The sequence below is a fragment of the Sciurus vulgaris genome (assembly GCF_902686455.1).
Source record: "Sciurus vulgaris genome assembly, chromosome: 5".
Classification (NCBI taxonomy): domain Eukaryota; kingdom Metazoa; phylum Chordata; class Mammalia; order Rodentia; family Sciuridae; genus Sciurus; species Sciurus vulgaris.
The window spans coordinates 77,272,443-77,416,621 of record NC_136465.1 but is presented as its reverse complement, the minus strand read 5'-3'; the positions used below and the strand labels follow the sequence as shown (position 1 = coordinate 77,416,621).

At 37.5% G+C, this 144,179-nt stretch overlaps 3 protein-coding genes across 7 annotated transcripts; 1 reads left to right on the top strand and 2 right to left on the bottom strand.

Moving 5' to 3' along the window:
- Positions 1-36,800: 36,800 nt before the first annotated feature.
- KLRG1 (killer cell lectin like receptor G1) lies at positions 36,801-85,732 on the bottom strand. Of its 3 annotated transcripts, XM_079143186.1 has the most exons (8): positions 85,111-85,732; positions 57,635-57,736; positions 55,615-55,784; positions 49,933-50,033; positions 49,432-49,531; positions 38,957-39,055; positions 38,009-38,126; positions 36,801-36,876 (listed from the first exon to the last, which is right to left on the bottom strand). In XM_079143186.1, the coding sequence occupies exons 1-6, from the start codon at positions 85,214-85,216 to the stop codon at positions 39,050-39,052; spliced, it is 585 nt and encodes a 194-aa protein (XP_078999312.1). In that variant the 5' UTR covers positions 85,217-85,732; the 3' UTR covers positions 36,801-36,876; positions 38,009-38,126; positions 38,957-39,049. The 3 variants fall into 3 exon arrangements, with proteins under 3 accessions (XP_078999312.1, XP_078999311.1, XP_078999313.1); XM_079143185.1 differs by lacking the exon at positions 36,801-36,876 and having other exon boundaries at positions 37,926-38,126; XM_079143187.1 differs by lacking the exons at positions 36,801-36,876; positions 38,957-39,055; positions 85,111-85,732 and adding an exon at positions 60,620-62,203 and having other exon boundaries at positions 37,926-38,126.
- Positions 85,733-86,425: 693 nt separating this feature from the next.
- Positions 86,426-95,866, top strand: M6PR (mannose-6-phosphate receptor, cation dependent). Of its 2 annotated transcripts, none has more exons than XM_079143168.1 (7): positions 86,426-86,698; positions 90,049-90,225; positions 91,107-91,273; positions 92,602-92,711; positions 92,973-93,103; positions 93,810-93,936; positions 94,370-95,864. In XM_079143168.1, coding segments are annotated over exons 1-7 (837 nt in total). In that variant the 5' UTR covers positions 86,426-86,696; the 3' UTR covers positions 94,493-95,864. The 2 variants fall into 2 exon arrangements, with proteins under 2 accessions (XP_078999294.1, XP_078999295.1); XM_079143169.1 differs by lacking the exon at positions 86,426-86,698 and adding an exon at positions 86,721-87,049 and having other exon boundaries at positions 94,370-95,866.
- Positions 95,867-96,194: 328 nt separating this feature from the next.
- PHC1 (polyhomeotic homolog 1) lies at positions 96,195-122,238 on the bottom strand. 2 transcript variants are annotated; one of them, XM_079143145.1, is made up of 15 exons: positions 122,062-122,238; positions 119,175-119,332; positions 117,452-117,562; positions 116,383-116,463; positions 115,307-115,456; positions 114,491-114,646; positions 107,239-107,731; positions 104,666-105,498; positions 103,020-103,167; positions 102,560-102,771; positions 101,636-101,750; positions 100,214-100,322; positions 99,849-99,999; positions 99,176-99,407; positions 96,195-96,977 (listed from the first exon to the last, which is right to left on the bottom strand). In XM_079143145.1, exons 2-15 carry the CDS (start codon positions 119,286-119,288, stop codon positions 96,823-96,825), a joined length of 3,060 nt encoding a protein of 1,019 aa, XP_078999271.1. In that variant the 5' UTR covers positions 119,289-119,332; positions 122,062-122,238; the 3' UTR covers positions 96,195-96,822. The 2 variants fall into 2 exon arrangements, with proteins under 2 accessions (XP_078999271.1, XP_078999270.1); XM_079143144.1 differs by lacking the exon at positions 122,062-122,238 and adding an exon at positions 120,821-122,024.
- Between the last annotated feature and the right edge of the window lie 21,941 nt (positions 122,239-144,179).

Below are 144,179 nucleotides of genomic sequence, written 5' to 3'. Positions count from 1 at the left end.
ATATCCAAATCATTAACCAATGCATAGACGTAGAAATGTCTTCAATGTGAAGATACAGTTCTCAAAATCCCTATTTGTCCAGTCAGTCTAGTTTTTCTCTCAGTACCCTGGCCCATGACCATCAACTCTCATTTCCTCTGTGCACTCAGTGAAAGGCCATTTTCCCCTGTCGGTTCTTGTGGAATCAACCATGGCTCCTGTGGCTCAAATGCTCATCTGTGCCATGTTCCCTGATGGAGAAGTGATAGATTCTGCAAAATTTGAGACTGAAAATTGTCTTCCCAACAAGGTGAGTGATTTATTTCCTAAAATCTGAAATTGAAGGAAAAAAAAAAAAAAAAAAGACAGAAAATGGGAGTGTAGGAAGGACATAGATTACTTTACAGAAAAAGAAACTGTGGCCTGAAGCTGAGAGTGTAACTCAGTGGTAAAGCACATGTTAAGCCTAAGTGAGTTCCTGGGATCAATCCCTAGAACCACCAAAAAAAAAAAAAAAAAAAAAAAAAAAGAAACTTAATAACTTAGTAACTAATTTTATGGAAAGACCAGTACAAGGATTCAAGTTTCCCAACCCTTGGTTCAGCACACTTATCACAGCCTGCCATACACCACACACAATTTATTATTATTTTTGCATTTTGTATGTTTGGATAAGAACACAATATAAAATCTATCTGTTATCAAAATTTTAAGTATATAATATGGGACCTTTAAATATATGTTATACAGTAGATCTGTAGCTAGGACTTATTCATCTAATGCAACTAACATTTAACTAGCATTTTGTATCCTTTGACTAAGTAATGCCTTCTCTGTTCTTCCTGTCTCCATCCCAGGGAACCACGATTCTACTCAGCTCCATCTGTCCACTTTTAATAATGCTGTGTTGTCAGCACCAGCCCAAAGGTTCTAGCCACGGTCATCATCCAGTCTTTTTGCTCTGCCCGCAGGCATCAGTTTCAAACTGGAAGAAAAAACTGCCCACAGCAGTCTGGCACTCTTCAGAGGTGACACATGTGTCAAATATGGCTTGGTAGGATTGGAACCCACCAAGGTGGCCCTGAATGTGGAGCGCTTCCGTGAGCGGGCAGTCGTGCTGGCAGACACAGCGGTCACCAGTGGCAGACACTACTGGGAGGTGACAGTGAAGTGCTCCCAGCAATCCCGGATAGGAGTGGCAGATGTGGACATGTCCCGGGATACCTGCATCGGTATTGATGATCGTTCCTGGGTGTTTTCCTATGCCCAGCACAAGTGGCACACCATGTTGGCCAACGAGAAAGCCCCAATTGAGGGTATTGGGCAACCGGAGAAGGTGGGACTGCTGCTGGAGTATGAGGCCAAGAAGCTGAGCCTGGTGGATGTGAGCCAGGTCTCTGTGGTCCACACACTACAGTCAGATTTCCAGGGTCCCATGGTGCCTGCTTTTGCTCTTTGGGATGGAGAGCCGCTGACCCACTCTGGGCTTGAGGTGCCAGAGCATCTCTAGTATGTCCCTTATTAGAGTCCCTAATCATGCTTTTGGCCAGCTTCCAATTGAAAGCATATGAAACTGTTTTACTTTGCCCCAAACAATCTCTCCCACAACTTGTTGTTGGGTCCTCTGTGCAATAACTTACCCATTTTCTATCTCCTACCTTGTGGAAGTTAGGCATACAGCCAAGCTTCCCCTTCAAACTATTGCCAGCATCCTGGGCTCCACAGGTATAGTTTCCTATACTTGATTCCTGTATTCCCTCTGCCTCCTTTGCCTCAAGACTGTTCAGCCCTAGGGTCTTGTCTTTTAGCCTAGTTGAGTTTATTCACTGTGATACCTCTCTCTCCCTTTATCTATATGTTACTTGTTTGTTTTGAGGTTTCTACCAAATCTCTCCAGAGTAAGTCTTTTCTACCTCTGGCTGGAGGAGTGGCGAAGTCAGTGATTTGGTCCTTTCTCTGCAGCACCTACAGAGTCTGGTCTGGTCCCTCAGTGTTTATTGACCCAGTGGATCAGAGTGAAAACAGAATCCCCAAGTACGTCAGAGCCAAAGACCCTCAGCCCCACACAGATGGCAACTATCCTTACCATGAGTCCATCTACCTTCATCTGTATATCTCCTACACCTGCTAATCCATCATCATTGTGCCAGTTATAATTGTGACAAAGGGAGAAGAACGAGGGGGAAATCTAGGGGAATTGTGTCAGAAACATTACTCTTAAGTTCTGCCGTCATTTCTGCCACCGTTGAAACTTCCAGAGGAAGGAAGGAGGTCTGAGGTTTTGCATAGTCCATTTGGGGGTCTATTGAGACTCAAACACTCATTCTCCTTAGCACCATAATACAGTTACTCTAAAACAGTATTTGGGGTTGAGGAAGTGAAGTAAGTGAACATGTAAGTGAAATGTGTATTATTTGGACTCTGTCTGACCCTGTGGTTCTATCTTACTTTACCTTCGATGATGATGATGATAAAGCTGGAATACCCTAGGGGAAAAGAGAATGACTAAGTTTGGCAAAAGTAATTTGTATAATTAAAGTTTATTTGAGCACAAAAAAAAAAAAATGCTGTGTTGTATACTGTAAACACAACTCAGTCCAAAGTCATTCACTTCACTCCCCTGATATGGAAAGCATAGGAAGAGATGGAGGATAAATAGAGGATGGATGGATAGATGATAGATAGATAGCTCTCCATTTAGAATAACTGACTTTTCACCTGAAGCAATAGATCAAATATATAAATAGCGTTAAAAATAAATAACTAATAAGAGTATCTCTGACTCTTCTGTGGCTGTAGAACATAACTGGCCCACATAATAACTACTCAAATAAACATGGTGAAGGAAAGAGAAGCAAAGAGCCTCAAGCCCAACACTCTGACAATTATACTTTAGCAAAACAGACTAGTGTGTTGTGAATAAGCAAATGACTCAAAAATTCGATGGGCTTTGGAATTGTAATAATAAATAACTTACTAACCTGAGGATTTTCCCTTTCTCCTAGGTGGATTTGAGCTTCAGTTCAGCACAAAGTCTCCCAGCCTCGAGCACCCACCTGCGAGTCACAGCTTCTCAGTCCCTCTGTGCCTTCTGAGCTGTGGACAAGTGTGCTGCTCATGAGGCCTGAGGCTGAGCTCTTCCCTTCCTGGGTGAGTTCCCATCAACCTTGGACCAGGAAGGCCACATGAGGGGTTCACAGCAAGGAAAAATCCCTGCTCAGAAAAAGGAAATAATAATTCAAAATAGTTTACACTTGTTTGAAGATTAATTGGCAAAGTTTTTTAACATTTGTTATCATATTAAATGCTTATGGCATCCCTAAGAGATATCTTCATTATAAGATCTAAAAGTACAGTATGGAAAAATTTAGCCAAGGTACTCAAGATAAAACAGAAAGTAAAACAGGCAGTAAGTTGCAAAGCTTGTATCTGATTTCAGATGTTTTGTAATATACCTATAATTTGTTATATAACTGCTACCTCAATAGTGATTCAAATGCATATTTTAATCATTTTTGCCTTTAAGATACTAAGTACAGATCCTTTCAGAGTAATGTTGGTCTTTAGGCAGCAAAGTTTTTTTTTAATGTTACAAATTTTTAAGAGTTCCTAAAATAGGAATGAAATAAAATAATTAAAAAAAATTAAAAAGAAGGGGTTCTTAAACTGTTTTCAAAATTATCAAAAGCACAATTTAAATTATAAGCTGGTCGGGTACAGTGGCACATGTCTGTGATCCCAGCAGCTCAGGAGGCTGAGCAGGAGGATTCAGTGGGTTCAAAGCCAGCCTCAGCAACTTAGCAAGCGCCAAAGCAACTCAGTGAGACTGCGTTTCTAAATAAAATACAAAATGGGGTGGGGGGGTTCTAAGGATGTGGCTCAGTGGTTAAGTGCCCTCGGTTCAATCCCTAGTACCAAATAAATAAATGAATTATAAGCTGTTTGCAGTAGTCTTACCCCAGTTAACATGTGAAAATTCTTTTTGTTTTTATATTGGGTCAAGACCAGCATTTATGAAGAGAGATTACATGGTCACTCTAATTTAGAAGAAGAAGGAGGAGGAAGAGGAGGAGGAAGAGAAGGAAAGAGGAAAGAGAAGGGGAAGGGGAAGGGGAAGGAAGAAGAACAAGAACAAGAAAATCATTGACTTTGGTTGATGGCAAGTTTTAAAATGCAAAGTACATAAATTCAAAAAAATTATTTAGCCAGGATACTGATGGAAACTCATCATTGTTTAAATTGAAAACTAGGGCTTAGATTATAGTGTTTAAATGATAAGAGCTTCTAGTTCATATTTAACAAATTCTTTTGAAAACCTATTACTAGCTGGGCACAGTAGTGCATTCCTATAATCCCAGGAGCTCAGGAGGCTGAGGCAGGAGGATCACAGGTTCAAAGCCAGCCTCAGCAATTTAGTGAGACCCTGTCTCAAAATAAAAAATAAACAGGGCTGGAGAGGTGACTCAGTGGTTAAGCACCCCTGGGTTAAATCCCCAGTACCAAATAAAAGTAAAAAATCTATTACTAAAGTTTTGCAATTTATATTTTAATTTCCCCAAAACATGATTATATATAAAAGACCTCTTGAGTAATTATTTCATCTGAGAAATATATGCACTTAGTTAAAAATGCAAAGAGTACTACCAAAAAAAAAAATAATAATAACCAAAAAGAACAATAGTTTCCTGGCTCCCCACCACCCTTCCTCATCCTATTTCTTGTCAGTATATACTTTCAACCATTTCAACTATTTAATTTCAAGTTTCAAAATAATGCACACAACCATTGGTCTTTCTTCATCATTTTTAATATTATCTATTGATTCTTATTGTGAAGCAGCATTTTAACTCATTGTTCATTCCTCTATTCTCATCTTGCCAGTATAGTTATATGATAATCTATGCTAAATCCTTAGTCATTTTTCATTTTTATAATCATATAAACATTGTTCACCATTAAGCAAAATAGTTTATTGTGATATTATTTCCTCTTCTGTTTCTTTTTATTTTTATTGGAGTTTAATCATTGCCTTATTTTCATTCTTGCTTAGTGGGCCTCCTCTTTGATTCTTTGTCTTCAAAATCTCTAGTGCTTCTGTAAAATAGTGTTCATTCCCTTCTTTAAGCTCCGCTTTTGTTCCTGTTGGAGCCCCCCAACCTCCCGCTCTTTTCTCGTCTGACTATTCTGTAGTCTAGATGTTCACCATCATTTGAGGGATTCCCTTCAAAACTCTCCTGGCTTGGCCCAATGTTTCCTAGATCCCATGACTTCTTTCTTGGTATGCCTCCTCTTTTCAGTGGAACATATCATGTAGTAGCTTTCTGAGAGAGAAAGCCAAAAGGTAAACACTTTTTTTAGAACTATGAGTATCTTTTATTTTCTTGTTGCTGTTGTTTTTGTTGTTGTTGTGTGGGGATTGAACCCAGGGCCTTGTGCTTAAGGCAGGCACTCTACCAACTGAGCTATATCCCGGCCCCAAAGAACTATGAATATCTTTAATTACTCTAATAATTAACTGATACTTGGACTTAGTGGAGAACATTAATCAGAAAATTATTTTCATTGAGAGTTTTGATGACATTTGTTCTATTGCTTTCTAGCTTCCAAATTTACTTCTGATATGCCCAGTGCCATTCTAACTCTGTCTTTCCTATTTGTTCAATATTTTCTCTCTGGAAACTTTTAAGGTCTTTTATTTATGTCTAGTGCCCTAAAAATTTAATTATGTGAAGGGCCATACTTAATATAGTGTATAGGACTGAGAATTTCATTCAAGACATAAACTCTCACCCTTTTGGGGGCCATGGAAACTTTACTGCTTTCTGATGACCCTATGAATAACTTTTCAGAATATCATTCTTAAATGCATGAAATAGAATGTAGAGGAATATAAAAGGAAGTAAAATTCTCAAAATATTTTTAATTAATTAACATATGCTTCTGTACTGTCATATTAAATAATATAGTACATCTATATGAAAGAAAGTTAAAATCAACAAGCTAAATTTGAGTAAGCAGGAAAACACTCATATCTTAGCTCGAATTACAACACTCTGCCACATCCTTTCACATTTTTGTTAACAACCAAACATAGATAGTTTGTATAGTGTTGCTGGAAGGCCACACGCTCTCATTAGAGTGAGAGCATGCAGTTTGACTTCAAAAGTTCAACATTTGAATGACAACTAGATGCAGAGTTGCCCAGATGTTTGCCACCTCTGTTGCACAAGTATTTACAGATAGGAAAATAATAATCAAACGTTCATTTAACATCTTCAGCTATAAGGGACACGTGAATCCAAACTACACTGAGATTTCATCTCACTGTAGTCAGAATGGCAATCATCAAGAATACAAGGAACAGTAAGTGCTGATGAGATGTATAAAGGGGGAAGGGGATCTTATACGTGATTGGCGGGGATGTGGATGAGTACAGCCACTATCAAAATCAAAACTAAACACAAAACTACCATAAGTACAGCTACTCCAGACCTCGGTAAAGTCAAGTCAGTATACTCTGGAGATAGGTGCACAGCACGATTCACAATAGCCAAGTAATGAAATTGGTCCAGGTATCCATCAATACGTGGATGGATAAAGAAAATGCAATATATATACAGACTGCAGTTTTATTCAGCAATTAAAAAAACAAAATTATTTCCTTTTCAGGAAAATAGATAGAACTGGAGAGCATCATGTTAAGGAAAATAAATCAGACTCAGAAAGACCAAAGTTTTATGTCTTCTCTCTCATGGAGAAGTTAGTGGGGAAAAAAAACAACAAAAACAAGGATGTCATAAAAGTAGAAGAGAGATCCTTAGGGCAGAAGGGAGGGAGGATGGGCAAGTAAGGGGAATTACTGCAAAATGAAATTATCAAATAATGTTATATAAAAGCACCAATATGCCACAATGAACCCCACCATTCTATATAACAAATAGGCACAAATAAAAACATTTAAACCGTGTTTAATAATCACTGTGATTTTGAAGAAGTGGTAAGTGTAGATAATTTTTAAAGATATCTGATCAAATATAATACAACAAAATATGAAAACATCTCTGAATATTTTTATTGGTGAGAAAGCCATAATACTGCAAATTTTTTATTTGTTCTTTTTAGTTGTACATGACAATAGAGTATAGTTTGACATACTTATACAAACATGGAATGTATCTTATTCTAACTGGGATCCCAGTCTTGTGGTTGTACATAATATGAAGATTGACTGTGGTGTATTTATGTACATAAATCAACCTCTTTTTTTTTTCTCTCTCCCCCCTATTTTCCATTGATTTTCTATTTTCTGGGAGAGTTCCTCAATATTTACATTTAAATATCTTTAAAGATTTTGTTTTAGCTTTATCTCATCCTTAATTTCGAAAATCTATTTATTGTTCTCTTATTATTTTATTTTATTTAGTGTCTTGCTCTTACTTCAGGGAAACAGTAGTTTCTATGAAAATGTTATAGGCTTTTGTTTTGGTTCTTTCTTTTGGAGTTTTTTCTTACTCTCTGAATGGCTACTATTTTCTATGACTTTCCTTTCTCTGTTGGTTTTAGTCTCTGTCATTCATGTTGGAAACTCACTGGTGATCCTTAGTTGTTCATTCATATTTGTGACTGAAGCACTAAAAATTGATCATACCATCTGGGTTGAGAGCAATGTTTGTTTGTTGGGAGCATAATGGGCTATATTGTTGGTTTTAAGATAACAAGTCTGATCTTACAAATGGAGCTCTTGAATGTAGAGTGAGTTGTGAGCTATTTCCCCCCCCCACCTGCCCTGAGAGTGTCCATTCCATGTCATGAATGCTTCTGCCCAAGAAACATAAGCCTGTGAGGATTCTGAAGTGAAGTAAAATCAATCCCTTTGTTTTCTGCTTCCTTCCCACACACATCCACCCATCCCTTGCCTTCTAAGTTACTTTAAAATCCAAATTCTGAAGGTACTTTACTCCAAATTCTGATTATGAGGTCCTGTCTGGCAAACTTGTTTGCACTTTGTCAGCATGTCATGTGGTTTCTAAAGTATGACACTCTTCCATTTGACCAAATCATTTGCAATTTATTTATCTGCTTCCCGATTTCATGTGTTATAGTTTAGAGAATTAAATGCATGCTATTTTTTTTTAGCTTAATGGTTGTACATAGCAGTTGGGTTCCTCCCAACGAACTCATGCATGCATGGAACTCAATTTTAGTTCATGATCTCCCCACTTTTTTAACACTGCAGTAGTGTCCTGAAAAGAATAATCTCGATATTTTATATTTATGGTCTGACTGATATATTATAAATATATATAATTGAATTTATATTTATTATATTTTATATTAAATAGAATCATAAATATTAACTTTCTCAAACATAAGGTCCACAACTGGAGCTCTTTTTTGATGTTCCTGGATATATGAAATACTTTCATTCTTTTATTGAACATGGTAATCACCTTTAAGATAAAAGTTTTTGCAATGAAAATCTTGTTAGTAGACCATGAACACAGGCAAGAAATCATCCTTTTATTTTCACTGGGTATCATCCAAAACAGAACAAGAAAGAGTTTTCCCCCTTTTTTCTAACTTTTATAGGTACATAATACGCCAAGAATGCATCACATTGGCTTCATTCCACAAGATATTAGCAGGTAGAAAATCAAGAAAATTGTCTCAAGAATGATAATCTCCTTCATGATAAATTCCTGTACACAATATCACATAGAGATAAAAAGGATGCTTACAGATACATGGAGGTAAAGCCCATATGACCTATTAATATTCTGGTTTGTGAATGATTTAGGATTAATAGAATATGGTATTGGTAAAAATCTTAAAGTCAAGCTGGGGATGTGGCTCAGTGATTGAGCATTTGCCTGGCATGCACAAGGCCTGGGTTTTATCCCCAGTACAAAAAAAAAAAAAAGTCTTAAAAAGTGAGTCTAGGCTACCATTGTTTTTCTGCTGAGAAAACAAACAGAGAAGATAAGTGACTTTCTCAAGTGACAAAAAGTGACAAAGCTAATTGTAGCAAAGCCAAGTCCAGAACAAATGTCTAACTATACATCCTGTGTACCTTTCAACGTACTCTCTGGTTTTACAACACTAAACTTTGTATTACAAAACTCAATTTTGCTATGCTAAGGAGCATGAGTAACAAAATTCAAAGAGTAACTCTTTTTGATAATGTGAAATTATAATATCATAGATTAGCTAATTTAATTTTTATATGAAATGGGGCTTTTATGTAATTTTTATGTTTATGTTTGACTAATCATTTTCTTTCCAGGGCATGGGCTTAAAGACATTCACTAACCTGAAGATCAAGCATCCTAAATTATGTCTTGACTATGCACCATTTCCAATAGCAAGTAAAATAACAAAAAAAGCTTGTGTTTTGTAATAAATGAAATATTAACTATTTAGCAAAGATGATTAAAATGGTATATCAGGGTTATTGTCCACATGAGAGAAAGAACATAAGATTACATGAACAAATAAATTGCCCGAAGTTATATAGACAGTAAGTAGCAAAGACTGAAGCTACTTCTTTTGATGTGAAAAAAAGACAGATAAAATGTAATAATTACTATAATAGATATACAAAATATACGCAAGAAGAGAATAAAATTCTGTGAAAATTCTAGCTCACTTTTTCTACTTGTAACTATCCCTAAACAAATCTCAGTATGCCACTGTCAATGATTCCACTGGCTTCCTATTATCTATAGGATAAAATGCAGACTTCTCTTAAGACCTTCGATAAATCATTCTTAACCAATCTCTCTAAGCTCACTTTTGATACTAACATAGATTAACACTGTCATTATGTATTAGTCAGCTTTCCATTCCTGCAACAAGTACCTGAGATAATCGGTTTATAAAGAAGAGAAGTTGATTTTGGCTCACAGTTTTATAGGTTTTAGTCCATGTTCAATTGGCCCAGCTGCTGTGGGACTGTGGTAAGGGAGCATATCGTGGCAGCAGTATGTGGTGAAACGAAACGCTCACCTCATGGCTGTGAAGTGAAAAGGAGTGGAGAAGAAGGGCCCACTACCCACTTTAAGAGGACACCACCAATGGGTGGAATACTGCCCACTAGGTCTCTTAAAATTTCCACCACCTTCCAAGAGCACCCTGTTGGGTACTAACCCTTGAATACACAGGCCTGTTGGAGGGCATTTCAGATCCAAACTATAGCAATGTATTTCAATATTCAACCTTGTCTAACTTGCTTATCATGGGCCTACATTGAGATCTGCTTCCACTTTCTGTCCTAGGTCTGCCTTGTATCTTTTCATTGCAATTGGATAAAAAATGTCAGAAAAACAAGAGTCAGAGGCCAATAAATAGGATTTTCCCCATCAAATACAGTGCTAACAGCATTTGATCATTTACTTGCATTGCTTCTTGTCCCTTGCATAAAGGTGGAATTCTCCATTGTGCCCATTTGTGGGGAAGTCCCAAAAACTTAACCTCTAAGCAGATGTGGCTCTCTTGTGATTGGGGTATACAATAGAGAGGAAGGAAGTGCCCTGTATAAGAGTGCCTATGGACATTGCCAAACACAGTCCTGAGAGTGGAGGTTCTCAAATTTTGAAATAGGAATAGAATTGGGTATTCCATCCATTGGAGAAGGAATCCTGGGCTCCGTGATATCCAATCAGAAGTCTACCAGCTCATCCAGAACACTGAAGGGCTCTTTTCTCTCTGTACCTTAACGAGAAAATAAGCCAAAATAATCTTTAAGAGTCTCTGAACAAAAGGTTTTTTAGGACTTACCTTTTCTCCTCTGTTGTAGTTTGGATTGGGAATGTGTCCCAAAGGCACATGTGTTGAAGGCTTGGTCCCTGGCCCATGGCACTATTAGAAGGTGATAGAACTTTTTTATCCTCCCATTTAAAAAATTGGTGCATTATACTTATACATAATAGTAGGATTTATTGTTACATATTCATACATGCACATGATATAACAATGTAATTTGGTTGATATAATTCTCTAGTATTTCCCTCTCCCTCTCCTCTTTCCTACCCTGATCCCTTTACTTAACTCTATTGGTCTGTCTCTTTCAATTTTCATGAGATTCTCCCCTACTTTTTCTTTTCCTTCTTCCTCTCTAGCTTCCACATATGCAAGAAAACATATGATCTCTGGTTTTCTGAATTCAGCTTATTTTTGCTTAACATAATACTCTCAAGTTCCATTCATTTTCCTGCAAATGACTTAATTTCATTTTTTTTATGGCTCAATAAAACTCAATTGTGCATATGTATCACATTTTCTTCCATTGATTCATCCATTGATGGACACCTAGGCTGGTTCCATAATTTTGCTATTCCTTGCCACTCCCACCATGATGTGCTGCCTTGCCACAGGCCCCAAAGCAATGGACCAACCAACTGCAGACTGAAGTCACAAACACTGTGAACCAAAATAAATATTTAATTTTTTGAAGATGATTATCCCAAGTGTTTTGTCACACTATTAGAAAGCCAATTAACACAATTTCCTCAGTGTAGTCTGATTTGGGGAAAAGGAGTAGTCAAGTCTTGAGTAGTACTGGTCATAGTCTACCAATTCCACATAACTCATACCAGAAAGGTTCAATGGCTCCACATGATTACAGCAGGTCCCAGTCATGAACTCACTCAAGGTCTCTGAGATGTCTTTCCTACTTCCTTCCTCTACCCTTTTTTTCTCTCTTTTCCTTGATCCCACAACCTCTTCTCTTTCTGCAAACAACATCTCTTCTTTTAAAATTTTGATTCATTATACACAAATGGGATACAACTATTCTTTCTCTGGTTGTACATACCATTTGCGTAATCATACATGTACATAGGGTAATGATGTTTGTCTCATTGTACTATCCTTCCTTCCCCCCACCCCCTCCCGACCCCTCATTTCCCTCTACACAATCCATTCTTCCTCCGTTCTTTCCTTATCTTCTCCCCCACCCCCCAATTATGTATCATCAACCACTTGCCAGAGAAATCTTTTGGCCTTTGGTTTTGGGGGATTGGCTTATTTCACTTAGCAAGATATTTTCCAACTCCATCCATTTACCTGCAAATGCCATAATTTTATTCTTCTTTGTGGCTGAATAATATTCCATTGTATAGATATACCACATCCATTCATCTATTGAAGGTCACCTAGGTTGGTTCCACAATCTAGCTATTGTGAATTTGGCTGCTATAAACATTGATGTGGCTGGGTCACTGTAGTATGCTGATTTTAAGTCCTTTGGGTATAGGCCAAGGAATGGGATAGCCGGGTCAAATGGTGGTTCCATTCCAAGTTTTCTAAGGAATCTCCATACTTCTTTCCAGAGTGGCTGTACCCACATCTCTCTTTTTGCATTTAGCCTCCCCTAAAATAGGAAATTTCAAAAGAAGAGACAACCTTCTGCTTCCCATAATTAAGTAGTACAGGGAAGTAGTGAAGTGTGTGATTCTGGAGCCAGAGTGTCCAGGTTCAGATCTTACCTCCTGAATCACTTGGAGCTTGGAGAAGTTGCTTACTTTCCCTAAGCCTCTGTGTTTTTTAAAATTAAAAATTGGATTAACAAAAGTACTTACACCATAGCATGATTCTGAGGATGGAATTACATAACACCAACAAAATGCTAACAGTGCCTAGCAGATGGTAGATGTTCAGTATTGCTGCTTTTTTAAAAAATAAGACAAGTGAAACTTTCTCTTTTTGTTCTTCTACAGTTTCTTGTATCCTCAGAAACCTTGCTTCTATACTTATTTATCCCTTTCTCACTAACTCAACTTTGTCACACATGGAGCTGATATCTAGTGGTTAGATGATTAACCCAAAGTCATACAAATTGTCAGTTGTAGGTTTTGGACTATAAGTCAAGCCAACTAATTTCTAACTCAGTGAAATGCCATAATGTTATTCTGTCTCCCACCTTAAAATAACTTATTAACTAATCTATTGATCTTTACCATTCTGCAATGTGGAACACCTATCTACTTAGGCTGGTCATTTTACCTGGCATTAAAGACCACTCCTTCTGCTAGTGCAAAAAATGCTTTTCCACCCAGAAATGTATTATGCTCTTATTATTACTAATCTCTCCATCGAAAAAGGCTTTGTTTTTTGAGGAAGAGAGATAAAAGCTTTCTCAGATTACTATTACGTTACTGTGTATATTCTGAAGTTCTATAATATTAAAGGCTGTTTTGAATTGTTCCCAATTTTATAATCTATGCTCTTACCTCCATTAGAATGTCTTTTTATTTTTTTTTTTCTCATTGCAAGTACAGGGTACAGTGCAAGTAGAATAAATTGCATTGAATGAAGAAGGAATTAATGATAGAGACTCTCTAGAAATATATGTTTGTTTATTCAACTTGGTCAGTCTGTATTGCAGAGATTAAACAATTCTCTTAGAGGGTCCTTATTTTGAGAATTCCAGCAAAGCACAGTTTGCAGATATATGCCTCAAAAATTGTGCTTCTCAGGGATGGGGGGGTAGCTCAAGTAGAGTGCTTGCCTCACAAGCACAAGGCCCTGGGTTCGATCCCCCACACAGCAAATAAAAAAAAAAAAATGTGCTTCTCTGTGTCTGTGGAGATAAAAGGAAAATAAACAGCATGATTTAGTTCTTGCCAAGAGTGAACATAATTCTAATTGGATATGGATAACAGAACTAAAGTAAACAAAACTAACTATGGTAGAGGGGAATCTATTAGCTATCTACCCTGAAATACAGCAGACTCTTCTGATAAAGGAATTAGAGAAGCCTTCTAGAAAGTTAGTGCTCCACTCCCAAGATGTATATTTCTGTCATTACATTATGCAGTATGAATAATCCATATACTAATAAAAGATGGAGATGATTTTATATTTGGAAGAACAGGTTTTGAGGGGAAAAATGAAGGCTTGGGACATGAAGTATAAGTTGCTTACCTATGTGACAGGGGTCACTGAAGCTGCTTCATCTGAAAGACACAACGGGAGAAAAGCGTGGGAATAGGCCTTAGATGGGACAGGGTTTTGGGGAAAATCTTTGACATACTGACTGCAGACTTTTCTGAATCAGGACCTGCATGATTGCTGAAAAGTCAGTTCTCTGGGGAAATAAACACATCAAGGAATGTCTGCTCTTGAACCATTCCTATGCTCTCTTATTCAGGAGGAAAATCAAAGTCTGCCCATGCTGCAGTCTTTAAGCAGAGTACTAGGAGGGATCACTGTAGGTTCACGTTCAGTTCTTTTTCTATATTTGCTGCTTTTTTTCTGTATGACGCTTCTCTCCCAGTCCAAAACACTTAGCATGTTCCTCTCCACTAATCACAATAATACTGATCTTTTATCCTCTAACTCAAATTTTGTTTTGTCTGTTTTTCAGTGACTATTATGGTTCTCTCCAATCTATAATTTCCACTATAATTTGTATAATTATTTAGAATTTTATTTATTGTTCTGGCCTCAAACTTGTGGTCCACCTGCCTCAGCCTACTGAGTTACTGGGATTACAGGTACACCCCACTGTACCCAGCAAGAAATCATTCCTCTTCTTTTAAGTGCTTATATTAGTACATTAAAGTCACATGTAATAGTGGGATTTATTTTGATAAATCATACATGTATGAAATTTAACTTGCTCCATTTCATTTCTCAGTGCCTCCTCTTTCTTCCTCTTCTCCCTCCTCCTATGCACCTTTCTCTACTGATTGTCCTTCTATTTATTTATCTATTTATTTTGAGTTGGTGCTTTATTGATATAAAAGGTAAAATTCACTGTGGTAGATCTGTACATGTACATAGTGTGATTTTGTCAAATTCTTTCCACGTTTCCTCCCCTTTCTGATTTGTCCTTCCCCTCCTCAATCTCCTTCTTCTACTTTACTGGTATTCCCTCCATCCTTATGATATCTGGCCCTTTCCCTTTTTGTCATCTTACTTTGCTCCAGCTTTCACACAGGAGAGAAAACATTTGATCCCTTGATTTTCTGAGTCTGGCTTATTTCACTTAGCATGATGCTCCCCATTTCCATTCATTTACCATAAAATGACATTTCATTCTTCTTTATGGTTGAATATACCACATTTTCTTCACCCATTAATCTACTGAAGAGCACTTGGGATGGTTCTATAATTTGGCTATTATGAGTTGCACTGCTATAAATATTTGTGTGTCTGTATCCCTATATGCTAGAAATCACTCATTTTTAAAAATTACAATTAAAATATAAATGATAAGAACAGTGTTAGAGGACATTTGTTTTGGGTTAGTTTTGGAACACATTCACATTTTTATTGAACAGGCAGATCCTTTTCTTCTTGTCTTTCTTTTTGATGCTAGAAATTAAACCTCATGCTAGGGAAGGCACTCTATCACTGAGCTACATCCCCAACCCAAGTGCTCCTTCCTGATGGGATTTGTTAGATGCAAAATATTTGGCATTTGGAGGAGTGGTGTTGCCACAAGACAAAAGATTTCATAGCGATCTGGGAAGATGGAAAGTAAAATGGTACCCACAGATATTGGGAATGGAATCTCCAGAAGGGCAATCGTGATACTGGCCAAGAGGATGACTTCATCTTCTATACCACCCTGTAACTAAAAGAGAGAAAGAGATTAATTCCACTTTAGGAAACACTTTAAGATGTTTTTCTCTTCTCATGGTCAATCTTTTCACTTCTGTGATTCTTTGGAAGTTCTTCTTAACTACATCCCCATTGTTCAAGGTACATTACCAACCTAGATTCTATTTCTTTCTCTTCAGTGGTATGTGGATTCATTTTCCTACCTGTTGCCCTTTCCTATTTTTCAGTCTCTTCATTTAGGAATCCCCTTCTCCTTTCTTCTTATGTATCTTCATCCTTAGAAAAATTATCATGGATTAGTGAGTCATTGTGTTTGCAACTAGCTTACAAAGAAGAAATCACCTTAATAGCATTGCTGAACAGTGACCCAGAGCTCCTGAACAGCCATTGTCCTCTGTTTCTTGGAGAGCCAGGTGAGGGCTTGAGTAATGTGTGTTTCATTAATAAAGATGAAGTCTCGATTGGGCAGGAATCATGAACACAAAAGCTGTACACCTGATGGAAGACCACAAGTGAGGTGAAAAAGACAACTTGTTTTTTTGGAGCATCTTCATATGCACAGGCTTCATGAGGGTCCTCCCAACACACCCGAGTAAGTATGAAAAGTTCTGAGTGCTTAGAGTCGGGGGGTCACCCAAAGCCATTGGGATCTACCTACCATGAATCCACTACCAAGCGGTTTCAAGTGCTTTTCTGGTTTACTTTCTCATTGCTTCAGGGATTTAGGCTCCTTTCTTACTCTGGTAATTTACTAAGACACTTGTGCTCTCATGGTAGGGTTTCTCCCTTTCCCTGATTTTCTTTGATAGATAAGAAATTTCAACTTGTTATATTGACTAACCTCTTGTCTGTGTTTTTGTCTCAAAATATTAAATTCTTCCCCTTTCCCTCTTCCACTAATTTCTTTTTCATTTATTATCTATTGTTTGTGTGTTTCATCTCAGAAAAATATTACCATTATTAAATTTGAGGTAGTAATAGATATTATATATATAATATATATATAATTATATATATAACTATATATAATTATATATATAATTATATTATATTATATATAATGTATATATATATATATATATATACATATGTATATAAATAACTTTTCTAGTCTTAGTTTCTAGCACCTCTGGATTCTGGAAAATAACTTAAGTGCCTAAAATCGTTATGTATGAGTCTTTGAGAAAAATGTTGGAAGTCAATGCAGATAAACCTTGAGATAATCTTAGTTATGCAAATTATTTGTGCAACCTAGGGACATTTACTTAATAATCCTAGGTATTAGTTTCTGCTTCTATAAAATGAGGTTCTTAATATCTAGATTTCAGGGTTGCCTTGAAGAACAAGGGTTGCAGAAGGCCTAGCACACAATGCCTTTTTCTTACCAAGTACTGCCTTGATTCTTGCCATTTTGATCCCCAAAGACACTGTAGGAGCCATCTTGATGTTTGTATTTCAGCTCTTTCTGCTAAACTGGAATGGAAGGTTTTTAGATGTTTAATGAAGTATCAGTGATACATCAGAGTAAGACAGAATCTTACTCTGTGCAGGCTGATGCTGAAGAAGCCAGACAGAGCCACTGATGTGTTCTAGCTGCTTCCGCATATAAGACCCTCCGAGAGGGTCATTACCATGCCTCTATTGAAAGTTAATTCTATTTGTGGAACGAACATTTACAACAGCAAAGTAAACTTTCTGTCTCTTACTTACCAACATTCAGATAGCCTATGACTTTAGCTTTGATCTCCTGAATCACCTGTTGGATTTCATTGAGATATTTCAGTACATAAATGTTAGAAGCAAAAAGGACCATGTTCTGTTCTCCACAACCATAGGGCATCTGGAGAAGAATTTGTATATTTTTTATGGAAGAACCTAATATGTCACCTGAAAATGAGAGATGAGACATCAGAACAACCATTATCTTCAAGCAAACAGCAATTTACTTAGAGTCACTTCTAAAATACAGTTCATGTGAAGGAATTTAATTTAAAGGTAGGGTCGGGTATGTTGGAACCTAAGTGGATACTAAGGAAACAGAAATATTGGAAAAGCATTAAAGAGGTGAAATTCACTTAAAAATTCTACTTAGAAACAAACAACAACAACAACAAAAAAAAAAATGATGTGGCGAGTTAATGGGTTGTGGCAATGGCCATTGTCCCAAGTCCTCAAGGAACTGAATGACTCACCCAAAACAGAGAAATAGGCTCTGGCTGAATCTTTCACTACTTTTGGTGGGAGCTTCAGGGACAATTTTTCAGATACTCCAGCATCTTGATAAAAAAAAAAATCAAATATATAAATGATTATGTATAATGTCTTTATTTCTAATAAGTCCTAAGGACAGTGGTTTTAGAAATGCACCTTTAACTTTGACTGGCTATCTCCTTGGAAAATGTTCATGATTTGAGTATTCCAAATTCACATTTCCTAGTACCAGGTGGCTTGCCAAGCTACATCTCTACTTCTTGGATTGCCCTCTGAGTTTTTTGTGATCTATGATTATCTACTTCTATTGAAGACTTCTTAAAATGTTTATAGACATACAAAGATGAATTGTTTCTTTGCCCTAAGCTTTGGCCTGTGTAGTAATATACACCCAACATATAAGAATAATTAAGTGAATAAACCAAATATGAACCTTTGCCATTCTGGGATGCTCTCTCTTGCCATGGTCTCAGTAGATTTCACTAGCTACTAGAGGATGCTACTTTGTTAGAAGTCCTTGCTATGGGTGTGTGTGGCAGAGAGGAGTGGGAGGTAGATTAGTTTGTGATGAAATATCCAGAGAACCAGAATTGACCGATGATAGTGTTATATCTTTTGTTATTTTATTCTTGGATATTTCAGAAATATTAATCACCAGTGACTCTCGTCATATCTTCTACCTTTTACGCAAAACCTTTCGAAAACTTTCAATAATGCTAAGATAATTTTCTCAAATGTACTTCATGGGAATATGAGGTTAGTTTGTCACTTTTTATTTTATTGTAAACAAATGGGATACATGCTGTTTCTCTATTTGTACGTGGCGTAAAGGCATACCATTTGTGTGATCATAAATTTACATAGGGTAATGTTGTTTGATTTATTCTGTTATTTTTTCCCTACCCCCCACCCCTGCCACCCCTCTTTTCCCTCTACAGAGTCCTTCCTTCCTCCATTCTTGCCCCCCTCCCTAACCCTAACCCTAAACCTAACACTAACCCCTCCCTCCCCCATTATGTGTCATCATCCACTTATTAGCGAGATCATTCGCCCTTTAGTGTTTTGAGATTGGCTTATCTCACTTAGCATGATATCCTCCAATTTCATCCATTTGCCTGCAAATGCCATAATTTTATCATTCTTTATGGCTGAGTAATATTCCATTGTATATATATACCACAGTTTCTTTATCCATTCATCAATTGAAGGACATCTAGGTTGATTCCACAATCTGGCTATTGTGAATTGAGCAGCTATGAACATTGATGTGGCTGTATCTCTGTAGTATGCTAATTTTAAGTCCTTTGGGTATAGGCCAAGGAGTGGGATAGCTAGGTCAAACGGTGGGTCCATTCCAAATTTTCTAAGGAATCTCCATACTGCTTTCCAGAGTGGCTGCACTAATTTGCAGTCCCACCAGCAATGTATGAGTGTACCTTTCTCCCCACATCCTCGCCAACACCTGTTGTTGCTTGTGTTCTTGATAATCGCCATTCTAATTGGGGTGAGATGGAATCTTAGGGTGGTTTTGATTTGCATTTCTCTTATTTCTAGAGAGGTTGAACATTTTTCCATATGTTTGTTGATTGCTTGTAGATCTTCTTCTATGAAGTGTCTATTCATTTCCTTAGCCCATTTGTCGACTGGATTATTTATATTCTTGGTATAAAGTTTTCTGAGTTCTTTATAGATTCTGGAGATTAGTGCTCTATCTGAAGTATGATTAGCAAAGATTGTCTCCCACTCTGAAGGCTCTTTCTTCGCATTGCTGATAGTTTCCTTTGCTGAGAGAAAGCTTTTTAGTTTGAATCTATCCCAGTTATTGATTCTTGCTTTTATTTCTTGTGCTATGGGAGTCCTGTTGAGGAAGTCTGGTCCTAAGCCGACATGTTGAAGATCTGGACCTACTTTTTCTTCTATAATCTGCACGGTCTCTGGTCTGATTCCGAGGTCCTTAATCCATTTTGAGTTTAGTTTTGTGCATGGTGAGAGATATGGGTTTAGTTTCATTCTGTTGCATATGGATTTCCAGTTCTCCCAGCACCATTTGTTGAAGAGGCTATCTTTTCTCCATTGCATATTTTTGACACCTTTGTCTAGTATGAGAAAATTGTATTTATTTGGGTTTGTATCCATGTCCTCTATTCTGTACCATTGATCTACCTTTCTATTTCGGTACCAATACCATGCTGTTTTTGTTACTATTGTTTTGTAGTAGAGTTGAAGATCTGGTATTGCGATACCCCCTGTTTCACTCTTCCTGCTAAGGATTGCTTTAGCTATTCTGGGTTTCTTATTCTTCCAGATGAATTTCATAATTGCTTGCTCTATTTCTGTAAGGTATGTCATTGGGATTTTAATTGGAATTGCATTGAATCTGTATAGCACTTTAGGTAGTATGGCCATTTTGACAATATTAATTCTTCCTGTCCAAGAACATGGGAGATCTTTCCATCTTCTAAGGTTTTCCTCGATTTCTTTCTTCAGTGTTCTGTAGTTCTCATTGTAGAGGTCTTTCACCTCTTTTGTGAGATTGATTCCCAAGTATTTTATTTTTTTCGAGGCTATTGTGAATGGGGTAGTTTTCCTAATTAATCTTTCCAAAGATTCATCACTTATGTATAAAAATGCATTAGATTTATGTGCATTGATCTTATATTCCGCTACTTTACTGAATTCACTTATGAGTTCTAAAAGTTTTCTGGTGGAATTTCCTGGTTGCTCTAAGTATATAATCATATCATCAGCAAATAGGGATAGTTTGAGTTCTTCTTTTCCTATTCGTATCCCTTTAATTTCTTTGATTTGTCTAATTGCTCTGGCTAGAGTTTCAAGGATGATATTGAATAGAAGTGGTGAAAGAGGCATCCCTGCCTTGTTCCAGTTTTTAGGAGGAATGCTTTCAGTTTTTCACCATTTAGAATGATATTAGCCATGGGCTTAGCATAAATGGTCTTTACAATGTTAAGGAATGTTCCCACTACCCCAATTTTTTCTAGTGTTTTGAGCATGAAGGGGTGCTGTATTTTATCAAATGCTTTTTCTGCATCTATTGAAATAATCATGTGATTCTTGACTTTAAGTCTGTTGATATGGTGAATTACATTTATTGATTTCCTGATGTTGAACCAACCTTGCATCCCTGGGACGAAACCCACTTGATCATGGTGCACTGTATTTTTAATATGTTTTTGTATGCAATTTGCTAAAATTTTGTTGAGAATTTTTGCGTCAATGTTCATTAAGATTATTGGTCTGAAATTTTCTTTCCTCGATGTGTCTCTGTCTGGTTTAGGTATCAGTGTGATATTGGCTTCATAGAATGAGTTTGGGAGGATTCCCTCCTCTTCTATTTTATGGAATACTTTGAGAAGTATTGGAATGAGCTCTTCTTTAAAGGTTTTGTAGAACTCGGCTGAGAGCCCATCTGGTCCCGGACTTTTCTTTGTTGGTAGGCTTTTGATGACTTCTTCTATTTCATTACTTGAAATTGGTCTATTTAAATTGTGTATGTCCTCCTCGTTCAGTTTAGGCAATTCATATGTCCCTAGAAACCTGTTGATGTCTTCGAAATTTTCTATTTTGTTTGAGTATAGATTTTCAAAATAGCTTCTAATTATGTTTTGTATTTCAATCGTGTCTGTTGTGATATTTCCTTGTTTATTCCGAATTTTAGTAATTTGGGTTTTCTCTCTTCTTCTCTTTGTTAGTGTGGCTAAACGTTTATCAATTTTGTTTATTTTTTCGAAGAACCAACTATTTATTTTGTCAATTTTTTGTATTGTTTCTTTTGTTTCAATTTCGTTGATTTCAGCTCTGAGTTTAACTATTTCCTGTCTTCTACTACTTTTGGTGCTAGTCTGTTCTTCTTTTTCTAGGGCTTTGAGCTGTAGTGTTAGGTCGTTTATTTGTTGAGTTTTACTTCTTTTATTAAATGCACTCCATGAAATAAATTTTCCTCTAAGTACTGCTTTCATAGTGTCCCAGAGATTTTGATATGATGTTTCTGTGTTCTCATTTACCTCTAAGAATTTTTTAATTTCTTTCCTAATATCTTCTGTTATCCATTCATCATATAATAGCATATTGTTTAATCTCCAGGTGTTGGAGTACCTTCTGTTTTTTATTCTTTCATTTATTTCTAACTTCAATCCATTATGATCTGATAGAATACATGCTAGTGTCTCTATCTTCTTGTATTTGCTAACATTAGCTTTGTGGCATAATATATGGTCTATTTTAGAGAAGGATCCATGTGCTGCTGAGAAGAAACTGTATTCACTCTTGGTTGGATGGTATACTCTATAAATGTCCATTAAGTCTAAATTATTGATTGTGTTATTGAGATCTCTGGTTTCTTTGTTTAATTTTTGTTTGGAAGATCTGTCCAGTGGTGAGAGAGGCACATTAAAATCACCTAGTATTATTGTGTTATGGTCTATTTGGTTTCTGAAATTGAGAAGGATTTGTTTGACATACATGGATGAGTCATTGTTTGGGGCATAGATGTTTATGATTACTATATCTTGCTGGTTTATGCTTCCCTTAAGCAGTATGAAATGTCCTTCTTTGTCCCTTCTGACTAACTTTGGCTTGAAGTCCACATTATCTGAAATGAGGATGGATACTCCAGCTTTTTTGCTGAGTCCATGTGCATGGTATGTTTTTCCCCATCCTTTCACCTTTAGTCTATGGGTATCTTTTTCTATGACGTGAGTCTCTTGCAGGCAACATATTGTTGGATCTTTCTTTTTAATCCAATCTGCCAATCTATGTCTTTTGATTGATGAATTCAGGCCATTAACATTCAGGGTTATTATTGAGATATGATTTGATTTCCCGGTCATTTGGTTCATTTTTTATATTTTATTTATTTATTTATTTGACACAACTTGTTTCCTCCTTTATTTGACAATTCCTTTAGGATAATTCCTCCCTTTGCTGATTTGCTTCTTTGTTTTTCATCTCTTCCTCATGGAATATTTTGCTGAGAATGTTCTGTAATGCTGGCTTTCTTTTTGTAAATTCTTTTAGCTTTTGTTTATCATGGAAGGGTTTTATTTCATCGTCAAATTTGAAGGTAAGTTTTGCTGGGTATAAGATTCTTGGTTGGCATCCATTTTCTTTCAGGGCTTGAAAAATGTCGTTCCAGGCCCTTCTAGCTTTTAGGGTCTGGATTGAAAAATCTGCTGATATCCATATTGGTTTCCCCCTGAATGTAATTTGGTTCTTTTCTCTCACAGCCTTTAAAATTCTGTCTTTATTTTGTATGTTAGGTATTTTCATTATAATGTGCCTTGGTGTGGGTCTGTTGTAATTTTGTGTATTTGGAGTCCTATAAGCCTCTTGAACTTGATTTTCCATTTCATTCTTCAGATTTGGGAAACTTTCTGATATTATTTCATTGAATAGATTGTTCATTCCTTTGGCTTGTTTCTCTAAGCCTTCCTCAATCCCAATAATTCTTAAATTTGGCCTTTTCATGATATCCCATAGTTCTTGGAGATTCTGTTCATGATTTCTTACCATCTTCTCTGTTTGGTCAACTTTGTTTTCAATGTTAAATATTTTGTCTTCAGTGTCTGAGGTTCTGTCTTCCAGGTGTTCTATCCTATTGGATATGCTTTCTATGGAGTTCTTAATTTGTTTTATTGTTTCCTTCATGTCAAGGATTTCTGTTTGGTTTTTTTTTCAATATCTCTAACTCTTTATTGAAATGATCTTTTGCTTCCTGTATTTGCTCTTTTAACTGTCGATTGGTGGGATCATTCAATGCCTGCATTTGCTCTTTCATCTCCTCGTTTGCTTCCCTGATCACTTTAATTATGTACATTCTGAACTCTTTTTCTGTCATTTCTTCTGCCATGCTGTCATTGGGTTTTATTGATGTAACATCTAGATTTGTTTGCAGCATTTTCTTCCCTTGTTTTCTCATATTGTTCAGGTATCAGAGGACCACTGAGATATCGCAGATTTCCTCTATTGACTTATAATGTCCCTGAAGATTTCTAGTATATCCCCTCCTAGCCTTCAGTGGGCTGAAGTCTTGGAGGAAGTTGATAGTACGGTCCTCCACAAGGAAGCTGCCTCTCTAAGGGTGGTGGCCTTCAGGTGGGGTATATTCTCTGCTAGTGGGCAGAGGTGCCTCCACTTGTTGACCAATGGTCATCCAAAGGGGAACTAGGCTGCGGGCTGAGGCAAGGCCTGTTTGGGCCTGTGTCTCTGGTTTTTCAGTCCTTGTGGGAAAACCTCACCCAGCAGCGAAGACTCACCGGTGGGGAGGTCTTGCTGGTCAGTTCCCCTCCTAGAGGTTCCCCTCAATCCATAACTACCACCTGGGCTGGGCTGCCTTCCTCTGCAATGTTCCCAGGGGCCCAGACCTACCTCGTGGGCCTGGGAGCCTCACCCTTCGCAGACGAGTCTCCTTAGGCTGCCTCTCCTCAGAGAATCTGCCCACAGTCCTGGAACCTTCACTCCACCCCTCAGCTTGTCTCTGTGCGGCTCTTCCACCAAAGAGCCTCCTAGGTCCTGGGATCCTGCTCTGCACCTAATCACCTGGCTATGTGCCCCCCCTCTGAGTAGCCACCTGGAGCCCCGTACAATCACTCTGAGTCCCAGGAACTGGCCGCACACCTCTTCCTCCGGACAGCCACCCGGTGTTCCGGAGTGGTCACTAGGAGTCCAAGCAACTCACTGTGTGCCTCCTCCTCCCACCAACTGCCCGTAGCCCTGGGCAGTCACTCCTAGTCCAAGTGACCCGCCCTGTTCCTCCTCCTCCGGGCAGCCCTCCGGTGTTCAGGAGCGGTCGCTTTGAGTCCAAACAACTCACCACTCGCCTCCTCCTCTGAGCAGCCACCTGGAGCTCTGATGCAGTCACTGCGAGACCAAGTGACCCGCTGCTCTCCTCCTCCTCCTCCAGGCAGCCCCACAGTGTTCAGAAGCAGTCGTTCTGAGTCCAAACAGCTCTCCGCACAGCTCCTCCTCTGGCAACCACCTGTAGCTCTGGTGCAGTCACTCCGAGTCCAGGTGGCCGTGCTCCTCTTCCTCCTCCTCCTCCTCCGGGCAGCCCCCCCCCCCGGTGTTCAGAAGCGGTTGCTCTGAGTCCAAACAGCTCGCCGCACAGCTCCTCCTCTGGGCCACTGTCTGGAGCCCCAGTGGTTGCTCCGAGTCCAAGCGCTGTGCTGAGCGGCCTCCTCTATGATGCTCCCAGTTGTCCAAGTTCACTGCTCCAGCGGGGTGGGGAGGGGTGTCTCTCGGGGCAGCTCTACTTCACAAAGTTCCCTGCATTCCGGGACTACCGCCCCATCTGGGATGCCTCCCCAACGGGAGAGACTCACCCGGCTGCTTTGAATTGGTCCCAAGTCTCTCAAAATCTCCTCTTTTGAATCCTGAGTCCTGGAGCAACATGAAATGCAGCCACCCTCTAGTCCGCCATCTTGAAAACCAGTTTGTCACTTTTGACAAAGCTATTTATTTTATCTCCTCTTTGCTTTGTTAATTTTTTTGTACAATGGATTTTAGATGAGGAGTTTATTTAAAATTAAAAATTTTATTCCAAATTACATTATTTGAACACATAGGACAGAAAAATCATTTTATGCTAGTCACTATTCTAGCTACAGGGAATACAGTCATGAACATGAGTAGTTAAAATCTCTGTCTTTCTTAATTTTATACCTAGTGGAAGGAAAATTTACCTTTTGTGATAAGTTCCTATAGACTTTTCTCAAGTGGTTCATTTGGTATTAAGTATAGAATGGTAAAAGAGCAGGTAATATCACAAAAAGGGGGAAAATATGATGGTAATGATATTTTCATGATTTAATACACTTAATGCATGAAATGTCTTTGCACATGAAATAGTTCATTTTTACATAAGACTAAGAGACATGTTTTTCATCAAATGTCCTATATGTTTTGCCCCTTAGTTTAGGTTAATTTTTATTCTGAGCTCTTCCTAACTATCCCTGAGCTATTTCCTTTCTAAGCCTTTATATGTGCCAGATGAAAAGGTTCCCGTATTATAACAAGAGCTACAAATGAGGAATGAAAACATCCTATATGGCATCTTGATTGTACTTTAGAAAGCTATGTTAATGTAGTTAAAGTCTTGATATTCTATGAGATTCAGTTTCCTTATTTGTTTAATGGGCAAAAAGGGACACAGTGTCTGATTTCTTAATAGGAATAAAATTTCTGATTTCTTAATAGGAACAAAAAATAAAATTAGATGATATATGTGGAAAAAATTTATTGCAACTTAAAATGATATTATCTTCCTATTGCTGTTTTTGAGTGACTATTACCTGATACACAAGTAAGGAGTTAAAGGAATATTCCTTCTTGATTCCTTCAGGCTTGGATGGAAGGAAGGAAAAGTCAGATGAAAATGGACTAAGGATCCAAGTTTTTAAAATGGGAATTTTGGGAGATTATCCATAAACTTTCATTCTGGTGAAGTGGCAGGCTTGAGTTAGATGATTTCTAATTTTCATTACATCAGTAAAGGACTAAAAGTTTGAGAGATCTGAGGGGATCCCAGGTAAAAGAGAAGGGAATAAGGAAGGATAATTAAAAGAAAAAGTAGAGAAAAAAGGGAACTGAAAGAAGAGGTATAGCCAAAGGAAAAGAAATTGGTACCAAATATATCTAATCCAACTTTTAGCTAATGATAGCTAAAAGAAAAGTAGAAAAACAAAAAAAAAAAAAAACTCACTCTCTTTTAAGACATGAATTTGTCATATGCTATGAAATATACTGAGTTCACGTATCATTCTTATAACTCTTTTATCCCCAAAGATTAAAGACAGGAATACTGCTCTATTTTCTGGACTCGAGATGACCATAAAACAAGTCAAACTCACCTCAACTAATAGGAGTTTGACAACTGTGTTTTTCTTCCCAATTTCAGGTACCAAAGCCACCTCAGCACCACAGTGTTCAGAAGACTGTAGTGTTTCTACACTCACAGAGAAATTCATATTTCCTGAAATACATGACCTGCAGATATGAGCTTGGATGTGCCAGGGACTTGATATCCTTTAAATCCCCCCAAAACACAAGGTAACCTAAATTCTGTGAGCAATTCAAGGGCTGGTCCCTAGTTAGAAACAGGCAAGTACAAGGTCAGAGCAAGATTGACTGGAGTCTTCTCCATGTGACCCAAGGAGGAGAACCTAATTTAAGAAAGCGTCATATATTCATCATCTTTGAATAGAGTCCCTTTAGAGAACGTTCACTCACCTAGTGATTTGGGAGTTACAAACCAGGACACAGTTTGTCTCCTGTTTGCACAGAGGCAGTAAGAATCTTGGTCTTTTTCTTTTGGGAAAGCCATGAAATCAGGAGAATCTTTATATATTTACTGTATTATACATTTTTTTCTTTTTTTGAGGTACTGGGGATTGAACCCAGGGGCACTCCACCACTGAGCTACATCCCCAACCCTACTTATTTATTTATTTAGAGATAGGATCTCACTAAATTGCCTAGGCTCACCTTGAACTTGCAATCCTCCTGCCTTAGGCTCCTGAATAGTTGGGATTATAGGTGTGTGCCATCACACCTAGCTTTGCTGTACCTTTTATTGTCATGTTAAAGTCTACTAATATATACATATATGTATATATACACATATACATATATAAACACACACACATATATATGCTTTATAGTAGATTTTATATATATATTTATTTATTTACATATATACAATATGTCACCTTAAATTGGCAGCAACCTCACACCTCTTATGTTTACCGCATTTCTTGATTGCATCAAGAGGCCACAGGGAGTGATTGAGCTACACCATCTGGTGTGTATAAGTGCACTCTATGGTGTTTGAGTGATAATAGAGTAACCTAACAACCCATTTCTCAGAATCTATCTACATGGTTAAGCAACACGTTACTGTATTAAGTAGCTGGCATCAGGGAATTGTTTAAGGATCTGGAAGAGGTGTTGATGGGTCAAATGTGATCTTTCATTTCCTCTCCTTCTTTTCTTTTTTTTTTTTTTCAATAAATGACTACTTTAATTAGTGAGGGAATTTCCTCTGTACTGACTAAGCAGTATTTTCAAAGGACCCAAGAAAAGGTTCTCCAGAAAGGAAGTAGTAAAACCTTGCTTCAAGTTTTCTTTTTTTTTAATTTTTAATGTTTTTATTTTATTTGTTCTAATGAGTTGTACCTGGCAGTAGAATGCATTTGTACATGTTGATAGATCATACATAAAGTGTAATCTCTCATACATCACCACGTGACCGATGTGAACCTCTTCTTTTCAAAATTCAAATTCAAGTTTTATTTTTGACTCACACATACTAATTTCCTCTTTCCCTTCTATTCATTTGGAAAGATCTTTACCCGGATGCATTTGGGAAGGTAGTTCAACACAGTGGCCTTGAGTGTGAAGGCCTCTCCACGGACCACAGAGTAGGGCATTGTGAGTTCCACGAAGAAGGGCTGGAAGACCCGGAGGGAGGCCGTGGGAGAGAGACCAAGCCCAGAGCCATTGGACAGGCAGAGGGCCCCTGCTTTCCACTCCGTGGTGGTGTCAGGAACTGTTCCTCCTACTTCAGCCACACCTGATAAGCTGGGAGCACACCGTGTGAAGAACAGAAAGTAAGCAGGTGAATTGGTTATTTCTGAGATGGTGACTGATGAGTGGGACCTAATGCCAAACTTTTGAGTCTTATCAAAAGAGTTATAGAAAATGTACAGTATAATCAGGGCTCGAGTTGAAAAAATAAAAGATATTACAAGAGTTCTATTTTCCCAACTATGGTTATGAGTATGGATTTGAAATTATCACTGAACTTCCACTCTTAGATACCATCTGACAATTTTATAAATTATAATTCTCCCAAGTGATTTACTCCACCTAAGAGTGCCTCAAATTTCTTCTTGATACAGTGTTTCTGAGCGGAGCTAAATATTAGAAAGCTAGTCATCATTATGATTAGTCATCATGTTAATTTTTTGGGAGTGACAGGAATATAAATATGTTTGTAATTGATGGATTAGTACAATTGGGACAGAATTTTTATAAATTGGCCTTTTTCTTCCTTTAAATGACAGAAATTGTTGATAAAAAAAATAGTTGAAAATAATGAAATAATATTTTCATAGTCAAAGCAAAACATACAAATGGAAGTTACTTACTTCACTACTACCAAGTCCCAGATCCATGTTTCAGGAAAATAGTTTTGCACAGTCTTGGTGAGTGAGTCTTCAAATATTACTATTTCAGGAATGCTGTTACCTTCCATAAGAGCCTCTGTGAATATTATAATGGAAGAAAAACTCTATTGCAAGTTTTTTTGCTAACTGTAAAATGTTAAAATAATTGCATCGGAAACAAGATATTGAGTCACTTGTTATTTTGGATGGGCAAAATCTTTGCCAAAAATAGAAACTATAAATCCTGGAGGAAGCATAACCTAGTGTAGCTGAAGCTAGAAGAAAAAATTATGTGACTTTTCTGTTGATATTGTTGGGAACACTTCTAAAATGAGGGTACAACTTTCACCTTAGAGGGGAACAAGAGCCTTCATGTGACCTTTCAGACAAGGTACTATGTGACTGTAACAAGAATCCTTTGAAAGCATAATGACCAGAACCTGACATTGTCAACATTATTAGTTGAATGTCTTGCAATATTTTTCTTTCTACAGACTTATAGGATCAAACCCAGTGTTTTAACTTATCTATTCAATTTGTATAAAAAGAAAAAGGGGAAAAATACAAACTCCTAAACCAAAAAAGACAAAAAGAAGTTCTTACCAAGAATACTTCTTTGGTGAAGCAAAGGATATTAGGACACAAGAATCTTAACATTGCCTTGGATCAGTATTGACAGGCAATGAAAATCTTAGGACTAGTAACAGAAGTCCTATGGTCTGCAATTTCCTAGAATACATACATATATAGATTTGAATTTGAGGTTTCCAAGTATTCCCTTCTTGAACTGACATATTTTCAGAAATGGTTTGTGAAATGGAATATTACTCAGCCATAAAAAGAATGACTTTATGACTTTTGCTGGTAAATGGATGGATCTGGAGACTATTATGCTAAGTGAAATAAGTCAATCCCAAAAAACCACAGACCAAATGTTGTCTCTGATATGTGTAAGCTAACCCACAGCAAGTGGGGTGGGGAGGAAAGAATTAGAAGTTCAGTGGATTAGACAGAGAAGAAGGAAAGGAAGGGAGAGGAATGAGAATAGAAAAGACAGTAGAATGAATCAGACGTAACTTTCCTGTGTTCATATATGAATATACCACTAGTGAAATTCCATATCATGTACAACCACAAGAATAGGATCCTAATTAGAATAAGTCATACTCCACATATGTATAATATATTAAAATATACTCTACTATCATGTATATCTAAAAAGAACAAATAAAGAAGAAAGAAAAACAGTACATAAGAATTTTTAACTAACAGAAAAAAACAAAAACAAAAAAATGACTTGTGAAGAGCAGATAAAATGAGGAGGGTCCTTCCAGATATTCTTTACCCACATCTCTTTCATTTGGAAATTGCTGCATTTATACAGCTTCATTTCTCCAGATCTTTCTCTATGGCAACCAACATACTCTCCACTTGGCTTTTGATTTTCTACTTGCCTTTCATTTCTCAGTGTTTTCTAGCATCTCAATTCTCCACTTGGAAACTTAAACATCTACATAGATCCTGAGCCAATTCACCCATTAAGCCTAAGCCCCCAGATTCTTTTCAGAACTCATGAAGATGTTTCCTTTTTTTTTTTTTTTTTTTTTTTCAGATCAGGATGAAAAATCAACTACAGTCCAGTGTAGAATATATGTGTGTTTTGGGGGGAATACCAAGAATTGAACCCAGAGGTGCTTAACTACAGAACCACATCCCCAGCCCTTTTAAAAAATTTTTACCTTGAGACAGGGTCTCACTAAGTTGTTGTTGTAGGGCCTCATTAAGTTGCTGAGGCTGGCTTTGAACTTGGTGATCCTCCTGCCTCAGCCCCCTGAGCTGCTGGGATTACAGGTGTGCATCATCATGCCTGGCTAGAATACATTCATCTTTATATTAACACAGAAGTATACTATTTTTTGGCATATGTACATTTCTAAATGAAGGTAGGGGCTTATGTAGGCAAAATTTCTTAGTGTGTCTTGTGTGGGTGCTGCATTTAGTAAATTTATTTTCTATTTCCTCACAACCACTACTATTAGTAATATATTACAGGCCTTATTTTATAATGAATAGTTTTTACAACCATTCTCTTTTCCCTGTAAAATGATCATTCTCTTATTTTCCACCAACACATCCCTTTGACTTTCCTACCCAGTTGTTTACAGAGTCCAGTTTAAAGTCTTATATATTATTTTTTCACAAAATGGCTAACTTTCTATGCATTTTTCCCACTGTGATTTTTTTTTTTTTTTTTTTTTTTGGCTTCTTTCTTCACTAGAAAAATGTGACTTACAACTTAAGGTTTGTTTCATGCTATTCATAAATAGCATCAAATGATTTTTCCATTTGGTGTTCAAATAGTCAAGAATCATTCACATTCTCTTCATAAACACTCATTTTATCCTTTACTAGCGATGAGTGCTAAATTCAGACACTCTACTTTTTTATGCCTGATCTGTATTGCAATCTTAGTATTTATATTGCTGACTGAGTATTTTTTCTTTTTTAAAAATATTTTTAGTTGTAGATGGACGCAGTGTCTTTATTTATTTGTTTTTATGGGGTGCTGAGGATCGAGCCCAGTCCCTCATGTGCGTGAGGCATGTGCTCCACCACTGAGCCACGATCCCGGCCCCAGCTTTTTTTTTTTTTTTTTCTTTTTTTCCCTCTTTGTTGGGCTTAGTATCTTTAACACTGTTTTTCTTCAGTTGTTTTTCAAGAGCAAAGCTATCTACTCTTCAGTGTCATGCCTGAAGATAATATGTGCTTCTTTTTTAAATAAAGATGTGCAATCAATATTTTTCACATGAAAATTTTTATGAAAATTTTGCCTGGAAAATGGGTTATAAGCATATTCTACTTTTTAAAACTTTTTTTTTTCTCTCTCTCTCTCTTTCATTTAGGGAAAGTCAAAGTGCTTTGCTCCAATATAACAAATTCTAGACCAAAATGAAAGTCTACTAACAAATTTTTAAGATTTTGGAGCTACTGTAGATATCAGGTTTGGCTTCCTATGCAATTTTTTCCAGAATCCATTTTAAAAACAACTGACAGTAGGCAACAAGTCAGGATCAACAATTAATACATCCCCAGAGAAATTATGCATTTTGGTTTGACAAAGAATGTCAACTAGGGCTGAGGATATAGCTTAGTTGGTAAGCACAAGTCCTGGGTTCAATCCCCAGCACCACAAAAAAAAAAAAATGTCAACTAGTGGGATTTGATATACAAAACTGGATTCATGCCTCAGATCCTTTGCATTATTATTTAAAAAAAAAAAAAAAACAATTTTAATGTGTGTCTCCTACATTTGTCCTTTTTCTGTTAGCAGCTGACTTTTCTTAATGTGCAATAATGAAAAAGAACCACATGGTGGCAGCAAAGGTTAAAAAATATTCGTATTGCTACCTTATAAAAATCTTTTAAGTCTGGCAAAAAAGGAGAAGAGTAAAATAATTATGGAAAACTAAAATGATAAAATAAAAAAAAAATAAGGTAACTGCACAATATTCTTGAGATTCAAGAATAATCCTCTTGACTTGCTCACTTTCCGGTCCCACTAAGGGAGCAATTCCACCTTTCCAGAGCAGATGGGTAGAGACAGAAATCCCACTTTCCATAATCATTAGGACAATGGCCCTGCCCCATAGCCATACTGAGTAGGGGTCAGCACCCCAGGAATCCAGGGAGCCCCATAACCATGACTATTGGCAGAGACTATCCAGCCTTGAAATTGAAGCAATGGCCTTGTGAAGCAAGGTCTTGTGTCTCTTTTTAGAAGGACACTAATCCCATTCATGGGGGCTCCATCCTCATGACCTAATTGCTTCCCAAAGTAACCACCTCCAAGTAACACCACATTTGGTACTGGGGTTTTAACATGCAAATTTTGAGAGGTCACAAACATTCAACACATAGCAGTTTGGTTAGTGTAAAGAACAGCAGAATTAAGCCAGTACAGTGGTGCTCACCTGCAATCCCAGGCACTCAGGCCTTTGAGACAGGAGGACAAAAGTCTAGACTGTATCAGAAAAACAGAATCGCAGCCCCTCGATCAATTCCCAGACTTGACCTAGATCCAGAACCCATTGAATGAACAAGAAGTTGGATCCTCTTGGGTTAAGACCCTGATATGATACCAAATACTTATTCAGTTAATCCTTCTCCCAGCCTTCTGAAAAGGCACCTAAGACCAAGGTAACTATTTGTTGAAGAAAAGGAAATAAATAGACCTTGGGCGACTATTGACATTGGCTCTGAGAACACACTAATTCCAGAAGACCCAAAACATCTGTGGTCCGTCAGCCAGAGGATGGGCAAATGGAGATCAGGTAAGGAATTTCAGTTCAGCTCTAACTCCCAGTACATCCAATGAGTCCCGGGCCCATCTTGTGGTCATTTCCCATTACCTAGGCTGCAATTAAAACAGACACACATGGCAGCTGGGATTGGCCTACATCAGCTCCCTAACTTGTGGAATGAGAGCTATTATGCTGGTAAAGACCAAATGAAACTTCTACAACAGCCTCTACCCAAGAAAATAGTAAATTAAAACAAAACCATATTCCTGAAGGGACTATGGAGATTAGTATTATCATCAAGGACCCGAAAGATGCAGGGATGGTGATTCCCACACCATTCCCTTTCAACTTGCCTGTTGACCCTGTTTAGAAGAAAGATCTTAGAGAATGATAGTGGATTACCACATGCTTAATTGGGTAACTGCTGTATCAGACATGGTTTTATTACTTGAGCAAATTAACATATATTCTCACTTTCCATACTTGTTAGTAAAGATCACCAAAAGCAGTTTGTTTTCATTTGGCAAGATCATGAATATATTAGTCTATCTTAAGGGGCATTTCTACTGTTCAGACCCATGTTGTAATTTGGTTCACTATGATTTTTTTTGGGGGGGGGGCTGGTGTGGGGTGGGTAGTCCTGGGGATGGAACCCAGGGACCTTCTAATCCTGAGTTACAATTCCCATCCCTTGAGACAGAATCTCACAAAGCTGCCCAAGCTGGCCTCAAATCTGCAACCTTCCTGCCTCAGCCTTCCAAGTAGCTGAGATTTCAGGTATGCATGAGCCACCATGCCCCACAGGTTCACAGGGATCTTGTCCTTCTTTCCCTTTTCCCTTCCACAAGATATTACACTGGTTCATTACATTGATGGCATTATGCTTATGAGACTTGGGGAGCAAAAAGTAGCAACTACTGTAGACATAATGGCAAGATATTTGCATGTCAAAGAGTGAGAAATTAATCCAATAAAACTTAGAGGACCTACTTCAGCAAAATTCTAGGAGTTCAGTGGTATGGGGTTGAGATATTTCTCCTAAAGTATCTTAGTCCTTTTGGGCTGCTGTAACAAATTACTATAAACTGGGTGTCATAAAGAAGATCAAGGTGCTGATAGATACAGTGTCTGGTGAGAGCCAGCTCCCTGGTTTATTAGAGGGTCATCTTTTGCAGTGTTCCACATGGTAGAAAGAACAAGGGAGCTCTCTGGAGTCCCTTTTATAAGGACCTAGTCCCATTTGTGAGGGTTCTGCTGTAATGACCTAATCACTTCTCAAAGTCCCCACCTCCAAATACCATCATTTTGGTGATGAAATTTGAAATTTGTGAAATTTGAAGGGAAATAAACTTTCAGTCTATAGCATAAGGTAAAGGATAAGTTGTTGCCTCTGTCCCCTTTCACAACCAAATAGAAGACACGATATCAGGGGATCTCTGCATTTGAGAGGCAACATATTCTATATTTAGTTGTTAGCCCATTTGCTGAATGACCAAAAAAAAACTGCTAATTTTTAGTGAGGCCCAGAATAAGAGAAGGCTCTGTAGCAGGCCCAGGATGGTGGCCATTTGGGCCATACAATCCAGTAGATCCAATGGTATTTGACATGTCATTGTCCAATAGGGATGCTGTTTGGAGCTCTCTAAGTAATTTGCAGAGCCAGCTCTTAGAATGTTGGAGCAAAGCTCTGCCATCCTCTATGGATAACTGTTCTCTTATCAAGAAACAGCCCTTGGCCATAAACAGTGTTAGCAGACACCAAACATTTAACCATGAGCCACCAAGTACCATGCTACCTGAGCAGCCCATCATAAACTAGGTGTTATCCAAAACACCAAGTCATTAAGTTGGGTGTGTACAGCAAGACTTCAATGTCAAGGAAAAACAGTATGTACCTGATGAAGCCCAAGCAGACTTCAAAGACATAAAGTTAGTTTCATAAAGAAGCAGCCCAAATACCATGGTGCCCACTCTTGCTATACTGTCTTCTCTCTCAGTTTGTACCTATGGGTTTATGGGGAGTTCTCTATGGTCATTATTTCTGGTTATGTCCATGAGGGTGTTTCTGGATGAAATTAGCATTTGAATCAGTAGACTGAGTAAAGCAATTACTCTCCCCAATGTGGGTGTGCATTATCCAGTCCAGTGAGGGCCTGAACAGAAGGAAAAAAAAAAAAAAAGCACAGGAAAGAGTCAATCTTTCTCTCCTCTCTCTCTCTCTCTCTCTCTCTCTCTCTCTCTCTCTCTCTCTCTCTGCCCCCCCATCTCCCCTGCCCCATTGATTGATCTGAGACATCAATTTTCTCATGCCCTTGGACCATTGACCCGTGGTTCTCAGGTCTTCAGACTCAGACTGCAACTAATTTTGCTTGGTTTTCAACTTGCAGATGAAGGTCATGGAACAGCTCAGCCTCCATAGTTGCACAAGTCAACTCCTTATGATACATAGAAAGATAGATAGATAGATAGATAGATAGATAGATAGATAGATAGATAGATAGATAGATAGACAGATAGATAGATAGATAGATGATAGATCCTTTTGGTTCTATTTCTCTAGAGAAACACTGAAATATAGATTCTATTCAGAATTCTATATATTTAAAGGACATATTTGGAACAATTGGGAAATTTTATGTATGAGTTATACGATAATGGTATTGGTTTCATATGGCTTTCTTAAGTGTAGTGACAGTGTTTGGAGAATGTCTCTACTATGGAAATTTTATACAAAAACATTTATAGGCTAGGAAGGTGATTTGTGCAACCTCCTTTCAGACGGTTTAGTAAGAGAGAAGAGTGGAGGCGGGGAAAGAGGAAAAAAGAGGAGAAGGAGCATTGGTGACAATACATTACCAATAGGTGAATTTAGAAGAGGTGATACCAATGTTCATTGCACTCATCTTTCAACTTATCTGTAGGTTTGAAGGTTTTCTAAATAAATATACTACTATAGTCAAATATTGAGTACCTATTAAGTACTAACTGCTTGAAAAGAAAATATATAAAACAATCCCTGACAACTCTGTAAAATGGGTATTATTATTCCCATTTACATATTCACTCATTCATTCCCTCAAATATTTGAGAAATTTCTCTGAGGCAAACATTGTATCTGTGGCTCCAAAATAAAGCAGTGATAAGACAGACAAGACAGGTCTACATGAGATTTACATTCTAGTAAATAAAATAGGCTATGAAGAAATAAGCCACTCAAAGAAAAATATCAGACCAATGACTGATTAATAATAGAAATCAATAGCCTTTACATATATAAACAAAGCAATTGAAAATGTAACTTTATAGTTACCCTATTGACAATAGTAGTAACAACAAGTTTTTATAAAGATGTCTCCATAAATCTTTTAAGAAATTGCAAAATCTATGTGAAAAATTCTTTAAAACACAACTGAAGAACATAAAAGGTAATTTTAATTAAAAAGAAATGTCAAGTCCTGGGCTATGAAAAATCAACAAAGAAAGATTAGTTCTACCAACTTGATTCTAAAATACACACACAACCAGGCACGGTGGTGCAAACCTGTAATCCCAGTGACTCGGGAGCCGGAGGCAGGAGGATTCCAAGTTCAAAGCCAGCCTCAGCACTTAGCAAGGCCCTAAAGAAACTCATTGAGACCCTGTCTCAAAATTAAAAATAAAAAGGGACAGGGATGTGGTTCAGTGGGTTCAATCCCTGGTACCAAAACTTAAATAAATAAATAAATTACACATAGAAAAATTAATGAGCAAAAAGAAATTTTAAGAAAATTCTAATAAGTATTGAATAATTCTATTGGTGCTAAAATATATTATAAAGTAATAATAATTTAAATAGGATAGTTGGGTATATGAATAAGCATATGATTCAATGGAACATATTAGAAAGCAATAAATCAGCCCACATACTTCAAGGAGCTTAATACATGAGGTAGGCAACATTTCAAATTAGTTCAGAAAAACTGTATTATTCACTAAGTGATATAGTGACCAGTCATTGATAGAAAGGTTAAGTTGGATCCTGTATCACATTTTTATGCCAAAATAAATTCCAAAGGAAATATTTAAGCAAAAAAAAATAATTAAAACCATTCATGTACTAGAGGAAAATATGGGAGATTTGTGTAATCTTGGAATGAAGACAGACTGATTCTGAATTATATAAAATTCATATTTATAAAAGATAAGTTGATATGTAAAATCCAAAATTTCTCAAAGAAAAAAATTCTATCATATACAAGTTAAGAAAAATTATAAACTAAAACAATATTTTCAAATGGCTAACATTAACACATAAAAACTTTTTTCTTATATAAATTATTAAGAAAAATATCAATCACCCATTTTTTTTTAAAAAAGGATAAAGGCTAAGCACTGACATGCCACAGAAAAGGAAATATGCATTGCTCTTCAGCAGATGAAAAGATGCTTGATATCATTCTTAATAAGGGAAATGCAAATTAAACTATATGACAAACCATTTTTTACTTCTCTAATTAGCAAAGATCAAATATAATGGAAAAGTGTGTTGGTGAAGGTGGAGAGAAAATGAAACTTTCATACATTGCTTGTAGGAGTGTGATTCATTGATTTATACATAGCCTTTGTTAATATCTCCATACTCTCAAAATGCACAAAATTGCATCAGCAGAAAAAGAGTCATTGCAGAACTTTTTATAAAGAAAAAAAAAAGGAGAAATGAACTAAATTTCCATTTGTAGGAGACCATCTAAATAAATTTCCAGATCCACAAAATAGAATTCCATCCAGTACATTAAAAAATGAGACAGCCAGGCCTGCTGGCACATCCATTGGTCCTGGCTACATGGGAGTCTGTGGTAGGAAGATCATTAGAGCCTGTTCAATGTCAGCCTCAGCAACATAGTAGACCCTGTCTCAAAAACAAAAACAAAACAAAAAATGAGGCAGTTTAATGAATATGGGCACAGAAAGAGTCAAAATATATTGTTGATTGCAAGAGAGGGTGAGTTCAGAGCAGTGTGCCCACTATATTACAATTTGAATTAAATGTGAGTGCATGCACTTATATCCATACATGTTTACATGATTGTATCTGGAAAAGGACACAAAAAGTCAACTATGTTTTTTCACAGGAATGAAACTGGGTAGTCTGGGGATCAGAGGATAGAGTAGAAACTCTTTTTTTTCACTGATGTATCTCTTTGTAACATGAAGCGTCTGAGGTTGTTGCCAGTGCAACATGGCGCATTGTGTTTTATGGTAAGTTTTTTTAATAAATTAAAAAAAGAACACTTAAAAATAATGAAAAAGGGATTGGGGATATGGCTCGGTTGCACAGGGCTTGCCTAGCACACATGAGATCCTGAGTTCCATCCCAAACACTGTAAAAAAAGGAAAGAAAAAATGATTAAAAGTATAGTATAGTAAATACATAAACCAGTAACCTAGTAATTGATTATAATTATCAAGCATTATGTACCGTACATACTTGTACCACTATACATTTATGACTGACAGTGCAGTAGCTTTGCTTACAGAAGCATCAAGACAAACACTGTACACAACTTGTCTTTAGGATGGCTGTGGTGTCACTAGGCAATATGAATGTGTCATTACAGGCTTATGGAACAACGGTCGTATATGGGTCCCTCAATGAGCAAAATGACATTATGCAGGACATGGCTGTTTTTATCACAGAAAAGTACCCCCCAAAAGTGACTTCTTTTGAACCATACTCACCAATCCTCTACTCCTTTTTGTCACTGTCCCTCTCAAACCTGTTCCCTCCTTCACAATGATTCAGGACTCTAGCCCAGAATTCAGTCATCTTTTCTACTCCTATATTCACATCAGGGAAAATTAAGTATTAAACTGTAAAACACACTAATGATAACAAATATAAACTTATTAGAGAAAAATTTGGGAAACTATATGTATGATTCAAAGTACAGGATTCCAGATGGAAAACCATAATCTACAATTGGGAGGAAAAATAAGAGATTTGACTTGATTAGAAATTAAAATGGGTCAGGTAAAGTGGCGCACACCTGTAATCCCAGAGGCTCAGGAGACTGAGGCAGGAGGATCATGAGTTCAAAACCAGCCTCAGCAACTTAGCGAGGCTCTACGCAACTCAATGAGACCCTGTCTCTAAATAAAATACCAAAAAGGGCCTAGAATGTGGCTCAGTGGTTAACTGCCCCTGAGTTCAATCCTTAGTACCAAAACAAAACAAAAAACAAACAAACACAAAACTTAAAATGGGGTGCTCAGAGGATATAAAACTTTAATTAGATAGGAGGAATAAATTATAAATTCAAGACACCTTGTGTACAATATAGTGAATATAGTTAATAATGTATTATATTCTTAAAAATTACTAAGATTTTAAGTGTTCTCACCACAAAACAATGATAAATATGTGAGATAATACATGTGAATTAGCTCAATTCAGCCACTGCACAATGCATATATGTTTCAGAACAATATGCTGTTGAAGACATACGTGTCTTACAATTTATGAACACTCAGATTGTTGGGAAGGATAGCTGCATAGATTGTTAGTAGCTGCATTCTCTTCTAACAAACTTTTGTTTGTGTCATGAAGAATAGAAAACAATAGTCTATTGAATAATGGTAATCTTGTCCTGATTTTTTAAATTCATTACACATAGGTTGATTCAATTTTGAAAAAAAAATATGTTGTACACAATAACATGTATAATTTTTGTTAACTTTTGTTAAAATATATATTTTTTTTAAACTTTAAATGCATAAATAGGAAGAAAAAGTCCTCTACAATATTTAAAAAAACAATTAATAGAAAGAAAATGTTTGCAACATATGTGACTGAAAACAGGTCATTATCACTAATATACAAAGAACACCTACAGATGGATAAGAAAAGGAAAGAAAAACCTGACCAAACAAATGGTCAAAGGATATAAATACAGAGAAAGTATCAAAATTATTAACTTGAGAATATGCTTACAGCCAATAGTAGAGGAACACAAAATATAAAAAGGCATATCATTCCTCTTCTATCACAGGAATAATAATAATAATACCAAAATATAAAACATTGAGATGATGTGGAGCCAATAAGGGAGAACCAGTATCCTCATCCATTGCTAGTGGGAGGAAAATTACTTCAACTTTTTTGAAAAGTAATGTAGTAGTATCTTATAACTTCTAATTTGCCAGACAAATTAGATTGCCATTTTTAGGAATCTGTTGTAGGCACATAGTGTGGTATTTTACCACATGTCCTACACTACCATTCACAAAGCTTTTCCTTTCCAACATTTCCTTCCCTTCAGGATGCCTAATTGGGTTTCTTTTCTATCTTTGACTCCTTCAGTTTCTTATACAGTTTTCCTTTCTCTGAAACTACCCTGTAAAAACCCAATTCTTCATTATTTCTATCACCTGACCCGTCTGTTACTGTAACTAGTCTGGTACAAGCTGCTGCCAAAAATCATGCAATAGTACAGACTGAAATCACTAAAAAATGTATAACCTCCTGCCTGACCTCAGCTCAGTGCTGCTTGTGTGATTATTCCAAAATTCTGCTATTAACTCCCAAACCTATCATTCTTAGCACATGACCTTGTCTCATTTCACCAAGAAAATGAAGTTTACCATGCAAAAACAGTCTACATTTTCTCCCCTATCACTTACAAACATATCAGAATCTGCACCTATACTTCCTCCACCCAGGGGAAAGGGGGCTTCTTTCCACCCAAGATATTTCTTCCAGTTGTAGGCTGGGTCTCATGTTTCCCCACCGTCTCAAGGATCTTGGTCTATGAAATATTCTCTCTCTTGCATGCATTTTTAAACTCTCTTTCAACTGGATTTTCCACTTCAACTAATGAAAATGTTACTGCCTCCTATTCATATTTGAAATATAGTGACCTTACATATAACTATTTAGATATTATCTTTCCCCTCCTGTCAAAACCAAACCACATTTAAAAGAATCTTCTAAATGAACTGTTTTCTAATTCCTTATCTCCTATTCATCGGTTGGCTTACTCAAATTATACATCTGTCACCATCACAACGATAAAGAGTAATGAACTATGACATCCATATTGCCAAATTCAATGAATGCTTTTCTATCATTATGCTACTTTACAGCTCTTTGACATTTTATACTGATGAGTGCTCCTTCCACCTTGAAAATCATGTCTTCCTGAGCTTTTATCACGTTGTGTTAATACTCTTTTCTGTGTGCCAGAAGTTTTCTCCCCTCCCTTTTATGTCTTTTTCCACCTCAGTACTATTATGGAAATAATGACTATTATCATCATCAAAGATTTGCCAGGAGAGAGCATTACTACCAAGGGAATGATTTACCTTATAGATGCTGTAATGCAAAGAATCCGAAATACCTCCTCCTAAGTTAAAACTCTACTCTTTAAGGTTGGAGCCAGGAGTAAAATGCATCATGATTGTGAGGAACCTGTGGTTCACCTCACCTTTGCTTTGCGAGGACGCAAAGAAAAAAAGAACTTCAATTCATACACTGCTGGAGAGTTTAAATTAATGCACCATTTTAAAGTATCTAAAAAGCTTAAATTGCATATTCCCATGACCCAGCAAGTCTCCCTGATATATTCATATATATACAAAATAACTCATTAAAAGGATATTTGTAAAATAAAATTTTTTAAAGAATATTTATGTAAAATCTATAGGAAAGATCACAGAACATAGAAACAATTTTGAAAAAGAAAAACAAAGTTGGAAGACTACACTACCTGATTTCAAGACTCTTAAAGTTACTGTGAGGAAGAAATAAAAGAACAGGCATATAAGTTAATAGATGAAAAGAGAAATTTGAAATAGATCCACATGAATATTAGCAACTGATTTTCACCAAGGGAAGTCAATGTTGAAGTAGTTATTTCAATAAATGGTACTGGAACAACTGGATGGTTATAAGATAAAAGTAATCCACACCTCATACCAGATACAAAAGTTCAATCAAAACTGATCACAGGCCTAAATGCAAAACCTAAAACTTCAAAATTTTTAGATTAAAACATAGAAGCAATCTTTGTGACTTCAGACTGGGCAAGGATTTTTTAGACAACAAACAAAAGCATAAACTGTAATACAAAAGATTGATTAGGAGGGGAAAAAAAAAAAAGACAATTTGTTTTCCCCCAGAAACAAACTTTCACACACAGACCGCTTCTGTGACCAAATGCTGGGGCTGGCAGTTTGCGGCAGGTTTCCCACAGACCACACAAGCAGTCAATTCTGCAGTGGATTCTCAAGTAGGTTCTAGCTGGGTGTTCCCTAATTCAATTCCATTCTGACACGATGATAGCATCAGAGCCCATAGGTTGAGGGCTCAGTCCCACAAGACTACCCCCAAAATCACATACCAGTTGCAAACAAGCACAGGCTATGTGTAGCCTGAGCTTCTGATCATCCAGGTTCTCAAAACCCCTTCTCACATTCAATTAGTTTGCTTCATAGAACTCAGGGAAACCCTTGCTTACATTCACTCTTTTGTATAAAGGATATTACAAAAGACACAAGAACTTCCAGATGGGAGAGACGCACAGGGCAAGGCATACAGGGACGGGGCGTGAGGTTTCCATGCCCTCTTGGGATATACTATGCTCCAGGAACCCTGCCTGTTCAGCTATCCAGATGCTCCCAGAACTCAGTCCTTTAGAGTTTTTATGGATGCTTCATTACACAGGCATGACTGATTCAATCATTGGCCATTGGTAATTAACTAAACCTTCAGCACCTCTCTCCTTCCTGGAGGTGGGGAGGTGGAGTTGAAAGTCCCAACCCTCTAATCATGCTTTGATCATTTTGGTGATCATCCTCCCAACCTTAAGCTATCTAGGAGTCCCCAGCCCCCAATAATTCATTAGCACAGGAAACACACTCATCACTCTGAAGATTCCAAGGCTTTTAGGAGTTATAAAGTGAGGAAAGAGGGTGGAAGGTCTAATATGTATTTCACAATAGACACTGATAAACTGGACTTCACCAAAATTTTTAAAACCTCAGTTCTTCGAAACACTGCTGAGATCATGAAAAAACAAGGCATAGACTGAGAAAAAAGTGTACATTTGCAAAGTACATATCTGATAAGAACTTAGAGAAAATATATAAAGAACTTTGAAAATTTCATAAATAGAAAACAAATGGACAAAAGAGTTGAATAGGTAATTTATCAAAAATATATGGATGGCAAATAAGCACATGAAAAGATGTTCAACATCATTAGTTTTTAAGGAAATGGTAATGAAACCCACAGTGAAATATCACTACATACTTATACGATGGCTAAAATTAAAAAGACTGCCTATACTTCTATGGTGTAGAGGAAATGGAATTCTTACACAATGCTAATGGGACTTTGGACTGTACAACCACTTTGGAAAAGAGTTTGTTATTTTCTTAATAAAATGCACATGTATGTATGTGTAACAACAAATCCCACCATTATATACAAATACAAGGCACCACAAAAAATATGAGGGGAAAAGGAGGTTTAGGACACAGACACACAAAAGGACCTCATGAAGAAAGTGGGAGAAGTCTGGCTGACTCCAACCCAGTAAGAGAGGCCTCAGAAGAAATTGATGTAACAAACACCTTGACCTCAAACTTCTAGTCTCCAGAAAGGTGAGAAAACGGACTTCTGTGGTTTCAGACACCCAGTCTGGTATCTGTTGTTATGGCAATCCAAGCAAACTAATACAATCTGAGATAGCGAGGTCTGAAGCAAGGAATAGAAAATAATGATTGTACAAAACCAGTATACAATTTTAAAAGAACTCTAACTTCATACTTTTTAGAAATATAGTAAAGTAAAAAATGCCAGCTCATTTTTTTTTAAATGACAATTATCTCACTTTGGTGTTTGGGAATTTTTTTCTTTCTCACTTCGTTATAAGGCAAGACAGGACCAAGAAATGTCACAAATATATTGATCCAAGTTAATTAAAAGTACTATAATCAAGTGCATTCTCAGTAAAGCAACTAGTCTTGAGTGTTCATTGCACAGTTTCATTTTATGAGAAAGAAAAGAGAAGGGGACTTCAACAGAGGATAGTTTCCATTTCTCCCCTGAGCTACCAGCTGCAGCATGCTGCCACTGCACCAGGCTGCCATCCTTTTCTTTTTTTCTTTTGCAGAGCTGGGAATCAAATCCAAAGCATCATGCGTGCTAGGAAAGCACTCTACCACTGAGCTATGCTGCTCCCAGCCTCTGTCAGCCCCTACACTACCAGCCTTTCCTATCCTTCTGAAGATGTTTAGCAATGCCATAGTAAAGTCTGCCCTCTCCTTGGTTCCTCTGCAACACTCTGCTAACCATTAGGGGTAGCCATAAAAGACACAGCCTTGTCTTAACTGAGCATGCAGTCCTAAACACACAGTGGGCAAGAGTCAGACAGCACATTACCAGAGTGTGGATAATATGTGGAAATGTGAGTGATAAGTGTGTGGAAAGCAAAGTCCAGGCAGCATACAAGTGGAGCTCAAGAAAGGCAGCCTTGGAGAAACTGGCAGTTTGTTTTTGATGCCCACTGAAAGATGAATGTCTGAATCATGCAGCGGAGGACAAAGAATGTCCAGTGGAAATGGAAGGTGCAAAGGCCCTCTGTGAGAAGGAGCAAAACACAGTTGAGAAAATGAAGGAAAGCCAGTGTGACATGGGGTATGGACACAGTTGACTGTTGGGACATTTGCATTTAATGTCAAGATAATATTTGCATTAAAAACAAACATAATAATATAAAAAAAATCACATTATACTCCACAAGTGTATACAATTATGATCAATCCATTTAAAATAATATTAATTTACAAAGAAAAAATAAAATAAAATGCATACCTATTTAATCCAGTTATTCCACCTCTTAGGTTATTTGCCAAAGAGAAAAGGTCTAGGTCCATACAAAGACTTGTACCCAAATGTTCACAACAGCTTTATTTTTAATAGACAAAACTAAAAACAACCTAAATTTTCATAAACAATTAGACAGTTAACAAAATATGGTAAATCCATATAATGGAATATCAGCAATAAAAAACTAAAATATTGATAAACACAACAAGGATGAATCATAAACTAATTTATAAAACAAGTAAGAAAAAAATGAGTACATACTGAATGATTCACTGTATATTATAAAACTTCAGAAGACTCAATCTCATCTATAGTGACAGACATTAGATCCAGAATTTCCCAGAAAATGTGGAGAACTGGGAGACAGGAGGAGAGAAAGGAAAGAATTACAAAACATCACAAGGAACCCACTGTGGTTAACTGACACATTGACTATCTTGGTTGTGGAGATGATTTCATGGAGACATATATCTTAAAATTAATAAAAATTATATATATAAAGTATATATGATAAAAATATTCCACTTACTGTATGTCAAATGTACCTTAATAGAACTATTTTTTTACAGGTGGGAGTGATTAAAAATGTCACTGTAATCCAGGTGAACCACACAGTGGCCTGGACTAGAGTTAGAAGTGGAGATGGAGAGAAGTGGTGAAAATCAGAATGTATTCTCAGAGTATACACAAGAAGATTTGCTGATATGGTGAAAAAAAAAATCGAGAACGAGCCAGGCACTGTGGCACACTCTGGTCATCCCAGCAACTCAGAGGCGGAGGCAGGAGGATCACAAGTCTGAGGTCAGCCTGGGCAACTCAGTGAGACCGTTTCCAAATCATTAAAAAAAAAAAAAAAAAAAAAGGCTGGCTTGTAGTTCAGTGGTAGAGCCTCCCTGGGATAGAAAGAAAAAGGAAGGAATGAAGAAACGAAGGAAAGAAGGGAGAGGGAAAGGAGAGAGAGGGAGAGAAGAAAAGGAGAGAAAAAGAAAAAAAGGGAGTGAGTGAGGAGGAAAGGAAGAAAGAAGAGAATCAATCAGTAAACTCTCTGGTTTGTCATCTAAATAACAGAGTAGACTGTAGGACCTTTACCTGGGGTGGAGGAAGAGCTGGGAGTAGGAATACATAGAGAATATTCTCAAGCGCGCGAATACCTCACCCGTAGAGCGCTTGCTGAGCGTGTGCATGGGCCCAAGTTCGAATCCCCAGCACCTCGGAAGAAAGCAAAAAGTGAAAATATTCTCCCCTGCATTGGTGGCAAACGTCAAATGGATACTACACAGGAGATAAAAGGATGAATTATGAGCACATACAGCAACATGGATGGATTTCAAAAACTTAGCACTAGTGAAAAAAGTAAACAGTGAGATATATTTAAAATCATTTAATTTAAAAAATAATTTAATTAAATACAAAAAAGATGAAGACGAAAACTAATTATTTCATAAGGAAACAAGCATGCTTAAGGAATCTTTCTAACATCAAAGTATGCTCCTTTGCAGGAAAGGTGAATGGAAGTGGGCATACAGAAAGAAGCAGAAAGGTAAACAGAAACTGAGACACATATATGGACTAAGAAAGATGCTGACTTCACAAACTGAGGAGTTTAACTCTTATCGCTGTAGCCAAAGTCCAAAAAACATTTATTAAAGTACAGTAAAATAACAAAAAATGAAAGAGACAAGAGCCTAGGTTCTTGCTATATTAAAAGGATTAAACAATCTTATTTCCACTTTCCCTACTGGATCCATGGATATGAAATAGGAGTAGCCTCTATAAAGGTTTTTCCCTCTCTGGATTTTCTTCATTTCTACTTTATTACTGCTCTGTTACTACCTTAATAATGTTTTATTCCAAACATTGCATGTCCTAGATACATTTATTGTATTTTGTTCATCAAAGGAATCAGCTGTGGAATTTAAATTCTAATAGAAAATATTCAGTTGCTAGTTTTTACCAAACTTTAAAACACCAAGCAATGTAAAAGAGCTGAGTCAATAATCAACCTTAGCTCCTAAGTAATAAGTCTAAGGCATAAATAAACAACTAGGAAACGAGCTGTTAATTCTATTGTAACATCCTTAATGAAGCCTACGCAGCGATGAACAGGACTCAGTGCTCACAGCAGCTGAGAAAAGCTTACAAGAAGTCTGAGCTCACCTCACAAAGGAAGACAATACATACTGCCGGCTCAGGTGAGAATCTAAAGGCTTAGCAATGCCCCTTCCTTCATCTTAAAATAAATAAAAGTGTGCACCCTGTAGCAACTAAGCAATGGCCCAAATGGAATCACTGTCATTACACTCTTAACAAAGTTGGTGTCACTACCATCATATTCATAAATCAGGGCAACCCCTGCTCCAAAACCAAAGTTAAGAGGTTATAAGCAGATGGGAGCTGTTTCTACTACTTCTTTCTTTAAGCATAATATCCAGAGTAATCTGACCCTTTGCCTTTTTAGAGTCAGCTACTGAATGCTCAAATGGGTAGTTAAGAGAGGATTAGGATATCCTGTTTTTCTTGCCTTTAATATTTTCAACTGATGGGCTAACAGAAACAGCTAGGATATTAAGTTTATATCTTTTGTTCATCCATGTATGTATTCATTCACTGAATGTATCTTAGGTGTTTGGGATGCATTGGTAGAAAAAATACAGTCCATTTCTTTAAAAGAAAAAAGTATGAAAGATTAAAGAAAGAAAAGCAAATGACAAACTGGTATAACTAATATCTCAGAATTTTGGCCTACTTCAATAATTTCAATAATGTCTTTTTTTTTTTTTTTTTTTTTTTTTTTTTTTTTTTTTTTTTTTTGTGGTGCTGGCGATCAAACCCAGGGCCCTGTGCTTGTAAGGCAAGCACTTTACCAACTGAGCTATCTCCCCAGCCCTCAATAATGTCTCCTGTGTCTTTAAACAGCACCTTCTCTCTTTATCTATGTCCAAACTCCTCTATGGAGAAATAATATTAAGTTTTTCTCATTTTTGCTACATTGGTGCCTAAAATGATTTGGGATCCCAGTCACATAAACTGCTTCTATAAGTCTTCATCTATGAAAATGTCTTATCAGATTAATGACTGTCATGAAATTAATATACAAATCACACAACAGCTGCATAGAAAAGATATAGTCACACCTTGGTTTATTCAACCACACCTGTGCATGCAGGTCTTTATGTAAGTGTGAAGAGCTGAGAAACACAAAGCTCCACCCTGTTCTCACCCACTCTCCACTGTGTATTTTCTCATGGTTGGCATTATTCTTTAGATTAAAACTTTATCTGCAAAGGATCAGTAGGACAAAAAATATATGCTCAGGGAGAAGTTAACATAGTAACCCATCAATACACATAAAACCCCTCTAGGACAGAAGCAATAATATGCATTTGCAGAGGTGTCTTCAGATCAGTTCATAATAAACAAAACATAGAAAAGGCATTTTTTCTTTTGTTTTTGTCTTTTTTGTTTTTTTTTTATTTTTGATTGACATATTAATTGTACATGTTTATAGGATAGAGAGTGATATTTCAATACATGCATAAAATATATAATGCTCAATTCAGGCCAACACAGCCATCACCTCAAACATTTAGAAATATTCAAAGGTCTCTCTTCTGACTGTTTTGAAATCCACAATAATTTATTGTTAACTCTAGTCAACCTACTGTTCTATGGAACACTAGAAATTACTCCTCAATCTAACAGTTAACTAAACTCTACCACCCTCTCCCTTTACAGCCTCTGATAACCACTATTGTGCTCTCTATAAATATGAGATCAACTTTTTATCACTTTCACACATGAGAACATAAGGTATTTGTCTTTCTGTGTCTGGTTTATTTCTCTTAACATAATGTCCTCCAGGCTCATCCATGTTACTACAAATGATAGAATTTCATTCCTTTGATGGCTGAATAATTTCCAACTATGTATGCACTCAACATTTTCTTTATCCATTCAGTCATTGATGGAAGAATAGGTATACCTTTGACAGAGATGGTAGGTGTGGGGATGAGGGAGCCAGCATGAGCTGACAGACAGAGAACTACTAAAAGCAAACTTTTACCTATTTCATAAATTTGCCTAAATATGATCTTTAAGCATTGTTAATATAATATTTAAATTGTCTCAGAGAGAAACCAGCAGTACAATATCAATCTCTACAGGCCACATTAGTCTTCTGCCTAATACCACTATCTTAGCAGGCTTGCATTCACTAAATATATACTCATGGCTGGCCCAATATCCCAAAGGCCAGTTCCCTCTTTTCAAAGATACATGACAGCTCTGAGATTCAGGACAGCGCAGCCTTGCATCAATGTCTGACCTTCTTACAGATGAACTGCAAAGGAACTTCACAGCTGGAAGCTTGAAGACCGTCTTTGTTGATGGCACCACACATCTGCACCCAGCTATTAGAAAGAACCCTGTAAGAATTCAGAAAAGTCAACCACTTGTGGCGACATGCACAGTAAAGGAGTTGAAAAGCATGAAGGGATAGAAATTGAGCAAATTCTTTCTCCCTCAACTCTCAAAACAGCAGAATAAAAATTGTGCATTAGCCTCCCTTTAAAATAGCACCTTTTTTGTTTTTTTTTTTTTTTTTTTTTTTTTTTTGCTCTTTCCCCCCACTCTTCATTCCCTTTTTCTTTTCTTTTCTTTTTTTTTTTCTTGGTCCCTATTTTCTTCTCCTTTCAGGCTTTCCTCTCCTCTGCATTGTTATCCCTCATCTGTTTCTCAAGCTCTGAGCCAATTATTTTTTCCTTTCCCTTCTCCTCTCCTCTTCCTCCTCCTCCTTATTCTACTTCACTCCTTTGAAGCCCTTTACCTTGACAAGTTTAAAGCTGATCCATCTTCCCACCTCCAGCCAGAATTATTCCTCAGACCAATCCAGTGAAAATCCTGACCGATGAAATCTTTAAGCAGGCTCTAAAGGGGAGATTGAAGATGATGAGGAAGGATGAGAAAGATTCAGCAAACTAGAAAGGCTCCGTTGTCCGGTCAATTATTATTCCTCACACCTCCCTCATGACCATTGTTGAGGACTGAATGCTTTGGTCCACCTGCACTCAAATTCATATGTTTAGGCCCTAACCCCCAATGGCAAGGCTTGGGAAGGTGGAACCTTTAGGAGGTAATTAGGTTTACATGAAGTGATGAGGGTAGATTTCAGTTCCTGAAAATAAGAGACCTGAGCTCTTGTCAGAAAGACAACAAGAATGTAGCCTTCTGTAAACTGGAAGTGGTGCTCATCAGGAACCAAATCTACAAGACCTTGATCTTGGGCTTTCCAACCTCCAGAATTGTAAGATAAATGCCTGTTGTTCAAGCCACTCATGCCAGGGTATTTTATTTTACCAGTCCAAACTGACTACAACAAGCTCCCACCCTAAATAACTCATCCCTCTTTTAATTTCTAATTCTAGAGATCTATTGATTGCAAGAAGGAGCAGCTTCCTAGACTTGACCTTTGTGTCTATATTACAGTCTTATGTGAGAGATAAGATAACCTTACATCTCTACCTTCCATTGCAACTTCCTCCTTGATTAGATAGAACACCTGATAGGTACTGAAAAGAAAGAAATCAAACATTGCTGCAAAAGGAGTCATTTTTCTCAGCCCTGAATACATAACTTATGATTGATCCTTTAGTAATATACTTGTGTTTTCCCACCAAACTCATTTTCCAAGTCCTCATCAACCTTATATATGACAAGAAAAAAATTCTCAAGGGAACAAAACTAAGGCAAATTTAAATTGGTTACACCACTTATATGTGTCATGCTACCCAAAGGAACAGAGATAAAAGATGCTTTACTCTGCACGGTTTTACAATCAAATGAAGTTTACAATCAAATGAAGTTAAATCCTAAGGGAATTAACTATATACATGAAATAAAGGATAAATTCAAGAAGATTTTGTTGTAAGACTTGCTGTTAGCATAATGAATGATTACACTTAATATTTTCAAATAATAGCTTAATAACTTGAATATGAATTGAATTAGTTGATAATTTCTTTGGAAGAAAATAGTGCTTTTTATTCAGAAACCAAGAAAGCAGTAAAATTCCAACTCTTTGTAGTTATTAGGATACCACCGACATTCCACTTTTATGTCATTTTTACTCTACCCCTGGAAAATGATTGCTGAAAAATAAGAACTCATGGGCTATACTCTGAACCATCTCCCTTTGCCTAATTGGACTTTTTACCAGGAACAATAAAGACTTTCCATTATAAAGTCAAGAAAGGCATAAAACCTCTTAGCACTCCCAAAAAGGATGCTATAGGAAGTACAACAAGCTTTTATGGTATTTCCCATGTCAGAAAAGCCTCTATTTTCTCTTCCTTAGGTTTCGGTCCTAAAAATCTAAAATCCTCTCTATGTATACAGTCTTGCATAGTCTGGTCCCTGATAACTATTTACTCACTTACTTAATTCCAGTGACATGCACCTTCTTTCTGCTCCTTTAACATGCCTAATGCATTCTTGCTTCAGGGCCTTTGCATAGCTTTTCCCTCTATCTGCAATAATTTCCCCCAAGGTTTTCTTATGGCTTGTCATTCAGGTCTCAGTCTCAACTCAAATGTGACCTTCCCAAAGAGAGGAGGAATGGCAACTAATAAAGCACAGAAATGGATAAAGATTTGCTCAGATTTTTCAATTAGTGTCTGAAAAGCTAGGATTAAATAATGTCCACTTACAAACTCCATCCCAGCACTATGACATTTTCAGTACTCATACAATTCTGAGGTCCTCAAACAGTCCTTTTTACTACTTCTTACTGGTGAAGCTACATATTGAAAATTTTTACTATATCGCTTTCACTTGAAAACCTTCCTAGTTGGGAGAAGCCTTCAACCCAGCGTGCATTTACTTTCTATGTACTTAGCAAATTTGTGTGTATGTGCATCTGTGTGGCCAAAAAAACCAGCATAAAAGTATAAGTAAAGGTGTTAACCCAGAAATATTATCCCCCAGAGAGTGTGTGAACTAGAGCATTTAGAAGCTGTATCACTTTAGAGTTTGTAATATTCGTTTTTATTTTAGAAAGAAAATTTGCAAAAACTAGAAGTAACAAGCAAGGTAAAGAAAATGAAATAGGATTCATTTTTTCTTTTCTTTCATTTTTTTGTAGGTTACCTTATACACACACACACACACACACATTTTTGTAGGTAATATTTTAAATTGAAGTTAAAATACTATTAAGGCACAAAACATACTCCTCAAACTGATAAAATTAATGTGGTTTATGTAATGTATCTACATTATCCAATTATTAATAATAACTAATAACAAACCAAAACTATTAAATTAGTCATTTTTTATTAACCAACTTAACTTTAGGGAATATAATATAAAATAATATAAATGACTCCAATAAAAATAATTCATATAAATATGCCCTTAGGTCATAATAATTGGGTGTAAACAGAATTTTGTCTAATGTGAAAATATTTAAGCAAAGTGGAATAACACAGAATTCTTAAAAATAACTTTTTAAATACAGTACTTCACAATTTTTAAAAATTGCCTGAAATAATTAAGTGCTAGGAAAAAACAGGAATGAGATAATGTCATGTATAGTTATTGAGAACAAATTTTTAAAAAGAAGAGATAATGTTATGTGATAAAAACAACATAAAATGCAGGATGTCCAACAACTGTAGAAACACATAATACATATTTTTAAACAGTCTTATATTGTCTAACATCATTAATACATTTTTCTTCAGACACTTTTTTTGGTAAACTATTTGAGGCAATGATGTAATTGACTTGAAAAAAGTACAATACAGAGTACTCATAAAATCTAAAAATGATTGGATCTATTGCTTTAACTTTAGAGGTATTGCATGGATGTCTGACGATTGAATAAGAACACACTGAGCATATTACTTAAAGGTGTAAAGAGCGTTTTCTTTACAGGCATTTAACCTTCATTCTCTAGCAGTATTCACCAATGGAATGCCAGTGAAAAACTTCTGTCTTAACTGGTCCAGATATACCACTTTAAAAAAAAAAAATGCCGTGTTGGTAACTGTTGAGACTCAAGCATAATACTAGAACATCACACATTTCCTAAAATATATAAAGCTTGCCTTAAGATCAAAAGAATAACAATGCTAGGACAAGAGACTCTGAAAATTAGATATGTAAATTTAGTTCTGCAGAATCTGACAAAAGCTGGAGAGAGAAAAAGAAGCCAGAGAATCAAGCAAGAATACTCAGGAATGTCAAAAGTGAAACTTATCTATGGTTATTAAATCTAACAGAGATATCTACCCTTTATAATACTGACTTGAACCAAAGGGCCTTAAGAGAAAATAGTCTCATTTTGAAAATGCATCCAATTGAACTCTGTTCAGTTTACTCAACAGTAGACACAGTGTGCAGGTAATGTAAAGAAAGGAAGGAAGGACAAAATGCCTCTAGTGTCCCTTCCAGCCGCTGAATACCTCAGAGAAACAGAAGTATCCCCAACTCCCAGATATTCTGTACCCTATTTTTTCCCTCCTCATCTCTCACTGTCACACTGCATAATTTAAGTAGCTGTTATATTACAATTTGCTGTGGCAATGTGTTCCATTATGACTCAGTACTCCTGTTTATTGGTATTTGCAATGTTGGGCAAATGTTTCAACCTCTTGCTCACTTCTGCTATTGACTGCAGTCAGTGCTGGTCCTCAGATGCAGCTTTATCAGAATGAGAGTAGGAGTTCTGCAACCAAGTCCAGAAAGCCAGGCTATTACCAGAAGCTATAAAACTAAGATTTTACATCTAATGAATGGAGCCCAATGCATTCTGCCTTAGCTCAGGAAAGGCATAAAGGAAACATCAATCACAGAAGAAGAATTATTTGAAGTTTAAATTTCTATCAAGAATTTCAAATCAATGAGTATTCCTTTGACAGAAAATAAGAATCAAAATACTTTAATCTTTTCTTAAAATAGGAAGTTACAAAACTTAGGGTCTGTATGTTCTACTTAACTGCTTTAGAGTAATTACCTCTCTGGATATCTCCAAGAGATGTTAATACAGTTTCATTCATAATAAACTGTTCTCTGTGACATGATTCTACCCAAAAAAGGAAAAAAAAAAAAAAAAAAAAAAGAAAACAGCACTATCAGAACATAAAAGTCAGCATGAAAACCAAAAAATCAAAGTAGTATTTCTAAATCCTAAAAATCAAGCTGGGATTTCTGATTTTCTTTATATGTATTAGTTATGATTGAATTTGATTGATTTTTGTGCCTGGAATGTGAATTCCTTGTATTGCCTTGAGATGCCATAGGACTAACAGATGACTCTGTGAACACAAAGGATTTGAGAGGCCTACAGGAAATGGAACCCCAACAGCTGAGTTCTGCAAAAATGTTCATGATCACACACACATGTGCACACACAGACACACACACACACACACACACACACACACTTCCCAGTCTGGAACTTACTGAATTTCAATGAATGAAAAAAACATTTAAAAAGAAGACATTTAAGCCCCTGCCATGGCCTGTGGCCTTTTTGTGCCTGTGATCTCTCTTCTTCTACCCCTTCACAAATTCACTGACTTTTGTTTAGGAACCTGCTACCTTCTTGTTTTTAAATCTTAAGTTTCTTTTTTTTCTTTTTCTTTTTTTTGGTACCAGGGATTGAACACAGTTGTGCTTAACCACTGAACCCCACATCCCCATCCCTTTCTTTTTTTTTTTTTTTTTTAATAATTCTTTTTGTTTTCTTTTTGCGGTGCTGGGGATTGAACCCAGGGCCTTGTGCTTGTGAGGCAAGCACTCTACCAACTGAGCTATATCCCCAGCCACCCCCTGTTTATTTTTATTTTGAGACAGAGTCTTGCTAAGTTACTTAGGGCCTCACTAAGTTGCTGAGGCTGGCCTTGAGCTCTGCCATCCTCCTGCCTCAACCTCCCTAGTTGCCGCTAGGGCATGCCTGGCTCTTTTCCTTTTCTTTTCCTGTTTTTTGGTTTTGTTTTGTTTTGATTTTTGTTGTTTGTTTTGTTTGTTTGTTTGTTTGTTTGTTTGTTTGGGGGGTTGTTGTTGTTTTCCTTTTTCTTTTTGAAACAGAGTCTCACTGTGTTACCCAAGCTGGACTCAACCCCGAGAGACTCCCCTCAATCACGGAGACTACAGACCCAGATGCTACTTTTAATTAGACCTGGACTTCAGTTCTATTTCATCCCTGTACTATTTCCAACCCTGTCACCTCCAACACTCACACACATACACACACATCCCTATGCAAGCATCTGGTTGCTGTACCTGAGGGTAATTAGGTAAGACAGTGTAAGGTTAGGGAGTTGGGAAGGAGAGGGGGAAAAAGGCAAGGGTGGAGCCCGAGAAAAGAAAGGAGGGGAGGGAAAGGGAAGAATACAGCCTCCCCCAAAATCACAGTTTCCTTTTGTTGCTCGAAGAAGATACCTGGCACATTTGAACAGCATTAATTAAAAGATAAAAACTGCATTTTATAAATGTTTGTATTTACCATTTCCTGGTTGTCCATTATCATCAGGAGATCTGAGTCTTTGGCTAAGCAGAAGTGCAGACTAGAATTCCAGTCCCTTTTCTTCATTGAAAAATAATAACAATGGTTACCATGTCTCATCCAGAGATCTGGGCAGCTAGGACAGCTGGCGCAAGTGAAGTAGTTGGACCCTAGAGAGAAAGAAGACCTGGTTCACATCTTCATAGAACAAATAGTCTTGGAAATGAAAAGGAAGACAAAAGGAAATATGGCATTCTCAGTGTCTTCCTTGGCCTACCATCTTTCAGATTGAGGTTTAGAGAAATGTATGATGGGTGGCCTCAAACACAATGCCTCACACTACTAGCATCCACTCCACCAGACAAGGATGTGACTGTGAAGGAGCAGAGAAGAAAACATAGTACAATATGCCTGAGGACTGTGGAGAGCACATTACTCACACTAGAGACCTCTATGCACGTGATAATACATACCAGATAAAATAATTGTGCATTTGCATGATATATATCTGTTTACTATTTACATATTTGCCCAGATAAAATAACTGAAAGAGAGAAAGAAGACCGAAGAAAAGAAAGAAAAAGAAATTTTAACAGAGAAACATATCAAATGCTAAAGTGAAAAGTATAGAATTCTCCTGAGGTCTTTAAAATATTTCTTTTAAATGGTTAGATTATAGTTCTTTAAAAATAAGAGGGAGAGGACTGGGGTTGTGGCTCAGTGGTAGAGCGCTCATCTAGCACGCATGAGGTACTGGATTCAAACCTCAGCACTACATAAAAATAAAATAAGGGTATCATGTCCACCTACAACTAAAAAATACACAAAAAAATAAGAGGGAGGGTGATACTTGCCAAATCATGTTGTTATATTGTGTGCATGTATGAATACGTAGCAAAGCCTCACATTATGTACAACTATAATGCACCAATTTAAAAATATGAAAAAATATGAGAAGTGAATAAGCTTTCAAGATAATTCCAGACAAGATTCCACAATTTTATTGATTTTCTACTTCATGAAACGTATTTGCAAAAACTCATCATAACCACAAGTCTACAATGAGCAAGTATGCGCCATTATACCATGTAAGCATATGTAGCTATATGATGACAGAATAGAGGTTGTGGCTCAGTGGTAGAGTGCTTGCAAGGCTCTGGATTTGATCCCTAGCAGAATAATAATAATAGAATAACTCTCATATCTACTCTAGATTTAGGAGTTTAATAGTGGAGAAAGTAGCCCTTTTCCTATAAAGATTAAGTAACTCTCCATGGGAAAGTCTGACATGGCACCAATACAGGGATCAGCATGTCGAGCTATTAAATTGGCACCTTACCGATCTGTGCTTTTTCCGTACAACCATGACCCACCTTGTATCAAAAAATCCCTATTTGTTTTGTTGAAGTAGGACTTGGGTGTGAGGTAGAGATCCTGAAGCTGAAACCTTAGAATCCTAATGAATCAGTTCTCACTAGTTATCCCCCATGACATAAAACCTAAGTTAGGACTCGAATTGTGAAAAAATAAACTTAGTCCCCTGAATCATCAGATTTAAGGACCTTAAGGAACTAAATCTTGGAAAACTAGTTTTAGAAAATACGAAAGCAACCAAATGCTTATGTGAATGGTTAAACACCATAAATATTACAATTTAATTATAATAAATGTGGTACTAAGTGGGAAATTGTTAGGACACAACATGGGAAACTAAAAAACAATATATAAAATTATAAGTGTTCTATGGTCAGAAGTGTTCCAAGGCTTGTTTGGGGGGAATGAAGGGGTTGGAGTTAGAGATATTTTAAAAGGAGTTGTTTACAATACTGCTAAGAGAATAAACCACTCATATAAATACATGTAGTCAAAAATGAGGAGGCTACACCTGAGACATAGTTGTATACAGTTGCTAATTTATTTTACTTGAATTATTTTTCATTTTTCAAATGTTATGTTACACTGTTTTATAATGTAAAATGGATACAATGAAAGCTTAATTTTACCTTAAATTAGCACTTACCCTGGCACAGAATCCATTGGTATAGCAGCAAACTTGTAAGAATTGCATTCAGAAGCCCCAGAGCTATGGCCACAAGGCAAGCAAGAGAAGGCCTGGAAGGAGCTATAAAAACAAGAATTCAATGCAAAATCCTCAGAAGAAAGGTCAGGAAAGTGTATCTGCGATCTTGAAGCCATTGGGTCTAGTGAGAAACTAAGACCCAGGCCATGAAGATTTCTTTTCTGAATAAGCCAAACTCAGAAAGTTCAAGGATCATATGTTTTCTCTCATATGTGGAAGCTAAAAAGGAAAATAGAAAAGAAGAATGGGGTTGCGGGGAATGGTATCGAAATTATATTGCTTTATTTTGTGCATGTACAAATACAGAACAACGAATCTAACCATTATGAGCAACTATAATGTACCGGTTTGAAAAAAAAAGAAAAAAGAGATTTCTTTCCTGAATCTCTCAGGGACTTGCTTTAAGTCTAAAGTGCCACCAACACCTGTATCAACAAAGATACTTATTTATGAAGTTAAAGAAAACGTTTTTCCTTTGAAATTGTGACTTGCATGTTCTTATACTTTGGTAGTGAGAACACAAATTGGTACAACTGCTTCAGAGGTTGGAGGAAAATTTGGCAATATTTACCAAAATTACAAGGTATTTATCCTTTGGCCCAGCAATTTCTCATTAAGAAATTTTTCCTCTAGGTACTTAAACATGTGCAAAATGTCATATTTATAAGGCTATTCATGGCAGCTATCTTTGTGGGAGGAAAAAAATTTAATACAACCTAAGTGCCAATCAATAAAAGACCAAATACATTTTGATATAGCCCTAAAGTATATGTGCAACAACGTCTAACAAAGGACTATGTGAGATGTTTTGTTTGTTGCTTATATGGAGTGATTTTTAATATGTATAGTTATGGGAAAGAAACAATTCTAAGCCAGGAACTGTGCCACATGCTTATAATCCCAGCTACTCTGGAGACTGAGACAGAGGATCACAAATTTGAAATCAACCTGCCCAACACAGTGAAACCCTGTCTGAAAAAAAAAAGGAAAGAAAGAAACATTCTCTTGGGCTGGGGATATAGCTTAGTTGGTAGAGTGCTTGCCTCACAGGTATAAGGCCCTGGGTTCTAATCCGCAGCACCACAAAATGAAAGAAGAACGAAACATTCCCCAAATAGACTGTACTATATCTGTGCTAGAACCTGATATGTTGTTTGCCTATGGGGAGGGACAGAGATAGGACAGAAACTTTTTACTTTTTTTTTTTTTTTTTGGTACCTTTTGAATTTTGAACCATGTGAATGTATTATCTATTTAAAGTTAAAATAAATAAAATGTAAACAAAAATAAAGTAACTTACATCTCAGAAGTAAATGAAAAAATTCTTTTGCTTTGTAAACTCCCCTTATTGGAAACACAGTGAGTTTAGGTTGACCAAATACTTAAAGATGAAACATTACTTCATATTAACTATGTTGCATACAACATATCTAAGAATAATATCTTTTAGTTTGAAAAGTGGAAGTATTTTTCCCAAAACTTTTATTTCAAAATCATAGGTGTCTCATATCCTGATAGTGTAGGAATTATGTGTAAAGGGCGAAATTATGTAAAGTTAAGACATTCAAATTCTAATTTTGACTCCTTTACTTGGTAATCTTTAATTAGGAATTTAATTTTGCCCACTTTGACCTCATTTTTCTGTTTAGATTTTAGATAAATTATTCTGTATATATGTGTATCTATGAAGTGTTCTGAATTTCTTAAAAGAAATTCACAGAGAGAGATGCCTTAAGAAAGAGAGAATTCCACATAGCAAATATTTTGACTGATGAATCCAGAAACACTAGATTTCTAGTGACATAAAAAAATACATTTGTACCATACAAGAACATTTAATGAAATAAACATTCATTTTAGATGTTATGCTAAATGATAAAATTTTATTAAAACATAATTATATTTGTACACCATTCAATTTAAGACAGTAGATTTCTTAATTTATTTTAAATATACATTATATATTAGTTTCAACTATTAAGTTCCAATTTATCACTTTATGTGACTTTGAACTTTTACTTCAAATGTATATTAATATTTCTATTCCTTAGAAATTAGTAAAGATATAATCCAAAAGAAGGAAAAGAATATACAAATAAAATGTGCTGTATAATTATAGTTATAGAAATAAATCTAACTGCCCAAGTATATGGAAATGATTTAGCAAAGTATGACAATGTTTTTGACAGGCAACAGTAAAAATCATTATCAATAAGACTATGGAGCAATAAGAAAGCTTATGGAGCTACCTAAAGAATACACTCTTCTGAAAGTTATCTGCTTAAGAATAAAATCAATTATTAATTTTGGCATTTACCCTCTTATCTGTCTGTCTCACATAGTATTCAGGGTTCTACAGTTTTTCTGCCCTCAAACCCCAACAAAATCACAGGACTACTTATCTGTAGTGTTCTTACCTTATCTTCCCATCACCACCATTTTGGTACAACACTAGAATGAGGAAGAAAAACTCCTATAAATGTGAATTTGTTTCTTTTTTGACGAAAGCTTGCCATTACCAATTAGCAAAATTATTGGTATCTTCATTTCATAGAAAAACAAGGTGTCTAGAATTTAAATAGCTGGTCCAAGTTTACTCCAAACATGATTAAAGAGAGAAACTTCTCCCAACACAGTTCTTGCTTTAATTCAGAAGCAATAAAAAAAAAATAATAATAATAATGCATTGTCCTAGCTTGGCATTAGATGTGATAATAGAAGTGAATGACTAGAAAAGAATTTACCTGAGACCTAATATTATATTTCATACCATATTCAATTCATAATTTCAGACTGAACCCAAAGTATTTCTTCAGGTTATCCTCAATTTTTCTGCACCCTCTACTCCAAAATTATTCTACTTCTTATTCATCCATGGCCTAGAGTCAGTATGCACAGCTTTCCAAGCTAACTTAGTTAACTCACCTTTTTGTTGGGGTCTGTAGTCATTCTGGACTTGGGTTGTGGTAGGTAATTCTAACACGGAATAAATAGCACTGTCAGTCATCTCCACCTAATATCTTTCACATTCAGTTAAGAGAGTTGAATGATAGGAGTATGAGAAGATTTGTATCAGTAAGGAAATAGCCTAGTCACTAAACTGGCAGCAGAAAACTTGACAAAAGCAGAAGTAATTTTTCAGGAAATGATTCAAATTCTGGGGCTTCCTATAGAAATTAACATTCTACATTGCTAAAAATTTTTTTACTCAACCACACACTCTAGATGCTCATTATATCCATATTAAATTGATTCTCATCTTACCTAACTCTAATGAGCAAGTAAAAATGGTTCTCATATCCAGAAATTTTATTATGGATCCTAAAATAAAAATGAGTGTGTTTCCTAGCATTTATCTCAGATTGTTTTCTCTACTGTTTTCTTCTGAGAAAATAGAAATTTCAAATAGGATTGATTGTGGGTAGTGATACATGACAGAGAAATGGACTGTTGGCTGAATGTGCCTATAAATCAGGAGAAAAGGATTATTGCCCAGGTATGTTTTGTGAATAGGACATAGTCCTGTCTTCCCCAAAACATTCTTTCAGGTGTGCTCTAACCTTTATTTTTCACATTGTCAGAAATTCCATTGATTTTTGTCTCCCTGTTGTCTTATTTTTATCAGAAACGACCAATATAAAAAGAGCAAATTTAAAAAATGCATATTGAAGTGTTAGTAATCTATTTCTAGTAGTGGAAGTTTACTAAAAAGTTAAAGTAAGAAAAACAGAAATTCAACTGAAAGTCTTAAGAATAGATAAGGTCTCCAAATGAGAGTGTATAAAATTAGTAGAGAGGAAGAAAAGAGAAACAGGGATAGCATATAGCATAACAAAAACTAATGCACTTCTGCTTCTAGCCACAACAGAGTGGTATTGGACTTGCTTTCCAACCAAAGACTTATCATGCCAATATACACACAAGCACAAACAGGCTGCATTGTGATCCTCAAGAAAGGAGAAACACAAATGTGAGTGCTACAGTGCATCATCATAGCTTCCTGCATAGAGCCACTTTCTGGCACAGAGCAGGAAAATGAATCCTAAAGTGAATAGCAGTCTCACCAAACTAAGGAAGCAGAGATTGGAGTTATGAGCTACTTAAGTGGCTGGAATTTGTAGAGCAGGGAAACTGACAAGAGAGAGCTGCACGGGGAGAGAGGGTCCCAGAAGACTGCATGAAAACTGCCCACAGGTTTGTGGATATGAGCAAGTCTGTACACACACAGGCTAAAACTGAGGGCTGGAGATGTGGCTCAGTGGTAGAGTGTTTGCCTAGCGTTTGTGAGGCCCTGGGTTCAGTTATGGGGCGGGGCTGGGGGAATCTGGCTCACATAAGCTAAAACTGTGCAAGCCCTAGTGGAGAGGGCCTCCTTCAAAGTCAGGACTGAACAGTCAGAACAGAGCATGCATTTCTTAACAGGACTAACAATCAAACAAACAAAAAAAGCTTAACAGTACCAAAAAGATCCACCAGTAATTTAACTGCTTATGAGGACAAATTTTGATGCCCTTAAAAGGAAGGGAACATAAACAAAATGTGGTTATACATACAGAGGAATATTATTCAGCTTTAAATAGGAAAGAAGTCTTGTCATATGCTACGACACTGATGAATCTTGAAGACACTGTTAAGTGAAACGATCATAGGACAAATACTGTTTGATTCTGCTTAGATGAGGTATCTAAAGTATTAATATTCATTAAAACAGAACGCAGAAAGGTGTTTGACAGGGACTGGGAAGGAAGGAGAAAGAGAACTTGTTCAATGCATATAGGGCTTTAGTTTTGCAAGATGAAAAATTTTAAGACCTCTATTGAACATTGGAAACCTACTTGTGTTAGACTGTCATAAAAATACCACAGACTGGAAGATTTAAACTACAGAAATTTATTTTCTCACAGTTCTGGAGACTGTAAGTCCAAGATTAATGTGTCATCAGGGGTGGTATCTGGTGAGGGCTCCCCGCTTGAATTGCAGACTTCTTGGTATATCCTCAAACATCCTTTCTTCATTGTGTGCACAGGATAGTGAACTCTCTGGTGTCTTCTTATAAGAACACTAATCCTATCAGATCAAGGCCCCAATATTGTGACCTCATTTAACTTTAATAACTTGTTTCAAGGTCCCATTTAAAAAAAACAGTCACTTTGGTGGTTAGAGTTTCAAAATATGTTTTGAATATGTTTTGGTGGGACACATTTAGTCAATAATAGTACTTAACATTACTGATCTGTATGCTTACAAATGTTGTTGTAGAAAAAAAATAAAAGGCAGGCAACACAAGAGCCAGAATCTCCTTGAAGAAATAGCTAACTCTATGGCTAGAACAGAGAAAATTCAAAATGAGCTTGGACCCTCTTACAGTCTTTTAGTATTAGAAAATAAGAACATAATAGAGGACACGGACACAAACCCAAATAAATACAATTTTCTCATACTAGACAAAGGGGCCAAAAATATGCAATGGAGAAAAGATAGCCTCTTCAACAAATGGTGCTGGGAAAACTGGAAATCCATATGCAACAGAATGAAACTAAACCCATATCTCTCACCATGCACGAAACTAAACTCAAAATGGATCAAGGACCTTGAATCAGAACAGAGACCCTGCATCTTATAGAAGAAAAAATAGGTCCAAATCTTCAACATGTCGGCCTAGGATCAGACTTCCTTAACAGGACTCCCATAGCACAAAAAATAAAAGCAAGAATCAACAAATGGGATACATTCAAACTAAAAAGCTTTCTCTCAGCAAAGGAAACTATCAGCAATGGGAAGAGAGAGCCTACAGAGTGGGAGAAAATCTTTGCCACTCATACTTCAGAGAGAGCACTAATCTCCAGAATCTATAAAGAACTCAAAAAACTCTACACCAAGAATACAAATAACACAATCAACAAATGGGCTAAGGAAATGAACAGACACTTCACAGAGGAAGATCTACAAGCAATCAACAGATATATGAAAAAATGTTCAACATCTCTAGTAATAAGAGAAATGCAAATCAAAACTACCCTAAGATTTCATCTCACCCCAATTAGAATGGCGATTATCAAGAACACAAGCAACAATAAGTGTTGGCGAGGATGTGGGGAAAAAGGTACACTCATACATTGCTGGTGGGGCTGCAAATTAGTGCTACCACTCTGGAAAGCAGTATGGAGATTCCTCAGAAAGCTTGGAATGGAACCACCATTTGACCCAGCTATCCACTCCTTGGCCTATACCCAAAGGACTTAAAATCAGCATACTACAGAGATACAGCCACATCAATGTTCATAGCTGCTCAATTCACCATAGCCAGATTGTGGAACCAACCTAGATGCCCTTCAGTTGATGAATGGATAAAGAAACTGTGGCATATATATACAATGGAATATTACTCTGCCATGAAGAATGATAAAATTATGGCATTTGCAGGCAAATGGATGCAGTTGGAGAATATCATGCTAAGTGAGATAAGCCAATCTCAAAAAACCAAAGGACGAATGATCTCGCTGATAAGCGGATGAGGACATATAATGGGGGGTAAGAGGAGTTAGCGTTAGGGTTAGGGTTAGGTTTAGGGTTAGGGATAAGGAGGGTGGTAAGAATGGAGGAAGGAAGGACTGTATAGAGGGAAAAGAGGGGTTGTAGGGGTGGGGGGAAAGGGAAAAATAACAATGAATCAAACAACATTGCCCTATGTAAATTTATGATTTTTAATTAAAAAAATTTTTAAAAAGTTTTCTTTATCATAAAAAATAAATAATGAATAAATGCAGTTGTTTGCTAAGTTTATAGTATTATACTTATGACACTATTAATGTGTAAAACCACACTGAAACTACTTTTGAGACAAACTATAGAACTTAAATAAATTCAGCTTGATGAAACTAAAAAAAAAAAAAAAAGAACTTTTTTTTTTTTAAGTGAGGGCATATCAGCACACACGAACCAACCTGAAAAAAATTCCCAATAGAACAATTTCAGTCACAAAATAATAATTCATACTGAATTATAACCCAAAGAAAAAAGACTTTGCATCTATATTAGTTAAGTAAATAAATGAGGGAGAAGTAATAAATATTCTTTATGAAAGACCTCAAATAATATATGTAGATACTATCCTTTCAGTATGTAGAATTTAATTCCTTTCCTTTTGAGTGTGGCCAAGACTTAAATACCTGCTTCCACAGAACAAAACAGAGGGAAAGAGTGTCTTTATGAAAGAGAAATCTGGCAAATAGTATCTCAACCACATAAACGTACAAACCACCAATGATGAATCTTGGTGATATGATATACCCCCAAATTATGACACAATGAGGATACCTAGTTATTAAGGTATTTCCCCCAAAACCAATAACCCCAGTGAAATATTAGGAAAAAATGAAATAACTCTAAGTTAAGGAGTATTCTATTAAATACCTAGTCAATACTTATCAACTATATCAAGATCATGGAAAACAAGGAAACACTGATAAACTGTCATAGACCAGTGGAGACTGAGTAACAGGATAAATAAATGCAATATGATATCCTGGATTGGATCCTATAATGAAAAAAGGACATTAGTGGAAAACTGGTGACATTCAAATGAAGTCTGGAATGTAGTTAATAATAATGTAACAATGTTAATTTCTTTCTTTTGACAAATGTGCAGTGATTAAGATGTTAACATCAGGGAAGATGGAGTAATGAGTATAAAGCAATGCTCTATAATACATTTAAGATATTTCTGTAAATCTGAAATTATCCCAAAGTAGAAATTTTATTCCAAAAAGGAAAAATGTATACTGCAGTCTAGCCATAATTATCGTATTTAATGTCGAGAATAGAATAAAAATAATCAGAATGCAAAAAATAAGAAAATGTGGGTCATGGTCCAGAGAAAAATCAATAAATAGAAAAGAAATGAAATGAATATGACATAGATGTTGCAACTAGCAAACAAGAAAGTTAGTAGATGTATAAATATGTTCAAAGACTTAGAAAAAATATAAGAAGAAAATAATGAATAAAAAGCTAATCAGAGAAATAGAAGCTATAAAAAAGAATCCAGTGAATCCTCTGGAATAATATTCATAAAAAAGCAACTGAATAGGATTTATAGCAAATTGGAGAGGGGAGAGAAAAAGTGAACATGAAGACAGATTACCATAAATTACCCAATATGAAGAACAGAGGGAAAATGAGGTGAGGGATGAACAGAACTTAGTAACCTATAGGATAATACCAAGTAATACAACATACATAACATTGAACTCTAAGAAATAAACAGGTACTATAAATAAGTTGGAAAAGAATTTTTAAAAATAATGGTCAATGCTTCCCAAATTTGCTGTAGAACTTACAGTATAAGAAAACAACCTAGATGCCCTTCAATTGACAAATTAATAAAGAAACTGTGGTATATATACACAATGGAATATTACTCAGCCATAAAGAAGAATAAAATTATAGCATTTGCTGATAAATGAATGAAGTTGGATATCATGCTAAGTGAAATAGACCAAGCCCAAAAACCAAAGGCCAAATGTTTTCTCTGATAAGTACATGGCAATATATAATGAGGCGGGGTGATGAGGAGAAGAGAAGAATAAAGGAAATTTGGATGGTGTAGAGGAAAAAGGGGTGGGAGAGGGTGGGGATGGAAAAACAGTAGAATGAAACAGTATTACCCTATGTACATGTAGGAGTACATGAATGGTGTGAATCCACATTGTGTACAACTATAGAAATGAAAAGTTGTACCCCATTTGTGTACAATGAATCAAAATGTCTGTAAAATTTTAAAAATATTTTAATAAAAAAAAGAAACTCAATGAATCCCAATAAATATAAAGTAACACAGAAGAACATCATATAAAACTGATAAAAACCAGATAAAAATATTGAAAGTAGCTAGAAAAATTAACATTTTAATAATAGGGAATTATCACATGAATGATACCTGAATTTTCATCAGAAACCAAGAAAGAGAAAGACAATGGAATAAATACCATCTTTAAAAAGGTAAACTACCAATCCAGAATACTATATAGAGCAAAAATATTCAGTAAAAATGAAGAGGAAATAAAACTATTTTCAGAACAAAGAAAACAAAATTTGTCATGAGCAGCCCAGCACTATAAGAAATGGCAAAGGAAGTTCTTTGAAAAGAAATTCACTGAATGAAAACTTATATCTACAGAAAAGACAAGAATGGTAAGTATACAGGTACCTATAAAAGATTTTATTGTTTTCTCACTTTCTTTAAAAAAAAAGGAAATGAAATCAGGTAAGACAAATTATAAACAAATAGCAAAATGATAGATGTAAAGCTAGTAATATCAATACATTCATGCATTGTCTAATAACAGGAATATAATTTTAGGAAATGTGCCATTAGGCAATTATCACTGTATGAACATCATTATCAGATCACTGTCATATCTGCAGTTGACTGAAATATTACTATGCAGTGCCTGACTGCAATTACATTCACCTAAATGGACTAGCACACCAAATAAGCAGCAGAGATTACAAGACCAGAAGAAAAATCAAGAACCAATTCTGTACTGTCTATATGCACTTCATCATAATAACACAGATAGGTTGAAAGAAAAACATACACAAAGAAAAACATCAAGAAGTAAGCAAAAGAAACCTGGAGTTGTGCATTAGTCTTTTATCACAACTGTAACTTACCTACCATAAACTTATTAGCTTAAAATGAAATACATTTTTTTTCCCTAAAGTTCTGGAGGTCAGACATTTCAAGTCAAGGTATTGGCAGGACTGCTTTCATGCTGGAAGCTTCAGAAAAGAACTCACTTTCTTGACTCTTCCAGTTCCTGGAGGTTGCCTGCATTCCTTGGTTTATAGCTTATTCTTCCACCTTCAAAGTGTATCATATCAGAGATTGCTAAGAGTGTTTGCCTAGCATGTGCAAGGCCCTGGGTTCATTCCCCAGTACCACAGTAAACAAAATAAAAGTTACCCTCTGCTTCCACTATCGTATTCCCTTTTTCTAACTGACTCCACTATCTCCCTCATATAAGGTCCCCATTATTACACTAGACCTATCTGGACAATCCAGCATAATCTCTCTGTGTCAAGATTTTTAATCACATATGTAAAGTTTCTTCTGCCATATAAGGTAACACATACACTGGTATTAGAGATTAGTACATGAACATCTTTGGGATGGAGCACTGTTAAGCCTATGACAAGTGGTCATATTAATACAAGACAAAACAGACAATGATATATTGCGGGGGCGCCTAGCACATAAAACTCATGCCAGGGAAGTGTGCCTGGTGCATAAAGACCCATGCCAGAGGTTGGTAATCTTCCTCTGGAGGATGATAGCAAGGACTCGTCATAAGTTGGGTGCTGCCAAGGCCTTCCCTGGAAGACGATAGCAAGGACTCGTCGTAAGTTGAGTAAAGCTGGAGCCCCTTCCTCAGAGTGTTAATCTCTCTTCCTTTTTTGTTTTTCACCAGAACTCACAATATTACGCGGATTAATCATGTTTAATAAAGTTCTTCGGTTGAAGGATGATGGGAACACAAACAGTTCATATGAGTCAACTCAATTCCAGTAAAATAAAGTTCATTGGTATGCACAAAGCACTAATATTCCTATAGGGAATGGTGGACATTCTGAAGCAATATGTCTTGTGATGTTTTTGCTAACTTTTACAAGATTCCCAGACATCTAGTTGCATATAAGTGATTCTCTTAGCTTCAGTGATCAACATATTTGTTACATCTGGTTTCTTCTGCAAAGTAATGAGCCTCCCACAGAAATACATTATATTTAGTTCAAAAGAAAAGTTTTAGTTCTTTTAGATAAAGATTTTTTACTCTAAAGACAATAACTTGGTTCTTAATAGTATAATATGATTTAACATAGCATAGACATGTAATTATAGTCATGAAAAATTAATAACAAATTACTAGAAGTTATAATTAATCTTAGCAGTAAGAAATCAAATAGAAGTTAAACTTCAAGGAGAAACAGGTGGTATACAACAACTTGCCTTTGTAAGTTTCGAGTCAAGAATACTTCATTGTGGGGAAGTGTCAAGTAAGATAAGATATTACCAGATGGCGCCTGTCGGCTAAATGCCCAAGCTAAATGCCCAAATTCTTCTTCTGTCCTTGAAACTCCCTGCTTTATTCTTAGTAAGTTTGTAAAGGGTATAAAAATTGCTGGTGAATTCAATAAACTTGTCAGCAACCTAACACTGACCTGAGTCTGTGTGGTTGCTGTCCATCGCCGACGCTGCGCCGCCTAATCTTTTGGGGCTTTTGCATTTCGGGCCATCAAGGACCCTTGGACTCTGCTGCTAGGGCTGGTCCCCGGCAATATATCTCATAATAAATGAGTCACTTTATCAAGCATACTTAACAACAAATGAGCATGCACCAAAATTAGAACTTCAAAATGTATGAAGCAAAAACTGACTGAATTAAAGAGAAATAAATAGGTCCATAATCATATTTGGAGATTTATTGCTTACTTTTTCTCAGTAACTGATAAACATTGGACAAAAAATCAGTAATAATATAAAATATCTCGACAACACCATTAGTCACCTGGACCTCTATTTATTTAAAATTCCCCCAATGAAATCTAAAAACTAAGAAAATATGGTTTTCAAGTGTAAAAAAGAAAATCCACAAAGATCACAACTTCCCATGCAGTCCTGGAACCATGTGAACACACCTACCTTTCAAATCCACCACTATGCACCACCTGTAATTAGGGCCCACGTATGTCCCCCAAAATCCTCAGATCCATGTTGACCCAGTGTGTTGTGCAGCCACACAGTCCATAAGTGGAAGTCTTTCCCACACACATCCATATATGGACGTCTTTCCCCAGTGAAGATAACCTATAGACAATGGACAAGGTGACTGTTCTTTCAGATGCATGGGCACCAGCACACGGCTACAAAAATAGGAAAAACAATTTTTTTCTTTTTTTTTTTTTTTGTGGTGCTGGAGATTGAACACAGGGGCCTCACACATGCTTGGCAAGTGCTCTGCCACTGAGCTACTTCCCCAACCCCTAAAAACAATTTTTTAAATGATAGCACCAAAAGAAATTTTTAGTTACTAACCCTAAAGAAAGGGAGACTTATGAAATCCCTGTCAAAGATTTCAAAACGTGTCTTTCAAAGAAGCTCAGTGCACTAAAGATAGCACAGATGGATAACTGAACAGTATCAGGGAAACAATACATGAACAAAATGAGAAGTTCAACAAAAAGGTAGAAATTCATTAAAATAACAAAACAAATTCTGGAGCTGAAGAACATACAATAAGTGAAAGGAAAAGTGAAACACAGAATTTTATTATGGTTTGGATCTGGAATGTCCCCCCAGATTTTATATGCTGCAAGTGTGGCCCCCAATGCAGCAAGATTCAGACATAAGGATTTTAAGGAAATGACTGGATCATAGGGTTCTGAATGGACAACTGGGAAGTGGGACCTGGTTAGATGAAGTAGGTCACTGGGGCTGTGCCCTGGAAGGGTCTGTGTTCTCCCTGGCCCTTTTCCTCCACCCCAACCTCCTCTCTCTTTCCCAGCTGCTATGAGCTGAGCAACTTGCCTCCTCTAGGGACCCTCCACCATAGTTTTCTGCATTAGAGCAGCCAACCATGGCGTGAATCTCTGAAACTGTAAACCAAAACAAATCTTTCCTCCTCTAAGTTGTTCATCTCAGCTATTTTGGTCACAGAAATGAAAAGCTAACACAACCTTCAACAGCATATTTAGTTAAGCAAAAGAAAGAATCAACAAACTTGAAGAAAGGTATTTAAAATTTTCCTGTCAGAGGGGGAAAAAAAGAATAATAAAGAGTGAAGAAAGTCTGAGATTTTGGAGACATAAATAAGCAAACCAATTATTGAAATCCCATAAGGAGAAGAAATAAAGATTCAGAAAGTTAATTTCTAAAAAATGATCAAAAACTACTCAAATCAAGGGAAAGATATAGACATCCAGGTTCAATAAGGCCAAAAGATCCCAAACAGGTTGAACACAAAACTTTTTATACTTAGACACATTATAATTAAGTGGATAAAAGATAAAGAGAATTGTGAAAGCACTGAGGGAAAGGTGGTTCATGCCATATAAGGCTAGGATTTCTAAGAAGAAACTACAGTTCAGGAGAATGAGATGATATATTTGAAAATACCAGGAAAGAAAATGTCAACCAAGTATACTATACTTAAAAAAAATCATATTTTTAAAATGGAGAAGAAGCAGGCATTGTGGTGCACGCCTGTAATCCCAGTGCCTTGGGAGGCTGAGACAGGAGGATCACAAATCTGAGGTCAGCCTCATCAGCTTAGTAAAACCCTAAGCAACTTAGTGAGACCTACCCCATCTCAAAATTTTTTAAAAATAAACAAAAAGAGCCAGGGATGTAGACTAGTGGTAAAGAGCCCCTGGGTTCAAACACCAGTACCAAAAAATAAAATAAAATAAAACAAAATAGAGACAAGATTAAGTTTTTTCTAAACAAACAAAAATGGAGGGAATTCAATCATCACTAGACCTGCCTTACTGGCAATGCTTAAGGGAGTTTTTCAAGTTGAAACAGAACATGCTAAACAGCAATGTGAAAACATGAAAGCATAAATCTCACTGACATAGATATAAATACAGAATCATGTAACACTGTAATGGTGGTACATAAATTAATATTAGTCATAATATAAAAGATAAACATAAAAACTTGCTAATCAACACACAGTATAAAGGAAGTAACCTCTGACTACAAGAATACAAACTTTGAACGAGATGAAGTAACAGTGCAGAGATTTTATACACAATTAAGTTGTTCTCAGCTTAAAATCAATGGTTATATTACAAGATCTTTTATTCAAGCCTCCAAATAACCACAAAGAAAATTCAACAATAAATAAAACAAAACATAAAGAGAAAAGAATAAAAGGATATCACTTCAGAAATCATCAAATAACAAAGGAAGACAACAAAAGAGGAAGAGAGGAACAATACAATTGCAAAATAACAAACAACAAGATGACCATGGTAAAGCTTTACCATTAAATGTAAGACCTGTAAATTCCTCAAACAAACAGTATACAGTGACTGAATGGGTGAAAAAATCAAGATCCGGCAATATGTTTTCTGCAAAAATTTACTTAAGGACACACAGAAGCTGAAAGTGAAGAGATGGGGGAAAAGATGTTTCATGCAAAAGGTAACCTCACAGAGCAGGAGTAGCTATACTTACAGGAGACAAAACAGACTTCACATCAAAAATTGTATCCAGAAAAAACACTTTCTAAGATAAAACAGTCAATTTGGGGGGCTGGGGATATAGCTCAGTTGGTAGAGTGCTTGCCTAGCAAGCCCAGGGCCCTGGGTTTGATCCCCCAACCACAAAAAAAAAAAGAAAAAGAAAAAAAAAAAAAAAAAAAGAGTTAATTCAACAGATAATTGTAACACTTAAAAATGTATATGCTCCCAACAAAAGAGTGCCTAAATATGTAAAACAAATATTGACATATCTGAAGAGAGAAATCGATAAACATATAATTGGTAAACATATAATTGGATTGTTTCACTATCCCACTTTCAATAGTGAATAGAACATTCAGACAGAAAATAAAGCAACAGCTGACTTGGACAACATGATGAACCAAATGACTTAACAGACAGGCACAGGACTCTCCCCAACGGCACCAGGATGCTACACCAGCACACACAGAATGTTCTCCAGAGTAGATCATATATTGAAAAACAGGTCTTTTCAAACTTAAGGAGGCCAAATCATTCCAAGTATCTTTTAGAAACACACTCATAACATAATTTGCTTAATTCCATTCACCCTTCTGTCCTCCCCCAGCTCCCTGAATCTCCTTCCCCTACTCTACTGATCTGCCTTCTATTTTCATGAGATTTCATCTCCTTTTTTTTTCTTCTTTTTTTCCCCCTCTAGCTTTCATATCAGAGAAAATATGCAACCCTTGACTTTCTCATTCTGTCTTATTTTGCTTAACACAATGTTCTCAAATTCCATCCACTTTCTTGCAAATTACATAATTTCATTCTTTATGACTCAGTAAAACTGCATTGTGTATGTATACCACATTTTCTTTATCCATTCATCTGTGACAGACCTAAATGTTGATGGAAGAATGGATAAAGGAAATCTCTCTCTCTCTCTCTCTCTCTCTCTCTCTCTCTCTCTCTCTCTCTCTCTCTCCCTCCCTCTCTCCCTCTTTCTCTCTCTCTCTCTCTCTTTCCCTCTCTCCCTCTCTCCCTCTCTCTCTCTCTCTCTCTCTCTCTCTCTCTCTCTCTCTCTCTCTCTCTCTCTCACACACACACACACACACACACACTGAAATATTACTCAGTCTTTAAAAAGAAAAGCTGCCATTAGTAATGGCAGCATGGACAAAAGTGGAAGACATTATACTAAGTAGAATAATCCAGGAATACAAATATAGCATAATCTCACTTACTAGGTGGTATTTAAAAAATCAGATTTAGCTGGGCATGGTGGTGCATTCCTATAATCCCAGATACTTGGGAGGCAGAGGTAAAAGGATTGTGGAATTGAGGATAACTGGGCAACAGAACAAGATCCTGTCTCAAAAATAAAATAGGCCAATTTATACAAGCAGAGAGTAAATGGTGGTTGTCAAGAGAAGTGAGACAAATGGAGAGATGGTCAAAGGATACAAAGTTTCAATTATACAAATAAATAAGTCTGAATATCTAATATACAGAAATATGACTATAGACAACAAGACTCTATTTGTCCCGGAGATTTCCTGAGAGAATTGGTAAGTGCTCGTACCACACCAAAAAAAAAAAAAAAAAAAAAAAAAAAATTGAAAGAAAGAAAGAAAAAGACAAGCTAACTTGATCATGGTTAGTCACATTGTATACATATTAAAAAATCAAACCGTATACCTTAAATAAATACAATTTGTCAATTACATCTCAGTAAAACTGGGGGGAAAGTCTCTCTTAAACAATTACTTGGCATGGACAAAATAAAAATAGAAATAATAATAAACTTTTGCGAGGCATAGTGGTACAGGCCGGTAATCCTAGTAACTCAGGAGGCTGAGGCAGGAGGAAAGCAAATTCAAGATCAGCCTCGGCAACTTAGTGAGACGCTGTCTCAAAATATAAAGGGCTGGGGATATATCTCAGTGGTTAAGCGCCCCTGGGCTCAATTCCCAGCATTAAAAATAATAAAAATTTTAAAATGATAAAATGTTTTAAAAGACTGATCAAAAAACAAAGGAAGAAAACACAAATTACCAATATCAAATATGAGGGCACTGGTAGTACATGTCTGTAATCCCAGTTTCTCAGAAGGTTAAGGAAAGAGGATCACAAGTTAGTCTGGGCAAAGTAAAGAGACCCTATCTCAAACTAAAAAGCAAAAAGTCCTGGGGAATATAGCTCAGTGGTAGAGGATGCCTGAGTTCAACCTCCAGTACCAAAAAAGGAAAAGAAAAAAGAAAGGGGGCTGGAGGTGTAACTCAGAGGTCAAGTGCTAGCCTGGCATGTGTGAGGGCCTTGGTTCAATCCCCAGCACAGAAACAAAGGAAGAAAGCAAGAACGGGTTGAAGAAGGTACGTTGCTATAGATTTTTAAAACATTAAAATATAACAAGTAAGTATTCTATCTTTATGCCAGTAAATTTAATGTTAAATTAAATGGATAGATTCCTTGAAAAACACAATTTAACAAACTAACATAAAAACAAAGGGAAATTTTTTAAAAGTTGTGTCTACTAAAGAAATTGAATTGGTTAATACAATCCTTCCTATAAAAACTTTATGCTCAGTAGATTTCAATAGCATATTCTATCAAACATTCAGCAATAAATAACACAATTCCTTCAGGAAATAGAAGATGTAAGCATATCCTTCCAACCTGGCTTAGGAAATCATGATCCTGTTGCCAAACTTGACAAATAATTGCAAGAAAATAAAATTACAGACACCAACCTTCATGAATATTAAGAGGAAAATCATTAACAAAATATCAGCAAACTGAACCTATAAAAATATAAAATCAACATCATCATAACAGTATGGTTTATCCCAGTATGTGATGTTGGCTTAACATTCAAAAATTAATCATTATTTACCTTATTAACAGAACTAAGAAGAAAAACTATAGATTATGCCAACAGAAGCAGGGGGAAAGGCACAGAAACAAACCAACATCTATTCAGATTAAATATAGTCCATAAGGAATAGAAAGAAATTTTCCCAACTTTATAATGGCTTCTACAAAAAACCTACAACTGCTAACATTCTTAAGGTGAAACAATGAATGTTATCCCAACAAAACTATAAAAAGGGCAAGGATGTCTGAGTTTGTAAACTCTATTCAACACTGCACAGAAATTCTAGAGAAGGAAAAAATAAATAAAAGATGAAAAGGAAGAAGTAGAACTTGCTGGGGAAGTCATCTAGCCCACTATTTTCTTTGTGGGAAGGTTGTTTTATTTGTGCGCTTTTTATTGTTGTTGATGTTGTTGTTATTTGTGATAGTGGGGATGAGATCCAGGGCCCCAAACATGGTAGGCAATTATTCTACCACTAAGCTACCTTACCAGACTTTTTAAAATTTTGAGACAGGATCTCACTGTTGCCCATGTTGGCCTCCAATTTGCTATCCTCCTGCCTCAGCCTCCAGAGTAGCTGGGATTTTAGGCTTGTGCCACTACACCCAATTTGTGGGAAGGTTTTCAATCTAAATTCAGTTTCTTTAGTGGAATATCCATGGCTATCTATTTTTTTCTTGAATAAATTTTGGTAGTTAGAATCTTTTAATGAATTTATTCATCTAAGTCAGGGGTCAGCAAACTTTTTCTGAGGTAAAAGGCCATAGAGTAAATTCTCCAGGCATTTCTAATTTGATCCTCTACAATTACTCAGCTCTGTAACTGTAGTACAAAATCACAACAGATAAAATATAAACAAATACATTTATGTTCCAATAAAAAGAGGATAGGTAAATGCTCTTACCACTTTATTCACAAAATAGGTGGCAAGCCAGATTTAGCCTATAGATCATACTTCACTGCCCACTGATATAAACTGTCATATTTATTGACATAAAATTATTTATAATATTGTTTTATTATCTTCTCCTAATTTTTTGAATTATTTAGATTTAATTGTAAGCAAACTAAATGGAAAGCTTACAATGGTGAAGAATTACATGTCAGTGACTTCCTTTTCTAATTTACTAATCTTTTGATTGACAAATAATTACATATATTTATGGGGTACCAGGTGATGTTTTGATATCTGTATACAATGTGACATGATTAAATCAAGATAATCAACATGTCCATATCCTCACATACCTATTTTTTTAATGGTCAGGCATTTAAAATTTTTGCTCCCTTATTTTGAAATGTATAATACATTATTATTGACTATATTCACCCTGCTGTACAAAAAATTTCAAGACCCATTCCTTCTACCTATATGAAATGTTGTACTCTTTGATCAACAACTCCCCATTCCCTCCCTCCCCAATCTGTTATGGTTTGGATATAAAGTGTCCCCCCCAAAAGCTCATAGGTTGGAAACAAATCCAATGTAGCAATGTTCAGAGGTGAAATGATTAGACTAAAGCACTATAACTTCATCATTGGATCAACCCATTTGGTAGATTAATAATTTGAATGAATAATTGGATGATAAATGCAGGTAGGTAGAGTGTGACTGGAGGAAGTGGGTAACTAAGTACAAGCCCTTGAGAATTCTGTTTTATCCCTGGCTCCTCACACTCTTCCCACTCCCACCCCACCTAGCTGCCATGAGCTAAACAGCTTTCCTCTGCCACATCTTTCTGTCGTGATATTCTGCCATCTCTTCAGGTCAGAGCAATGGAGTCAGCCAATCATGGACTGAACTTCTGAAACCATGAGCCCAAAATAAACTTTTCCTGCTTTAAGTTATTCATGTCAGGTATTTTGGTCACAGGAAGAAAGGCTGACTAACACACCAACTCCCAGCATATGATTAAACATTGTTTTACTTTCCACTTCCATGAGTTCGACACACCTACATGAAATCAAGGAAAATTTGTCTTTCTGTGTCACCTCACATAATATTCTCTAGATTCATCTATGCTATCACAAGTGCTAGGATTTAGCCCCTTTTTTTAAGTTTGAGTAGTATTTCACTGTATACATATGCCACATTTTCTATATCCATCCATCCACTGATGGACACTTAGGTTGTTTCTATATCATGACTATTGTGAATAATGCTGCAATGAACATGGAATCACAGGTATCCCTTTGATATATTGATTTGGTTTTATATAACCCATAAGTGGAATTACTGGATTGGATTGTGGTATTTTTAGTTTTGTGGGGAACCACCATACTGTTTTCTGGGTTGGGGTGTAGCTCGGTGGTAGAGTGCATATTTAGTATGTGAAAAGCCTTGGGTTCAATCCCCAGCAACACACACATACACACACAGGCAAAAAGTAGATCCATACAGTTCTCCATAACAGCTATTGTAATTTTCATCCCCACTAACAACAAATAAGAGTTCCCTTTTCTCTGCATCCTCTCCAGCATTTGTTATATTTTATCTTATTGTTAAAAACTATTACTAACCAGTATATGGTGATATCTTGTGGTTTGAATGCGAGATGTTCCCCAAAATTGCCTCTGTTAATGTAGGAATATTCTGAGGTGAAATGATTGGATTATGAGAGCTGTAACATAATTAGTCTATCCTAGTTTAAATGGACTAACTGGGTGGTGGCTGTGGGCTGATGGGGCATAACCAGAGGGTGAATCCCTGGGGCCATAACCTGAAAATGTTTGTCTTTCCTGGGCCCCTTTCCCTCTCTCTGCTTCCTGGACACTGTAAGAGCAGCACTCCTCTGCCACACCATTCCACCATGATGTTCCACCTCACCTTGGGCACAGAGCAGTGGAGGTGACCAATCATGCACTCAACCTCTGAAACGATGAGCCAAATAAACTTTTCTCTCCTAAGCTGTTCTGGTCAGGTATTTTGGTCACAGCAATGAAGAGCTAACAGAGCTCATTTTGGTTTTGGTTTTGGTTTTGATTTTTTTCAGGACCGAGAACTGAACTCAGAGCCTTCCACAAGGGCTCTGTCACTGAGCTAAATAGGAGCATTTTTTTCATATCTCTTCTGATCATTTGTATCTTTTGAGAAATGTCTTTTCAGGTTCTTTGCCCATTTTTCTTGCTATTATTTGAGTTCCTTATATATTTTGGATGTCAGTCCCTTATCAGATATATCATTTGCAAATGCTTTTTCTCCTTCTATAGGTTATCTTTTCACTTCATTGTTTCTTGGGCTGCATGGAAGCTTTTCAGCTTGATATAACCCAATAGTCTATTTTTGCTTTAGTTATCTGTGCTTTCAAGGTCATATAAAAAATACCATTGCCCAAACTAATATCATAGAGCTTTCCTCTTTTTTTTTTTTTTTCTATTCGTTTGACAATTTGGGGTCTTATATTTAACTCTTTAATATATTTTGAGTTGATTTTGTTATGGTGTAATATTAAGATTTAATTTCATTCTTCTGCAAGTGGATATCTAGTTTTCCCAATACAATTTATTGAAGACTCTGTCCTTTACTCACTGTGTGTCTTATTTAGCACCTTTGTCAAAAATCAGTTGACCATAAATCCGTGGGTTTATTTTGAGGTTTTCTCTCCTGTCCCACTTGTTGATGTGTCTGTTTTTATACTAATACCATACTGATTTTGGTTTATGTTTTGTTTTGTTTTTTCATCCAGTATTGGGGAATGAGCCCAGGGCCATCTGCATGCTGGCAATCACCTTAACACAGAGCTATATCCACAATGTTTTCTTATTTTGTATTGTGAGACAGAGTCTAACATGCCCAGGCTGGCCTCAAACTTGTGATCCTTCCTCCTCAGCCTCCTGAGTAGCTGAATTTGCAGGCAGGCACCATCCTCCAGGCACATTGTTTTCATTGCCATCACTTTATGTTTTGAAATCAGGGGTATGAGGCCTCCAGGTTTGTTTACGGTAATTGTTGTTTACTTCTTTGGTTTTGTTATGTTGGGGTTTTATTTTATTCCATATGAATTCTAAGGATTTTTTTCCATTTCTATGAAAATGACATGGAAATTTCGATGCGGATTACATGTATCCTGTAATTTTACTGAGTATCAGTTCTAACAGATTTTTTTGATAGTGTCTTAAAGGCTTTTTTTTTATACATAAGATCATTTCTGTAAATGAGACTACTTCATTTCTTTTTCTATTAGGATTCATTTTTCTCTTGCCTCATTGCTCTGGCTAGGACTTCCAGTACAATGCTGAAAAAATGGTGAGAATGAACATCTTTGTCTTGTCACCTGACCTTAGAGGAAAAGCTTTCAAACTTTCACCTTTGAGAACAATGTTAGCTACAAATCTGTCACATATAGCCTTTATTATGTTTAGGTGCATTCCCTTTATACCTAGTTTCTTGAGTTTCATGACAGGATGTTGAACTTTGTCAAATGCTTTTTCTGCCTCTATTGAGATAATCATATGATGATTTTATCCTTCATTTTGTTAATGTGGTGTATCATGTTTATTAATTTACATATGTTCAACCATTCAGTGATAAATCCCACTTGAACGTGGTGAATGATTCTTTTAATGTGTTTTTTGAATTCAGTTCACTAATATTATATTTAAGATTTTTTGTACCATCAATCAGGGATATTGGCCAATGATTTTCTTTTCTTTATTATCCTTATCTGGATTTAGTATCACATAATGCTAACTGTGTAAAATGAGTATGGAAGTATTCCCTCTATTTCAAATTTTTTTAGGAGTCTGATAATTGGTATTAGTCCTTGAAATATTTAGTAAAGGTCAACAGTGAAGTCATCCATTGGGTATTTCTTTGATAGGAGATTTTTCAGTACTAATTCAATCTCTTTACTGGTTATTGGACTATTCTATTTCTTCATGATCTTTTCCTAGTATGTATCTAGGATTTTTTTTTTTTTTTTTTTTTTTTTTTTTCAGTGCTGGGGATTGAACTCTACCAACTGAGCTATATCCCCAGCCTCTGTGTCCAGGAATTTATTTCTTCTAAGTTATCCAAATTTGTTGGCACGTAACTGTTCACAGTAGTTTACTTGTTTTGTTATTGTTTTTTTTTATTTTTTGCAGTACTGGAGATTGAACCCAGGGCCTTACAAATGCTAGGCAAGCACTCTACCACTGAGCTACACTCCCAAGCCTTTCATTCTTTTTTTTTTTTCTACTTCTCCTTCTTCTCCCCCTCCTCCTCCTCCCTATTCCCCTCATCCCCCTTCCCCCCTTGTCTCTCTCCTCCTCCTCCTTCTTTTTTTTAAGAAAAAGTCATGCTAAGTTGCCCAGGCTGGCCTCAAACTTGTGACCCTCTTGCCTCAGCCTCCCAAACAGCTGTGAGTTCAGATATGGGCCACCACACCCAGAATTCATAGTGGTTTCTTATGATATGTGTACTTTAGTAATATCAATTATAACATCTCCTCTCTTACTTCTGGTCTTACAGATTACATACAAAATAAAACTATAAGGCTTACTAGAAGAAAACACAGATACAATTCAAATGCCCAAAGAACAGATACAACAGAATGAGAAATATTCATACAATATACTACTATCCAACCCCCCCTCAAAAAAAAATACTACTGATACATGCAAAAACAGAATCTGTAAATATTGTTGAGTTAAAGAGATCAAACAGATGCAAAGGGTACATATTATGTGATTCAATTTACATGAAGTTCTAAACTAGGCAAAACTATGATGAAAATATTAGAATAATACAGACCTAGGAGAAATTAATGGAAAGGGATATGGAATATTAGGGAGGAGATGAAACTCTTGATTACAGGGTAGTAACACTTATGATGTATCTGACAAAATTCAATGAACTGTGTAACTAAAAGTCCTACTTTTCATGATTTACCAATTTTTCCTTAATATTACACAATATATACACATATTAAAACACCACATTACTTTGTTATGTACAATATTTACACTTTTGTCAGCTAAAAGTAACTTTAATTTACAAGTTAAAAAGTCTGAATTGTTAATCTATCCCCTCAGGATATCACTGTGTAGCATGTGATCTAATCTGCTGCTAAAAGTGTAAATGGGTTTTAACACCACTCAAACCACATCAATTTTCCCATAGGCTCATGTATACAAACAATTGTAGAAGTTATACCCTTTCCATTACACATGTCCAACTGAATAGAAATTTTACATCCCATCTTCTCTCTTACCCTCAGCCTTTTCATATAGTTTGGTCTATACCCAACAGTTAAAGAAAAGGCAGAGTGGCAATCTGCACATAGGCTGAATTGATTGAAGACAACTACTTGATTATATTACTGTTTCTTGGGTGTGTTTTCTCCCTTAGTTGGAAAACACCTGTTTTTATTGCTGTAGTTACTGATCTTGTTACTTTTGTGAACTTATGCAATTTTGCTGATAATGAAATTATGGAAACTGAATACTATTAAATTTCTTTATATTTTAATTTTTAAAAATGTATTTTACCACAACAAGAAAAAAATAGAACCTTAAACAAATACTGAACACTATTTAGTAGGCATGCTTTACACAGTTCTATGATTTATCAGTTATAAAACTACTTCCTGCGCTTTCTTTTGTGTGAACAAACATACATATCAATTATATTAAATATACTGGGAATCTGGGTCAATCTCAGAAATATATATGTTTCCCAGCTCTGCTGAAAGGGATTACAGCAATGACACATAAGTAACAAATACCAGCTGTAATCAGATGTTAGTTTCTCCACTAAAGAACTGCTTGGAGAAATGATGGATTCTAGGGTAAGAAAAGTACAAAAGGTTTATTGTTGCTGTCTACATATTTGTCATATGTTTTGATTACATACACATAGGAAAGTGACTATTATAATCAAGCAAATTAACATATCTATCATCTCATGTAGTAACTTTCTTTTCTTTCTCTGAATTTCCTTCCTTCTTTCCTTCCTCCTTCCCTCCCTTCCTTCCTTCTTTTTCTTATTCTTTCTTTTCCTTTTTCCCTCTCACCCTCTTCCTTTCTTGGGAAGAATACCTAAAATCTACCTTCTTGGTAAATTTCCAGGATACAATGCAATATCATTAACTACAATCTTCATATTATGTACCAGAATCTATATTTATTCATCCTATATAACTGCAACTTTGTACCCCTTGACCTACATTTTCTCCTTTTCTCTATCCCCATCCTTGGTAACCATTTTTCTGCTCTTTGTATGTACTTCTTTTAGATTGATTTATAAGACTTCACATAAGAGAAATCATGCAATCTTTTTTTTTTGCGTCTGCTTTATTTCACCTAGCATAATATCCTCCAGATTCACCAATAGTGAAAAGTACAAGATAAACATGAAATATCTTATATGCCTGAAAGTACAGAATTAATCAAAAAAGGATATGGCCATAAAAAATAAATATATAAAAAGAGTTCAACAGTGGCCCATACTCTCCAAAAGCAATTTCTCTGCCTCATCAGTGGGCTGCCTGTTCCTGGGGCAGGAACCACACCCTCTCCTCAGAGGTCTGAATTTTTGACCTTGTGGTTGGGGGGGGGAGCATTTCCTTTAAGTTTTTAAGTTACTTCCTTTATAACTCTTCAACCTTAAAGGTAACAGCTTCTTTATCTAATTGCTTCTTCTACATAACATAGTCCTTTATCATTTTTTAGTAATTGATCATCTCTACTAGAAAATAATTCTTTAAATTTTTCCTGTTAGGAGAAAACAAAGTGGGGTTACACCTGATATCCCAGCTGCTCGGGAGGATGAGACAAAAGGATCACAGGTTCAGGGTAGTCTAGGCAATTCAGGAAGAGCCAGTCTCTAAATAAAAAATAAAAAGAGCTGGGGATATAGCTTATGGTAAAGCACCCCTGGGTCCAATCACCAGTATTGGGGATGGGAGGAGGAAACAAAAGACAAATTCAAAATGAGAGACATTCTACAAAATAAATGGACAGTACTCTTCAAATTTTCAGGGTCAAAAAAAGATAAACAACTAATTGCATTAGGTGCTTCTGGGTTTGGCTCCTGTGGTTGGGGAATGGAAAGTAATTAAAGAGTATTTATTGGAATAAATGATGAAATTCTGAATATGGACTATAAATTTGATACTATTATATCAAGGTTATAGTGTTTAATTTTGATAATTATATTGCGTTAATGTAAGAGAATGTCATTGCTCTTAGGAAATACACCCTGATGTATTTAGTGGTAATGGGGAAATTATTCTTAAATTGTTCAAAATGAACCAATGTGGAGGGTAGATGAGGGGGGAAGAGAGCATAAATAAATAGGGCAACAGGTAAACTATTGATCAATCAAGGTAAAGCATATACCAGTGTTCATTGTACTATCTTCCATTTTTTCATAAATGTTAAATTATAGTAAAATTGAAAGTTACCAAAACAAAAAAAAATTATCCTTGAAGTATGTTAAATGTGATTATTTTAAAAGGTGTCAATAAAAATTTTAAATTGAAATCTGGTTCAAGATGGCAAATTGAATACATGCAAAGCAAGACTCAGAAACTACCAAATAAATTCCAAAAGATCTCTAAGCATATCAGAAACTGTAAGCAGGAAGGATGTTTTTAACAGTGAAACCAAAGCAAAAATCTGTTAATGCAAGGTTCACCCAGAAGAACAAGTGGTGTCAAGGTTCACCCAGAAGAACCCAGAAGTGTCAAGAGGTTAAAATAGTCACTCCTGACAAGGCTACCAGACCAGAGTCAACAACTTTTGTCCTTGATCAGAACCTCTGTTCTGTGAAGTAGGAGTTAAAACACAGAAAGCACCCAGAACATGCACTCAGACCCTAGATGCAGGAAATAATCTAGTTTATTTGCAACTGATTGGGAAGAGAAGCCCATCTCAGTTTCCACCTCCACAGAAGACAAGTTATTCTACTTACTCGAATGTATTTTTGACATATTCCCCACTTTCAACATATACATTTCCCTCCCTCCAACTTTAGCCAATGACCAAGAGGAAGCTTTCTAAAGTCAAACTTGAATTCACCAACAAAGGAATATCAATTATAGAATGAAAGTTTTTGTTTCATTAGGTTTTTTTTTTTTTTCTTTTTTCTTTTTTTTTTTTTTTTTTTTTCCCTGTACTGAGGATTTAACCCTGGGGAGCTTTACCACTGAGCTACATTCCCATTCCTTTTCATTTTATTTATTTATTTTTTTATTTTGAAACAGACTGTTTAGTTCCTAAATTGTTGAGGCTGGCCTTGAACTTATGATCCTCCTGTCTCTGCCTCCAGAGTCACTGGGATTACTTGCATACACCACTGAACCCATTTGGAGGTTCTTTAAAACAGGAATTTTTGTCTTAGTTCTCTACCCTGAAAACTTATAATAGGGCTAATGCAAACAGGATGTAGCTCTGTGGTAACACTTATCTAGAATGCATGAGGCCCTGGGTTTAATCTCCAACACCACCAAAAAAAAAAAAAAAAAAAAGGAAAAAAACTTATAATAGTGTTTGGCACATAATAATTGCTCAGTAAATGTTTGTTGAAAAAATGTATAAAAGCAATTCAACCGAAAAATCTTAAATGACCAACATTTACAGATTAAATAACAATCAGTAAAACAAAATATTATGCAACTATTAAAAAATTTATTTGAACATGCTGGCCCTGTGTTTGATTCCCAATACCAGAAAAAACATGAAATCTATCTGGAAAAGTAATGATATGGAGAAGTATTTGGCATACTAAATTTTTGAAGAAAGGAAACAACTACTTCCAAGAAGGAAATATGCAACATTTTGGTGAGTTTATGTATGATTTCCATTGTTCTATTTTTTGATCTCAAATTACTCTTATTATCAGAAAGAAAATCATCTTTTAATGTCTTACTTTTTTCCTGAGAAAACATCCAATATTCAACCCAGAATTAAATGTATCAATTAATAAACAAATGTAGCATAGGGGTTTTTGTTGTTGTTCTATGGTGCTGGGGATTGAATCCAGGGGCAGTTTTTCATTTTTATTTTGAAATAGTCTCACAGAGTCGACAAGGCTAACATCAAACTCTCAATCCTTCTGCCTTAGACTCTCTAGTCATTGGAATTACAGGCGCCCATGTGCCTGGCACTAACGAATGTAGAATATCATACAGTCAGTATTGTGGTACAAGGCTTAAGAGCCCGGATTCTGGAGACTATGTGCCTAAATTTGAATACTTAGTAGCTGTGGCACCCAGAGCAGGTTACATACTTAGTTATTTCATCCATCTGAAAAATCGCATAAGATACTTTCTCTTAAGGATGGTGTGAATATTAAGTGAACTACTACTTTTTTAAAAGCACTTACAGTTGATGCAGAGCCCAGACAGAGACCAATCTGTCTGTTGAGGCATATGCTGGAAACAGGTGGCATCAAGGTCCAATGGAGTCACGATAGCCCAGGAACATTGCATGGCTACCCAGGACTCTATATGTACGGCCACATGGCACGCTACCTCCAGGCCTAATAGGGACTTAATTTGCTAGTAGCTTCATGCAATATCCGATTTTCTTTTTATGCCTTAAATCCAAATATTTAACACTTAAGAAATTAAACAGTAATTTTCAGTAAAATAAATTTAGCTTCTTCCTGAGACATCAAAAAATACAAAATAAAAATATAAAAAGCACTTGCAAAAGTGCCCAGCACCACAGCGATGTGCACATTTTTGATGATATTAATATTGTTATTATTAGATTCAAAACACTATAACAACTCTAATGAGGTGGCCCCCTCCCTATTCACGTAGGGACATACACACAAGTCAAGTCAAGCAGAATGAAAACAAGGTAAACAAAACCAGGCACAAACAACAAGCCAGCGTTCTGATGAAGGACAGCTTCATTGTGGGAGTGAATCCAAGCAGTTACAGTAGCAAGAGTATTTGAACCGAGTTCTAAGAACGAGGAGGGCTTCAACAAGAGGCTAATAAAACATAAGGAGACCGCAAAGGATCTTACCAAACACACATGGACTAGAACTGTGTGGCTTGTTCCCCAGAACACCAGAAAAGCAGAGGAGATAAAGATAACAGGGCATGCAGAAGAAACCTCTGGTAGAACACAGGTGGTTGCAGAGTATGCTTATCAAGCAAAACGCCACAAGAAGGGAGATAACAATAATAGTAACAAAAACAACACACCCCGCGGTAGTACACTGTGAAAAGGACATAAAGAAAAGGGTGTCGTTAAGAGAACCTGGACACCAACAACCCCATCCTCCCACAGCCCTATAGGTGCCAAGCGTAGGCAAGTACAGACAGCCGAACAGCGGCTCCTGGAGGCTGCGAAGAAATCTGGGGAGGCGCCAAAGGAGAACGCTTGGCATGAGAACTACAACTCCCAGAAGTGGCAGGGCGTGCCGCTTTGCGTATTTCTACTTCCGCTGTGCGCCCTCACGTACCCTCTTCAAGCGGACCTATCAGAAGTCGACCTGGCGCGTGACCCTGCGCGGCTGGAGCCCGCGAGCCAAGCGAGCCCGGAGGCGGGACTCCGAGACCCCATTGGTAGAAAGGCGAACCGAAAAGCAGAATCTAAACTTGACAGTCTCCATAGTGAATGGAATTAATGGTAGGGGCGGAGTTAAACATCCTAGGATATTGGCCAATCAGTGTTTAGGGTTGTCGGGGAGACCGGGAAGGAGAAAGGGGAAAAATGGTTCTGTAGTCACATGCCGCGGGGTCTAGTGGGAGGAGCAGTTGCCTAGCGGTCGCCTGGTGCTTCCTGTTTCCGGTTCCCGGAGTCCGGCACAGCAAGGCACCTGGGGGAACGCTGGCCTCTGACACGATCTCTGGGACGGGGGTCTGTGCCTGGCTCCTTGCTGGCCCGGTCTCCCATTCTCAGAAAGATATTCACCAGGGGTTCTGAGCTTTGGCCACTCCATTTGCCCGTGACATGTGAGTCTGAGGGGCGTGGAGGAGGAGGCGGGCTGGGGTATATTCACACCTCGGTGTCTGTGACCGGAGCCGGGTTCGCAAAGTCTCACTTGGCAATAGTTTCATCCAAAATATGGCTAATGAGTCCTAGGGCAGAATGGATATGAAGGCGTGAGGGAGGGGAGGCGCAGACTCCCGAAAGAAATGAGGGAGTTAGAACTTCCAAGACCAGAGAGGGGACTTAAGCTATTTGGAAGACAGGGAAAGGAAGGTCCCCACCTATGGAGTTCGGTTTGAAGTATTACTGGATACTTGTAGAAGGAATTTTGGGCTGCATCATGAAAGGAGGTGAAGTGGCCTCGTTTGAATAAGGTATGACTCCAAGCAGTTGGAAAGAGAATCCTAGGGGGGGGTTGAGGGGAGTGTTGGCTTGGTGTGGAGAAGAGTAACGGGAATTAGCTCGCTTTCCTTCTTGTGGGGAATTTAGCTCTTGGGACACTACTACTCAGAGTTTCTTTCTTTTTCACGATTGGGCCTTTTAGCCAATTGGAGTTGTTCTAAAAGTGTAGGCTGCTGGGGAAGAAGAAATAAGGAATCAGAAATGAACCAGCGGGAAAACAGTAGAAATTCCATTGATAAATGGAAAATGGGCATGGTTAGTCATGAAGGTGGGGAAGTGAGTGCCACCAAGGCCCAAGTGTAACTGCTTCCCTAATCCTGGTCTAGCCATTGGCAAGCCTAATAAAGGAGAATTTTTCAGCATTGCCAAATAGATTTGTTTTTATAGAATAAGAAATTGAAAGAGATTTTTCAAGATTCTGAAATCTTTTTTCTAAAGTATTTAGACAAACATTTGTACCTTTTGAATTAAATGTAACATATTAAAAACGGACTACTCAGCCCTTGAATTTCAATACTCTTTATAATTACTGTACCCCTTTGTTTATCAGTTGTTTTCCCGTAAATATATCTATGCCATGAATTGTCCAGGTTGCTCCAATAACTTGAATAACATCAAGCAAGTAACTTAAGTAACTCTGTAAGTCTCAGATTCCTCATCTTCAACATGGGAAAATTATACACACTTTTCTGGGTTGTGAAGGTTAATGAACATAATCTAGGCAAAGTATTTAGAGCATAGACCACACTGAATCAAAGAAAAAAAAAAAAAGAGCAGCTTTGCTGGGTGCAGTGGCACATGCCTGTAATCCCAGTGGCTTGGGAGGCGGAGGCAGGAGGATGGGAGTTCGAAGCCAGCCTCAGCAACTCAGCAAGACCCTGTCTTTAAATATAAAAAGGGATGGGGATGTGGCTCAGTAATTGAATGCCCCTGAGTCCAGCCTCCCTCCCACCCTCCCCGCCCCCAAAAAAAAAGAAACAGCTTAAATTTATAATAAAACCTTCGGCGGAAAAGAAAGAAGAATGTAAATTTACTCTCATCCTAACTTTTTGAACCAATAAGCAAAAGAAGGTAGCTTAACTAATGCCAGCTGCAAGGAGTTTAGGTCTTCATCTCTTCCCAGTCTGGTGAGATTCTTTGTTCACATTTGGGAAAAGAAACCATCAACTGTTTACAAATAAGGAACTAACTTTGAGGCTGAAGAACACAGCATTCTTTGTGAGCATCCTTCCAGAAACTGCTTCTGGAAAGAAGATCTTGAGAGCCAGAAGTTAACATTTCAAATTAGGCTCTGAGAGAACATAAGATAAATGGCATGCCAGGTCAATCAAACAAAAAAAGTTATTTCTTTTCATTGAATCAACTGGTCAAGTTGTATGTTTAGTGATAGGCATACATAGAGAAGGTAGGAATTCTTTATTCTACCTCCCATTCAGTCAACTGGGTGAGAAGTCACTTCCCCTTCTTGCTTTGCTTTAAAAAAAAAAAAAAAAAAAAGGCAGCACAGCTTTGGCTGCCTACTTTCATTTCAAAAAAAATTATGATGAAAAGAGATGTACTGGTAATGATTAAACATAGACCATGAGTTCTGGAACCACACTCTCTGGTATACTCCACTAGCTGTGTCAGTTTTCTTATCTGTTAAGTAGGGACAAAAATTGTATTTGTTGCATAGGGTTATATGTTAAGTGCTTCCAACAATGCCTGGCCACTCCATTAAGTGTTTCTTGCTGTTGTTGTTTTGGTGCTTTAAATGTATTATGGGGGCCTTTGACCTCTTGTCTAAGGGATTATTTTATGAAAATACCTTATTAATATTTATTCAGTGAATTGATGTACACAAAGTCAGGTAGACAACTTTCTAAGTATTCGTTGCCCTAATGGAGTGTGGGAAATGGGTGGTCAAATGTAATTTTGAGGGGACATTACTGGAGATTGAACCCAGGGGCACTCAATCACTGAGCCACATCCCCAACCCTATTTTGTATTTTGTTTAGAGATAGGGTCTCACTGAGTTGCTTAGTGCCTCAGCCCGTGGGATTACAGGCATGTGCCACCACGCCCAGCTTCAAAATAAATTTGGTTTTTGGGATTGGGTTATTTCACTTAGCATGATATTCTCCAATTCCATCCATTTATTTGCAAATTCCATAATATTAATCTTCTTTATGACTGAATAATATTCCATTGTGTAGATACACCACAGTTTCTTTATCCATTCATGTGTTGAAGGGCATCTAGGTTTGTTCCACAATCTAGCTATTATGAACTGAGCTGCTATAAACATTTATGTGAATGGTATGAATCTACATTGTGTACAACCATAGAAACAAAACGATGTACCCCATTTGTGTACAATGAATCAATATGCAGTCTGTAAAAAATTTAAAAATAAATAATTTTTAAAAATGTAAATTTGTTTAGGAGAAAAGGGGATGTGTATTGAAGGCTTAGGGGTAGAGGTTCCATTTTACCCATCTTTAAGTGAAAAAAATTTGGAAGAGTTAAAACTTTGCAAAGGGGAAATTAGTGATTTTGTTATGAAACTAAGAAGTAGCAGTGGCTCCTGAAGGATTAGTGGGTGCCAGAGTGGAATCTTTTGCAAGAGTAAACCAGTGTGTCCTGCTTATGAAGATGGATTAGAGAAAAGGAATTTGAGAAGAGTCATAATGTTGCTCCATTCCTAGAGTAGTACAAACATCAGATGAACCGGAGTTGCCATCAGTTTGGAGTATAGAAGACAACTGTACTTACTGAAAATATAAAAGCCCTTGAGAGTTTATATTTGGGCTTCCTTTTACAGGTGTTCTTGTTACAGAGATATTAAAATGTACTACTTGTTGCATATGCCAAAGAATAATACTTTCTGCACAGTTAGAATACCATTCGTTTATTACATGTTCATATGCTTTATCTCTTTCCCTTCTCTCCTGATCCTGCCTGCCCTCGGCAATACACACTCTTCCAAAAGGATGTTCCCTTTCTATAGCTGGAGGACTAGACTGCTACTGCTGTTGTTCCTGGCTGTAGCAGTGAGAGAATCCTGGCAGACAGAAGAAAAAACTTGTGACCTGGTAGGAGAAAAGGATAAAGAGTCAAAGAAAGAGTTGGCTCTATTGCAGAGGCTAACTCCACTGTTTAACAAAAGGTAAATGAGAGGAACTATAAAGGCCTTGGGAAAGTGTCTTCATTAAAGAGTCCTTTTTACTGATTTTATTTCATTTTTAGCATGGAGGGAATCCATGTAAAATAACCCCTTCTAGGAGATAGGTTCTTATCTGCACTTAACAATATTAGTTTTATTTGAGTGTGATATCCTTTTGTCTTCAGTGATACAGAGAAAATTCTCAGTCCAGTTATTAACATAACATGTGGTTCTCTTATCTTTCACAGTAGAGTAGCTGGTTCTAAGACTGGATTCAAGAATCCAGCTTGTGGAAATCCAAGCATTATTTGATATCTCCATATAATATAGAACTTCAGTAGTATCAGATGATCATCTTTAGGCCTGTACATATCATCATGGTGTCAGGATCTTCAGATAAATAAATCTGAAGGTGATCCTTAAGAAACAGTGTCTTTGTGATATATGGTACCACAATCATGTCAAATTGGGAAGAAGGATTTAGTATTTCACTGAAGAATTTTACAAAGTTATGGTTGGTTTTTTATAAAACAGTGTAGTATATGTGGTATGTGCACTCTGTAAAAAATTTTCTCTAAAAAAAAACTAACTCGAATTCATGGGGAAATAGCAACTAATACTCTAGCATAGCTAAGAATAAGCATTCTAGAAATATCTGAAATATCTAGCTGCATTGGGTGTTATATTTTAATCATGTGTCCAACAATTATGGTCTATCAGGGTCATGAGTATTTCATAACTCAACAAATATTACTCACTTAGCCATATCAGATAAGTAAATTGAGCATGTTTTGTTGTTGTTGTCAAAGAAAGAGAGGAAAGCTGGCTTTTCCTTAGGCTGATAGCTAATTAACTCTCCTCTTCCTTCCCACTTTTTCTTACAGCTTTGAGAGCACAGTGGGCCAGGGCTCAGACACATATATCTACATATTCAGAGTGTGCCGGGAAGCTGGCAACCACACCTCTGGGGCGGGCCTGGTGCAGATCAACAAAAGTAATGGAAAGGAGACAGTAGTAGGGAGACTCAATGAGACACACATCTTCAATGGAAGTAAGACTTTCTGTTGATTAATCCCAACTCAATTGTTCCAACAGTCTTATATGTCTTTGTTTTCCCCAGTCTCTTCAGTATACGTTATGTGTAGTTTGGCACACCCAAGACTATAAACCACAGGAAACCTAGTTCTACTGCTGCACTGGAGCCACAGTTGAGGATACTTATATGTATGAAGGTAGTGAAAAACTCATACAAACCAGGTGTGGTGGTACATGCCTATAATGCTGAAGTAGTAGGATTGCAAGTTCAAGGCCAGCCTGGCCAACTTAGTCACTATCTCAAAATAAAAAGGGCTCAAGATGTAGCTCAGTGGTTGTGTACCCCTGGATTTAGTCCCTAGTACCACCAAATAGATAGATAGGTAAACACACATACACACACAAAAGAACAGTCAACCAAAATTGTGTGGCCTGTAGGCATTTTATTCACCTAAATACTTGGTGAGTTCCACACCAGCCACCACCTTCCTACCAAATTAAAGTTTGCCAGTTAAATTTTAAGAGATCAAGACTTTTTGCAAAACAGTTAATCTATAAAATACTCCTGTCAACTTGTGCTAGTGGTGATATTTTTCAGAAGTCATAAAATCATATTGTTGTAAAGGACTATGTGAGCACTTATGGTCTAATTCCTTCCCATAAACAAACAAACAACTAAGTTATCTAGTATAGCTGTGTATTCCTATAAACAGTATGGTAAAACATAACAAGAGTTTTGTGGCTGTGGTCAGATGAGTTTTCTGTACCGCTCATCCTATTTCCTAGTGCTATGACTTTGAAAAGTTGTTCTACCTTTCTGACCTTGTTTTCTCATATACAAAATTGGAAGCAGAATCCTTACCTTATTCACCTTACATGATTGTTGAAGCAGATATTTTTTGCAAATGAATGTTGAACATAGTAAATGCTAAAGAAGAGAAACACATTCTCATCTCAAAAAAATCATCCACTTTGAATTTGTGAATAATTCAGCTTCTCCCTGCTGCCTAGCAATTGTATTGAGTCTTTTCTATTGCTATTAGCAGGTGTTCTGAAAATTTGAATCACTGTTAAGGTATGGAACATAATTATTTTCACATTACCAGTTGCCTACCTTAATGTGGAAAATTAAGATGATTCTTAGTTTCTAAAACAAGAGAACACACACTTTGTAAAGAAGCAAGTTTTAGCATGGCATGTCTGATACACAGAGCTCATACCCATAAGGATTATTTTAATTAAAACTAATTTCACCGATTACTTAATTCCACTCTGCCATACTACCTAGAGTTGCCTCTCCTCTCCCCTTTACCCCATAGCACCATTTTCCTTGTCCTTCCTCAGGTAATTGGATCATGCTGATCTATAAAGGGGGTGATGAATATGACAACCACTGTGGCAAGGAGCAACGTCGTGCTGTGGTGATGATCTCCTGCAATCGACATACCCTAGCGGTGAGGCTCCCTGGGATATATAAACCTAGGAAGGAGATTTAAAGGATTGACCCAAGGTGGAACATCCAGAGGGGATGAGATTCTTACATTGGGGTGGACATGAGAAAATTGGGTCAGTTTTTCCCTATGTCCAATACCCATTTTCCATCTTAAATGGAAATAGGCTATTGAACCAGGAGAAAAGCAAAATCAGTTTGAATTTTTGTTTTTTTTTTTCTTTTGTTATTTTATCACAAATACTGTGTTCTATCCTCTCATTAGGACAATTTTAATCCTGTGTCTGAGGAGCGAGGCAAAATCCAAGATTGTTTCTACCTTTTTGAGATGGATAGTAGCCTGGCCTGTTCCCCAGAGGTCTCCCACCTCAGCGTGGGTTCTATCTTACTTGTTACGTGAGTATTCTTTTCCTGTAGCAGTTAACAACTTGGTAGTATATAGGCACAAATGGTGGTGGGTGCACGTATTATACTAAATTAGGGAAGATGACTGTATATTAGGGAAGATGACTGTATAAACATACTCTAACTATGCAGGTTTCATGAACCTAGATTTAATGTTTAGCCCCAGATAAATATTTGCATTTGGAGATCCTTTTTTTTTAAATTCACTGGAAGGCTGGACAGTTTTTAATACTATCTTATTAAGATGATTAGAACTATGGAGAAATGGAATTATATATGTAGTGGTGATTATTCTTGGCTGTTAAGATCACACACTAGGTCACATTTTCTTCTGAGCCTTTGTGTCTGTCAGACTGACAGCACTCTTAGCTGGTTTTCTAAAGAAGCTACCAGACCCCTTTTTCATTATCTTCATTTCCCTTCCATGCACCCCCTCTACCCCCCACCTGCATCCCTTTTCCACAAAATGTAGCTTAGGAAACAGTTAACATTGAACATAGAGGTAATCCTTAATATCTGAGTTTCAACTTTTTCCTCTGGGTTTTTTGTTTTGTTTTGATATTTTTTTGAGATGAGGGTCTCACTAAGTTACCCAAATTGGCATCAAAATCATGATTTGTATCAGCTTCCCAGGTTGGAAGTAGCTCATGGAAGTAGTGATCAGCTTTGTCTTTAAGTACACATGTCTTTTCTACAGATTTGCATCACTGGTTGCTGTCTATATCATTGGAGGTTTCTTATACCAGCGACTAGTGGTGGGAGCCAAGGGAATGGAGCAGTTTCCCCACTTAGCCTTCTGGCAAGATCTTGGCAACCTGGTAGCAGTAAGTAACAAGGCAACTGGCTGGGTTTATAGCCTGCATAGAAGGTTGGGTAACCAGTCATCCTAGTTTGCTCAGTTTCCTGGGATATAGGACATTGGGTGCTAATACTACAAAAGTTCCTTTAAGTCAAAAAACAGTTGGCTATCCTTGTACAAACTAATAAGTGGCATAGCATCAGTTTCTGGCCTTGCTGAGATATGGCTGGAAAGACAACATTGTCAATTTGATGATCTCCCAGGTTGCTACTGGGGCAGAGTATTGGTGTGGAGAAGTTGTGACCTAATTAGAAGAAACTTCTTTTTTGGATTGAGTCTTTATCTTCATTATCCCTGAAGAAAACCAGTCTTGTCACATTCTTAGACCATAAATATAAACTTTGTCTTACTCTAAAGTTGGATATGCCAAACTCATTTCATTTTCTTTTTCCCTACAGGACGGTTGTGACTTTGTGTGCCGTTCTAAACCCCGCAATGTGCCTGCTGCATATCGTGGTGTGGGGGATGACCAGCTGGGAGAGGAGTCAGAAGAAAGGGATGATCATTTACTACCAATGTGATTGCACTTTAAAAGTCGAGCCTCTTCAGTTCCCCAACCAAAGCATACTCAGCCAGATTTCTCAAGCAGTCTCCACTCCATTCTTGCTCTTAATATCATTCCTGCTTTCCAGTTTGCTGTTGATTTGCATCCTCTTCTCACTAGAACTTCCTTCCCTTTGCTTCCTATTGTTTTTTCTTCTAGAGAGGTACAATTATAAGAAATAATGGGACCTGTGATAACAGAGGTGCTGCACTCTCTTGCTACCAGAGGGTACAGGTAGGACATTTAAAGTGGGCAAAAGGGTCACTGGCCCTTTCTTTTTAAATACATTTTCACAAGTTTTTGAGACACTGGATTTCTTTAATTAAAGAAAAGCAAAGAAACATTATTTATACAGGTTTGATTGCTTTCATGCTATAACTCTACCCCCTACAATAGTCTCCATGAGAATCTGGATTATATTCTTGCTGCTTGGATCTGCTTTGTAGTGATTACTTGGTTGCAATCCAAGTATTCCCATTTGGTCTGAGCCAAGTGTTCTACACTTGCATCTCCCACATCTGGGACTAGACAGGAAAAATGTGAAATTTCCTAATTACAGGATTATAAGGTACCATCACACCCTTGTTGTTGGGATGACATAGCTGGAATTGGGCCCTGGATTGTGGTTATCAATCCATGTATGGCCAAAATGCCTAATCCAGCAATCCAGTCCATTAGAAAGACAAGTTGAATCAGCAAGTATGTTTACCTTATGCTTGGATGTCCATGACAGCTTTCTTCTATTTGTAATAAAAGCTGGCAGAGCTGTTCTTACTCCTGTTTCCCTCTCCAGTATTCTAACATATGTTGCACTTTTTTCACAGGCATATTGGTTCTGACTTTTTCTCTCCCCCACCGCCCCCCAATCTTCTGGAAAGGGAATGGAAGCAGAAGTGGGACACAGAGGACTCTAAGGTCCTCTGCTCTGGGTGTAGAATGCAGTTGCGCCTGTCTCCCTTCTGCTGGCTCAGGGAAGTGTCTTCTTACTACCCGCATTTGTGTGGGTAAAGGTTTTAATACTCTGATGCGTCTATCTTTCTGTTTTAGGCCATGTACCCAGAATCCCAGGCTGATCTTTCTATAATAGTGAGCCCCTGGGCCACTAAAGAGTAACATGGCTCCACTGGACACAAAAGAGGGATAGAATCAATAGGCAGGGGGCCTTTTATAAGCCTTCAGAGAAGAAAATGAAATTATTTCATCCTTGGACTTTTCAATACTATTGGAATGTTTTTGTTTTCTTTCTAAACAGGGAAAATAATGTTATAAATGCATCTCCTTTGTCATTATTTGTTTGCATCCCTCCCCCATACCCTGGTGTTTTAAAGTGAAAAATACACCACTTTTTTGTACAAAAACACTTAATGATTAAAAAACAAACAAAACATGCTGGCCTAGTCATTTGTGTAAAACAGGAGGGTAGAGCTACTGGAATGGAGTAAGAGACCAACCACTGCGACCAATTTTCATCCTTTTACTGAGGAAGAAAAAAATATTTAATATTTTGTTGTATAAGGAATAGCGCCCAAGGTAGGTACTTACAATCCTGACCTCAGCCCCACACACTCCTGTTTTATAAAGCTATAGGAAAGAGCAAAGTTGGAACTGAAAGAGTAGAAGGTAACAGGTAAATTGGAAAGGAGCAGGGGATGTGGAAAAAATGACAACAGCCACACATGTGCCAGTCAAACACTTTTAGTCCCTGCAGCAAATCAGAAAGATTCCAACCAAGTTTCTACACTGGCTGGTGACCCTGCCACGGATGCAGGAGAAAAATATTCAATACTAAGGGAGTAAGTGATAACAAAGAAAATACTGAGCCACAGCTACAGTGGGACAATCCAGAAGGAAGAGGGGGAGTACCAGATTTTGCTACTTGTGTCACACAAGCTAGAAAAACCTACCTCTCCCACTGGAGAAGCAAATCTACATTCCACCCATTTCCTTGCCTTACCATACAATTATTTCTCCTTGGAAAACAGACCCTGGCTAGACACTCCACTCCAGGATAAGGCTGAACAGTCCTAGTTCTCTAGACTGTCTTTGTTACAAAGACTGGATTGGGGTAGGTGGGAGTGGTGGGAACTGTAAAGATTATTTTAAAGTGAAACCCAGAGAAAATATCAAAGCTGCCACTATGTAGCACCAGCAACCAATTCTTGGACTTCTCTTCCCTGTCTAGTAATCTCCCTACAGAAGGTAACAACTCGAATAGCTCTTTCTTCCCTGCAAAGTCTGCTGGTACCAGGTTATAACCCGGACAGTGGGGAATGTCTGCCTTAGGCTAGTTTGTGCAAGAGGGCCACCTTAGGTCTCCTTGAGGACATTTATCTTTGCGCAGATCTTGAGGGCGGGGCCCAATTTGATGTTCATGGCACTCATAAGATGTTCTTCTTTAAGTAATAAAAGGGCCTGTCCATCAATCTCCTGGGAACGAAATTCCTCTGCAATCTCTTGGCAGCCTAGAAGGAAAGAGTGAGACCATACATGAGAAACTGCATAGTAGGACCAGACAAGGAGGGTGAAATTAAAAATGAAATGGGGCTAGATGATTAATCCCAGAGTCCTTGTCCTAAATTCAGTAATAAATATAAAGGTATGAGACAGTAAGCTTTGAAAGTAAAATGAAATTAGAACCACTGGTTATTATAAAAATGAAAAACGTGTCAGATGTGGTATACCTGTAATCCCAGGAACTGAGGAGGCTGAGGAGAAAGATTACAAATTCAAGGTCAGCCTCAGCAACTTGAAAAGACCCTGTCTGAAAATGAAAAATGGCTACAGATGTGGCTCAGAGGTAGAGCATCCCTGAGTTTTACCCCAATAACAAAATGAAGAAAACAAGATCAAGAAAGGAAGAATAACCTAAGTTGTTCAACTACAGAAATAACTTCATGTTAGGTGTGGAGGTGCATACCTGTAATCCCAGCAACTTGAGAAGCTGAGACAGGAGGATCAGGAGTTCAAAGCCAGTCTTAGCAATTTAGTGAGGCTCTAAGCAACTTAGTGAAAAGGGCTGGGGATGTAGCTCAGTGGTAAAGCCCCTGGATTGACTCCCCCGTACTCCACCCCACCCCCTCACCCCTCAAAAAGAACTTCATTCAAACAAGAAGGAAGGCATAGCCCCTGCTCATTTATTTCTAGATGGCTTGACAACTGCTGGTAATCAACTGATTTGCCTGAGACATTTCCTCTACTTTATACAAGAAGTTATTATTTGAAATCAGTCAAAGAAAAGTTGCAGAGGGGTACTCTTTGTGATCATTGGACCAGTGGGTAGTACAATTTGACAAGATAGGGAATACAGGAGAAACCCCTAAGTGTGGAGTAAAAAAGTTTTTTTTTTACTCCACACTTAGGGGTAAAAATGGAGTAAGCATGGAGACATGCTTGATGCAAACTCAGAATTTAGACAGGTAGTTGTGTACATGAAGATCAGGTGCTCGTGGAAGGGTCTGAGCTCTGTATAATAGATTTGGCAGACATCAGTTGATGTGTGATGATTTAAATCATGAAAATTAATGATGTCATCTAGTGAGAGTATATAAGAGAGGCCCCAAACCAGTTACACTTAAGGAAAATAACAGAAGAAAGAGTCTTTCCTGAGGAATAATCAAAGGAGAGTACTATAACCCTAACCCTAACCCAAGAAATACTGCCAAAGGTGAGTAGCAATTCCTGACTTGCGAAATGTGATAAATGTTCTGCTCTACACAATGTTCTGAGGGTGAATGAAATGATGTCAGTGAAAATCTTTTGTAAGTTGAAAATGTGTTAAACGAAGTGTCTCCACCACTCAAAAAAAATAAATAAAAATTTAAATATAAAGCCAGGGAGGAAAGAGCAAAAACATGCATGTTTTCTTGTATGTTGGCAAAAAAAGATTAAATCAAATAAGAAGGGTGATTTTCTTTTACAGAGAACAGTCCTATCTTGAAAATGGCCAACAATGGTGCCCTAGTTTTTTTTTTTTTTTTAATTTTTTTTTTTTTTTTGTAGTTGTAAATGGACAGCATGTCTTTATTTATTTATTTTTTTATGTGGTGCTGAGGATCGAACCCAGTGCCTCACATATGTGAGGCAAGTGCTCTACCACTGAGCTGCAATCCCAGTCCGGTCCCTTAGTTTCTTTACTGAAAAAAAAAAAAGTCTTAGCCAAATATGGTGGTGTACGCTTATAATCCCAGCTTCCTGGGAGGATGAGGCAGGAGTATCACAAGTTCAAGGCCAGCTAGACAATTTAGTGAAACCCTGTTTCAAAATTAAAAAGGGCTTGGGGATATGGCTCGGTGGTAGAGCAGCCCTGGGTTCATTCCCCAGTACCAAAAAAGGAGATAACCTTATGCATGGTGGGCATCATAGTTAATCACAGCTAAAAAAATTTTTATCCAAAAGTTACTGGTGAAAAAATAAAGCTGAATCATTAAAAAAAACCAAACACTGCAAAACTACTCACATAGTAGAAGATGATATCAACCCAGAAGGAAATTAAGAAACCAAGCTGTGGGCAAGCAACCTGAATACTATCAAGGTAGAGCTTTTGTACTATCACACGCCCATGATGATTAAAGTTAGTAATGTTCCCTCATACAAACAAAGGCCCATGTAGAATGACCTAAGAAAAACAAAGACTTGGGTTCTGTGGGAAACCACTCAGTACCTTGAAGAGAAGCGATAAACTCATACACCTCCTCTACGCTCCAACGACTAGGATTGCTGGACAGGAACACAGGGTTGATGCCATGTAATTCTGGTGTAGGGGGAGCTGTAATAGTGTTCCCTAGGTCACGATCACCATGTCCAGCTCTTACTGACAATGGCCCAGGAGATGTTGGGGAGAGCGCTTCATCATAACTGGAATTATCTGAACCCCGGCTAGAGTCTTCTTGACCCTGTAGAGAAAACAGTAAAGTCAGGAATAATACTGTCATGAGTGCTTCTCTTCCTTCCACCACCAACCTAGCTTAGGCAAGAGGAAAAACTAGTCTTAACCCGTGTGAAATAATCTGCACATTATTTGCAAATGCCCAAAATCTACTCTGAAGTACCTTTCAAGTGTGAACTCTATCACTTCCTTGATTCTCTCCTTGTATTAAAAGAGATCTAGATTATCTCCACTTAAGTACAGTGTAAGGATTAACAGATACATGAACCAACAGTAAGGAGAAAGGAAACAAGGAAGCCAGAATCTCTCAGAATATGAAGTAACACAATTAATAGGAAACCAAAGTTCTGGTATTGCATCCTTTCACAAGGGCAAAGAATTTTTCTCCCCTGCAAGGGAAGGAAAAAGGACTATTTTAGAAGTAGCTGGCTCTGTAAGAATAGCTTACCCGGTGACGCTTGCCCTGGATCTTGGCACGGGCAATGTCAGAGGAGCTGCGGCGGGGTCCACGCCTGCGAACACGAGCATAGTTGGCTTCCTGAAACTCTTTCATTTTTTTCCTCTTTAACCGGAATTGGTGGCTACAGCTCACATTGTACCTACAAATCAGGGCACATACAGGATATCAAGGTGCTAGAAGAGACCACTCGCTACCCTGCCCTACACAGGAATTGGTACTTTAAAAGCCGATTTGGAGAAAGGAATGAAAACAAAGAGACACAAAATGTTAGCTGTGAGATAACCCTGGGGAAGGGATATAACATTAGATGGAAAAACTAGTGCTCAGGGCAAGGCAGGTGATGCACACAGTACCTCTTTGCACAAGTCATGGAGCAAAACCTCTTAGAGCCACGAAATTGCTCTGCAGGGGCATATTTCCCACAGTACTCGCACTTCAGGAGATTTGCCTTCTTATCTAACTCTGAAAAACAAGGAGAGTTACCATGGGCTTCTACTGCCCCTAATCATCATTACACCTAGAGCTGGATTCTAATTTTCCCAAAGACCTACACAGCCAAACTGAGAATTCCTAAAACCAAACACCAAGACTTATCCTTCAAGAGTATAAAGTCCTCAAAGTCTTCCTTTTTTGTTTTCCAAACTGGGTATTGAACTCATGAATATACTACCACTTAGCTACAGCCCCAGTTTCTTTAATTTTTTATTTTGAGACAGGGTTTCACTAAATGGCCCAGGCTGGTCTTGAACTCGTGATTCTTCTGCCTCAGCCTCCAGCTAGGATTACAGGCATGCACTGCAGCATCCACCAGCCCTTAAAGCCTTATTATTTCTATTTTAAGCCTGATTATTTCCTAATTCAACTCAGATTTCATATATAACTCCACTTCTTTATAGGAAAGAGGAACTAATTACTAATGCCCTAGAAAGATATCCAATCCATCTCCCACAAAGATTTCCAAAAGCATAGGAGAAATTTTAAATAAAAGTCCTCACTATAGATTATAAAATCTAGAATAAGGAGAACTGGAAGTTGAGAACTTAAATGTCCTATGTGGAAACTAGAGAAAAAAGAAGAAAAAATGGGCAGTGAGGAGGTGTCTCAGAAAATAGAAGGGAAACTAGTAGAGGAAGGGGAACAGGGGAGGGAGGAGGGGGAGGAAAGAGGAGGTAAAGGGAATAAAACTGACCAAATTATATTGTTATATTGCGTGCACATACACACATGTAACAACAAATCCCACTATTATGAATAATAATGCACCTATTAAATGTCTTTTAAAAATAATTTAAATGTCCCTGTTCTTTTTCTTTGAAGCGCTGAGGATCAAACTCAGCTAGGTAAGCACTCTACCACTGAGTTACAGCTCCAGACTGTTATTTTATCTTTTGGAAAATATATCCTTACACAGTAAACAATAATTCATCAGGTTACATTAGCTTGATAAAATACCTGCAACTCTATAACTCCTTTTGTATGATTCTATATACTGATATACAATATGGTTTCTATGTATAGATGGACTTCATCTAATTCATACTTTAAATATTTTTTTTAGTTGTTGATGGATCTTTATTTTATTTATTTATTTATATGCAGTGCTGAAACTTGAACCCAGTGCCTCACTCATGCTAGACAAGCACTCCACCACTGAACCACAACCCCAGCCCATAATTCCTACTTTAAATAAACATTTTTTTTTTTTTTTTTCACTGAATTCTCAAACATTTCCATGAACCTCTTTCTCCCAGGTGAGTCTCTAAACAAATACTCACCAGCAGAAGGGCTGTCCCCTCCCAAAGGGCCACTTGATTGACTCTCATTCAGTCCTGTTGGGAGGCCAGTCTGTAGTGGCTTCTCAGACTCCTTCAGTAACTGAGAACAACCCACCTATTCAGGAAAAAGTTCATAGTTAAGATAACCTAATTCCTTTCTGCCTCTCTATAGCCTTCCCTAACACCTCCTGTTGTCAAGTCTTTGCCTAGATCTCTGAGTTAATGGTCAAGTCTGGTTCAGAGAAAATTCCTTTTATTACTGCAACCAAGAATCTCCTACTTTTTTCAGATAAGCCTCTAGAGAACAGGTTCCTACTCTAGCTCCCTGTCTTGTCCTTCTCTTCCTAAGGAACAGCAGATACAAGAGAAATCATAATGCCTGGGTTCTAGTCCTGCTTCTGCAACTCATATACCAGGAAAGTCCCTGAACTTCTCTACATGATTTTCTTCATTATAAAACCACCAAGTTTACCTATCTAAACAGTTTTAATAGGTGATTTTCTTCCTTTTCTTCTCTTCCCAACATTTTCACTTTCTGGTCCACTCATACATGCTTTCCTTTCTTTCTTTCCTTCTTTTGCAACTAAATAAACAGAATAAATAAATCATTCTCTAATAATTAAATAGTTCTGTGCCTTTTGTTTTTATTTTTAAAATTCTTTTGGTACTAGGGATTGAATCCAGAGGCACCTTACTACTGAGCCAAATCCCCAGTCCTTTTTGTTTTTAATTTTGAGACAGGGTTTCACTAAGTTGCTTAGGGCCTTCTTAAACTGCTAAAGCTGGTCTTGAACCTGCAATTCTCCTGCCTTGGTTTCCCAAATAACTGGGATTACAGTCTTGGTGCCCATCTGCCTTTTGTTTTTAGAGGAATTTAAAAAGACACAATCCAACCAAATCCCCACCATATGGCCCTGTTCTCACCGGGAAAGGTTCCGCTCCTTCCTGGATAACAAAGCCTTCAATGATGTGGGTGAGAATCTGGGGCTTCACAATAGCCTGTGGGGGTTTGGAGTCTCCCATTTGTCTGGACACCATGGCTAGCGTAGGAGGTGGTGCTGATGGGGCGGGGGTCAAGGCTACTAGTTCACTGCTTGGGGTACTAGCATTCACACTGGCCACTGGTTCAGCTTTCTCTGGAAAACAAACACATATTAAAGAACAAATATGGGATAACATAACAGATCCACCTATTAGCTGAGCCAGCCTGATTTTCAATAATCTATATTCTCTTTTGATCATTCACTCTCTGATTCTGCTTCTAGATCTACTGTTTGTCCACCAAATTTAGGCCCATTTTCTACTGAACCAGTTTTATCTACAGCTCTCTTAGAACAATTCTATATTCTCTGTGTGTTCCAATAGCATTTTAGAAACCAGTTACCTCCAAGACTGCTCTTCTCTTCCATGACTTTTGGGCTCTCTGCTGCTGGAGATGCCTTGGCAGGAAGCATTGAACCCAAAGTGGAGATGTCATCTCTCTCTTCCTCAGACTCAGCTTTGCGTTTCACAGCCAGTGTCTGAGGTTTACCCTACACAATAAAGAACAGGGAAAAAACCCAAGATTTAGGCATAAAGAATAATAAGGAATTACAATCACTTCCACACTTTCAGAAAAAATTTTCTTAACTCCATGTCTATTACTTCGTGTACTTCCAGAGATACTCTAAATTCTAGTCATCCCCAATCAATATAACTTCTTCATAAGGACAAAACAAAATGCAGTACCATTTTAATGCACAGTCATGACTTAGACCATGAGGCCCTGTATTCACTGTGACCCAAAGATTGCTTTGGCTAATGCTATTTTTTGTTGTTATTGTTACTTTAGATGTATATAATTTTTTTATTAATTTTTTTTTTTAAATTAGAGCTTTATAGTCACACATAGTAGTTGGGTTCATCCCAACAAACTCATACATATATAGAATTTGATTTCAGTTCATGATTGTCCCCTTTTCCCTCCCATCTTCTTTCCCCTCCCCTGTTCTCCTTCCTCTATTAGACTTCCCTTGCTTGTCTATTTATACATGTTTGATTGGTTCTTTTTACTTATGTATAAAAGTGACATTCCCTATGGAATATTTGTATGTGCACATGATTTTTAAGATTTCATTGCCTCCCCTGACCTATCCCTCTACTCTGTCTCTCAAATTCATTCTTCTACATTACTGACCTTCCCTTTATCTTTATGATATCCTTTCCTTCCCTCTCCCTTTATTTTTTATTTTTATTTTTTGGTACTGGAGATTGAACTCAGGGGCACTTGACCACTGAGCCACATCCCCAGCCCTATTTTGTATTTTATTTAAAGACAAGGTCTCACTGAGTTGCTTAGCACCTCACTTTTGTTGAGGCTGGCTTTGAACTAGCAATCCACCTGCCTCAGCCTCCTGAGTCACTGGGATTACAAGCATGCGCCACCCTATCTGGCTTCCCTTTCCTATATTTAACTCTAGTTTCTGCATATGAGAAAAAACATTCAAGTTGAGTTTCTGAGTTTGTCTTATTTCACTTGGCATGATGCTTCCCATTTCCATCCATTTACTGGCAAATGCCACAATTTCATTAATTTTTTATAGCTGAGTATAATTCCATTGTGTGTGTGTGTGTGTGTGTGTGTGTGTGTGTGTGTGTGTGTGTGTATAACATAATTTCTTAATCCATTCATCTGCTGTCAGGCACGTGGGTTGATTCCATAATTCAGCTATCACAAACTGCACTGCTATAAACATTGAGGAAGCTATATCACAATAGAATGACAATTTTAGATCTTTTGGAAAAATACCAAGCAATGGGATAGCTAGACTGATTAGGCTACCTTGATCTAACTTAGAATACATTAAAAACCTCAGAATGATTTACAGTATGAGGTTCAGATGTTATACATATTAATCTATGATTCTTATAAAAAAAAGTACATAAATACCAGTATCAAGCTTCTCAACTCTTTATTCCCCTACTCAGCTGAATTCTATTTCCATTCAGTACAGGTCCATTCTCACAGTAGTAACATCAGACATCACTCACCGGTAGATGCACAGACTGCATGTAGAAGGCAGCAGGAACCTGGGCTACAACAGGTGAGGAGGTGGTAGCCCCACCCTTAACCACATGTGCTGTCCCCTGCACAGAAGCAAGGGTCATCCCAGGGGCCAGTGTAGGAGAACACTCCTGCAGTGCACCAGGAGCCTGGGATGAAGATGGTGAGGAAGCCAAATGGGCCTGGCCAGGCTGCACTGTACCTGGCATCCCCCGGGAAGTAGGTACAGCAGCTGCCAGCTGTGCCAAGCCCAGAGCCTGTGCCTGGGCTGTACCTGGTTGCCGGGTACCCACAACTTGCACAGGGATATGGGGTGGTGGTTGCTGGGTAGCTGACATCTTAGCAGCCCCTAATTGAGGAGGTTTAATAGGTGCTACAGTTGGTTTGGACTGGATGGGAATGGGTGGCTTGGGAGTTGGGTCAGGTGGAAGGGACAGGGGTGAAGACTGAAGCATGGGCTGAACTACAAGGGTTTGAGCTTGCTGCTGGGACTGGGAAGGTGGGACCTGCTGAGTAGGTGGGACCTGTGGTGGCTGAGGGGCAGTGAGGGTTGTAGCTTGCTGCTGCTGCTGTTGCTGCTGCTGCTGCTGCTGCTGCTGCTGCTGTTGCTGCTGTTGCTGCTGTTGCTGTTGCTGCTGCTGCTGCTGCTGCTGAGCCAACTGGAGGTGTGTAGCTGTGTGAAGTAGCTGCGACTGGCGGTGCTGAAACTGTTGCTGGTGATGAATGGCAATCTGCTGCTGGATCACTACCTGCTTCTGCTGGAGGTGGATCTGTTGCTGTTGCTGAATCAGAGAATGGGGCTGGATCTGTGTGTATGTGGCTACAGGAACAATCCCAGAATAGAACAAAGGGGAAAAAGAACAGAAAATAATAATCCTTCAAAATTAAAAGTAAAATCATTTTTCCAAGGCTTACCTAGTTTTAAACTACACTGAATAGAAATCTAGCCTGTATAGAACTTGGACATCACTTCATTCATATTCTTTCCACTGAGTCAAGACATTACTAACCACCCACCTCTGGTGTAGCTATCATAGAAAAACTCCCTGGCTCAATCAACACCCTAGGCTCAGTAATTTCAAACATCTTATCCTTTCACTCTATTCAGGAGTACAGAGGTTGGCCCTTTCTCTGTGTGATTAGGGCTGATTCCATGTTTTATTCACTTTCTCACCCCTAAAACACAGTCCAGTGTTGACACATGAAAAGTATTTAATATTCACTGAAAGAATAAAGATCCACAGATTTAAAGACATCAATATATTTCCATAGATGCCTGTTTTCAAAAATTCATCAGTTTAGGTCACCATCTAAGAACTCTGAAGAGTCAGAAGCTGCAGACTCAGACTTTACTCATAATCTCCAACACTCCATATTTTACCAGATTGTCCAGAGAACACAAAGTATGTATAAAATGTGAAAGCACTTTGGAAATAGAAGTGTTGTAGTACTGTTGGACAATGGTGGCACACACCTGTAATCCCAGTTACTTGGGAGGCTGAGACTGGAAGATCACAAGTTAAAGGTCAGACTGAACAGTTTTGCAAGACCCTATCTCAAAATGAAAAATAAAAAGAGCTGGGGATTTAGCTCAGTGGTAGAGCACCCTAGGCTCCATCCTCAGTACATCGAAAAAGTCAGAAGTGCTATAGTATTTAAATACCTAGTTATTAGTAATACCTAATTAACTCATCAAATTTTTATGACTAAACTATTCAAATATACCAATGACTAAGGTATTAAAAACAAAGAAAACAAAAAAATCAACATTACCAAGGAAGATATATATATCTAACTATTTTAACCACCATATCTTATCTGAAAGGAAGTATAAACTACTTAGAGCTATTATTATGTGTTCCTTTTCATCCTCATCACTAATACAGGTAATCACAATTTGACTATATGAAATCATGGTTCTATTTGCTAATCTTAAATATTCTAAAGTATATTTTTTTGTTTTTTTAGTACTGGGGATTTAATCCAGGGATGGCCCTTTTTATTTTTTATCTTGAGTCAGCATCTCACTAAGGTGCTCAGGTCCTTGCTAAGTTCCTGAGACTGGCCTTGAACTTGTGATCCTCCTGCCTCAGCTTCCAGAGTCACTGGGATTACACAGGTACATGCCATAGTGCCTGGCTAAAATATTTATATTATATCTCCCCTACACTGGACCAACTACCATTCAACAGAATTAATCTCCTTTACTAAACCGTACAGAGAATCTGCTTTTCAAAGATTATCAGCACCTCCTAGAACACAATAGGCAATTCAGTAAGAACTGGGTACATGAATAGGTAGAATGAGTAAACTACAGAACTCAAGGGCCTAAGGAAGTAAACAAGGGTAACTTACAAGCTGATCATTGCTTGAAAGATATAGATAAGACCTTTATCTGTTAACTATTTTCCTGTCCTGAACTAATACGCTCAAGGCTGATGTGATTCTTTTTCCTTCCACTACTCCAAGGCCAAGAGAAAAACAGGGCAAGGAAAAGTAATCTGAAAGATTTCAAATGAGTTCTGAGAGATTTATGATATTATGTGAGGTGATAACATACCTGAGCTAATAAGGGTCTGGCTTGGCGCGGGTGTAGCTGTCCGTGTCAGGTTCATGCCCACATTCTGTTGACCACTTCCATCAGCATCTGCCTTCTTGGCCGCTGCACTTTCTGCCTCTGTCTGGCTGCCCTGGCTCACAGTCACTGTTTGGGCAGCAGGCAAGGGCTGAACCACTCCTGTGCCCTTCCTGGGACAGCTTCCACCACCCATTCCTGAAGAAGGCAACTGACCCAGACCCCCAGGTGCTTGGCCACCTCCACCTGGACCCATTGGCCCTGAGAGGCTGGTCCCACTGCCTCCACCTGCTTGACTGAGGTTGAGAGATTGGCCTGAGGCCCCAGTAGAAGCCTGTGCCACAGCTAGGGCCTGGCTAGAGGCCTGAGAAAGGCTAGAGACAGGGGAAGCTCCAGGAGGAATGGCCTTCTGAGAGGAGCCTTGCATTTGGGGTCCTTGAGCTGAGGCCTGTTGGTTCCTCACTGCCAAGTTCTGCACCTGAAAGATATTTTTAAAATAGATTTATCTGACTAATTTAAAAACAGCAAAGATAGCTATTGTGTCATATTCCATACCTCAACTTGTATCCCTGCTCCCACAATATATATTAAAGGCCTTCCAGAGAAACTCTGTACATATCTGATTTTTCAGCCTCCTCCATTCCCTATTAAGACTATCATCAAGTTTTACCATTTGTTCCTAGAAAATCTCTTTGCTTTTCCCTTTCCTCTCCATTCATTCATTCAACAGCTACTACATATCTACACTTCAGATATTACACTAAATTCTGGAAATGCAGGTATAAAAGATAGTCCCTGCCCCTAATGAAAACTTCCTAAAAAAGAAGAAAATCACCAATTATGATGTAATAATATGCACAAATGTAAATAAAGTTCTACACGAGTACAGAGAAGGATTATCAAGTAACATTAGGGAGATCAAAATGACTTCCTAAAACAAGTGATGTATGATCTAAGACTGTAGGTAATAGTGAAGATAGTGATGTGAAGAAATAGCTAAGAGCACTTGCAAGGACACAGACCCAAGAAAGAGCACAGCACTTTTCGAAATTATAATTATTTCATTATATTTGGACTGAGTTGCAGGAATGGAAAGAAATGAAACAAGGTTGAGCCTGGAAGCCAAAAAGGTCGTAGATTATTAAGGGGATATATGAAGAAGAATATGAACTTCAGTTTAGACAGCAAGCATATCTGTCTTATTCATTCTTATCCTCACAACATCTAATGTAGCAACTAGCACATAGCACTCTACTATATGAATAAGAGAAGAAATGATTTTAAGAGGCCACTAAAGAATACTAATGAGAATAAACATGATCAAGGGCTAGGGGTCTAATTGAGTGGTAGAGCACTAGGTTAACATAAGCAAGGTCCTTCATTCCATCCCCAGGACCATACACACACACACACATATACACACACACACACAAAAGATAAACATGATTAAATCTATAGTTGAAAACATCCTTTAAGAAATACCTTGGGGGAAAAGAAAAATGCTGGGGCTGGGTAGATAGCTCAGCTGGTAGAGTGCTTACCTCACAAGTACAAGGCCCTGAGTTCGATCCCCAGTACCGCAAAAAAAAAAAAAAAAAATGCTGTCTTATCCAAAAGCTGAACATTCACATGCACACACACACTCTCAAACCCAGAATTCTGCAAGGAAAACTCCTACCATATGCAAAAGGAGGCATGTATAGGAATATCACACCAACACTATTCAGATTAATGAAAGCCTACAAACAACCCAAACTACCATTTATAGAAGATAAAGCCTGGCATGGTGGCACATACCTGTAATCCTAGCGATTTGGGAGGTTGAAGTACTAGGATAGCAATTCAAAGCCAGCCTCAGCAACTTAGCAAGGCCTTACTCAACTAAGTGAGACACTGTTTCAAAACTTAAAAAGTAAAAAGGTCCATGTGGTTCAGTGGTTAAGCATCTCTGGTTCAATTCCCAGTTTCAAAAGAAAAAAAGAAGAGAAGATGAATCAAAAAAGAAGATGAATCAACTGTAGTATATTCATCCTATGAAATTATTATATAAAAATTAAAATTAACCAACAATGGCTACAAAACAAATAGAACTTGAAAATATGCTATTAAGAAAGTATCCTCAGTCAAGATACTAATCTGCCTACAAAATCAATAAAAGTAATTGTAAAATAAGACAAGTTTTTTTTAAAAAAAGCATTCTCAGGCCAGGTGCAGTAGTATACACCTCTGATCCCAGCCATTGGGTAGGTTGAGGCAAGAGGATCTATTGAGCCCAGGAGTCCAATGATAGTCTGGACAACATAGAAACACACCACTGCAAAGAAAAGTGTTTTCTGCCTAGCACAGTGGTGCATGCCTGTAATTCCAGTGATTCAGGAGGCTGAGGTAGGAGGAACACAAGTTCAAGGCCAAACTCAGCAATTTAGCAAGACACTGTCTCAAAATAAAATAAAAAGGGCTAAAGATATAACTCAGTGGTTGAGGGCCCCTGGGTTCAATCCAGTACCGCCATAAAAAAAGTATTCTCACAAATAGATCACATATAGCACAAGTACCTTATAAATTTAAATAAAAATTGTATGTATGTGTGTGAGAAAGGGGGAGGGTAGGTGTCTGGGATTCCTTCAAATTAATCCACAGGCAGAGGGGAAGGGCCTAAAGAGAATGATGATATGTCAATAATTATCTGAGATTTTTCATGATTAAAAGTACCCTTTTTTTTTTTTGGTACTGGGGATTGAACTTTACCACTGAGCTACAGCCTCCACCCCTTTTTGTTTTTTTTCTATTTTGAGACCGAGTCTCACTAAGTTGCTTAGGGCCTCACTAATTTGCTGAGGCTGGCCTCAAACCTGAGATCCTCCTGCCTCAACTTCCAAGACAACATATAGAGATGCAGTAAGAGTATATAAAAGGTACCCAAGGGAAGGATGAACCTAGAAATCAGAATGACTATTATCATGGGTAGGGGTAGGCAGTGCATGGAGTGGGACTGCTTGTTACACTTTATTTTTTGGTGCTGGGTATCGACCCAGGGCCCCACACATGCTAGACCAACACACACATGCAGACCCCCAGTCTGCTTATTATTTTGTTAAAAAGTATTGAGTAAATAAATAAAAGTGGACCATGAATAGATCAATGACGAGTATCACAGTTAAGGACTATGAGTTATCTAATTCTGTGTACCGTAGATACAATTTTTTTAAAAAATGTGTAACAATATGTTTTTTTAAATCATAAAACAGTAATAGTAATGTGAAAGAAGATCACAAGAAGACAAGCCTGAAGTCAAGACAACTATTGAGGAAACGAGTACAAAAAGCCAGGTAAAAATAAGGACCTGAATTCAGATAGAAGCAGCAAAGGGGAGGATCTAGCTTTGGAAAGAGTTTTACAAGAACCATCAGGACTGAAAAAACAAAAACAACAACAAAGAATCATCAAGACTGGGTGCGAGGGCACATAATATCTGGCAATCATGCCGTTTTTTAAATCAGCTTCCTTCCCATAATGCCTATTTCTAACTTTCCTACTTTCCCTATACCTCAGAACCACTTTCTCAGCCTGGCATGGTGGCACACACCTGTAATCCCAGAGACTCAGGTTGAGGCAGGAGGATTGCAAGTTCAAGGCCAGCCTCAGCAACTTAACAACTATATTTTATTTATTTCAAAATAAAAAATAAAAAACGGGGGTGGTGCCAGGCACAGTGGCACACTCCTGAAATCCCAGCAGCTTGAGGGGCTGAGGCAGGAGGATCTAAAGTTCAAAGGAGGCCTCAGCAACTTAGCAAGATCCTAAGCAACTCATGAGACCCTGTCTCAAAATAAAAATATAAGAGGGCTAAGGATTTGGCTCAGTAGTTAAGCACCCCTGGGTTCAATTCGTGGTCCAAAAAAAAAAAAAAAAAAAGAACCACCTTCTTTCTCCTCTTATTCTTCACCTCTGCAGAGAAAATAAAAACCATTATATGAACACCACCTCATCAGTTTTACCACCCAATCTATATACATTTACCAGTATGTATTTCCTTCACTTCCCCCTTCTCTCCTTCCTCCTAGCAAAGAGCAATCCTTCTCTATATTCTGGGTCCATCTACTCCTACCTTCTCAGCAAGCTTATCACAGAATTTATCTCTTGTCTCTTCAACCTCTCTTTCTCTATCAGCCCCTCCCATCTCTGAATAGCACATTCCCTTCTCCCAGCTTTGTCCTCCTTCCCCAATAATGTTAAACTCTTGTGTACCTTAACTGTACTCAATCCCACTACCATTCATTCCTCAAATTCATATTATTTTGGATTCAACCCCCCTCCAACTCCACTGAAGCAGCTGTCCCTCCACATATATCCATCCATCTTTTCTATCATATTCAAAAGAGATGAGCACTCCCCTACACATATATTCCCATTTGTATCATCTTATTCCCTTTTCTTCATGACACTACACAGTCCAGATTTTCCTCTCTCTCCATCATTCCTGTTTCCCTTTGTTAGCCCATTCCTCTAACCAACCTCAAACTGCTATTCTAAGGGCTCATCCTAACCCTCAGGGCTCCATACTTAATGTTCTTCTCTTCTATCCATACCATCTCCCTAAGCAATTGTAAACATTCCCTTGATTGCAATTATCACCTATATGTCTACTACTTTCACATATTTACTTCGAACCCAGACCTCTCCTCTGAATTCAAGAACCATATATTGCTCTCAGTATCTTCTTACATATGGCTCACAATCACCTCTAAGTCTGCGTGTCCAAACCTGAACCTCACTCTAAATCTAATTCTCCAATGTCCATCTCATGAATATTATCAACAGTCATCCAACTGCTGTGTAAGATCTCACTCAACATCTCCCTCAATTTCCCCATCTACTGAAACAGTTCACCTTCTTCTATGATTCTTCTAAATTATTCTCAAATCTACACATTTCTGTTCTTCTCCATTGTTACACACCTAATCCAAACACCATCTTTCTCCTAAACTGTTCTAACACTATTATTCTCCCTATTTACACATCATTTTATTTAGTCTGTATAGAGGAGTACACAGTTTTTCAAAAAAGACCTCTCCACATCACTTCCATGTTTTAAATCCTTCTACAGCTTCCTATTACCCTTTACATAAAGCTCAAAAGCCTGATTACAGCCACTGAGGCCCTGCAAGATGAGGTTCCTCCCACCTGTCTAGACCCCTTCACCCAAATGCCAGGAAAACAAGCCGCCTTTTGATTCTTCAAATAAACCAAGTTCCTTCCCACCTCAGAATCTTTAGACATAACATTCTCCTGGCCTTCAACACTCTCCCACATCCATACCTGGCAAACTTCTATAGGCTCTAATTTAAATGTCACCTCTTTGATTTCTATCCCCCATCCCTTTTCTCAGAGCACGCTGTACTTTGCAGTAAAGCAATTATGACACCATTCACATGACGGTTTAATGTCTAATGTTTTGATGGTCTATGATTTCCATAAATGTAGTGATCATGACTTCCTTGGGCCTCCAAAGCTAAGGAATGTGGGATACATTAACAAGAGTTAATACTCTTAAATATTATGTCCAGGCACTGTTCAAGCAATTGCATGTATCAACTCAATTTATCCTTCACACACACACACACCATCAGGCAGGTATACTATAATGCCTATTTTATAGATGAAGAATCCATAGCAGAAAGATGGCAGGTCTCTTGTACACGGTCACAGTAAGTAATGGAGCTAGAATCTGACCCAAACAACAGAAAAACATTTTAACCACTACCATCTGTCCCTCAACATACTGATACCCCAGTGTTTGATGAATGAATAAACTGGCTTGAAAAAACAATATGGGGGCAGGACAACCTTATTTTTGGCTCCCACTGTTATCAGCAAAGTCTAAAACAAAGGTCTTATTTTATATAACTAGCTGACCGAGGTCTTCAAGCAGGTTTCCTAGTGTTTCTTGTCCAGATACATGCTATGCTCCTCAATATTTTTTTTTCCTTTTTTTTCCGCCCCCAGTACTGGGATTGAACTCTGGGCCTCACACATTCTAGGCAAGTGTTCTACCACTAAGTCACATCCCCAGGTCTTTTTATTTTTTATTTTGAGACAAGGTTTCACTAAATTGCCCAGACTAGCTTCAAATTTGTGATCCTCCTGCCTAGCCTCCTGAGCAGCTGGGATTACAGTGTGTACCACCACATCTGGCTTCAATGAGTCTTCTTAAAGTACTTTTCTTAATCCTGTAATCTGCTGCAGAATGTTCAATAATGGTCCTTGCTGCCTATGAAGTTGACTATAACCTCCCTTTACTCATTAACAATGACCTCTTCTACCACAGGCCTATTATCTCTCCTTTATCCTCATCCTAAGCCCATACACACTCATATTTACATATATGACTTATGCCCTAACACTTGCTGTTTTCTTTCATTTTCTCCTCACTTCAAATCAAATCCTACCCAGTCTTTTGAAGATCACTAAAGTATTCTGCAACCAAGTCTTCTCTAAACTTGTGATACAAAGTTAGTACCATCTACTTGAGCACTTTTGTTCTCCAACCTCTTTGAAGATTTGACACATCCCTTTTTGATCCTCCAAAATTTCTAATACATATCTTGAGTACATCAATAAAAAGAGCTCAATATTGCTTACTAACTGATAGACTAAAAGAATGAAATAATCATTATCAAATCCTACTCTGTATTTCATCCATAAGCTAAAAAAGTAAATGTATGCATTTTGGAAATAAGTCATAGAAAGTTTTGGTAAAGAAGACTTTTACTGGGGAAAAAAGTGAACAGAAAACTGAAAGTTGAGAATGACTGCAACTCATAAGTAGAAGAAAACAAAGATTGTTCCAGCAACTCAGCCAGGTCTACTTCACATGTAACAACAGAATTCCCTCAGTCATTCCTTACCTTCAGGAGACATTACTATGGGAAAGAATTAAATTTGAATAAAACTGAGCCACCAAGGACTAGGAGAAGAGTCACGAAATTTATCCTATATTGAAAGTAAGACTTGCCAGATCCACAGGGCTCTTTTCAGACAATTCTATCCTTTCTAACTCAAGTTAACTCAAAAGTTTTAAAGGATTCACATTTTATAGGGGTTAATGAAAGGGAAAACGAAACACAAAAAATAAGAGTTCTAAAAAGCAATAATGGGGCAGAGGGTGGGCCCTAGTCTGTGGCCATTCCCTTCATCCTTCCCAGAACCCATCCACAGTAAAGTGATTGCCACTGACCTGATCTGCATCTGCATGAACTCCAGGAGACTGAGCAGATGGCACCTCCTGTTGGACTGCAGCCACTGCCCCATTAGGCATCAGGATGAGTTGGGAGGCTAGAGGCACATTCCGGCCCAGGGTCCGGTTTACCTGTAATAGGTTTCCCAGCTGTGGCTGGCAAGGAGAGGAGGAAGAAGAGCAAAGAAGAAAAGAGTAGACAGAAGAAATGAAAGGGAAGGACCATAAGAAAAAATAAACAGCAGGTATTAAATGGCTAAACCCTGGCCCTTTCCACACCGACCCAAGAATCTCTTGTTCTCCATATAGAACAATGGATCATCCAGAAGAAAACCTAGAATATACAGAAAACTATGGACTGATAACAAAGAATCAAATATCAAAGAAGCTGAGACAAAGATCTTAGAATGAGTTAATAGATAAGCTGAAAGAACCCCTAAGAATTTGTGTAAATAAGTCACAGGTTTAAAAGCTGGACTACATCTAACACTAATTTAGCCAAATGTTAGTTTAGATTTGCAGGCTACTGTGAATACCAAGCATCAATTCAAGGTAAGTTAAGACATGAAAAGTAGATCAGCTTGTCTCAAAACATCTGGATAACCAAAGTTACATAAAAGTTTTCAGGTAGAGGATATAGCTCAGTGGTCAAGTGCTTGTCTTCCATGCGTAAGGCTCTGGGGTTGATCCCCAGCACTGCCAAACAATAAATAAGTATATAAACAAATAAAATTGCTCTCATTCAAGTTCTTGGCATGGAAAGCACAAACAGGAACTTATGCCTCTGAGACAATGGTTACTATCTCTATCACTTACCCGTAGATACATCTGGGCCTGGGACTGGTTGAGGGGTGGGGAAGTAGTATTCCCCAGTAGCACAGATTGAGTCAAAGTGGTGGCACTGGGAGAGCTCACACTCTGTGATCGGCTGATAAGCTGGGCGGCCGAGGTGGTGGCCAGATTAATCTGCATGACAGAAAGGAATCCAGACTGAGGATTTTGGAGAGGTTAAAAAAATGTACATAACTGACAAATTCAGAGTAACACAGTCAAGAAGAGACTATCTCACTCTCAAGGAGTCAGTGGGAAATGCATAATAACTTCCATCCGTAACTGTTATCCTGGCTACCTTCATATAACCAAAGTCAAAAATAAAACAAAGATGGGCCCAGTGGCACACACCTGTAATCCCAGCGACTCAGGAGGATAAGGCAAGAGGATCTCAAGTTCAAGGTCAGCCTCAGCAACTTAATGAGGCCCTAAGCAACTTGGTGAGACTCTGTCTCAAAATAAAAAATAAACTGGGAATGTAGCTCAGCAACAATGGGTTCAATCCACAGTACCAAATAAATAAATAAACAAACAAAATAGACCCTAATCACTTGTGCTAACACTTGAGAAGGCAAAAATATGAAATGGTACCAGGCATGGTAGCACACATCTGTAATCCCAGCAACTCAAAAGGCTGAGAAAAGAGAATCACAAGTTTGAGGCCAGCATTGGCAAGTTAGCAAGAAAGTGCCTTGGGGGAAAAAAAAAAAAAAAAAAAAATTAAAATGGGTTGGGCATACAGTTCAGTGGTAGAGTACCCTGGGTTCAACTTCCAGGACTACCTCTCCCAAAAAAAAGATAATATTAATAATGAAATGGAACAGATTTCAAGAGTCCCTTTCCTTTATCTTCTTTTCTTCACCAGTGTTTTCTTCTTCCTTACTTAGGTTTCCTCATTAAAGACTCCTATACATATGCAAGTTGGTTATCTTCCCTTTTAGTACTACCAGGCTCTACAGAATAGTAAATATCCACTTGATGGCTCAATAAACACTCTCAAATCAACTACACAAAGTAATTTAACCCAGGGACAAGGAATCAGTAAGAGAGGCAGTACTCACTGAGGCCTGAGTGGTAGAGGTCTGCTGCTGTGCAGTGCTGGTGTTTGGGGAGCTGGCCTGCCGACTGGCAGCAATTGTGGCCTATTAAAGTGGAAGGGAAACAAGAAATAGCACTTACAATGAAAAAAAAAAAAAAAAAAAAAGTTATCAGTCTTCCGGTAATAAATCACAAGTATAAAATATATAGAGATTTCAGGCAAGAACAGAGTATGGGAAGGTATGTTCACTAACCCAATAACCCTCACATAACCCTCCTAGAGCAGACAGGCAATATGTCTTCTTGTTCCCATTTTCTTTGAGGTAGAAAAATAACTTTTACACGGGTCACATCATGAGTCAATGACATAGGTATAGCTGTCTAATACTGATCAAATGTAAGCCACATATATAATTTCTACTATGTACAATTATTTTAAAAAGTAAAAAGAAACGGAACAAAGTCAAGTGCACTGGCCCACACCTGTAATCCCAGTGGCTCAGGAGACTGAGGCAAGAGGATCACTAGTTTAAAGCCAGCCTCAGCAAAAGCAAGGTGCTAAACAACTCAGTTAGACCCTGTCTAAATAAAATACAAAACAGGGCTGGGAATGTGGCTCAGTAGTCAAGTGCCCCTGAGTTCAAATCCTGATACCCAAAAAAAAAGAAAAGAAACAGGGCATGAACTTCAATAACTTATTTTCCCCAGAATATCTAAAATATTATCATTTCAACATGTAATTAATATTAAAAGATTACTGAGCTATTTACATTCTTTTTGTCATTCTATGTCTTCAAAGTCTAAAATCTTAGAGCACATCTTAATTTGAACTAAAGATATTTCAAGCATTCAATAGCTACATGCAGCTAGTGGCTACCACATTAGACACAACATGTCTAGAACACAGTCATTCTAACTCTAAAATGTGATTCTTCTCCAGTTCTTATTGCAAGTACAGAAGCTAAGAGGTATCCATCTTCCTATAAAAGGACAGGAGGCAAAGGAGATTTTGCCCCCAGCCTGGCTTCATGAGGATGCAATATTCCCCAAAAGTCCCTTCCCTCTTGGGTCAGCTGGCTGCTGAACTCTCACCTGCTGGACGGCAGCCAAGCTATGCAGCTGGGCATTACTGAGCTGCTGCTGGAGCATGAACTGGTGGAAATACTGAGCTGCATTGGGCTGCCGCTGCAATGCCTGCAGAGCCTAGAAGACAGGATCCAACAGTTAGAACAGTTCACACCTAACACCTATTCTGTGCAAATCACTGTAATAGTATGAAAGGTAGCCATGGGAAGGAGAAAAACTGATGGGAGATGGGGCTAAATCACATGATTTATCCATTTTTATATTTTACCAGCAAGTCTGTATAGTCCTCCAAAAATTGGAGAAGCAACTAATTCTAAGTCTACCCTCACATATAAAGAAAAGTAAAACAGTACAATTTATATGAATTCTTATTTCCAATTTGAGATCTAGAAATATATGATTTAGTAAGGACTAACAGGTTGAAAATAAACATGATATTGAATAATATAAAAAAAAAAGAAGAAAAATGAGCTAGGCACTGAGGTAAGAGGACAGAAAGTTTGAGACTAGCCTCAGCAACTTAGAGAGACCCTTAGCAACTTAGTGAAACTGTATTTCCAAATAAAAAATAAAAAGGGCTGGGAATGTAGCTCATGGTAAAGCACCCCTGGGTTCAATTCCCAGTACAAAAAAAAAAGAAGAAAGTGAAAGACCATATTCTAGGCATATGTAAAGGGTAAAGAACCATTAGGGGTTAGAAATAATGAAAAAATAAAGTGGCTTCTGAAAGATTCTATCAGGTAAATTTTTCAATTGGCAATTTCAAATACCAATGGTATAATACTAAGGATGTTTATCAAAATGGTATAGGTAGTTCAGTTTTAGTGTTAACTAGATTTTACTGCATTTTTTTAAAATATATTTTTTAGTTGTAGGTGGACATAATACCTTTATTTTATGTTTATGTGGTGCTGAGGATTGAACCCAGGGATTCATGTGTACTATATAAGGAAGCTACCATTGGGCCACAACTCCAGCCCTGCATTCTTATTCTTTAATAATTACAACTATCCTGCCAGGCATGGTGGTACATACCTATAAACAGGAGTTTGAGGCAGGGAGATAGCAAGTTGGAGACTAGTCTGGACAACTTAGTGAGACCCTACCTCAAAATAAAAATAAAATAAAGAAAGAAAGATAGAAAGAAAAAGAAAAGGGCTGGGCCTGTAAATAGCTCAGTGGTACAGTGCTTGCCTAACAAGTGTGAAGTCCTGGGTTCAATTGCCAGTAGCCCCCCCATACAAATTTATAATAATAATAATTAACTATTCTAATTACATACATAGTTATTCTAGCAACAAAATATTTTAAGTAAAATGTCTCATTCCCAAATAGAATTTTTAAAAACATGGAATTTGTTATTTATTTAAAAATAAATCTTTAAAGAGGTCCATGACACTTCCATTCTTCAGGGTCATCTACAAGAACAGCCAAAGGTAAAATCCTGACAATTCATGAAAAGAAATGGTTTGTTTGAATCTAGCTAGATGACTGAATACTAATTAAAAAAAAAAAAAAAATCTTAGTTGAAAAACTGAATTTCACTCTCTGTTTGCTTGTCCAAACTTCTACAAACTCCTAAGATTCTCAGGGCTGGAAGGAGCCTCAGTCATCACCTAATCCAATAGTCTCCAACTGCTGGAAAGAAACTAAAGACAATTACCTTTCAGCATCTTTGCCTACCCCACACCATATTCACAGATCCTAGCCCTTCAGAGTTCAGCCTCACCTGCACTGCTTGTCGTTCATACAGGGACATTTGAGCTATCTGGGGCCGAGAGCTGCCCCCTGAGCTGGAACTCCCATTGGTGGAGCTGGAGTTCTGCTCGCTCTCAGTCTCCATGATGGTATTCCAGGGTCCCCAAGGGTGGCAGTCTGACTCAAGACCTAGATGGAAGGAGTAAAGGATTAAAATTTACACCTTGATCCTAAACTGTTTTTGCATATTATTATTCGAGACCACAATAAATCTATAAGATATCTAAGAATCTTTCTCTTAAAGAAAATTCTAGAATTTCCTAGTCTACAATTCAATCTCAACAGCCATATCTTCCCCACCACCTTTTAAGCTATTAATTGTCTCAAAGGAAATAATCTTTACATATTCCTTCATGTTTGTCATTAAATAAAATCACCAGAAAGCAACATGGTACTTACAATGTTAAAGTCAACTAACATATCCTTCACACCTTTTAAGTTTAAAACCTCCCCAAACTTGCTATTATCTTATTTTTATATCCATCTCCATCATTATCATCTTAGCAATGGTCACCATTTACAGTAAAGCTTCTAATTGCCTTCTTTCACTGAGTTAGATGCTTGATTTGTATCATCTCTCACAGTGCTATAAAGTGAAATATTATTATCCCTACTTTGTAACTGTCAAAATAAAGGTTTTCTTAGTATCAATTCTTTAGATTAGTACATTTTGTTTTCAAGTCAAAAAATCTGTGATTAAAGCAGTATCATTCAGTATGAGCACTCATTATCCTCATTTCAAAGAGGAGGGCCTTAAGATACAGATATGTTAAATGGGTTATGGAAGGGCATAGAACCTAGAAGCAGAAGAGCTAGCCTACAATCTATATAGTATAAATAGCTGCCTGGCTCCAGTCCATACTACTAATAACACCACTCAAACCATGCCATTTTTCCTCCTTACATACCTCAGTTTCCCTATTTGTAAAAGTTTCACACTGTACTAACAGATTAAACCTATTAAATATATAACAATGAAAATCTTCAAAAAAGTAATATTCACCTTTTAGTTTTTACCAAAGTATCAGAATTTAGCCTCTAGGGACTATATTAAATTTGCAAAACAACACATATGTAAACACTACTGAGAACCAAGCAAAGAGATAGATGAAGTATTCTTCCAAAGCAGCACTAAATGATATGGATTGTTGCTCATTCTTATTTTTCTCCCTTTTTAAAACTTACACACTATATTCTCTACTTTTGAGGCACTCAGCAACTAGATATATCAGGTCACCAAAGCACTATTTGGTTTAGGAATGTAAACATCAAACCAGAATTTCTACTAAAGATGTCAACAATTTTATTAGGGTGAACAGATATATCTTAGGGGAATTGCATCCAAAACAAACAAACAAGCAAGGCAAATAAAATTAAACCACCTGGACTTGGCAATAAAATTGAGATTTTTCCTTACTCTATTCCCAATGTCTTCCAATCACATCATTATTCCCCAAGCACTCTACCCATCTCTTCTCTTTCCTTTAATAGGAAATGTCACTGCAAACAAGGATATAACCCAAAAGGTAGAAAGGAGAAATCATATCAGCTTCAACTCCAGTCTACCTTCTCCCCACATCTTTTACCAAAATATCAAAGCACTAAACAGATACAGACCCATGAATCCTCATTATCAGCATGTGAAGAAAAAAAGTGGGTAAGGATTAGAGGCAGCACGGCATAGTTGTATAGATTATTGGACTTAGTTCACTGGACTGAGAGACATGAGACCCCAAACTAGTTATAGATGGGATAATTCCTACATGCATGTGTAAAAATGCTCATATTCATTTTCCCCAAAATGGAAGTCTTATTAATATTTTTTTTTCAAACTGTGAAATAGAAATGAAAGAGACCAATTTAAAAGTCTTTTCTATCAGGGGAAAACTGTCATCAAGTGGATCCTGCGCGCATAAATCTATTTACGATCTATGTTATGACCCAAGATTACATACAGAAAGTGAAGACAACAAACAGTATGGGAGGCACAATGAACTGAAAATTTCAGAATTAAACTGGGGCGGGCGCGGGGAGAGCGAGAAGCTGATGTACAGAGCACCTTAGAGTAGCTAAGCCCTGGTCATGCTGGAAGGTAGCATTTTGGTGTGCAATGGGTTCAGCTGGGTAGGCGCACAGACCTACGGAAGCTAGAAAGGGATACTGAGGTAGACCTCATGGATATAAATGAGGTCTACCTCAGTACTGGGCTTATTGGTTCAAGAGTTGGAGGAAGTCAATTATCTCTAAGCATAAAACTCTATCTTGCAGAAAGAATGGGACATGAGAAGGAGAGTAAGAGGAAGGTGGTTCAGGGAAGACAGTGCCAAAGAAATGGAAATAATCTTGGGAATAGGGATAACAGACGCCCAGGAGTTCTTGCTCTATATAGAGCCTTAATGAAAATGCCGGTCCAAAAAGACATCAAATACACTGAGTGAAGAGGACAAATACAGCGCCAGCAGTGAACAGATTTAAGTGAGCAGGGACAGGCAGGAGGGATACAAAAGTCAAGGAATTGGAGACTGAGGAACCCAGCGGACCATAAAAAGCAGGGAGATAACTAGACAGCATGCTCGGATAGAAGGACCAAAGTCAGAGAGTAAAAATGAATGGGGAAATAAGCAGTAAGAGGCAACAGGGGTGACGGACAGACAGCACTAAGCACAGAGAATGAATAGCAATTAGATTTGGACAGGCAGAGCCAAAAGACCGTAGGGCTAAGCGCTGGAGGTAGGCAGGGAAAGCAACTGGGGGAGGTACCTGGGGCGTTACACAGACGGAGGTGGCTGGAGAAACATCCCCGCGCAGCCAAGCCCCCAGAGGTCCTGCCCCTCCCCGGCCCGCGGTCGCCCGGTTACCTTCGCGCCCGGCTCTGTACCCGAGTCCTCGCGGGGGGCGTCCACCTCATGTGCCGGGGTCCCCAGTCGCCAGGCTGGGCGGGGGGCTTGCTCGGCCTCCGCGGCGGGCTCCCCTCGCCTCCTCCCCTTCCTGGAGGGGCGGGGGCGCCGAGGGCGGGGTGGGAGGTGCCCTGTACGGCCGCCGCTCCCCGCCCCTCCCGCCGCTCCGGGTGCCGGCCCGGCCGCGGCTCTGCCAGGCCTGGGGGCTCGCTCCGGGCCTGTCACTTCCTGCCGGGCCGAGAGGGTGGGGGCTGCAGGCCGGGGGCTGCGGGCCGGGCTGGAGGAGGGGGCTAGTGGGGAGGTGCTTCCGGGGCAGCCGGACCCCTCCCCCGACCCTCCCCCTCCCCTCGGCGCCCTCCGCCCCCCTCCCGCGCGTCCCTCGTTTCCTGCCGGCGCCCGTTGCCATGACGACGCCGCTCCCGGGCCTCTGCGTTCTAGGCCCTGAGGTTTTTTTCCTCTCTTGCTTTCTCCTCTTTTTTCTCCCTTCTTTCTCTCCGAATTCTGCTCCTTGGTTGGGAGGAGAAATCGAGAAAGTGCTGGCCTCTAGTGGGGAACTCACCTCTCTGAGAGGAGAGGGAGATGGAGAAGGGAGGGAAGTGACGTGAAAGGGGAAAAAGAAGGTATTTTCTGGAGCTTCTGGGAATAAGGGATAGAAAGAAAAGATCAAAGGGACTAACTGGCGGAGAGGAAGAAAGCAAACAACGACCCTAGAGAAACGATAGTTTGGGGAAAGAAAGAAAAGGAGAGAGAAAGAAAAACTTGAGGGGAAAAAAAAAAAAAAAGGATTGAGGGAAAGGAAAATAATGATTGTTTAATCCTTCTCCTCAACTCCAAGAAGGCGGGAAAGAATGCTGCGCAGAAACAGTGAACCCATTAGAGGTTAACATTCATTTAAAAGCAGCAACTTGCTTTGAATAACATTTAACTCTGCAATTTCAGGGATCTTTGTATGCTTATGGGTTCTTAGATTTAAGTATGTATGTGAAAGAATTAGGTCGGCAAAAGCAATGGAAAAGGCAGAGTATAAAGAGATGTAGAACAATGGGGTTGTATTTGGGAACAGGAAACATTTGGTGGGGGAGCCTTTGTCATTTTATTTGTTATAGCAATTTATCAATTTTTAATTATTCTCTCAATCTTTGAACATGAAACAAATATTTATAGGGCACTCACTTCATGCCAACCAGTTTTAGAAGCTTGAATTGAATCAGTGCACGGAACAAAGATAACTGTCCTCATTAACCTTTACAGAATGGGTGGGACGCCTTGTTGACTAATAACTAGGATTGATGCTTTTCATGCTGCTATCAAGGTCTTTTGCTAACCTCTGCTCTAGCCAGTCATTTTCTCTGACAACCCACGCTTCATTTTCTCCTTAAAAGCCCATGCATGATTTGGTTTTGGAGGAAAAAAATACAAGCTTCTCTTTGTTTATAAATTAGATCCATTTATATTTGCATTCAGAGAGGAGTGTGTGGTCTCCCAGCTCTTAATTTGTGGTAGCCAGATTTATATCAGGTAAAATCTCTTCTAGGCTTCTAGGAACCAGTCAGACAAGTATGTGAAGGAAGAAACCAGAGGGCAGCCAAAGGACTGGAAGAGCAAAAACAGGGGTGTGAGGAGGTGAAAAGGTATGTTGCCAGGCCACGAATGACAGGAATTGGCTGAGGATGAATTGAAAAGATTCTGGCAAGGAGAACTAGTGGTTAAAAACTAAGTGAAGCATTAGTCACTTAATTCAAACCTAGACTTTTGGCATGTTAAAGAAGTTTAAAAACTTTCTTACAGAGAGTTACAAATGGGTATGTTGAACCTAAGCTTAATTTAGCACGAACAAAAAAGTATACATTAAATTTTCAGATTACACAGCTTTCAGCCAAAAAAAGTTACATGCTCCCATCGCTGAATTATCACTGTTAAGTGTCCAAAGAAGTACTGTATTATATAGCCACAGAATAAGGAATTCAGATGCCAAAGGGTGTGCACTTTTTTCCCCCAATAACTGTGGAACTTGTACACCTACACAGTACGTAACCACTTCATGTTTCAGCCCCTTTAGAAGTAAAGCAGAATTACTACTGTTGCATATAGTTAGATTCTGCCTCTGAAGATTATTTTATGCTTCCTAGGTCACAGGCTTCTACACCTACTAGATATTAGGAGATAAGAGAGTGATGTTTCATATAAATTTAGCAGGGGAATAATCTATCACTGAGTGCCCTGTATTGATTATGGTCTCATAGTTCAATTCTTATACATAAAGGTGTGTGCCCTGTATCTCACAGAATTCTTTTCAAGTTCATTTTTCTCCAAAACAGACCAGTCTTCCATGATCATAGATCTAAGCAATTCCCATCCCCAAAAATAAAACCAAAAGGCAAAAATTTTAGTATAAAAAAGATGTTTCAACAGAAAACTGAAGTTACAGGAAAGCCTCCACAAGAAAATCATTTTTCATAGACTAAATTAGCTCTGAGAGCAGGCGCTAAAGAGTTTATCTCCGCCTAAACAAAGCAAAACAATGTGTGTTCCCTAGAGACTCTTCAACTGACCGTTTTTTTTTTTTTTTTTTTTTTTTTTTAATCTTTGCTAAACTTGCTCATTTTCATTTAATGATTCTGTTGGAATTGGCCTATTCTTTTTCAAACCAAATAGTTCTTATGTATGGAGGCTAGGTAATTTCTTTACTCTGCATAACACTAAAGGTCATTAGCCTAAACAGGTGAAAAGGAAATGCATTCAACCTGTTTTGTAGAAGCCCTCAGTAAAAGGCCTCTGGGTTCAATCCCAGTGCCACAAAAGAGAGAAAGTGAACCCTCTTGCAAACTTATCTAAAGTAAGAATCAGGATTTGAAAGGAAATCAACCATTTGGCCACAATTAAAATAAACAGAATAGAAAGTAAGTTAATATACTTTTTCACAACAATGAACATTGAGTAGCATTCTTTATGCTTCTCCTCTAAACCCAGCATTGTGCAATAAATTGTGAAATAAATGATGAAAAAAGTGATGGTTCTTACCCTGGGTGTTAGTATGATTACAGTGTGTCTGTCTACAACTAATAAAGTAAGAATATGTGACCACGTTTTATACAAATATGGATAGGATACTGTAGAGAAAAAAAGGGAATCATAACCTTTAAAACACAGCAACTAATTGGTAGAAGTCAACCACCATATACATCCTACCTAATCTCACCACTATTCTCTATACTACTTTAAGGTCTAGTTGGGAGAAAATGAGATGAAGGTTAAGAAGATTTCTAGATTCTTAGATATTTTAAACAAAGGAAGAACTTTAAAATTATCCAACCTCTTCAGTTTTCAGTGGAGAAAATTAAAACCTTACAGATACATATAGAAAAGGGACATTTCAGGGCTAAGGATGTAGCTCAGTAGTAAAGTGCTTGCCTCACATGCACAAGGTTCTAAGTTTGATCCCCAGCACAATAAAATGAGATAATACCTAGTAGTTGATAGAAATGAATGAAAGGCATACAAAATACTTCATATAATATTTCACACAGAGTATAAGCTATTATGTTTTGGTAATTCAAGATACTTTTAGCATTACCAAACATGTATTAGTCCACTCTTTATGCTTTATTCAGTTTATGCAGCAACATATAATTTAACCTATAACTTATTAATTTATAATTTAATGACTTTATACAATGAACTTATCATTATACAAAGAGAATATTCCCTTCCTTGTGTACTAACTTTACCTTTGTTAGACTTCATACTTTTCTGGTCTGCTATTTCAGGTTTTAAGTACAAATTCATGTTGACACCAGGCACTATATTTATACCCTCTGGGATTATGCACCCTAGGCCAAGAGAGCTAGGCCCAGAGAATTCTAAAGGGAAAAACAATTCATAATATAGTCTTTGCTTATGGCTTGAAACATGTTTCTGTTGTTGAGGTTTTGTGGTGGGGGTGGGGGGTTGTCTGTTTGTTTGTTTGTTTGGCATTTTGTTTGCAGTACTAAGAATGGAAGCCAGGGGTGCTTTACCACTGAGCTAAGTCCTCAGACCTTTTAACTTTATTTGGGAAAAGGGTCTAGCTAAATTGCCCAGGCTGGCCTCAAACTTGTCATCTTCCTGCCTTGGCTTCCCAGACCTCTAGAATTATAGGTGCACCATCATGTTGGTGAATTCAGCCCCCTCAGTAATATTTTCTTCTGGTTATTAATCTTTAATTATTAGGTAAGGAAATTAAAGCTCAGAAAGGTTAGATACTTTGCTCAAGGTTCATAGTAAGTAGTAGAGTTAGACCTTAAATTCAGATCTAACTCCAAAGCTAATAACTACTTCAAGTCCTTCACAGCATGAAAACAGAGTAGTGCAAAAAGTTCTATTTAAAATGCTTAGCACACACATAAATGTTTGCACAAAGGAGCTTGTCATTTGCCATTGTAAATGCCTGCAGTGTAAGGTCTACTCTGCCTTTGTTAACTAGGGAAATAGCTCTATTATCAGTCTACAAAGATACTGAGGAAATGTCTCTGCAAACAATCAAAAGACATTTCTGTGTGATTTCCCCTAATTCTGCTTTCTCTCTTGTCTACTTGTAAACTCTGGTAAGCAGAAAAATTGACCTCAAAAATGACCTCATCCATGAAACATGTGCATATGTTATGCTACATAGCAAAGGGGAATTAAAGTTATTGAAGTTGCTATTGGAATTAAGCTTCCTGATCAACTAACATTTTTTTTTTCAGCGCTAACAGTCGAAACCAGGGCCTCATGCATGCTAGTCAAGTGTTCTACCACTGAGCTACATCCCTAGCCCTCAATTGACTTTTTTTTTTTTAATTAATTTATCTGAAATGACTCCACTGACCTTTTTTTTTTTTTTTTTTTTTTTTTAGTTGTAGATGATTTTTTATTTATTTGTTTTTATGTGCTGCTGAGGATCCAACCCAGTGCCTCACACGTGCGGGTAAGCACTCTACCACTGAGCCATAGCCCCGGCCCCCTAACTTTTTAATAAAGGGACACTATCCTTTTTTTTTTTTTTTTTTTTTTTTTTTTAAACAGGGTCTTGCTAAGTTGCTTAGGGCTTCACTAAATTGCTGAGGTTGACTTTAAATTTGCCATCCTTCTGCCTCAGACTCCTAAACCGCTGGGATCACAGGTGTGCACTACCATGCCAGGCCTAAAGGGAGATTATCATGGATTTGGGCAAATGCAATCACAAGTTCTTTAAAAGTGAAAGCGTTACTGAAAACTTGGTCCTTGTCTCTGATGGCAATTCAGTAACAAGGACATGGTTTTGAGAAAAGGGGAAATGAAGGTTTATTGCTTTGCTAGCAAAGGAGAAGCACAGGGCACTTCTGTTCCAGAGGCCGTGATTCTCTTCAACTGGGGTTTTTAAAGAGGTGATTCAAAGGTTGGGTTCTAGGTGTTTTCTGTCAGAGTTGTAATTCACTTGTTATTTTGGGAGACAGTCATTTCTGAGATCTTCTGGTGCCATCCCCAAGTCTGAATTACTTGGTTCCTGTGGTGGGTATGTGCTCAAGACAGATAACTCTGCCTAGGATGGGGAAGAAAGGTAATCCTGTTTCCCTAAAATTAGGGAGGAGGAGGGAGAAAGGAAGAGAAATGTGTCCTTTTAAAAATGTCAGTGGCAGAGCAGCAAGGGCTATGTGCAAAGCATAAATGGACTACAGTTGGAAAAGTGGGAGGCAAAACAGACAGTTTGAGTGATATGATATGAGAAGTACTCAACCTGTCATTGCTGACTTTGAAGATGGAAGGAGACCATGAACCAAGCAATGTGAGAAACCTCTAGAAGCTTCAAAAAGCAAAGAAGTAGATCTTCCTTTACATCCTCCAGAAAAGAACCTAGCCCTGCTGACACCTTGATTTTCACCCAGTGAGATGCATGTCAATTTTCTGACCTATGGAACTGTAAGATAATACATTTGTGTTGTTATAAATCACTAAATTTGTGGCATATTATTGTGGCAGCATTAGAAAATTAACGTAAGCTAGCGTAGGAGAGGAAAACTTCCACGTATTCTCATAGGTTCTATGACTGGTTCAAGAATTAAACTTGTAAGGAAATTCCATGAAAGCACACTGGACACGGGAAATCACATGAAGGGAATTTATTAAGCAAACAGAGTGTCTCCCTGCAGGGTAAGAAAGAAAATGAAAGGAAAAGAGAAAGGGCGCTTGCTAGAGAGTGGAAAGCAAGGAGGAGGAAAAGCAAGTGTGTAGGAGAGAGAAGCAAGAGAGGAAAGATGGCAGTTGAATTTCGCGGGGCTAACAGGGGACCAATAACGGAGAAGGATACTTGCAAGCTGACTGATGAACCAATAGCTAGCTAGGATGTTCACAGATTGACAGTGGTTGGGAGGTGGGGAAAATGACTGCAACAGAATGGGCAAGGGAGCAGCTTTATACATTACAAAAGTGACATAAAATAGCTGGATTTGGTTACTTGCTCCTGTAATCCCAGACTTCCTGAGACTGAGGAGGATAGCAAATTTTAGGCCAATCTCAGCAATTTGGTGAGACCCTATCTCAAAATAAAAAATTAAAAAGCGTTGGGGATGTAACTTAATCACAGTATCAAAACAGATTTAAAACAATGTTGGGGAGATAGTTCAGTGGAAGAGTGCCTCTTGGTTAATTACTAGTATCGTGCACAAATAAATAATAAACTGACATAAAACAGATTAACAAGAGAAAAAGATACAAAATGTATTAAATATTTTTAGGTGTACATGGGAATCTCTAGAAGGAATATGAAGACCCAAAGAAGTAGTTAGGCCCAAAACCACCTATATATTTTTACACAAAGAATGATAAATTATGGGGAAGTAACAAGACAAAGGAGCTTAGTCTAGGGACAATAAATTGTGGGACAGTGATGAAGCACAAAAGGACTGGAAGCAGACCTCCACGGATTCACAGAAGCCTTTATTCCTTCACAAATTCGAGTACCATTCAGACCCATTTCCCGGATGGGAAAATGGCTGTCAGTCACAGGGGGGATTTTGATTTTATAGGGTACAATGATGTAATCATTGGAAGTTATGTACGTGCAGGGGCTAGTTGAACAGTTTAAAACTTTAATTTAGGAGGGTGGTTGTAAAAAGGCTGAAACTCATTGTTGTCTGGGGAGATAAGAGTCCAGATCCCGAGGGATGAGTACTCAAATCTTGCCCACTGGTATTTGCTGTGCTTCCCTTCAGGACTAATTAGCCATGGGGGAAGGTCATGGTTTAGGGCCCAGCATTCAGTATCCACCCCTTTCCCCCAGGGCCCATTATTCCTTGGCTTGTTTCCCTTCCCTCCTCCCAAGCTGCCTCTCTCTCCATTTTTCTTCAGGTGCTACCTTACAGGAATATTATTTTCCATAACCCTTCAGTGACTAAGAAATATATTGGGGGAACCTAAAGGAAGATAAGGGTTATTTTAGTAAATTTAGTTTGTACATGCCCATTCCAGTGTCAACATCTACTCTGGTGATAAGAATGTTCTTCGCTTCCCTTATCACAGGTTTTGCTTTCTGCTATTTCAATTATCTGGAGTAAACCACTGACCAAAAATATATAAAATGGAATATTCCAGAAATAAACAATTCATAAATTTTAAATTGCATGCCATTTTGAGTAACATAATGAAATCTTACACATTGACCATCCTTCACCATCCTGTCCTGAACATGAATCATCTCTTTGTCCAATATGATGCATTGTATATACTTCCCACCCAACTGTTTGTCACTTAGTAACTCAACATGGTATTCAGCTGAACTGTAGGTGGTGATTGCAGTAGTTATGTTCAAGTTACCTTTCTATAGTATCCTCTTTTTTTTGCAGTGCTATGTGTCAAACCCAGGGCCTTGCACTTGCTGGTCAAGTGCTCTACCACTGAACTACACACACAGCCCCTTCTTACATAGTATCCTAAATTTTACTGTCTAAGTCTTTCACCTCACTGCCTCATTATTGTATCCCTTCAGATCATCACTAAAAGAAGGGTAAATATAGTGAAGTAAGGTACTTTGAGAGGGAGAGATCACATTATGTAAATTTTATTACAGTATGTTATTACAGTTGATTTTTTTTTTTTTGTCATTAGTTACTGTTGTTAATCTCTTACTGTGCCAAATGTATAAATTAAACATAATCATGGTGGGTATATATAGGAATAAATAGTATATATAGGGTTTGGATCTAAGAAATGTATTGGAACATATCCACAATGATTTAGAAGGGACACCTATATTTCAAAAAACAACATTTTAAATTGCTGTATAAACTCCAGCAATGGCCAACTATGTAACTCCTTTGTTTCATAGCAACAGGGGAGCTTCTTGTATCACAAGCTTGGACTGATCAATGAAAAATTGTTCAAGAATCATTTTGTATAGCTTTTCAGTTCTGTAAAAATGATATCGTAGTTTTCAAAAAGGTAAAATCATAATTCTCACATGAACATAAAAAGAACACATGGTAAAGATTTTATACAACTAGTTAACTCATGAAAGAACCAGTGTATTAAAATCAATTCAGTCCAGTCGTGGTGGAACATGCCTGTAAACCTAGTGACTCTAGAGGCTGCAGCAGAATTGCATGTTTTAGACCAGCCTCAGTAATCTAATGCGACCCTAAGCAACTTAGTAAGACCCTGTCTCAAAATTAAAAATTGAAAAGGGTCAGGGATGTAGGTCAGTAGTAAAGTACCACTGACTGTCCCTAGTACTCTCCCCCACACCAAAAAAAAAAAAAAAAGCTTTTGAGAAGTGGAGACATTTTCAGGCAATTTAATAAAGAGGTGTTAGAGTAAGATTGGTGAGTTATACAGTTATATATGAAATTTTTTAATGCTCTAAAGGACCATGAACCATAATGTTCAGGATTATCTTTTCTGCCACCAGACGGGAATTTGAAAACAAGGGCTACTTGAAGAGAAATCTTTGCCACTTCAGAGCTGTGAAGTATCAAAATCAGTAGGAAATCAAAAACAAAAGCTCAGAGCTGAACTCCTGAGTAAGCTTTCCCTTGTTTCCAACTTTCCAGTAATTTTTTGACAACTGTAAATCTGACTAAAGAAACAATTAGAGTTGCCAGAGTCAGAGAGAATAGATCTCTTCAGCTGCCTACAATCTCTTTCTTGGCTGCACTCTGGAGATGGCAGAGAAAACTTCAGTAAAACTGTTCCTCCCTCTCATTTCCCTGTTTTAGAAAATGACAATCTCAGTTGATGAGGCAAAAAACCTAGACTCCTCTCTTTAGATCGCACCCTACATCAGTTCATTCATTTATTCCACAGCCAACAAAAATAATTGCTTTCTCTAAGACAAGTCACTTTTTCTTTCATGGATGACCATCAGGGGTAGACAAACCACAAAAATTCCTACCTTCATGGAGCTTGCATTACAGTGGGGTCAGGGAGAGCAAGTAAAAATAAATAAAATTTAAAGTCTACTGGATGCTACATGATAACAAGTGCAATGGGGGAAATTTTTTTGAAATGAAAAGGCGTTAGGAGAATTGAGGGATGGTGCTTAGAATTTAAATAGGATGATGAGAGAAGACCTGGCAGAGATAGTAACATGAAAAAGAAATCTGAGCCAGGCATGGTGGCCCACACCAATAATCCCAGCAACTCTGAAGGCTGAGGCAGGAGGATTGTAAATTCAAGGACAGCCTGGGCAACTTAGTGAGACCCTGTCTCAAAATAAAAAGGACTGGGATGTATCTCAGTGGTAAAGCATCCCTGAGTTCAATCCCCAGTACCAAAAAAATAAAGAGAGAGAGAGATTTTAATGAGAGGGAGTATGTGTGTATCTGTTCTAGACCCAGGAATCAGGCCCCAATGTGTTAGAAGATCAGAAAGCAAAGTGACTGAACCAGAGTGAAAAAGAGGAGTTGGAGATGAGGTCAGAGTTGTAAGGAAGTGTACAAATGCCAGAGGAGGGGAAAGTGAAGGCAAGTGCAACTGACAGTTATAAAAACTAACTTTGGCTTTTATTCTGAGAAATATTAGAAGAATTTGAATAGAGAAATAACATAACCTGACATATTTTAAGAAGGTCACTCTGTTAGTACACAGGGAAGAGATGGGGGAGAGGGAAGGGGAGAGGAGGGTAAGAAGAGAGACTGGGGAGTCAAACTGATAAAATTATGTTGTATGTATGTACAGATATGCCACAATGAATCCCTCTCTATATATAATTAATAGGAACCAATTAAAAAACAAACAAACAAGAAAAAAAACAAAGAATAGACATGAGAGACAAGTATAGAAACAGATCAGTTAGTAAGCTATGGCAGTACACCAGACTGGGAAAAATTGAAGTGTTGGGAATAATCAAATACTGAATATATTTTGAAGTTAGAGCCAACAGGATTCACTGACACAATGGATCAATAGAATACACACTTCTGATGGTTTTGTTTATAGTAATAAATTTGTTCTGAGTTTTCTGTTTTTCTTAGACTAACATCATATTTACAAGACCCTGGTTAGGATTAGGCATACAATGTGTAAGGGAATTTCCACGAAACCACACCGGACACGGGAAATCACATAAGGGAGTTTATTAAGCAAACAGAGTGTCTCCCTGCAGGGTAAGAGAGAAAATGAGAGGAAAAGAGAAAGGAAAAGAAAGGGCGTGCACTAGAGAGAGTGGAAAGCCAGGAGGATAGAGAAAAGTGAGGAGGACAGAAAGAAGAATGGAAAAAGATGACGGGGAAGCTGTAGTAAACAGTTGAATTCTGCCGGGCTAATAGGGGACCAATATGGGAGAAGGATTCTTGCAAGCTGACTGATGAACCAATAGCTAGCTAGGATGTTCACAGATTGACAAGAGGTTGGGAGGCGGGGAAAATGGCTGTACCTGATGGGCAGGGGAGCAGCTTTATACATTACACAATGTATTATTTGACTGTGAATGAGTTTTCTAAACACATATTTGTGCATAAACTGAAATTACTGAATTAGGTTGAGGAGGGTCCCCCCCCCCCCATACTGGGGGTTGATCCCAGGGATGTTTAAGCACTGAGCCACATCTCCAGCCCCATTTATTTATTTATTTATTTATTTATTTATTTATTTATTTATTTATTTATTTATTTGAGACAGAGTCTCACAAAGCTGCTTAGGGCCTTGCTGAGGTTGGCTTTGAGTTTGTGATCCTCCTGCCTCAGCCTCCTGAGCCACTGGGATTACAGGCTTGTGCCAGCACAACCCAACCCAGCTAACTCTTGATAGGAGAGCAGGCTGAATGAGAAACAATCCCTTAATTTAAACTGTAGAGCAAGAAACCATTTTCATCTTTAAACCAAGATAACCTTGAAGAAAGTGAACAAAGTGGAAGTCCTTGCTTTAACAGATTTGAAGACTTAAAACAGGACTGGGGATACAGCTCAGTGGTATAGAACTCTAGGGTTTCATCCCTAGCACATAAAAAGAAAAAAAGAAAGAGAGAGAGAGAAAAGTCTCAATACAAAACTATAGTAAAGATGACTGTGATTATTTATAGAAGGACAGAAAAAAAGGTCACATGAACAGAAAGAGAGCTCAAAAATAGACACATAATCACACATAGACACATGTACAGAAACTTATAACCAATACAGCACTAGAAGACAATGAAGAAAGTGTGGTGTTTATAAACTATGCTGGAGTAATTGGATATTCATATGTAAACAGATCATTCTTGGTGAGTTGTAGGGCTTAAAATACAAAACCATTGATGAACCAGGCATGTGGCACATACCTTTAATCCTAGCTACTAGAATGCTGAGGCAGAAGAATCACAAGTTTGAGACCAGCCTGGGAAATATAGGGAGATCTTGTCTCAAAAATTTAAAAATGAAAACCAGAAGGACTGGGAATGCACTTCAGTGGTAGAGCACTTGCCTAGCATGTGGAAGGCTCTGGGTTCCATCCCCAGTAACACACATACATACAAAAAGACTGTCAATAAAACTTCTGAAAGATAATGTAGGAAATTATGTGCATGACCTTGGAGTAAGGAAAGAGTTCTTAAACAGGCCCTCAAATACACTAACAATAAACAAAAAGATTGTTATATTGAACATTAAGAGCATTTGTTAAGTCATCATTAAAAGGCAAGCCACAAATTCACATCAAAGTCATAGCGAGATATTATTTCACATTCATTAATTAGAATGACTAGAAAGAAAAAGATAGACAATAATAAGCATTGGCAAGGATGTGGAGAAATAAAACCCTCAGACACTGCTGGTAGGAATGTAAAATGGTACAAGTCACTGTAGAAAACATATTGGGTTCCTCCAAAAGTTTTTAAGTACAGTTACCATATGACCGAGCAATTCCACTTCCAGGTACATTCCTAAGAGAAATGAAAGCATCTGAGTACCCAAAAATTTGTACTTAAATGTTCATACCAGCATTATTCATAACTGAAAAGTGGAAATTACTCAAATGTCCATCAGTTGATGAATGGATAAACAAAATGTGTCATATCTACATAGTGGAATATTGTTCAGCCATAAAAGGGAATGAAGTACTAACACATGCTGCAATATGGGTTAAACTTGAAACATGCTAAATGAAAGGAGTCAGACACACAAAAAAATCTACATATGGTGACTCCATTTACATGAAATGTCTAGAATAGGCAAATCCAGAAGACAATAGATTTGTGGGTGCCAGGGGAAGAAGAGAATGGGGAGTGATTTCTAACTGGTACAGATTTCTTCAGTGGGGTATGGTGACATATTCCAGAATTGGGTAGTGGTAACAATGGAGAAGTTGGCAGATATACTGAAATCCACTGAATTACACACAGTAAGTTTTTAAAATAATTTCTATAAAAAAGTCACAAAGAGGGAGAAGATATATGTATAGTACATATAACCCAGATGAGCTTGTATACAAAGTAAAAACTCCTATAAATAAGAAAGAAAAATGTCAAAGAACCCAAAAGAAAAAATGGACAAAGGATTCAAATTGACACAAACAAGTATCCAAATAGCCAAAAATACAAAAAAAGTTTTAATTAGTAATACTTGGAAATGTACATTGAAACTTGAAATACTTTATATCACTTCCAATTAGCTAAAACTTTTAAATCTGGTTATGTCAAATGTTAACTTGGAGTACAGCATGACTCTTACTCTGGTGGTGATAGTGTAAAGTGTCAATAATGTTCTCTTTATATTAACCTAAATTAGTGCTTAGGCACTCTTTGTTTAATAAAAGTTTAACTCTGGAAAGTCAGGGTTAGAAACCATGGCTCTGAGTGACTTCTGCTCATTGTAGGCATTTGTGATAAAGGTTGTTTGTCTGTTGACAGTTTTGTGGTCACAGTGGAAAAGGGAAGAGGGACCTAAGTAAATAGCCACTTCTACAGCATCTTTGTTTTAAGATATTTTGTGGTTTGTAATGTGCTTTCCCTAAGGGAAATAAAGTTTTAGAGAATTAACATGAGAATTCATAGAATCTCTTATGCTAATTAACTTTTTTTTTTATTGTAAACAAATGGGATACATGTTGTTTCTCTGTTTGTACATGGCGTAAAGGCATACCATTTGTGTAATCATAAATTTACATAGAGCAATGTTGTTTGATTCATTCTGTTATTTTTTCCCTTCCCCCCACCCCTCCCACCCCTCTTTACCCTCTATACAGTAGTTCCTTCCTCCATACTTGCCCCCCTCCCTAACCCTAACTCTAACCCTTCCCTCCCCCCCATTATGTGTCATCCTCCACTTATCAGCGATATCATTCGTCCTTTGGCTTTTTGAGATCGGCCTATCTCACTTAGCATGATATTCTCCAATTTCATCCATTTGCCTGCAAATGTCATAATTTTATCATTCTTTATGGCTGAGTAATATTCCATTGTATATATATACCACAGTTTCTTTATCCACTCATCAATTGAAGGGCATCTAGGTTGGTTCCACAGTCTGGCTATTGTGAATTGAGCAGCTATGAACATTGATGTGGCTGTATTTCTGTAGTATGCAGATTTTAAGTCCTTTGGGTATAGGCCAAGGAGTGGGATAGCTGGGTCAAATGGTGGTTCCATTCCAAGTTTTCTAAGGAATCTCCACACTGCTTTCCATAGTGACTGCACTAATTTGCAGCCCCACCAGCAGTGTATGAGTGTACCTTTCTCCCCACATCCTCGCCAACACCTGTTGTTGCTCGTATTCTTGATAATCGCCATTCTAATTGGGGTGAGATGGAATCTTAGGATGGTTTTGATTTGCATTTCTCTTATTACTAGAGATGTTGAACATTTTTCCATATGTTTGTTGATTGCTTGTAGATCTTCTTCTGTGAAGTGTCTATTCATTTCCTTAGCCCATTTGTTGACTGGACTATTTGAATTCTTGGAGTAGAGTTCTTTGAGTTCTTTATAGATTCTGGAGATTAGTGCTCTATCTGAAGTATGATTGGCAAAGATATTCTCCCACTCTGTAGGCTCTTTCTTCGCATTGCTGATAGTTTCCTTTGCTGAGAGAAAGCTTTTTAGTTTGAATCTATCCCAGTGGTTGATTCTAGCTTTTATTTCTTGTGCTATGGGAGTCCTGTTAAGGAAGTCTGGTCCTAGACCAACAAGGTGAAGATTTGGACCTACTTTTTCTTCTATAATCTGCAGGGTCTCTGGTCTGATTCCGAGGTCCTTAATCCATTTTGAGTTTAGTTTCGTGCATGGTGAGAGATATGGGTTTAGTTTCATTCTGTTGCATATGGATTTCCAATTCTCCCAGCACCATTTGTTGAAGAGGCTATCTTTTCTCCATTGCATATTTTTGGCCCCTTTGTCTAGTATGAGAAAATTGTATTTATTTGGGTTTGTGTCCGTGTCCTCTATTCTGTACCATTGATCTACCTTTCTATTTTGGTACCAATACCATGCCGTTTTTGTTACTATTGCTTTGTAGTAGAGTTGAAGATCTGGTATTGCAATACCCCCTGTTTCACTCTTCCTGCTAAGGATTGCTTTAGCTATTCTGGGTTTCTTATTCTTCCAGATGAATTTCATAATTGCTTGCTCTATTTCTGTAAGGTACACAAATGGGATTTTAATTGGAATTGCATTGAATTTGTATAGCACTTTAGGTAGTATGGCCATTTTGACAATATTAATTCTTCCTATCCAAGAACATGGAAGATCTTTCCATCTTCTAAGGTGTTCTTTAATTTCTTTCTTTAGTGTTGTATAGTTCTCATTGTAGAGGTCTTTCACCTCTTTTGTGAGATTGATTCCCTAGTATTTTATTTTTTTCGAGGCTATTGTGAATGGGGTAGTTTTCCTAATTTCTCTTTCTGAAGATTCATCACTTATGTATAAAAATGCGTTGGATTTATGGGCATTGATCTTATAACCTGCTACTTTACGGAAGCTAATTAACTTTTATAAAATTAACTTTATAATCTTAAAACAAAATATATTTCAAAATAAAATTGTTATATGTGTCACATATTTTTTTAAGTTGACATCTAAAATTTGTTATAAATTTAAACAGTTACAAAGCATGTAACTTCTGGCACATTATGAAAGTTGACTTCTTCTTCTTCTAATTATTATTATTATTATTTTGTAATACTGGAGATTGAACCCAGGAGCGCTCCACCAATGAGCTACATCCCTAGACCTTTTAATTTTGCTTTGAGACAGGGTCTCACTAAGTTGCTCAGGCTGGCCTAGAACTTGCCATACTCCTGCTTCAGTCTCCCATGTTGTTGGGATTATAAAGGAGCACCTGGATGCTCAGAGAAAACTGACATTTTAAATTAACACAAATCTATTCCAATGGACTCTGTTTAAAAGACATAGACCATTACCTTTGAAAAGTGAAAGAGCTTTATTTTCATTTTATAGTATATATGTATGTATATATATATATATATATATATTTTTTTTTTTTTTTTTTTTTTTTTTTGGTGCTGGGGATTGAAACCAGCCTCATGCATGCTAAGTGTGTGTTCTACCACTGATCTATACTCCCACTGTTAATGAAAATGTTTTTAACATTAGACTTCATGTCATTTTTCCTCCCTCATCTGACATTCCATTTCCCTTACAGATTTTATCTTAATATATTTTATGCTTCTATTAATCACCTTCAACTTCTGAAGGAAGTATAGTCCTGCTGAAAACTTGGTTTCAGCCCAGAGAAATTCATTTCAGACTTTTGGGCTCCAGAACTAGAAACTGACTAAAAATCTGTATATAAAAATCTATTTTAAAAAAAAAAATCACTCATGCGGGTGCAGTGGCACACACCTATAATCCCAGCCACTCAGGTGGCTGAGGCAGAAGGATCACAACTTCAAGGCCAACCTCAGCAATTTAGAAAGGCTCTAAGCAAATTAGCAAGTCCTGTCTTAAAATAAAAAATAAAAAGGGCTGGGGATGTAGCTCAGCGATAAAGCACCCCTGGGTTCAATCCCCAGTACAGAAAAACAAAAATAAAAACAAAAAAGCACACTTACCAACACGAATCATTATAAGTGAATATATCCCAAATTGAGTTATTTTAATAATTATTAGCAGGACATGATTTAAACAACAATAATACATAGTTTGATAAGTTATTATTAAATAAAATTGTTATTATTTTTTGGTGCTGGAATCCAGGACCTTGTATATGCTGGGCAAGTGCTCTGCCACTGCAGTTAAACTCCTATCCTTACATCTCTCTCTCCTTTTTTTTCTCTGGGGATTGAACTCAGGGCTTTGTGCTTCCAAGGCAAGCACTCTACCAGTTGAGCTATCTCCTCAGCCCCTTTCATTTCTTAAGTAAATGGATGGGCTATCTTTTTTCTTTTCTCTTTGTAATTAGTTCATATATCCAAATTAGTTCATATATCCAAAACTGAATAGTTAATAATTTTTGCTAAAACAGGACAGAGTTCCCATCAATTATATTCCTTTCTTTACTTTTCCTTCTTTCTTTCTTTTTTTTTTAATGGATATAAATAGTTTACATATATAAGTAGATAGAAATGGATTTTTGTTACAGTAATGTCACTAAAATTTTTTTTAAGTCCTTTCATATTATAGGCCACAAGTTCCTGGAGGTCTATCATTTTATAAATATTTGAAATACTTATCAGCTAATAACACAATTATTGATGAAACAAAGAAATGAAACCACTTGATTTATGAATGGTTTCATTATTTGGTCATTAAAGTCATTTTCCTTCTTGAATTGGCATGGGTATTTTTATTTTTTAAAAAATATATATTTAGGGTTGGGGTTGTGGCTTAGTGGTAGAGCACTTGCTTAACACTTGTGAGGCACTGGGTTCAATCCTCAATACCACATAAAAGTAAATAAGCAAAATAAAGGTATTTTTAAAATATTTATTTATTTATTTATTTATAACAGGCAAGCAGGAAATCATAGGGACAGATGTGACTTAGATGATGGAGACCAAAATTTGTTAGATGCTAGGATGTTGCTTTGAAGAGAGAAGAGAACACGAGCCAAGGAAGGCAACGAATGCAGCTCTCCAACTTCAAAACACAGGGAACAGATTTTTTTTTTTAATTATTTATCTATTTTGTGGTCCTGGGGATGGAACCCAGGGTCTCCCATACATTAGGTGAGTGCTCTATCAATGAGCTATACATACCACAGACCTAAGGAACAAATTCTTAAATTATTGAGGGAGTGTGACTCCACTAATTCTTTGGTTTTAACCCATTGAAACTCTTTACAGACTTCTGAATGGCAAAATAATAAATTTGTGTTGTTCGAAGCTGCTAAATTTATGGTAATGTGTTAACGGTAGTAATAGGAAACAAATACAGAGTATGCCTTAGGAAGTCTGAGTAAAGCACCCCTAGGTTCAACCCCCAGTACTGTGGGAAAAAAAAATATTTGGATCTCAGTTTTCTTGTTTTCCAATTAAAGAGATCAGACTACATGATTTCTTTAATTAATTAATTGATTGATTATTTTGGTGCTGAGGATTGAATACAGGGTGCTTTACTACTCAGCAACATTCTGTCTTTTTAATTTTTTAGAGAAAGTGTCTCGCTAAGTTCCTTAGGGCCTCACTAAATTGCTGAAGCTGGCTTCGAATTTCCAATCCTTCTGCCTTAGGCTCCCAAGTTGCTGGAGTTATAGTTGTATGCCACCATGCCCAACTAGATTTATGATTTATAAAGACATTTTCAATTTTACAAACTTATAATTCTATTTTTTTTTTTTTTTTTTTTTTTAGCCAATGTTAGCACTTCTTGGACTTTAGGATTCAGAAAAGGACCTTCATTTCATTTCCTAAGAATTTTGGGCTTGCCTTTCCCTAGGACCACTAACATGAGAGACTCACACAAATGGGGGGACTTTAGGCACAGGGTAGATTTTTATGTTTTCAGAATTGATGACTTTCAAAATTGGAAATGTTATATGTACCTTCCTATTTAAAATATTTAGAAAGGGATTATGAGAAGAATAGAATAAGTAGTTAGACACAGAAAGCAGGACAATGGAGAAAAGCAACCTCAGTTCTAGAGAAGGCCTAAGCTATTTCCTCTGGCTGGAACATTTCCTTTTGCACCTCACCCTCTATTATGTCATCCCTGCTTATCCTCCAGCTTACAACTCAAGCATCACTTCTGGGAATTTTTAGGTCAGCTCTGAGATTAGGTAAGGTTGCCATAACCTGTCTTTTATAAATTCATCTCACTCATAACCACCCATTCAGTGATTCTCTTCCTTACTGAACTTGAAGCCCTGTTCTGATAAGTGGTGTTATGTTTTTTATTTTGTTTTTGTTTTTGGTACCAGGGATTGAACTCGGGGGCACCTGACCACTGAGCCACACCCCCAGCCCTTTTCTATATTTCATTTAGAGAAAAGGTCTCACTGAGTTGCTTAGTGCCTTGCTTTTGCTGAGGCTGGCTTTGAACTCTCCATCCTCCTGCCTCAGCCTCCCAAGCCTCTGGGATTACAGGTGCACGCCACCGCACCTAGTGGTAAATGGTGTTGTAATCATGCCTGGCACAGTGCCCATCACTGAGTATGTGCCCAACACATGAGTATTTAATGAATGCTCCTCCAGTTACCTTCAGACTTCAGTGCTTATAAAATAAATATTTTGGTTCCCTGTCACACAATCCTATAACTATCCTTCATGACAGAAAAGGAAAAACTAGGAATAAGAGAAAATGCTCCCACAGGTTTTCCCAAAACCATGATCTGTTAGATAAATTGCTGAAGTGGAAAATAATAGTAGAATCCTTCATGCAGTAATCCCATTCATCAAAAAAGTTTAAAATATACATACTCTGGAGAAGTACATTATGTATAACACAGAACAAATACTATTGGATAGTTGTTATTTAAGGACTCTCATATTGAGTTTCTGGATTTCTGCAACAACAGTGAAAGGATAAAAATCACATTTCTTAAATGTATACATATATAATTGAATATGCACAGAATATTTCTGAAAAGACATACAAGAAACTGAGAACTGTCCTCACCTACAGTTTACTGTTCACATTAGCATGATTCAGGTTCCAGGAAACTTTTTTTCCAGAAAAAGTTGTTCATTTGAGGAACATCCAGAGAACCTATTTTAACGACTTGGTTTCACAATAGACAAATGATTATTTACTAAGGCTTTCGGAAACCCTCAAAAAAGTTTGCATCCATAATCCCCAGCCATGATCCTTACACATACTTAAAGCCTGACCTTGTAAGACCCGCTTTACCGGATCCCCAAAACTCATAAATATTCTCACTTTACTCTCCCCTCCCAGATACTGCAAGGCTCCATCAAGGCAGTGTGCTCCCTCACCTTGGTATGAATAAGCGTGAATTTGCTTTAGCAATAGTTTTAGATGGTATTTTCAAGGAATTGGCACAGCATTTGACAAACCGATAGTGATAATTTCTTTTTTTATTTGTTTGTTTCTTTTATTTTCTTGCACTACTAGGATTTAACCCAGGGACACTTCATCACTGAGCTACATCCCCAACCACTTTTTAAAGTTTACTTCATTTTTTTTTTTTTTAATTTTTAAAATTTGTTCTTTTTAGTTATATGTGACAGAAGAATATATTTTAAAAAAGTTTTAGTTGTAGATAGACAAAATACCTTTCTTTCCTTCCTTCCTTCCTTCCTTCCTTCCTTCCTTCCTTCCTTCCTTCCTTCCTTCCTTCCTTCCTTCCTTCTTTCTTTCTTTCTTTCTTTCTTTCTTTCTTCTTTCTTGTGTTGGGGGATTTGAACCCAGGGCCTCATGCATGCCAGGCAAGCACTGTACCACTGAGTCACATCCCCAGTCCATCTTTATTTCTTTATTTTTATGTGGTGCTGAGGATTGAACCCAGTCCCTTACATATGCCAGGCAAGCACTCTACCACTGAGCCACAATCCCAGCCCCTAGAATGTATTTTGGTGTATCATATATACATGGAGCTTTGTTTTGTTTTAAACAGGGTCTCACTATATTGCCCAGGTTGGCCTTGCTTTTCCATCATCCTCTCTCAGCCTCCCAAGTAGCTGAGATTACAGGAATGAGCTGTCTGCCCGTTATTAGTGGTGATTACTATTGAGGAGGGAACTAGAGATGTGGAAGGTATCTTTTTGTATACTTGAATTTTTACAAGGGAGTGTCATCTACGGCAAAATAAAAGTGAAGGGCTGGGAATATAGCTCAGTGGTAGAGGGCTTGCCAAGTTCTCGTGAGGCCCTGGGTTCCACTCCCAAAACTGCAAGCTAAAACAAAACATAAATTTTAAAAACTCAGAAAGGTAAAAGTATTTTCCTCTCTGGCCAGAAGGTGTAGCTTCCTTGCCAAGGTACAATAACCTCCACACTTGCTGGGAATGGAGAAGGAAGGTAAGATGTGAGGTATATATGGTAGGGGTCCTAAGTGGCATTGAAAATTTTAACTCCTGGAAAGAGGAGTATAGGGTCTCTTCTCACAATAGTAGCCAGTGTTTATAAAATGCACTCTAAATGTTAAATAAGATTTCTTTTGGTGGGGCAGGGGATCCAACCCAGGGAGTCATGTACAATAGGCAAGCACTGGACCACTGAGCTACACCTCCAACCCCTAAACAGCATTCTTAAGGTAAAATTAGTACATGGTTAATTTCACATATTTAAAGTGCACAGTTGATAAATTTTGATCAATCATGAAACAGCACAATTAAGGTAATGAATATATATATCATCAATCACCCCCTAAATCATTCTCCAACTAATTTGAAATATCTCTTTTCTGCTGTTAGATGAGGTTTTAAGTACTTTATATTAAAATTTTGGGGGGGGAGGGTTACTGGGGATTGACCAGTACTCTACCACTGGGCTATATCCCCAACCCTTTTTTATTTTAATGCAGGTTCTCACTAAATTGCCGAGGTTGGCCTCAAACCTGGCAATCCTCCTGCCTCAGCCTCCCAAGTTGCTGGGGTTGCTGGGATTGCAGGAGAGCTCCACAGTGCAGGCTTCAAATGAAGCCTGCAGTTTGTAATCACTCAATCAATCAATCAAAGAGGCAGTTTGTAATCACTCCTATTTTGTGGATGGAGAACTTAAGAGAAATCAAAATGGCAATACAAATAGAATTTCTGTGTAAACTTAAATGACAATTTATAGTAAATTTTTCATTCTAAAACAAATAACTTACCTTGGTCAATGTACATTACCCAAAGTCCCCTACTAGACTAGAGAAGGAAAAGCCAATTTCCTAAGAAAGCCCAAAAAACCCAGACAAGACCCAGCAGACACCTGAGGCCAGAAGGTGTCTGACAAGGGGAATTTGAAATGTGGATGATATCGGCCAAAGATATAGGAAGATCAGTGAAAAGAAAAGAGACAAAGAAGGAAAAGAAATAGTATTAAACATAATCATGGGACAAAGAAGACTAGGAAGCCTCACGATTTCTTCAAGGGAGACGGCTGTGCCAGGTCTAGAGGGCAGGAGGATACAACCTCCGGACAATGGGACTACCACACTGAGCAGCTGTCTGACCTCAGGACAGCAGACCTTGCAATGAAATCTAAGCAAACCCACTAGGAAGACTGCACCTCTGGAAGTTCAGAGACCTGCAACAAGAGCAGAAGCTTCTCAGTGATGCTGG

What these genes read in the sequence shown, in the direction of transcription:
- PHC1 (XM_079143144.1), bottom strand. An exon ending in GCTTGGCTGCCGTCCAGCAG is followed by an intron (nt 116,464 to 117,451) that starts GTGAGAGTTCAG and finishes CCACTTTAATAG; the next exon opens with GCCACAATTGCTGCCAGTCG. An exon ending in TTCATGCAGATGCAGATCAG is followed by an intron (nt 107,732 to 114,490) that starts GTCAGTGGCAAT and finishes AATATCTTTCAG; the next exon opens with GTGCAGAACTTGGCAGTGAG.
- M6PR (XM_079143168.1), top strand. An exon ending in GCAATCGACATACCCTAGCG is followed by an intron (nt 92,712 to 92,972) that starts GTGAGGCTCCCT and finishes TCCTCTCATTAG; the next exon opens with GACAATTTTAATCCTGTGTC. An exon ending in GGTTCTATCTTACTTGTTAC is followed by an intron (nt 93,104 to 93,809) that starts GTGAGTATTCTT and finishes TCTTTTCTACAG; the next exon opens with ATTTGCATCACTGGTTGCTG.
- KLRG1 (XM_079143186.1), bottom strand. Translation starts at nt 85,216, where the DNA reads ATGCAATGTTCCTGGGCTATCGTGACTCCATTGGACCTTGATGCCACC. An exon ending in CCAATGGATTCTGTGCCAGG is followed by an intron (nt 55,785 to 57,634) that starts GTAAGTGCTAAT and finishes CTTTCTCTCTAG; the next exon opens with GGTCCAACTACTTCACTTGC. An exon ending in TCAGCTTTAAACTTGTCAAG is followed by an intron (nt 49,532 to 49,932) that starts GTAAAGGGCTTC and finishes GAATTCTTACAG; the next exon opens with GGTTCTTTCTAATAGCTGGG.